The 143,413-nt window shown below is 39.9% G+C and overlaps 5 protein-coding genes across 7 annotated transcripts; 4 read left to right on the forward strand and 1 right to left on the reverse strand.

The window, feature by feature from the left end:
* Positions 1-4,574: 4,574 nt before the first annotated feature.
* On the forward strand, positions 4,575-14,993 carry LCA5L (lebercilin LCA5 like; the record flags this gene model as incomplete). The annotated part of the gene is made up of 6 exons (XM_082071761.1): positions 4,575-5,036; positions 6,536-6,673; positions 8,561-8,654; positions 12,225-12,334; positions 12,638-12,770; positions 14,422-14,993. The coding sequence occupies exons 1-6, from the start codon at positions 4,590-4,592 to the stop codon at positions 14,991-14,993; spliced, it is 1,494 nt and encodes a 497-aa protein (XP_081927887.1). The 5' UTR covers positions 4,575-4,589.
* Positions 14,994-16,667: 1,674 nt separating this feature from the next.
* Positions 16,668-25,858, reverse strand: GET1 (guided entry of tail-anchored proteins factor 1). Its single transcript, XM_082045157.1, has 5 exons — positions 25,622-25,858; positions 21,876-22,041; positions 20,576-20,643; positions 19,604-19,718; positions 16,668-18,328 (listed from the first exon to the last, which is right to left on the reverse strand). Exons 1-5 carry the CDS (start codon positions 25,709-25,711, stop codon positions 18,255-18,257), a joined length of 513 nt encoding a protein of 170 aa, XP_081901283.1. The 5' UTR covers positions 25,712-25,858; the 3' UTR covers positions 16,668-18,254.
* Positions 25,859-26,102: 244 nt separating this feature from the next.
* On the forward strand, positions 26,103-33,487 carry HMGN1 (high mobility group nucleosome binding domain 1). Its single transcript, XM_082045167.1, has 6 exons — positions 26,103-26,293; positions 26,731-26,763; positions 26,870-26,899; positions 27,016-27,066; positions 29,994-30,125; positions 32,606-33,487. The coding sequence occupies exons 1-6, from the start codon at positions 26,279-26,281 to the stop codon at positions 32,651-32,653; spliced, it is 309 nt and encodes a 102-aa protein (XP_081901293.1). The 5' UTR covers positions 26,103-26,278; the 3' UTR covers positions 32,654-33,487.
* A 3,862-nt stretch (positions 33,488-37,349) lies between these two features.
* Positions 37,350-97,002, forward strand: BRWD1 (bromodomain and WD repeat domain containing 1). Of its 3 annotated transcripts, XM_082075611.1 has the most exons (41): positions 37,358-38,843; positions 39,022-39,080; positions 39,272-39,301; positions 39,478-39,537; positions 42,755-42,905; positions 44,182-44,280; positions 44,835-44,995; positions 45,619-45,840; positions 47,790-47,890; positions 49,492-49,562; positions 50,726-50,826; positions 52,158-52,198; positions 53,443-53,541; positions 54,419-54,569; positions 55,171-55,305; positions 56,717-56,845; positions 58,132-58,357; positions 58,789-58,974; positions 59,678-59,861; positions 60,665-60,755; positions 61,675-61,815; positions 64,284-64,369; positions 65,267-65,462; positions 66,458-66,574; positions 66,699-66,806; positions 67,188-67,312; positions 67,410-67,492; positions 67,935-68,046; positions 71,172-71,233; positions 75,392-75,547; positions 75,817-75,937; positions 77,339-77,464; positions 78,094-78,169; positions 79,414-79,458; positions 80,082-80,228; positions 81,351-81,503; positions 81,782-81,951; positions 83,582-83,817; positions 84,983-85,168; positions 85,635-86,612; positions 93,020-97,002. In XM_082075611.1, exons 1-41 carry the CDS (start codon positions 38,780-38,782, stop codon positions 94,162-94,164), a joined length of 6,930 nt encoding a protein of 2,309 aa, XP_081931737.1. In that variant the 5' UTR covers positions 37,358-38,779; the 3' UTR covers positions 94,165-97,002. The 3 variants fall into 3 exon arrangements, with proteins under 3 accessions (XP_081931739.1, XP_081931737.1, XP_081931738.1); XM_082075612.1 differs by lacking the exon at positions 55,171-55,305; XM_082075613.1 differs by lacking the exons at positions 84,983-85,168; positions 85,635-86,612; positions 93,020-97,002 and having other exon boundaries at positions 37,350-38,843; positions 81,846-81,951; positions 83,582-83,716.
* A 351-nt stretch (positions 97,003-97,353) lies between these two features.
* On the forward strand, positions 97,354-106,912 carry PSMG1 (proteasome assembly chaperone 1). The gene is made up of 7 exons (XM_082075641.1): positions 97,354-97,521; positions 97,659-97,768; positions 99,318-99,469; positions 99,857-99,919; positions 102,384-102,582; positions 103,518-103,654; positions 104,772-106,912. The coding sequence occupies exons 1-7, from the start codon at positions 97,391-97,393 to the stop codon at positions 104,844-104,846; spliced, it is 867 nt and encodes a 288-aa protein (XP_081931767.1). The 5' UTR covers positions 97,354-97,390; the 3' UTR covers positions 104,847-106,912.
* Positions 106,913-143,413: the final 36,501 nt, after the last annotated feature.

Below are 143,413 nucleotides of genomic sequence, written 5' to 3' on the forward strand. Positions count from 1 at the left end.
ATCCCACAATACTTGGTGATCCAAGGGACAGAAAAATAACATCGGATGTGGGAGCACCTTTGCAATCCTTATTCCTCAGTTTTAATCTGAGGACTTGAAAAATGGTTCTCCCACATATACTGTAATTTCTGGTTTTGCATCACCATATGAGTCTGAAAAAGCCTTTCCTGAGGAAAGTTACTAAAATAATTGTCTGCACTGAAGTGTCAGTTTTGACAAAAAAAATCACCATGTTTTGGCCAGCTAAGTCATGGCACATCGTGTAAAATTAAGCTTATGCTTCAATGGAATAATCATATAGCACAAATATATTCCCTTTACATAAATGTTAACAGTGAAGAATCTTTTCATGTCTACATATTTTCATATCTAGACCTACACTTTCTTAAATCCCACCATGCCATGTCAAAAAATGAGTGTAAAACCAATGACTATTTTCTTGCTGAGATTCAAAATTTCATCTAGATCTACCCAATCTACAAGATGCAAATCAATGAAAAGAAGAGTGAGGAATCACTGATTATCTCTTCTATTATATAAGTTATATGCTGCTGTCAAGAAGTTGCACTGGCATGAAAATAGCAAACCAGAAAGAATAACCATATTTTAAAAATCTATTTAGCAAGATAATTATTGGCTACTAGCTGTGTTGGATTTTTAAGTGGTTATTTTTGCTTGTTCATGACTACTTGAAATGATCCACTTCCCAGTAACGTAATTATAACCTACATTTTCCCCCTGTATAGACATGTATAGATTTTACAGAATTTTTGTCAGCTTTTGCAGGAAGGTATTTTGCCATTTCTTTTACATCCTCTCATTCAATGCTGCCATAATAAAACAGTAATGTAATGTTTTTGCACATATTTGTGTGACAACATTTGTGGTCACATTGTAGTCTTCCTGCAGTGGAATCACAGAGAATGTGCAGGCATGGTGCTTGCCTACCTGCCATTTGCTTTGTGTTTTACCTCTGGTGAGGTTTTCTTCACGGCACCTGTTAATTTTGCTCACTGCAGAAGGCATTGAACGTCTGACCTCGACTGGCTGCTGTAATTTCTTCTCTGTTTACTTGAACGTCCATGATAGTCCTTCTTAATCCACTTAAAACATATGTAAAATACACCCAAATCACAGTCTCTCCTCCTTTTGACTCCTAATCTCAGATTCTTTCTATCCTTTCCTTTTGCTGTCGTGTTGAATTTGAGTCTCTTCTCCCTGCGTGGCTCTCTGTGAGCGAGGTCCTACCAGCTTGCCCCTGCCTTCCCTCCTCTGGGCCACCACAACAAAGACCATTTGGTTTGTTTCCTGAAATGGCAGAGTGCGTGGTTGTTCTCCATGCTGTTCCAACCTCATTATCTTCATCTAAGTGACCCTTTTTACACTTCCCTCAAACTCGCTGCCTCGCACAGGGGCATGTGGGTGTCAGGCCCAAGGCCCCATGGTGGGATGGGGCAGAGCTGAGCTGAAGCTGTGGGGCACAGGGAGGCTGTTGAGGCTGCTGCCATTAGGGAAAGAAAGGAACAGATGCTGCTCCAGCGGGGAAGAGCATCTGCCCCATGTGTCTCTCTCTTCCTAGATAACCCTCTTTTCATAGCTTTACACTGCTCCGGCTTAGGTCATGGAAGCAGCAAGGCCATGATGTGGTGCTGCCCAGGCACTGTCCTGCTTTGCTTTTCCTGCCACCGATTAGATGTTGCTTTCCATCTACAACGGGGTGTTCCGTTTAGGGCCTGCTCCTGTAAAGAGTTTGTGTGTAGAACACCCATTGGATTCAACAGAAGAGCTTGAAAATATCTGTCCTTTACTGGGTTTTTTTAGGTTAGGACCTTGCCGATCTTATCCATAAAATGTTGTGTGATCAATAAATTATTATAATAAGCTTCTAGCAGAATACTGCCTGAGATGTCTTGACAGCTGTAGTGAAAATGAATATATATGCTTAAAAAAGGGGGATACTCTCAGATTTACAGTCTTGACTATTTTCAAATTCTGTTTCAGGAAGGGAAAATGAGAGTAGTTCACTTATAATGCTGGCCATAAAGAAAGGCAAATGACAGTAATACGCTTAGAAAGCTAGTCCGTAAAGATTTTTTTCAATTGCTGTATAGAAACAGTGTACACAACTGCATAACTCTTCTGTACTAGCAAGTATGTTAGGTTTAAAAATGTAGTTTGATTTGAAGCTGACTTGAAAATTCTAGAAAGCTGGTTAGAAATCCTAGCTACGGAGAAATTTAACCAAGTGCTATTGTGATCAGTTTGTTTTTTGAGTTCTTGCAGACCTGTAGCTTACTATGTTGTTTTTTCTACCACGCTTCCATTCAAGATGTAGGTCCTCCCTCTTGGGAATCTTTCTAAATGGGGTGAATTTGTTTCATCAATCCCCAGATCATGGCTTACATTAATGAACTGCATGTCTCTGTCTACTCTGCCGGAGGCTGTCCTGGGGAGCCCTGTACCCCTGAGACCCCGGATGAAGCCAGGTCAATGGAGGAGTTTGCTTTAGTCAATGAGGACTGGGTTAGGGAGCAATTAAATAGTCTGGACATTCATAAATCCATGGGTCCAGATGGGATGCATCCGCGGGTGCTGAAGGAGCTGGCTGAAGTCATTGCTGGACCGCTCTCCATCATCTTTGCCAAGTCTTGGGAAACGGGAGAGGTGCCCGAGGATTGGAGGAAAGCAAATGTCACTCCAGTCTTCAAAAAGGGCAAGAAGGAGGACCCGGGTAATTATAGACCGGTCAGCCTCACCTCTGTCCCTGGGAAAGTAATGGAACAGCTTGTCCTTGGTGCCATCTCAAGGCATATCAAGGATAAGAGGGTTATTAGGGGCAGTCAGCATGGCTTTACCAAGGGTAGGTCATGCTTGACCAACCTCATAGCCTTTTATGAGAATGTAACAAGGTGGATGGATGGTGGCAGAGCGGTGGATGTGGTCTACCTTGACTTCAGTAAAGCCTTTGACACAGTCTCCCACAGCATCCTCACAGCTAAGTTGAGGAGGTGTGGTCTAGACAATAGAGTAGTGAGGTGGGTTGCAAACTGGCTTAGGGAGAGAAGCCAGAGAGTGGTAGTCAATGGTGCGGAGTCTAGTTGGAGGCCAGTATCTAGTGGAGTGCCCCAAGGGTCAGTGCTGGGGCCAATATTATTCAATATATTCATTAACGACTTGGACGAGGGAATTGAGTGTACTATCAGCAAGTTTGCTGATGACACCAAGCTAGGAGGAGTGGCTGACACGCCGGAGGGCTGTGCTGCCATCCAGCGGGACCTGGACAGGCTGGAGAGCTGGGCAGGGAATAACCTGATGAAATTTAACAAGGACAAGTGTAGAGTCCTGCATCTGGGCAGGAACAACCCCAGGTTCCAGTATAGGTTGGGAGATTACATATTAGAGAGCAGTGTAGGGGAAAGGGACCTGGGGGTCCTGGTGGACAACAGGATGACCATGAGCCAGCACTGTGCCCTTGTGGCCAGGAAGGCCAATGGCATCCTGGGGTGTATTAGAAGGGGGGTGGTTAGTAGATCAAGAGAGGTCCTCCTTCCCCTCTACTCTGCCCTGGTGAGACCACATCTGGAATATTGTGTCCAGTTCTGGGCCCCTCAGTTCAAGAAGGACAGGGAACTGCTGGAGAGGGTCCAGCGTAGGGCAACGAAGATGATTAAGGGAGTGGAGCACCTCCCTTATGAAGAAAGGCTGAGGGAGCTGGGTCTCTTTAGTTTGGAGAAGAGGAGACTAAGGGGGGACCTTATTAATGTTTATAAATATATAAAGGGTGAGTGCCATGAGGATGGAGCCAGACTCTTCTCAGTGGCAAACAATGATAGGACAAGGGGTAATGGGATCAAGCTGGAACACAAGAGGTTCCACTTAAATTTGAGAAGAAACTTCTTCTCAGTGAGGGTGACAGAGCACTGGAACAGGCTGCCCAGGGAAGTTGTGGAGTCTCCTTCTCTGGAGACATTCAAAACCCGCCTGGACATGTTCCTGTGCGACCTCACCTAGGTGTTCCTGCTCCAGCAGGGGGATTGGACTAGATGATCTTTTGAGGTCCCTTCCAATCCCAAACATACTGTGATACTGTGATACTGTGATACTGTGATTTACAGAGGCAAAATTTGTTTCTGTAGATATTGGAGTAATGTGTTAACATAAGATACCACCTGTGTAGTTACCCTTGTTAACAGAAAGTGAGCATGATGGCTCTTGCAAATAAAAAAGCCTTCAGAGAATGAAAGGAGGGAACCTTGACCTCCTACAGACCTAGTTAGCTATGGTCCAGTGCAGCCATGTAAATGCACACACAGAGATATAAAATCTTTAATAGATTTATCTGTGAAATACTTGAACATTGGAGTCTTAGTATAGATCTTGGGCATTTTGTCAAATATACCACAGGTAAGCAGCTTGGATGAGCAGTGTATGAACTTATGAGAGCAGTAAAGACATACAATGATTTTGCTAGTTGAAATGATTGCTATATATCAATGTCAGTTTACTTTGGTCTGAATGCAGGAGGAAAAAAATTGCCAGCTGAGAAGATAGCATATCAGAATTCTTCATCTTTAAGCCTGCAGAGTACAATGATTTCCCAGAAAAAAAATGCAGTGGCTCAGCGAATATTATCAGCAAGACTTCACAAAATTAAACAGTTGAAGAATGAAATATTTTATTTACAACACAAAGTAGAAGCATCAAGCTTAGAAAACCACGATTTGAAAGAGCTTCAGTGTCGACGCTTGAAAGCAATAGGTAGATACGAAAATTCAGAAAGTAACTTGCTGAATCTTTTAGCCAGTCATTATAACAAGGTGAGAGCACTAAGGAATCTCCTGAAAGTGTCTCAGGAGAATGAGAAAAATACATCCAAGAAGCTCAGAAAAGTTGAAGCAGAACTGCTAAAAACTAAAGATGCTTTCCAGGCCTTGCATGTGCTTTCAGAAAACAAGGCTCTTGCAGAGAGAGAAGAACTTTATCACAGATTATCAATCGTTACAGAAAAAATTGAAATGAATAATAACAGAATACAGGTAATACGTGCATGTCGTATTTGTGGAACAATAATAGGAGAGGTTTCTGTGCAAGTGTAGTGGAAAGTTTTTAGCTGCTTCTTGTCACGTTAATGATTCAGATGCAAACCTGTAACATCAAACATTCTTTTTAAACCAGTGCTGTCCCGAGTGTAAGGTACAGAAAATGCCAGTTGTACCCCCTTACAGTATTTTAAAATCTGTCAGAAATGTATGAGCGGATTTGGTTTGGCAAGAAAGGTCTTTTAGGAATTAAGTCATTTGCCTTAACCCTGTTAGGTCAGAAGCGTAGTGTATAGCTGGAGAGCAATCTTCAGCAGAGTGTCTGCTCTGCGCCCCACAGCAGCGTGGGGTACCAGGCTTGCTTGGGCGATCCAACTCCAAGAGCATGGACCCTAAATTACCCTGGCAAAGCACAGGATTAGTCACACATGGAGATCACCAGGCTCCTGCTGATCTGCTTCCCTGGACAACCAAAGCTGGCTTATCTGGAACTAGCACCATTTTTTTTATGTGGTGCTGGTGGGCTGTATGGACATACCTACGTCTCCTGTTGACTGTCACTCACTGTAGTCTGCTGGGGGATGGCTGCTGAATTAAGAAGTAGAAAGGTGTCCTCAATTTTAGGGTTGGTTCTGCTGTTGCTTTATTAGGCAACTTTAGTAAAAGCCTGGTGGGGGTTTAAGAGGAGAAAATGCAGCTCCTTTTCATATCTCATGCTTCTTTACTCTTATTGAACCTTTCACAAAAAGACAGGAATACAGTTTTTAATACAAAACTGAAAGAGTGAAATTTCCATTGTCCTCCACGAAATAATTTCTCTTTTCTATGCACTATATCATGCATAGAATTAAATAGAGAGACAGGTAATCTTAGAGGAATTTCACCATCTGAACAGCTAGGTCTGAAGTACATTTATTACATGAAAGAAAATGGAAATATAAAGCGCTGAATTCAGACTCTCTTTTGAAAACTTTCTATTTACAGAAGTCATAGTGAGAAGGCATAAAAAGCATGCAGTGTTGGGTATCCACCTTACAGTTTTAGTAACTATAATTTCAGTGCATGGCACTGTGTTCTGATACAGTACTCAATAAAATACACAATAAATTACCTAGTTTTCATTTACATTAAACCTCCTTATGCTGCTGCAGATAATACATCTCAGTGTGAACAGAAATGTTGTCTTAACATTTCTCAAAGATAACCGTATTCATTAATCCATCAGAAGGGTAACGTACATCCTTATTTTTCATGTTTGAATGCCAAAGTATACTTTTTGTTTTAGTAAAATTAGAATTTAAACCAGCTTTTGCTCATTTTTAAAGTATTTTTCAGATACTTCAGCATAATTACATGCATTGTTTACAACAATGTAATTACTGGAAGTTTACTTTTCATTATACTAGCATGCTTATTTTTTAAATCTGGTAAGAACTGAAATTTTTCAACAGTCATACTGAATATGTCCATACAGTAAAATATGTTATTTTTTTAAGAGCCTAGAAGAGCAGCTGAAGTTGAACAATAGCACCTTTAGTCGGCAGCTGGCAATTGAGAACAAAAAAGCTGTGGAAGCTGGGATAATTACAAAGAACTTGCAAATGGAAATTAACTCTCTTCACCAAAAAATTAAGGTATTCAAGATTTTAAACAGGTTTCTGTTCCCAGAAAGGATTTAAGTATTTAATGTTATCTATCCTTTTTTCCTCTTTTATATTATTTAGGAGTGGAATTTTTGTTTCCTGGTTGATTCTATGGTCTACCAAAATAAGGTCAAAATATCAAATGATGGGATTATTGTAAGGTCTATTTGTCAAAAGTTAAAAATACTTCAATAACTAATCAAAACAGAGATTAATGCATCATAGTGTGAACAAGTAATCTCCACCAGCTTGTTACCACTTTGATAGATATAGGTCAATATATTAATCTACTAGCCCTAAATGAGCTCCCTTACAGAAACACTTTCAAATCAAAATGAACTAAATATTACAATCATCTGCAAAACTAGAGTTTAACGAAGAGAGTTAACATAAATTTTTCAGTAGTTTGTTTGAATTCCAACTTGTTTTTTAGACAAATATCTTTGGGACAAATATGTCTGGTTAAACACGGTAATCCTTGCAAACCAAACATACAAGAAAACCTAAAAGTGATAGAACCTAGAAGTAAATAGAAACAAAACTGCCATGATTGGTATGTGAACAAGAAAAACAGTACACATTCCAGAAAACATGAAAAGCCTTGTGGCTTTTTGATAATTTTAACTGTGTTTCTAGCACAGTTAAAATACACTTTTTAAATTTGTATATAAGGTCACTGATCCATCTGTTGATCCCACTACAGAGTTTTCTCTTTCTAAATGGAATCAAGTGTCTGTGAAAGATGTTACGGTGAATTTGCCCAGGCATTGTTTAGGGCAGAAAAGGCAACTCTGCATTTCTGTCCAGGGACACTGTTTCTTCCTCTTACCAATGTACCAGGTGCAGAAATTTTCTTCCTGATATTTGGCAGCAGCTGGGCTCATTGTTTTGGTGGGAAAGGAAAAAAGAACCATGGTCTTCCCAGGCCCCGTATCAGTCACCCGAACATCACTTGCAGCGCTACTGCCTTGCCAGACCCTGAGCTCCTCCCGTGTGTGCAGATCTGGGAGATGGGAATAATTATAGTTCCAGGAACACTAATGTAACACTGTTCCAAAATGAAAATTATTCTAAAGTACAGATCTCAACGCTTCTCTAAAATATTTATTTCCTGTGTTTTCCACACAGTTTTCTATGTGTTTCCAGGTCTCTTAATGTTACATTTAGATTCACAAAACCTTCTATTGTTTTACCACAAAGAATACAAGACATACTTATTAACCTTATTTCTGTGCCAGGACAGTGTTTATTCTTACACAGTCACAGTTGAGCACCTGGCTTATTCAGACCATTCAAGGTATTCAGACACACAGTTCCCTTTCAGAACAACCTCTATCTCCAAATAAATTGCAGCTCCTATTTTTCACACTAAGAACTGATATGGTGAGAGTGTTACTGAAATCTCTCTTCTTTGTTAAGATTTCAGTAAGGAAAGAGGACCCTTGCTAAAAACAATTTTGAAGTGTGCCTCTGAAGTTTATGTGATCTCCTGAGCAATAGGTTGTAAAACAGAACTGAGCGCATCATAACCGAGGATGCAGAGTAAACAAATTTGAAAAAGGAAGTAAATCCAAAACTTACTTAGTCTGGAAAAAAATGGAACAAATGAATAATTGGAGAAGATTTCATCTTCTAAACAGTGTTTTATGAAAAAGATCACTTAGGTGTATAGATGTGTCCTTAGCCTTAAAAAGGGAGAATTTTTTTTTGATTCATGAAAGAAAATGACAGATTACTATTTAGGTAAATGTCAAAGGTACCACATGGCCTGGCACAAAGCAAAATCACTGACAGTTTTTTCCCAACATGGGAGAATTAAGTTGGTAAAAAGTAATCTTAATGCACATTAGAATTTCAATAGTGTTTATTTCTTCTTAGGAAAAGGATCGACAACTTTATATACAAAATATCTATGCAAATCGGATGCCTCAAATCCCAAAAAACAAAAGGGATTCAGTACCTCATGACAAAAGTATGTCTATATTCATTTTCCTTTGTTGTTTAGTTAACTGAAATTTACATTGTTTTATAACTGGGACATATATTCTGAAATAAAAAAAACAATGTCGTACTTTTATATGGGTTAAAATTATTCTAGCACTTATAATTTAAAGAGAACTGCTTGTTTTTTTTGCTCATTTATTTTATGAACACAAATACATGACCTGTTTTTAATATTCAACCCAATTTTCATTATGAATAGCATTTAGCATGCATAGTTTTAGTATGCTAACAGTGACACTATAGGAGCACTGCTATTTTAAGTGTCTATTTGCATCAAGAGCAGCTTGCCTCTAGTTTTTTAGCAGGGTCCACAATTTTTTTGCGGGCTAATTTATGTTCAAGCTGTTCCCTTTGAACTGGCCCAGAGAAATATCCATCCTAGACCTAGAATTTCCTAACATGGCTCATGAAATCAAAGCACCTCAAACAACCCTTCTCTGAAATGTTCCTAGTTTTAATACAGACTTTCAAGGTGCTTTCATATGAGGAAAAATAATGGATTTAATTGAGTCTTTAAGAACTGTTTTCTCATCTTTAAAATCCTTAGACCCTGTGACTTGTAAGTAGCAGAGATTCTTCAATGTCCACTATTGAAACTTCTGCAACTTGCATTCTGTTGGGGTGTAAGGAGAGGAGGAGTTTTCAGATGCAAGGTTTAGGAAGTTTAAAGGCCAGTCTGGTGATCGTACTGACAGCTTACCTGAGAGAAGATAAGGGTTATCCTTAGTAGTCCTTTGGTTTTTAGTGTAAGTAAATTTAAATGGGCAACCAGAGATCATAATAACCCAGTTATTGTATATCCTATCAATTAATTCTGTCCACAGAATTGATGTTATTTAGAACAATATAGTAGAATGATAGTGAAGAACAACAGAAAGTTAATTCTATCATGGAACAAATAGCTCTTCAGTGAAGATTATTTCTTTATGAGGACACTCAGACAGGTGTTGTAGAGAAATATCTATTATACGCAGCCTTGTCTGTCAATCATACCAAGGGCAGCTACCTTGTGTGGGATTCAGCTGCCTAATCATAGGCATCCAGTGCCCTTTGAGATGTCCTAGCACACTCTAGTTGTTGTTCCAGAAGGACATGGGTGTCCCATCAGTCCTGTGTAATATTGACCAGCATTATACAGATACCTTGAATAGTCGAAGGCATCTCAAATAGCATGAGGTGCCTGTGTTCAGACAAGTGGATCCCACCCCTGGAACTGAGGGATCGACAGCTAAAAACAATTATAAATCAGACAAGCCAAGAATGGTTATGTTGCCTGTGTGTTCACTATATTCATCAGGGACAAAAATGTTAAAATTGTTTTCTTGAAGCACTTATACATTTCTAGTTGTCTTATGCTTTAGATACAATATCTAGAATTTACTAATAAATGTGTTTCATGTATAAACTAATAAATGGATTTTGAGTACTTTTCCCACATTGAAAGTAATATTCTGCCACCTACTCAGGATGATAAACATTCTTTTGATATTCTAAAAGAGAACTTGCTGCACAACAAGCTTACACCCTTTAATTTTGGATAATGCTCTGATTATTGACTGTCCTGAGTTGAGCACCTCTTTAAAATGCCGGTCAGATATTATTGCTCCTAAACCGAAGGAGGAATTGGAATGTTCAGGTTCAGAAGAATGCTTAAAATTGTCTTGGTAGCAACTGTATTTTCTGGAAATATTTCGTGTGCCCACAGAATTCTTCAAAATATGGTAATGGTACAATGCCTTTTTGCAGTCAGTTGTTTATTTCATTCCCCATCGTTACCTTTGCAAATCCATTGCTCTGCATTAACAACAAGCGAACTACAGGGGAAGTGCTGGTAATTCAGCTTGTAAAATTAAGAAACACAAATTCCTACTTCTCATTCTAAGTGAGACAACTTTTTCAGGAAGCTCTGAATTCCAATTTTAGTTGCAACACATGATCAGATATGGGTTTTTTAATTTTAATTCCATGTGGGCTTGTACAATATTGTTACTTAAAATACAGTATTTCAATCACTATTTATTATTTGAGGTCGTCTTTTCTCTAAGGAAGATAAGGGAGCTTAGCTGGAGAGAGACCTGGTGTTCTGTTTCAAAAAGGTTCCAAGCAAAGTTATCTGATCTTTTGGTATTTTTGGCCAATAAGGGTTTAATTCTCTGCCATTTAATAGAAACAGATGATTTAGAAATCTAGAACTGGAATTACTGACAGTTGTTTTTTCCTTTTCACTATTGATTTGAATTTTCTTATGACAAAATTAGAAAGAGCTACTTCTACAAGTAGTTATTTTCCATTCTGCATTTGTAAAAATTTTTACCCAGCAGGAAGGAGAAATGTGAAGATGCATTTTGTAACACTCCTGGTAAATAGGTAGGCTTGCTTATATTATCAGAAAGCTCTGTGTACATAAATAAAATTGATTTATTGAATGAAGCCATTAATTTCATAAGCTCTCCATAACAGCAAAGTTTGCTCAGTTGTGGGAAGGCCACACCAGCTCATCTAGAGGTACAGCTCCCCCTAGTTCTGAGTCCGAGGAATGCTCCACTGATTTCTGTCAAAAAAAAAGCTGCTAAGTTACCTACTTACTGGTTCCCTTTTGAAAGGGAAAATTAACTCCACATCATCAGGGCCATTCCTTCAAGAGCAATCCTCAAATCAGTCATCAACATCCTTTTTTACCACCAAGCTGCAAATATTTGAAAATCACCGTTTTTATGGGTAGTGTTCCTCTGATTTCCCAGATCAAAACCGGGAATAAGTTTGAATGTTGATGTAGGTAAGATTACATTTTTGCTGCTGTACTCACAACTTTCTCAGCTACTGTACTCATGCCAAAATTATTCTAAAAATAGAATAAAAGAACAATATATTCACCTTCCCCATCTTTAAGGCCCCCTCCAACCCAAACAGTTCAATGATTCTATCATTTCTTTAAATGTCTCATTCGATCACTCCCTTGTAATCTCTCTTCAAAGACCATTGATATTTCAAGCAGTGTTAAGCATTTCATCTGAAGAGTTTTGTTCCATAAAGCTTTCTGTAAGTGCTTAACTTTGAGAAAGACAAATAATCAAGTCAGAAGGCATAAAAACAAGCATGTTTATTATACTTCGTAGGATGCCAATTTAGGAACCTAAAAACTGAGGCCTCATACTAGACCTCTTGAATTTACATTGGAATGTTACCACACAAATTAAGCCCATGTGGACCCCAAGGTATAGACACATTTGTCTGACTTTGCATGTTCTATCTGAACACGATTTTGTAGATATAAAACTCAAGTATATTTACAATGTACTGATGTGGAGATGAAAATGCTCCAAAGTCCAGGTATCTTTGTTTCTGTTCCAGTTTCACATTTATAGATCACGCAGAACAAATAATTTCTTTATTAAAGGGCATTAAGACATGCAGCAAAAAGATGTTTAAATCCTAGGCCACATACCAGTATGATCAGTCATCAAAGCTACCTTTTGTTTATACCAACACGATAATTCCAGAAACTACTGTATTACTAACAATTGTCCTTTTTCAATAGGTCTTAGTGTAAACAGAGCAGTACAAGTAGATAAACAGAGTTTTAGGTCACTGCTGCTGTCACAGTACCAAGCTCAGGAAACAGAAAAAAGTCCAATTCAGCTAACAAAGGTATGAAAGATCTGAATCCAATCCCTTGTTTAAACTCTCAACTAAGCTGTTATTTCATAAATTTCAGGAATATGCCTGAATAGCCTCATTTGTCATCTTAACTTTCCAGGATGTGGACTTTGTGTCCGCTTTGTGTAATATAATTGTATTACAGAAAGTATGTAGGACAAATGTTGTGATAGAAAATAAGAATATAACAGTAATAGAAATTATTAATCCGTTTATAAGTATTACACTGTGTACTTTTAAAAGTCACTAAACAAGTATTTCTTCATTAATTTTACCTTTAATTGCCAATTATAGGAGAAAAAGTCTTCTGAAGATAAGAATCAAAAAACTAAAGCAAACGAAGCATACACAGATCCCCACTGTAGAACAGAAAAGAAAGCAACCAAGAAAATACCAAAGCCAGAAATGTTTAATAGAACACAAAGAGGTATATGTTAATATTTTTTTTTCTCAGAAACTCATTTGATCTTTTGAAAAGAAGTACTGATGGTACTGGTTATTTTACATGGGTCTGACAGCCATTAGCTGGCACCTGACCAACAGCAACTAATTCAACAAAATAATATATTAAGCGTCAAACAAATCCAACTGTTGGCAGCACGGCACTGACAGCAGAGCAGCTCCACAGTATGAGGCATCTTGGTGCTAGTCACGTTAGTAAAAAGTCAGTGTTTTAGCTGTAAAAGTATACTTCAGTTAAAAGCTTGTTAATGCCACACTAATCAGCTACTGATCGCAAACTGTTGGTTGCAAACCTTCATCACAGCTCACGTCAACAGGTATCTCTGGCTCAGGTTCTATTGCTGGGAAAGGAAAAGGACTCGCTCAAGGGCTGAGAGTATGTCCTCATTACAATGATCACTGTAATAGATTTCATGTAAATCTTAGCCATAGATTGTGTTCTCATGTAACAGTTACATGTGAGGGACTCATCTATAAACACCTTTATTTTGAAGAGATTCTACAGAACAGAAGAAACCAATGCATTCCTTTATCTGAGTTTTTCTTCATGAAAATATTCATGTTATTTGCATTATAGTGAGGCTTGAAGGAAGAACCAAGATCTGAATGCCATCATACTAAATATTTTACAAATGGGAGGAGAAATTATGTGACCTAAAGGTCACACTTCCACAGAGGTGCAACAGGTTCTTGAGGTCGCTTGCTGGATCAGTAACAGCGCCAGTAATCTGGAATGTGTATCCTGTATTTTGTACTCCACCTTTTCAGCCTGCAGCCTACCCAGGCCCCGGCAGATAACTGAAGTCACCATTTGTCATTGAAATCCCCTTTTAAAATTGACAGAAAACAGAATCTTCTGATTCTGCCTGTGAATCTCTCTCCTCACTGTTTGCCAGACTCTTCTGGTTTTCTCCCACTGCCAATATTAGACTTATTTATTGAAGTTTTATTTAGCTATTTCAATTATTGCAACTTCATACTTCTCCTTTAAGCTTGGACTCTATCTGATTTTGGAGGTACTCTGAACCTCTCCAAACCAGAGAACCTATTATTTGTCCCCTGCAGCAAAGAAATGTATTTACTGTAGGCATTCGGTATCCACATATCTTTTTCTACTAAAAAGTGAAGCCAACTCAATTATGGGTTGGAAAGTTGCAGTATGTTCTGCTCCACGCAACAAGCAACTGTGTTGTCAATCAAGGGAGAGAAAATCATGCATACATTTAAATTCAATTTAAAAGCAGAAAATTACAATTAGAGTTCAGATCTCATGTGCTTTCTCTGCTGCATTGTACAGGATTTTTCTGGCCCTATATTTAGCCATTACTGATTATATTTGCATATTAATTCATTTACTAAAATTAAACATAATGAGAAAGGTAAAAATAAATATATTTACCTGAATTCAATGGCACAATGCCATTTAAATATTTAAATATTTCCCCATCCTGTTATATTTATTAGTAAATAGCATTGTCATAACCTTCAAGACTGAAATACCATCGATAACACCAACTTAAGGAATAAGTAAAACTTGCTCTCATTAATGCTTCATTAATCTTTACGTTACTAGGCAATTTAAGAACATTCCTAAAACCCACAATATTTCATTTTAGATTATTTAAGTGAGGGAAGACTACTGATGGAAGAATACACTTGTTTGGAATTTATGAAAGAAGGAAAGACAGAGTTGCTTAAACAGCAGCTGAACAAACCAATGAAAACCGAACAAGCTCTAAGTGACAAGGTAAAGGTGAACAAACAGGAAGAAGATGCAGTGGAAGAATATGAAAAAGAAGAAAAAAAGCCAGATGAAGAGGTAAATAGCAGTGAGAAGGCAGGGAGTAAATGTGTGACTCCAGGCCCCAGAATGAAAACACCCATTGGGCTGAAAAAAAAATACATATTCTCAGAAGCCACTGAGAATTTGCATCACGGGCTTCCTGCATCAGGCAGAAAATCCAGACAAGGCAGTTTTTGCAACCCCGGACATGCGGCTCAGGACTGCGGTGAAACAGCTGAATCAAAAGAGAAAAATTCCTTTGGGCTATATGCACCGTCTTTTGGCAAAGTTACCAAAACAGGGCAGAAGGACAGTTCCACCGAAGTGGAAGGCTGTGCTCATATGACATTCGCTGAAAGGAAAAACAATCTTATGAAAGAGCTCTTTGGACCAGGCTGTGTTTGAAGAGACAACCATGCAAGTTCTGTCATGAGAGGAATGAAGAAATGGAAGTGAAAGGATGCGGCGTTACACAAGCCAAGTGTCAAACCACCACTACTAGTTCATAACATAAAGCATGTAATGCTAATGAAATTCTTATTACTAACCTCATTAGCATATACAAACTAATTATTTTGCTATTTAGTTAAGTACGTCAATTTATCTTTAGATCTGTGAATAATTTAAAACATTTTTTTAAAAAAGCAGTGGTTTGACCTTCATTAAATATGTATTAAATCTTACAAGTACTGAGAATTTCTTTCAATGATTTTTCCAAGACGATACTCAAATCAGTTGACACAAAAGAACATTCTTCCATTCTCGGTCCATGTGCATGTATGTGCCTGCATATCCATCTTAGTAACGAATGCCTTAACAATTACAACATTTTTACCTGTTAGCAGGTGTTCATGTTAGTCCTTGTTTTGTAACTTCCATTTTTTTGCATTCTCTCTGCAGTTTGAATTTTGAAGCTGGTTATTTGTTAGCTAGCTGAAGTGAGCAATCTGCTTTCATAAGGTTCAGTGTTTGGTTAGTACCAACAATGCAATAAAAAGAAAATAATTTTATTTTTTATTTTCTTCACTCCTGAAATAGCTTCCAGAATTCACATATAATAATTTGCTATTACATTGTTTTCCTTAGTATTATAAAGCTCTAAAGCTTCATTCTTTTCCACCGTTAGAACTTATCAAAACAGTTTGCCTGGTAACTTCCAGAGCTGACATCCAAAGATGAATGTGCAAGAGTAAACTATTGTTTTGGAGAAGTCAGGCATACCCAGTTCTCAAAAAGCTTTTAAAAAGCCTGTGTTTAAGGTTATGTAAGCAAGGGTAGGAGGATTATGTTTTGTTCCTCATGGTAATTCATGAAAACTTGCTAAAATGATGTGAAGTTCAGGAAAATTATGTGTATTCTATTCATTTTAAAATGCAGTAGCACTTTGGAAAAAAACTTCAAAAAATTATACTGCAAAAGCTTTTAAAGATGATTAAGACATTTAGATCTGAAACCTGCTTGCAGCACATTTCTTCTCAAAATGTTGAAGGTTTTTCTTGAGGCTTAAGCTGTACATTGGGCAGGCTTCAAATGACTTTGAGTAGGCAGAAGAGGTATTTCTCTATGAAGTATTAATACTTCTACAATGCCTTCACTGCTGTCCCAAAGCTCAGAGCAAACTAGAAGACATAACCCAACAATACTGTTTGTACTGACTCGGTGATCAAAAGCCGTTTTGCCTTCACTCACCCCAACATTTGACTACAGCAGCCAACAAACTGCGTATCTGATGACCCCACGCTAAATGTGGATGAACAGCAAATGCCACTGGGAAAGTTTTAAATTTTGCTGCTTTTCTTGACTTCATAACAATCTAAGTAGAAGTATCATTAGCCACATCTTTAGATTCAGAAATATCTTAATGTCATAGCTAAATAATCTGTCCCAAATACTTAAAAACAATTAATAAATTAGGTCTATTGATTCCAACAGTATCTCCTTATGCAAGAACACAGGGTGAGGGGGTGGCACAGGGAAGGAGTTGTTCTTTTTTGTTTGGTTTGGTTTTGGGGTTTTTGTTTAGGAAAATTACTACTTAGGAAAATAATTACTACTGAGAAATGGATTAGAAAACTTGGGATGAGTTGAAAAGCTTTATTTCATTAATAAAAACACAATTATACATAACATTCAATCACAACATTTTTTCTTTATATTTAATGCACCAATTTTCATGTCGGCTAAATGTAATCCCTACTATAAACCCATCTTTTTGAAAAAATAACATTAAAATCAAATAAATACATGCATATATACATACACACATATGACGCATCATGACATTTTGAATGAATTTCTAAGTGCAGTGCTAATTACGGAGGGGCCCTCGCCCTTTCCTGCAGGAAGGCAAAGAACCTGAAGTAACACAACAGAAACATCGCACTGTACAGAGTGGGAAGCTGAACCAGAATGGCCAAGGCCCAGCAGAAAAACGGTGTCCCCTAGAGCTTTGCTAGAGCTTTGTTCAGGTTCAGGTAAAAAAAGAAAAAACACATGGAACATGAATTTTATAAACCCACCCATTTGTCTCCTGGGGCAGCAACCACAGGGTAGCACAGAAGATACCACAACTTTGTCATTGTCATTGTTCTACAGGCACAGTACTATGAAGAATTCTGTCTGTCTTTAAATTCAAAATATTGTGGCTGTTTCCTGCACCTAAATACAGCAAGAAGGATTCACTCCAAAAGAGAAAACTGTTTTTACCTGCTCCTCCTGATTGCTACCATTCTGTTAGTGCTTTAGACATTTAAATTTGCCTTTTTACATTTACATAGGTGTTTTGGGCTATCCTGGACTGTTACTAATATATGCTAAAGCCCTTAGAAATGTAGTTCTCGGGAGGAACAGCACCATCTTCTACTTTCTCTTTCTTAACATGGAGCTTGAGAAGGTTGGCCAGACCCTTCCCCCCAAAACAGGGAAGGAAATTGTGTCAGTGATCCTCACTCAGTTTGAGAAGTAGGAAAAATGTAAAGGAAGGAAAGGTCAGTTATCAATAACAGTTGGAAAAAATACAAGTGTTCAGTGAATCTTAAAAGTCAGGGAGGAAAAAGTATCCAGCCATCCTGTATTTGGCAACTGAGTCTCTTCAGGGTTGACTCTGCATATATATCATTAATAAATTCTCTAAGACAGTCCAAGAATACGCCAATTCTAGTGTAAAAAATAACATGAAGGAAACTAATTCTGTTTCACACTAAACAAACCAAACCTCCTACCTCTATCCTCCAGTACCACTTGTCACCAAACATAATCCCACCTTTGTGTGAAACTGCCATATTATACAGAATGGAAACAGCAAAGGTCTCAAATGAATTCCTAATGACAGTGCATTTCCAACTTAAAAATACAAACCAAACACTTAGATTTGGGTGAATTTATACCATGACAAAGTCTTACGGTTCTGCCATGTTCATACTTGTCGAAACAGACACAAAATGAGGTTCTATAAATAGCAATGCTATCCTTTGAATTCTGACCCCCAAACTGAAAAGCAAACTAAGGAAAGATAAAATAAAAGGAACACTGACTGATATCCAAATGAAGTAACAAATATTATCTCAGACCTAGTCTCATGAAAGACAATTGTTCCTTTTTTTTTATTAATTTAAAACAGCAATAATGACAATGTAGTTGAGGACTCCACGGATTACTGAGATTCCTTCAGCTGAAAGGGTGTAGCATGATAGCTACAACTTTATTACAAACCACAAGCCAACATGTAATTCCAACACCACCTGAAATAGATATAAAACATTATTTAAGTCATTGCATCAATAACTCTGATGCACATATGACTCTGAAAAAAACTTTGGAAGTGTGAAAAAAAAAGAAACTTAAGAGTTACAAGATAAACAGGAACAAAACATCTTTATATATACAAATGTCTCTCTTCAAGGGATAGCAGCCAACTTGGTGCTGGTCCTGAAAAAAACTGAAGATTGTCCAGGGAAAAAAGCAGCAAATAACATGAATATGAGCCAGTCTGGTATATACAACCCATAGCTAAAAGCATTTTCTATGTACCTAACAGAAAATGTCTAAGCGCTGAAGTTAAAGGCTTGGCAAGTACAGCATACTTTGCTAGAACCTAAACTCAAGATCTGAGATAGGTAAAAAGTAAATTTCCTCTGAAACTTAAATCAGTCTTTTTAAAAGTATTATATCCACACTCCTCTCCTTTCCCCTTGCTCCCCATACAGCAATATAAAAAAACCTCTACTGAGACCTTTGCTACTGACCCAGATGCCTTGCACAACTGTTTTAAAGGGTCCCGTCTCTCCAACCAGCAGCACAGAGATTTGTATCGGTATGACAGAACAGAGGGTGTGCCCAGACTGTAACACACAGCACACCCATACTGCAGACTACATAGAATCACACTGCATAGAATCGCAGAACACATAGCTATTCATTGTACATGTGAAGAAATTATCTTTTTTTAGTGATTTTTAGACATTTTTGCATTTACCACCTAGAATTCAAAAGCAAGCTCTTTACTGTAATTATGAGCCAAGACAAAAAAGGAGATTGGAAGGCAGATATGGATAATAACCTTGTTAAATCCCTTCAAATTATATTTAAATAAAAGTATGCCAAGGACTATTCCCCCACCCTGCATAGAAGCAGACTCTTCTCATCCAGTAAGCATGCTGGATACAAATCATTCTCTAGACAGTATTAAAGATACAACAACATACAATTCCAACAACGTATTTTGGAAATCCTCCTGGAACAGCTAGGACTTACAAGCCTAATATGAAGTTTCACCAGCAGCTAAATTTCCATGCTACATTGTCCTGTCATTCTGCCTGCCTGCTTATTCCATTAGCATGGAGTCAGCACATATTTCATCCAGAAACAGGTGTCTACAACCTGTGATATTGTTCTGATTATTAATTGATTAAACTGCCCAAAAGAAAAGGATTTAACCTGTGCATGCTCTTCATCACTACACAGTTAGCACCCACATAGGCTTGGGAAATGTATTTTTTCCAGCACGCAGTCCTTACCTGCCACGCCCGTAGGAAAGGCTACCAAGCGCTCCAGAGGAGCAAGCCATTTGCTTGGAAGCACTGTAACTGGCTCGGAATAGTACTTCCAAATCAGAGAGATCATCAAGGCAGCCTAGAATTGAAAGTTTTATTAGCTTGGATAATACACACCAAAGTACATTTCCAACACTATTTTGAAACAGTAAATAACAAATTCTATTTAAAGGGAATAGTTTCTTTGTTATTTTAAATTGTTCTTAAGCAAGTTGAAAATATTTTTAAACTCAGTATGACCTTAATTTCATGCACATTATTAAGAGGTAGAAGTGAGACATTGGAAAATACTGCTTTCTTTTGAGACCCTGGTTCCTATCTAGCATAGACAAACATCATAATAGTAATTGTTAAATTCTGATTACTGTTTTTATCCATAATACTTGCCTGCTTGGAATCCAACTTGCTTTAACACTACCCTAAGGACATCCTCAGGCTGACCACTGTCATCCTGATTGGCAGACAATTCTTTGGCATCAAGTCTGAACTACAGACAATCTGATGAGGCATCATGGGGAGATGTGTGGCAGCTGTAAGTGGAGATCTGTATCCTCAGCAAAAGCATATTTTGTTTTCAAAAACATAAGTAAAATATATTTGCATGTATCAGGACTTTCCTGCGTCCACTGCCACATGTAAATGAAAAAAATCCCATTGATTAAAAAGCTAAGACAAATTCCTATCTTGTGATGTCAAAACTAGAAACACCAAGCTAAAATGAAACTCAAAATTCCTTACATCCACAACCACCAGACCTTATCAGCAACATCTCTCCCTTCTATTTCAATAAACCATCTATGTTTGGCATGCACTGTCACTGAAATGTCAAACAACTTTGTGACTAATCATCAGCCAATAAATGCAGGAGAGAATTGTAACACTACTGAGGATTTAGTTTAGTACTTTGTATTCATTTAAAAAAAAATATTTACTTACTTGTAAGATGTAGAACACAATATTTATAACCCACTTTATTTTGGCTAATTGCGCAGTCCGTGCTTTCACTGTTAAAAAAAAATATTCTGCATTATTCATAATAGTGAATTATATTTACATAAAACTATCAACGTATTAATATTTTGCTCTTCAAATCACTGTTTAAATATCTCTTTTCAAAGGACTCATAGCTATATTGAAAGTACCCTTCTGCAAGAAAGTGCAAGGTCTGTATCATATCGTAGTTTCTTATTAACACTACTATGAAAAGTTGCAAAACACTGATATCCAAGACACAGAAATGTCACGTGTAATCAAGAACACTATTCCCAAATGAGAGCAGTCACTGTGTTTACTAATTTAAGAACCTGCTTTAGCTGAAGCATAAATTAAATTTTCCCCTTTCCTAAAAAGGGGAGAATGCTGGCTTTAGCAGGTGCACTTTTTGCCTTATTTCATTCAGGAACACAGTTGAGACAATTCCTTCACTGAATGAATCTTGGCCAGGTTCAGTATTAAAAGTTCTCATGCCTATTTTCTTCTGTTACAGTACTTCAGACCAACACAAAGAAGCCCAGTGAAGACAGCACATCGTCAAACAAAACGGTGGCCTCAGGTTTTCTAAAAATGTTGTCGGTTGCCAAGTAAACTACTGAACTCTAGTTTAATTGAAATTATTAGGGTAAGTTTGGGCAAAGACAAGAGCAAAAGCTCTGGTGCTAAAGTTTTACGTGTACTTTCTACGACAAGACGATGGACCATAGTACCATAAAATCCTCATCGAGGCAAAGCACTACAGCTTTATTGCTAATGCTGCTGCATAAGATGAAGCAGGATTGTGACACAACAGGAAAGATCTCATCTGTTTACCTTACGGATTAAGGCTTTCTCTCTAGAATTTTGTAGTACACCAAACAAATAGCCCCAGCCAAACAATGCATCCTTTTGCATTGAAGATAAGCAGTAGACAACTTCCTCGACATAGTGAAAACATGATTCAGTGATGACCATCACTGAGAAAAAGTAGCTACACAGTGAAGACTAGGAAATACCTTGTAAAAAAAAAAATGTATCTAAATCACTGCCTTACCAGTGTACGCAGAACTATGCACAACTGAAAGACAAAAACAAGCTCTCCAAAGACTTTAAATACATTAAAAAAAGGGGGGGAGGGAGGAACACTTGAAATGGCTAAGAGGGGGAGAAGAACAGTTGAAGGAGAAATATACTTAAAATTGAAAAGACTCTTGACAAAAACATTTTTCAGATACTAGAAAAGGGAGTAAACATTGCACTCTACCATGAGTTTTAAGCTTGTCAGTCATTTTGTTAATTTTTCTTTCCAGACGGGCATATCTAGCAAACTCATCCATCATACTAATGGTTGAGAGTTCTTGCTTCATGTTCTGAATTTCAGCTCTCATTTCGGATTCCTGCTCTGCATCCTTTTGTAACAATCTGGATATCTAAGAAGCAAAGAAATAGTACCAGTTATTAATCCAGAATTCCACTCATTTTCTTTGATATGTATAAAGTATGATCTCCTGTTTATATATTCAAAAGCCTCCCATAAAAAAGGCCCTTTCATCAAGATACTTAACATCTGCAACATGTTCTAAAAGCCAAAGAATTTTTATTCTCTTATTCTGACTGGAGCAAACCAAAAAGGGTTTTACTGTGCCTGTAGGATAGTGATTTTCAACTTTTCTATCCCTTTTTAACTGCCTTTCCCTTCTCTATTTCTGCTTTCACCTCCTCATCTCCCCACTCTCAACAATGCTGCCTTCTGAGACCTTTAAAACCCCCCAGACCTGGCCTAGCGCTGCATCCTGAGCTGAACTGCCCTCCTCCCTCCTTGCAGTTCTCATCATTCACTGCCCATTACTTATTCATAATTTTCAGACTCATCAAGGGTCTAAACTAATTAACGTGGAAACTTTATTCACTGAAGCCCATTTTTAAACCTCACCAGTAATGCATGGATCACAAAATGGGAATCACATGTCTAGGTTACAAATTGCCTAGCCTGGGCTGTTTAAACACAAAAATTGCCGTACTTGGCTGAGAGCTGTGATCCATCTTGGGCAGCATCTTATCACTGCTTCAAAACCAGAAACATAAATTTGTGTTAGTTCATAGAATCATAGAATGTCCTGAGTTGGAAGGGACCCAGAAGGATCATCGAGTCCAACTCCTGTCCCTGCACAGGACAACCGCACAGTTCACACCATGCGTCTGAGGGCATTGTCCAGTCTCTTCTTGAACACTGTCCGGCTTGGGGCCGTGACACCTCCCTGGGGAGCCTGTTCCAGTGCTCCACCACCCTCTGGGGGAAGAACCTTTTCCTAATGTCCAACCTAAACCTTCCCTGGCACATCTTCCTGACATTCCCTCGGGTTCTGTCATTGGTCACCAGAGAGAAGAGATCAGCACCTGCCCCTCCCCCTCCCCTTGTGAGGAAGCTGTAGCTGCCGTGAGGTCTCCCCTCAGTCTCCGCTTGTTCAGGCTGAGCAAACCAAGTGACTTTAGCTGTTCCTCATACAGCTTCCCCTCCAAACCCTTCACCAGCTCCATAGCCCTCTTCTGGACACTCTCCAGTAGCTTTATATCCTTTTTATCCTGTGTTGCCCAGAACTGCACACAGTGCTCCAGGTGAGACCACAGCAGTGCAGAGCAGAGCAGGACAGTCACCTCCCTGGCCCAGCTGGCAATGCTGTGCTGGATGCATCCAGGACACGGGTGGCCCTCTTGGCTGCTAGAGACACTATTGGCTCATGTTCAACTTGCCATCAACTAGAACCCCCAGATCCCTCTCTGCAGAGCTGCTCTCTAGCATCTTGCCCCCCAGTCAGTATGTTCAGCCAGAGTTGCCATCTTGCAAGTGCAAAATCGGGCACTTGCCCTTCTTGAATTTCATGTGATTGGTGATTGCCCAGTTCTCCAATTTGTCCAGATCCCTCTGCAAGGCCTCTCTGCCCTTGAGAGTGTCGACAGCTCCACCCAATTTTGTGTCATCAGCAAACTCACCAAGCAATCCCTCCAAGTCCTGAGTCTAAATCATATATAAAGACATTGAAGAGTGCTGGCCCTAAGATGTGTCCCTGAGGAACGGGCTGGTGACTGTTCACCAGCCCAACATAACCACCTTTACTAGAACCCTTTGAGCCCAGTCTGTCAGCCAATTGCTCACCCACTGCACTGTGTGTTTATCCAGCTGTGTGCTGGAGATCTTTTCCAGGAGAATATTGTGAGAGACAGTATCAAAGGCTTTGCTGAAATCCAAAAAGATCACATCAACAGGCTTCCCTTGGTCAACTAGGTGGGTAACCTTGTTGTAGAAAGAAAATAAGTTTGATACGCAGGACTCTCCCCTCATAAACCTGTGCTGTCTGGGACCAATGACTGCGTTGTCATTCAGATGTTTTTCAATAACTCCCCAAAAATTTTCTCCATGATTTTGCCAGGCACAGAAATGAGACTGACAGGCCTGTAGTTGCTGGGCTCATCCCTGTTGCCCTTCTTGAAGACATTTGCCAGCATCCAGTCCCCTGGGACCTCTCCAGATTCCCAGGAACACTGAAAAATCATGGAAAGCGTTCTCGCTATGATGTCAGCCAGCTCTTTAAGCACCCTTGGATGAATCACATATATATATAGTTATTTTTCTTACATCTTACTCGTGTATTTAAATGCAGTTTTCTTATAACATCTTATTGATTTCTTGGCTAAAATTATTTGCTGCAAACAGAAATGTAAAAAGGCAATCACGCATTGTACTGGCAAATCTTTTTTCCTTTTCTTTTCTTTCTCCTTTCTTTACTTTCCTTTTACTTTCCGCCTGCTTGTTGGTTCATGAACTCCTTTTACCATAGAAATGAAGATACAGACAACATAAAATCTTTTTATTGCTGTTCCTTAAAAAAAATCTGTCTTTCTCAAGACACATGTAATTCCTTTCCTCACAAACAATGTTCTCAGTTCTGCAGTCAATGAGAACATTACACAAGTTTCTGTCACAAACCACAGCAGAAAGCTGAGCAGAGATTTTCATTAGTCATCTATAGTAGCACTGAGTTCAGCTTCCCAAACTAAGACAAATCTGTGTTCTAAAGGATTTTTATCCATTTATTGAAGAGTGTGCACTGATCCGTGTGACAGTAAAGTTATTTATGTTAAAGAGCAGAACGATAGGTATTTCAGCATGCCTGCTTACATGCGAGTTAATGTGGCAGTCACAGAGTTTATTGGTCCATAATTCTGTTACAGACACTTCCACAGAGACGCTTAAGATCAGACCAGGGGGCATCCTGATTAGTGACTGGGACTTAACGTTTTCTCCTATGACGCCTAACCCCTTAATCTCTGCATCCACTGATCTCCCTTCTCAACAATGGAGACGTCCATCTGTTGGAAACACAGAGGACTGAGCATAACCATCCTTTACATTCCCTGCAATGCCGTAAGGGCTGGAGCATCATTTAAGACACTGGTAACTCATTACGCTGAACTTTGCTTCAAAGAGCTGCTTAATCGAGGCTACTGGAGTCACCTACTATCACGGTGTTTGATCACCTCCATTTGTTCCCGGTACCAGCCTCTCAAGTTTTCCCTAAGGCCCAGGCCCTGCCAGTGACCGCTGGGGACGCCTAACGGGTACACCGGCAGCCCTCCCAAACGGCTCCCCTCCCCCGCCCGCCTCCCCTCAGCTCTCAGCTGGCGGGCGGGGGTGACGCCACCTCCGCAGAACCCCAGGCGCTCCGCAGGGGCCTCCACAGCGCCCTGCTCCAGGGCCTCACCGCTCCCTCAGCCACCCGGGGACCAGGCGCCCAGCCCCAACAGCGCCTCGCCCAGCGCCCGCTCCCGCTTTGTCTCGGCGGATGGCGGCAGAGCCCGGGCGGGCTGGGCGAGGCCCACAGCACCGCAGAGGCCCGTGACCAGGGCAGAAGAGAGAGAGGCGGCGGGCGCGGAGCGCGGCCCCGATTCAGCAACGGCCGCCCCCCTCCCCCGGCGGCCAGGGGGCGGGGCGGGCGCGGTGACGTCACTTACGATGGAGGAGCAGGAAGGCAGGAGGATCTTGAGAGCGTTGCAGAGGAAGACGGAGCTCAGCACCAGCAGCCAGGCGCCGCTCTCCGCCATGCCGCGCGCGCCCCCGCCGGCAGATGGGCGCGCCCCCTCTCTCTCCTTCCCTGCCGCCGGCACTAACGAGCCTCCCGGGCGGGCGGCGCCGCGTGGGGGCGGCTCTCCCGCGCACGTGGGCTGGGACGCGGGTGCCTATGCGAGGGGAAACGGGGACAGGTGCGGCCACGTGACAGGAGTTGGCCAATCAAGAGGCCGCCCCCCCATTTCCCTCAGCAAGAGGAGGCGGTGATGAAGGGGAGGGGGCGCGCGCGCGCGCACTGGGGCCGCTGGCGGCGGCCCCGCCCCGCAGAGGCGCCCCTCGGGGGGGCGGTGCCGGCGGCCTCTCGAGAGCGGGGAGCGTTTCCCCCCCGCCCCCCCTCCAATCCGGCTGGATCCTGTTGCGGTGCCGCTGGCGCTGCTGGGATGAGGGGGGGCGGTGGTTTCCCTGCGCAGCGCGGCGGGCTCGCAGGCAGCCGCAGCGCTTGGCTGTGAGGCACTTGGCGTGCGCAGCAGCCGGGCGGGAGCCGCTGCCGCCGAAGCAGCTCCGGGGGTCGCGGCCGGGAGCCGCCGCCGCGCAGCCTCGCCATGCCGAAGAGAAAGGTGAAACGGGCGGGAGGCGCCAGGGAACCGCGGTGCCGCCGCAGGGACGGGCGGGCGTAGCGGGGGGAGGGCGGTCTGACCGCGCGGGGAACGGGGCTCTCGGGGAAGCAGCTGCTGCGCCAGCACCGGTGCGGCGGCCGCCGCCGTTCGCCGACTGGAGCGGACGCCTTCCCCTTGCCAGCCGGCTCCGTACACTCCCTGGTGGGGGGGCCCCGCTGGGGGCAGCGGCGCCGGGCGCGGGCAGCCGGCGGTGTCTGGAAGGTTCGGCGGGGTCTCGCCGGCCGCCTCTCCGGGACTCGCAATCCGAAAGAGGCGGCGGGAAAGGGGGCGGGCGGGGGGGCGGGCGAGCGGCGGCGTCACGTGCCCGGCCGCCATTCCCGCCCCGCCGCCGGCCCGAGGCGCCTGCGCCGCCTGACGGGCACTGTTTGTCTTGGCAGGTGACGGTGGCGGACGGGGAGGCCCCCGAGGAGGTAGGTGCCCAGGGCAGGGCGGCCATGGTGGGCCAGGCGGGGCCGGCCCGCCCCGCTCCCAGCCCGCCCGCTGATGCCATTTCTCTTTCTTGTCCCCCGTGTGTAGCCGAAGAGGCGATCGGCGCGGCTGTCCGCGGTGAGTACGGGAGTGGGGTGTCCTTGTCGGGCTGGGAGGGGGTTGTGCTGCCTTCCCGAAGCGAAAAGGGGATTATGGAGGGCTGCATCTCTCCTTTATGTGTTCTTTCTTCACAGAAACCTGCTCCTGCCAAAGCAGAGCCGAAACCAAAAAAGTTGGCTGCAAAGGTGAGAGTCGCTGGGAAGAGGGGTAGGTTGTCGAGTTCATTGTGCAGGTGTCTGGTGGCCACTCATTTCCTGTCATGTACAGTGTCTGAACATTTTCACTTGTCTTCACATGTTCCTTGTGGGAACGCTCGTTTAGCTGAAGTATCATTTTCAGATGCTTCTGTCAGTATCTACAGGTCCATTCCACCACTGGTTGAGCAGGTCCTTGTGAAGCATGCAGAGTATTGCAGTGGTCACTGATTCCTGAGTGTTAGATGGTAGTTTGGTACTGAGGCCTGCTTGAATGTCAAAGCAACTGTACATAGGATTGTATTTCATCACTATAAAAAAGGGAGACAAAATATGCTGATTATTTAAAGCAGTGTGTTAGGACCAAAAAAAAAAAAAATTGAATTATTTAGCCACTGAAAAATGTCTGAGTTTCCCTGCATATAGTGTAGCTTTCAGGTCTTTGTATGTATGTGTAAGTGTGGTGTAGCAGAATCTTACAGTTTTTCAGTATAACCTGCACAGTGCCAATAACTGATGTGTAAAATTCTTTGTTTTTTGGGAGAAATGTGTATTTGTTGGCTTTGTTGGTATGTGTTTTTAAGTGTGGTCATATGTTTTCTTTTTAATGTATGGATTAAGAATGTTTCAAATACACTAATAAAGAGTTCCTCTTCACAGACTTGATATTTTCATTTTATTCATCCTACTGAACAGTTACTTATCAGTAATGCACTCTAATTATAGTGGTTTGAATTTGGGGAAGCTTTCCAATTTTACTTAAGTGCTGTTTCTCTTTTTTTTTTTTTTTTTTTCTTCTTTCTTTTAGTGTCCTTGTGCTGTACATCTAATTCTTAATGATGGTACTTGGTGCTGACTGATATGCATGATTCTTACTTGCTGCCTATAACTGATTTAACTCTAGAAAGAAACATTTCCACAGTTCATAGCTGGGAACATACTCATGTAAACCAAGTACTTTACAAACAGTTGTTGTCACAAGATACTGAGTAGAACACCTTGCACAAGGCCCCTGTGGAATACTGTTGTAATATGAATACATGAACAGAAAAGTCCTTTTTTTTTTTTTTTTTCATCCCTATTACCACTGGCAATTCAAATGTATAACTTGCTTTACGTTTGATCATGCTGTCACTAAAATCTTTAATCACTTGAAAACTTTCTTACTGCTAATGTAGAAATCTCTTTTGTTCTGATTGTGTTTTAGTTTTCCAGCTTTAGTATTTTCTCTGCCATTTTAGCTATCTGTGGACTCACTGTTGCATACCAGTCAATTAATAGTTTTAATTTTTTTTAATTGTTATCATTTTTCTGTATTTAATCCATCAAAAAAATTCTTCTTTGCATCAGCTTTGTAACCTCTTGATACTATTTTTTCTGTTTGAGAGAAATTTGCTCATTATGTACTCGCATGGTATTTTTCTTTAAAAAATATTAATGAAGAAAAACGCATTTTGACAGCAAAACATAGATGTCTGTGTGTTGTGAAATTGTTACCTGAATTTTTAATATGGAGCTTAGCATTTATAACTTTTTAATTTTGTTTTCCATTAGCACGTTTCAGCTGTTTTTTCTGTGCTTTTGAGGATTAAAAAAACCCAATAGATCTTTTCTAAAAATAGGTATAAATAATTCCTAAAGTTTTGTGGACACAAGATTCTTCAGTATTGATTTTATTTATTTAGTGTTTTTTTTTTTTTACTTTGCATCTTTTCTGTATTTGATGTAGCTTACTGCATGTTTATATCCAGTGTTGTAAAACACTTAACTTTACTTAATAGTTGCAGTTGGTTGACAAAATAGTATTTTTATAAAGATAGCATTTTACATGAATGTTCATGTAGAATAGGAAACCTATTCAGATAGCTATTAAAAAGTTGCATGCTTTTTTTAAGGAAGGATGCTTGGAGTGTGGATATTGTGGAATGCTTCTGACCAAATGAATTCCTAATGTTAATCTGAGATACACATTTCTACAGTACCCAAGATACAAAAAAAAAAAATGAGAACTTTATTTCTTGGAGTTAATTTTAGGTCAGAAACAACAAATTAGGACATAATTTGAAGAACATACCAATGAAATACACACCATTTTTAATGAGATCAGGTGCGTTTTAAGGTAGGTCAGTGTAGTGGTCTGCTCAGAGGAATAAATGCGTTATGTTTTTTTTGTCACTTATTCAGATTGTACTAAAAACAGTGTTATAGTTTGTAATTTACTGGAAATTTTTGTTAGTGTCATTAAGTGATGTTTGTCAGATGGTGTCAAAAATAGTGCATTTATGTAATTCTGAATTGACAGAAATATTTTATAAGTAGGGGGATCAGCTGGAGGACAGGCAAACTTTGTAACATGTGGTTGCTGTGAGGAATGCCTGGGAGGATGTATTACATATTTATATGAAAATAGCTCTTGAACAAATACTTCTTCCCTACCCATTTAATAACAGTCATGTAGATACAGAGGACGTGACTGAGATACTAACAAAAGGAGCACGGAAAATGATACTACCAGATGATTCATTTCTTTAGGTTAAGTTGCTGAAATTCGCACCTGTCAATATAAGAGGAAAAAGAGTTTGAAGTGGTTTGTATTTACAAAGTGGAAGGACTGCATTGCTGGTTTTTATGCACTACAAGGCTAAATAATATATTGCAAATTGCTCTATCTAGCCACTAGAATCTTGTTATCTTCTCATCCCAGTTTGATTCTCTCGCTGTACTATCTGAAACTGTCATCATCTATATACAGTTTGGAAAATTTTTTTGGCAGTTGAACTACGTATTAGCTCATTAGTTTTTGGTAATAGCTCTTGCTGTTTGGCAAGTCCATCTTGGTTTTGTGTGGTTTTGATGATTTTTAAAGTTCACCTAGCAGATCACATGAATTTACTTACTGCAAATTCATTTCATTGTAGGATAAATCTGAGGACAAGAAAGCTCAATCAAAGGGGAAAAAGGGGCCTAAAGGAAAACAGACAGAAGAGACAAACCCAGAACAGACAAAGGACAACTTGCCTGCAGAAAATGGGGAAGCGAAAAGTGAGGAGGTAAAGCTGTCTCTATTCTTTGGTGCAAAGCAGCTGAATAACTTACTGTACTGGTTTATCCAAATATTTATCAGAAACATATTCAGTTCTTATAACAGAATCTATTTCTGCCAAGAGAAACATGTAGGCTATTAAAATATTAGTAGATATGCCTGGACAATTCTTGTTGCCCCAAGAAGAGCTGCAGTGATATGATAACAGTCCCTGAAATTAAGGAAAAAGGTGAGAATTTCACCCAAGTTACAGTACAGGGTAATGTCCTTCAGAGAGGGGCTGTTTTCTCTGTGAGCAGGTCTTGGCAAAATAATACATATGGAATGTACAGAGAGGATACTGCTCTGTGTGTGTGGACGTGTCTGTCTTTGGAGGGTTTGGTTTGGGATTTAGTCTGCCAATGCCATTACTGGAAGAGAGGTTCCTTCTTGCTACGAAAGTTTTTTGATAAGTGCACTGAAAACCCAAAATCGAAATGATTTAACCAAAGTTGAGATAACATTTATAGAAGTCATGGATACAGACTTTGATAGAAGGGACACCTTGGTGCAGGAATGGAAGGGAAGGCACAAGAAATACTAATAGTCGTCATTGCTGAAGAAATTAATATGTCAAATCAGTCTTGTCTGTAATACTATGCTGAAATGGCTGTGTTGCTGACATTTTTGGAGTCACTGATCATCTAACTTAAAACATCCTCCACATTCTATTATTTTTGTGGAATATGGACGTAATTAAATTTAAGTTTAGGACAAGATCTGTGGTGAGCAGCAGCGCCTCTTACTAGGGCAGCTGGATGCAACACAAGTTTTACTGTGGCAACAGGCTTATAGTTAGTCTCAGGTTTCTGCACTGTTTGAATGCCTTGCTCATTTTAATTAGTTCAGTGGAGTTTGATCAGGTAGTCAGATAATTTTTTTTTTTTTTTTTTTTTTTTTTTAATTTAGATGTGTGATTCATGTTTCCTCTCTGGTAGTTGTATTGAAAAGTAATTTTTTTTGAGATACTTCTTTTTTCTATCACACTGATCTATCAGTGTCCAGCTAGACCTTCAAATAGAGGGGAAAAAAGTATTCGGTTTTTGGGTAGATGATGGGTTTTGGTGGGTGAGGAAGGTACAGGATGGTACTTGAGTGTACAAGACAACGTACTTTGGGGTAACAGTTTTCATTTACAAGCTTACGGTGTGATCGTAGTGGAAAAGTTGTGCTATAATTAAGAATTGTTTAGTTGGCTTAACTTTCTGTGTAGCTCTGGTTCTGTACTACTGTCACATAATTCAGTCTTTTAATTTGTGTGTGTAATATTTCAGCAATACCAGCAAAAGTTAAATTTGGCAATATTTCTCAGCTGGGATCTATTTAATACACCAGTGCAGAGAAGATGTAAATTTATAAAAAATGGATGATGAGCTTTAGGGCACATCTTCCTGCTGGTCTCACATTGATCATATGCCAGCCAAAATTGCAGGTTTAATACAACACCCAAGTCTAGAAGAGGCAGAGGAAGAGTTTGTCCTGTTGGACGTTTCTGTTGTCAATCAGGATGATAGTGTCAGTGATGCTCTTGTTAATCCATGATCTGGTGAAGGGGCAGTGACAATTTATGGTGATGCTCACAGATGAGTGCCTGCGAGTGGATATGGCTTCTGTAGGCCATCCTTGAAAATCTTCCCCCAGGTGGCAGTAAAGACTGAACGGGTGCTGGAGTTCCTGTGTGGGTGCTGCTGTGATACAACATGCAGTTATAATTTTTATGTTAGTATATATGTTGCATTCCTTTTTTCTAACCTGCATTGCAAATGTAGCAACTTTTCCTATCTAAATGGAGTTGTGATTTTACTCAATTAATTTTGTATGAATTTGTTCTGAAGTTAAGGTACAGCATATAGAGACTTTCCTTGAAAACAGTATAGCTCTGCTGCCACGGCTCAGTTTCACTGAATGTATTTTTACAAAATTCTCTGTCATGCAGTGCTGTGTTTCTAAGTCTTAGTTACTTTAAAACATGATAAGATTTGAGAATATGTTAACAGTGCTGCACTGAAATTTAAATGCATGAAGTGTATCTGTAGTGTTTTCTAAACACCATATATGCAGGGATTTTAGCTTAGTAGATTAAAGAGCTACTTCTTTCTTTCATAAAGACAGTAACTGTTGAAATGGGATTTGTTCTTTGGAAAAAAAATGCTTCACAGTGTATTGAGTAGTAACAATAGCAACATTCTGAAATTCATAGAGATGCATCTGAGGAGATAGAAGCCTTTTCAAGACAGTTTGTTTTTAGTAGGTCATTATCCAAGAGAAATAAGCAGATCATGACACCAATTTATTGAGACTGTAAAACATGGTATGTAGAAACAAGTAATGTTTTTTTCTCTATATCAAGTTAGCTAATTTGTGCATTAAAAATACTATTAACTAAAAAGCTGAGTCACTTAGAAACTTTCTGCATTTAAGTGTGCTGTTTTGTTTTTCTCTTTTCAGACCCCAGCATCTGATGCAGCAGTAGAGAAAGAAGCTAAGTCTGAGTAACATCTGGTACCAAGTCTTTAACTGGTGGTCCTTATACCTTTCTTCTTGTACAATTCAGAGGAATATTTTTATCAACTATTTTGTAAATGCAAGTTTTTTAGTAGTTCTAGAAAACACATTTTTAAAAAGGAGAGCCCAATTCAACTCATTTTTTTACATATTTAGATAAGCGTAAATGCTTTTTTTAAGTGGTAAAATCATGTAATGGTTGTCTGTTTTCTATGAAACAATTAATGGCATGTTACATTAAGGAGAAAGCTTTGAAGTCTTGATTAGGCTTAATGTTCCATAGATTCTGAGGGACAGTTTTTCTATCCTATTAAAAGAAGCATAACACAGATCAGACTTTGGAATTCCTAATGATACGTTGAGAATGTCTTAATATTTTAGTTATTTATCTATGGTTGTACCATCAGTAGAATTGCTTATCTAATAAAACTGCTCCCTAGTGTTGGATTTCTTGCTGAGTGATGTATATCTGTGACAAAGTTATTTTTGGTAGTTGCAGCTTTATTTTTTTCAAAAACTTTGTAGCAGTGATGCAAAAGTTTGGAATCTTTTATTATATCTTTAAATACTGACTAGGTAAAAGTTTGTTTGGCAGATGTAACTTGTTATGTCAGTTTGAGATACTGGAACTTCACATCCAGTTTTAAAAGGACAGCTTGTCTACAAAGATCAAACAATAAATATTTGAAATCGTTTTAGGGGAAAAAAAAGTATTATAGTTTTTAGATTTAAAAAAACCCTTTGTGAATAAAAACAATTGTAAAATTGTTCATAGTGTCTGTGATCATCAAACAAAAGCCAAATAAATCTTGATTATGAAAGGAAGTTTCTGTAGCTCCTGCATTGACTATCCCAATCTAAGTGGTGTAGTGATTCTTAACCATATTCTTCATATTGTTAAAAATGTGCTTTTGAAGAGATAGGTGGTAATGCAGGGAGTGAGTAGCAAGTAGAAAACGGTAGTTGTAGTTGTATTTGGATTGAAGTTTTAAAGCTGATAGCCTGGTGCCGTTTCTGTTCCCCTTAAAAAAACTAAGTCAATAATTAGTAAGCATCAGATATTTTCATCTGTTTGGCATCTAAGAGTTTGCATATGCACTCACGTGTAAATAACTGTTTTAAGGAAGATGCACAAAGCAATCATCTTGAACGTTAACTGGTCAGATGGTGGTGTTGTTATGTTGGAACCATATTGGAATTTCCCCAAATCTTGCCTTAAAATCAATAAAGCTTCTGGTGCCTGGGGAAGAATGAACCTAAGGCTGTGGACTCTTCCAGGTAGCTGAGTGTATGTAATGGAATGCAGAGAGGACAAGCTGGGGAGCAGCCTGGGCAGGAGCAGGGAGGCACAAGAACTCTGCCCTTTTGGTGCGGATGAGCTGTTGGGTGAGCGTGACATGCTGTGAGCAGAGTGTACCCTCTGCATAAGGTTTTAGGTTGATGGATTGTGGTTTCAAACAAACATGCCTGTGCTGAGAGCCACTTCGTGTTGTACAAAACTGTCTTGATTCTTTCTTGCTGTATTTGAGAAAATTAAATCAATCTTGACAATGTAACAGCTTTCAGCAGAAGGGAGCATGTTTATTGTTGTGGTTTAACCCCAAGTAGTAATCAAAACCACAATAGCTGCTCGCTCACTCCCCTGCCCCCAAATAGGGGAAAGAATTGAAAAGGAAAAACTTGCGGATTGAGATAAAAGCAGTTTAATGAAATAACAAAATAAATGCTAATGTACTACTAATTATATATAGGAAATGGAAATAAAACATAAGCGATGCTCAGAACAATTCCTTGTGAACTCCATCTGGGCTGAGCAGTCAGTCCCAGGAAGCAGCATCCTGGTCCCGAACAGCTGATCCTGGGGGAAGAGGGAAAAAGGCCCAGAGGCCTCTGCAAAGCAGCTAAATTAAAGGAACTCCAGAACAGAACTCAACCAAAACAGAAGAACCAGAACGGGTCTCCCCAGCCAGAAAACCCAACTCTCTGTAAATATGCAGCATGACACTAATGGCATGCCATGTGTTCATTGATCAGACTGGATGTCAGTCAAGGCCTGTCCCATCCATGTCCCCCGCTTTTCCAACTGCGTCACACCTGCAGATAGCTCAGAAAAGACCTTGGCTCCCAGACAAAAACTAAGATACTGGTAAGTTCTTACATTCTCCTCATTCCAACTTAAAAACAGTGGGAAGTTGAGAAAAACAATTCTGTCCCAGGGTGTTATCTTCTTGTTCTCAAATGAAACCCAAACAACCGTGCTAGCTGAAAAACATTTCTAACTGCATGAAGAAGATAGCCTCATTTCAGTCCAACTAGCACAAGTATATATTAAAATAAATCAAATCTAGTACAGCATTACTACAGTTTTCCCACAGAGTGCAGGGTTGTTCTGTTTTGGTTTGTGGTTTTTTGGTGGGTTTTTTTTTGGTTGTGATTTTTTTTTTCTGTGTGTCAGTTTTGGTTTTTGTTTGGGTTTGGTTTGTGTTTGTTTGGTTTGGGTGTTTTTTGGTTGGCTTTGTTTTTCTCATTTCACATTATTTTGCTGTATTGCAGCAGTTAGTTGCGTGGTTTTATCTTACCACTCTATTTGATGCCTATCAAGCAACTGTCAACCTTGTCTTGGGAGGAGTCAAGATGAAAAAGTAACATTCTTTGTTTCTTCCTTTTTCCCCTTGACTGAGAACTTGTTTATGCTGTAAAGTAACACCTGCAAGCACAGTGTCTGCTTCCTGTACATTCTTGGTGCCTTCTTCAAATTATCACAGTTATTTCTAAAAAAAACCCTTCAGTTTCACCTCTTTGTTAAACAATGCTTTCATTTGAGAAACCGTCTTAGCATTTTAGCCCTTCAATATTTAAGCAATGTTTAACGTTTCTTTAGCTTATATGTTGGATGTCCTCCAACGCTGTACCACAAAGTGCTTCTGGTGCGATTCCACCACAGCTGTATTCCTTGCAGAGTGCACTTGGCTTTGGCTTGAAGTTCTTGGATATTCCAAAATTACATTTATCCTACTTTTTCTAACCCCCTGCCTTCCTCTCCAAAACCCCCCTCCAGTTACCTTATTGGTTTAATTTAGTAGTAGTATGACATAGCTACATTGTGTTTTTAGCAAGTCAAAAGCACGAGTTAAATGACTAATAAATTTGCAGGTAAATACTCCAAAATAACCTCTTACCTCCTTTACTGAATGCCTACTTTTCATGTGTGTTTTGAGTCTCTCATGTTGAGATCCTGTTGTCTTTCTCTATTATCCACTGTTTAATTTGTGGTAACTGCTCCTAATATTTACTCTTGGGGACAAAAAGTTATTTCTTTATGATAGAAGTGAAAGGACTCAATGAGGGTAAATCCGTGACAGCGTCTCTGGAGTTTCCATGCTGGCAGGCAGACAGAACCGGGGCAACTGTCTCAGGAGCCTTACATCTGCTTTGAGCAGCCCCACTCCACGTGGTAAGGAATGTAACAGGCTTCCCTAGTTAAGTAATATATATCTCGTAAATATGTCAGTGAATCAACTATGAACTTTGGTTCTGTTGTAGATGGGGTTGCCTTTCACAAGTCTTAATGTGCGATTCTCTAGAGCACATAGATACAGGCATGATTCTCTTAATTAAAGATAGCTACTGTTTGTGCACCCTTTTGGGGGGGGGGGGCAGGGGCACCTCTTTAAGTATTTCCCAGCTATTACAAGCAGTTAACTGGAAGAGAAAAAGAATTAATTTAAAGCTAAACATGTTGTACCCCATAAATAAGGTTATATAAATGACAGATACACTGCCCTCTTCCACAGCATGAAACGCCAACGTGTAACTGTAAAAAAAAAAAAAAAAAATCACCAGTTTGGCTACTGAAAAAATGAGGAATTGTATATATTGGCACTAGAAGTCAATTCTGCTTGTGGAGAATTGGATTGGAAGGTATTTTAATTAATCCAACAAGAATTTCCACGGGTGTGCTTCAGAAAAAGTGTTCTTTCCTCTACAATACCAGATCCATTTGCTTTGTAGAATGGAGTGACAGCTAATGCAGGTTTGGACACAGCACTACGGAACACACATAACAGAGGGCTGTCCACTTCAAAATACAACATGAACAGAACAAAACATGTTTATTTGGAGATACTCTGTGGTATTTGTATGCTTCTAATAGTGGTTAAGGCAGTGCTGCTTTATACATTTTCACACTGCACCATTCTTCTGGAATTCATTTTCTGGTGTCAACTAGACCACAGCTCTATAAAACACGGATGCACCTCAAGTGCATCCAGGTTGAGCTAATGAATACTGAGTTGTTTGGCAATGAAATCTAGAGGAACACAGCTGGCCTGTAAGAACAATGCAGCTGAAGCTTGCAGCAATACAGGAAGCAGAAAACCATGGATCTCTTCTAAGGAGAGGATTTTTAATGGGCAGGATACCTTTTTCTTGTACCTGAACTGTGATGTAGGAACACTAACCAGGCTGGAGGTGAAAAGCAAGAGGCAGAAGCAGCAGTCTGCCTGCCTTCCAGGGATGTGCCTGGGGAAGCTGCTTGCTGCTGCGCCTGTACCTCAGGTGTACAAAAGCTCTTTGTTGAAAACTGAACGTGCATCTGAGGTAGTGAGATTAATAAAATACACAGATATTTCTACAACTACATGTAAAAATATTTTTATTTCAAAGGTTCTCAAAGTGCATACCATGCCACCATGGGTGGGGAAAGGAAAAAAGGAACAGCTCAGATTTAAAATCCAACACAGGTATAGCCATTACTGCATTCACATTACTGTTCATGCTGGGCAGAAGTGAGAAATAACTCTAAGGAGGGGAAAAAACAAAACAAAACACCCATAAATAGGCTCTTAAAGCTGGGGTGGGGTGGAGGTGGTGCTGGCACCCTTCTGCAGAGAAGCAATGCAAGGCACTGGGGTAAAGCTGCCAGTTTTGTTGAAGTGATGCCTTCCTCCAGAGACGTGAGGAAATAACCAGTCTCTGAATTGAAGTTTAGGTCAGCTGAGGTGCCCCTGAGCATCCCCCCCATGTAGCTTCAGTAGCACAGGAGACCTATGAGTCTGAGGAGTTAGGAGATCCACCTAAAGTGGAACTCAGGAAGCAGAAGACAACTGATCACGTGTAAAAACACTAGTTGGTGATGCTCTGCTTGCAAATACACTCGCGCTGCTGCCCGAGCCATTCCTCAGCTCCCTCAGCACTGAGAGAAGCACCGCTGTACCCAGCTCTCCAGCAACCCAGGGCACTCGCAGGGCAACGTGCTTTTTACGCGAAGGTTTGGGCCCCACGGCACACGGTGCCTGCTTCGCCTTCCTGGCTCCACATCCCCCCGGGGAGCCGCCAGCCCCGCGGCCTGTTTTCGGTGCCTTGCTACAGGCTCTAGCTTGTCCCCGCCGGTCCCCGGCCTGCCCAGAGCAGAGGCCGCGCCACAGGGCCCTGGGGCGACCGGCGGCAGCTGCGGGGCACGCGCGCTCCCGACCCCCAGTCACAGACCAACGGCCACGCCGCGCGCACGCGAACGCGCCCCGTGACGCCTCCGGCACCTCAGAGCGGCCCCGCCCACCAACGCGCCGTCATAACCACCTTCGTCGCGCAATCCTTCCGCGCACGCCCAGGCCTCCCGTTCCCCTACCGGGCGCCTTATCCCCTGCTCGGCCGCCCCTCGCCCCGCCGCTCTCCCCGCGCCTCTGCTGCGGCTTCGGGCGCACCCTCTCCCCGCGCCGGGCGCACGGGACAGGGAACTACTTTTTTCCCCTCCGCCCTCCCCGGGGCGTGCCCGGCGCAGGTGGCAGCGGCGGCGCCGTGGCTGGTCGCTCGGCGGCGATGGCGGCGGCGCGGAAGCTGCGCTAAGCGCCAGCGCAGGGGGAGGGGAGCCCGAGCGCGAGCGCGAGCGAGGCGTCCGGCGGGGGGCGGGGGCGGCTCGCTCCCGCGCGTGGAGAGGAGGGGGGGCGGTTGGCTGGCGGTTGGCCGTGGGGGAGGGGCGGCGCTGACAGGGCTATGCCGAGCCGGGCCCTGCCCGCGCCCGGCGCTGCCTGAGCCCTGCTCCCTGCCCGGGCAGCAACGGCCGCCGCCAGCAGCGACTGTGCCGAGCGAGTGAGCGGCAGCCGCCGGGCTCAGGCCGCCATGGCTGAGCTCCCGGGCTCTTCCAACTCCGGCGGCAGCGTGTCCCTGCCGCTCATTGAATCAGGTAAAACCGCCGGGGCGCGAGCGGCCGCGGGCCAGGGCGAGAGCTACTGCCGGTGCCGCCGCTCCCTGCCGCCATCTTCCTGACCGTGATTATGAATTACAGTCACCCCGGGGGCTCCCCCCCCTCCGCCCCAGCCAGCCCCGAACTCATCCCCCGTCTCTCCCCGTGTCTCTTGCAGAGCTCTATTTCCTCATAGCTCGGTTCCTGACCACCGGGCCCTGCAGGAGAGCGCTGAAGGTGAGTACAGGGGCGCCGCACACTCACCTGGGCTCAGCACCCCATGGCCATTCGCTGCCGCAAAGAGGATTGAAGGGGAGGTGTGAACAGCCGCTCCCCCCCTCCCCCTCCCGAGCCCTTTTGCGGCAGCAGCTGCTTGAGAAACCAGAGGCTTGCTTGTCTCTAAATCTGTATTTTTTTTTTCTCTGCAGGTGCTAGTGCAGGAGTTGGAGCAGCACCAGGTCTGTGTGGGCTCTGAAGTAGTCTCTTGCTGTCGTCAAAAGTTTCCTTTACAAGTCATTCAAGTTTCTTCCACTCTACTGTCCCAACTTTTTCCCCTCAACACGCATTGTTTTGAAAATGGTCTATCCTTCATTCCCCTGTAGCCGCTCACTTTTTTTTTTCTTTCTCCGTTTAGTTGCTTCCTAAAAGGTTGGATTGGCAAGGCAATGAACATTATAGAAGTTATGAAGAATTGGTGAGACCTTTTCTTTTTTTTTTAAAAAAAAAAACAAAACGAAAAACACCTTTTCATTCGGATGATAACATCGTTGTTAAACCATTTACCTTTAAAAGCAGGCCCAAACCTTTACCTTGTAATTTCATTCCAGCTCTGTTAAGACATGGGAATTATTTTGAAAAGGCCTTTAATTTCTTTGCATTAGACTAACAAAAACGCAAGTGGTGTTTTAAATTGAGGATATTGTTTACATAGCAGAGGTGGAGCTTGGCGTTGTGCGTTGGTACATGCCACTGCCTACATATAGGGAAGAACCAATCTGAAGCAAGGTTTCATTTCAGTGTTTCGTGAGCAAGTTTGTTAAGTGTGTTTTGATTTGACGGTATTTATTTTCTGGTTGGCTTCCTTCATCTGCCCCTTTCAACAGATTAGGAAATGAAATCGCTGTTCAGAAATCAAGGGTTGGCAGTTCTGGTGCCTATGAGTATGCTCTTTATCTCTGACGACTCACTGGTCATATCCTTCTTGCATTTAGAAACAAAGCTATGAGTGATCTTGCAACAGCCGTTTACTTTATGCCTTCTTCTGCTGATACAGTTTGCTTTAAGTGTTTTCTTTAACTGATACCCATTTCAGAATGGAAAGTTGTCTTGGTGTCTTATTTTCTTGCTTCTTAAATGGCAAAGTATATTGAATCTTATGAAATGATGGCCTGGTAGTGCCTGACCGGTGTGCTTTTATCCTGTTTTATTGTAGTTGATCTTGTTTTCTTTAAACCAATGTTTATTCTTCCTTTTCCTCCCCTAAGATTCACCATGTTAATTTACTGACTTCTCCCTTACCCATCAGTTTGTGAATTGTTACAGCTAAATCCCCTTGTCCCTCCTGTGTAATACTTGAAGATATCAGAATTGTGCTTGCACAGAGAAGGGATGAGATTTTGTTTAAAACATTTTCTTAATTTTTAACTGTTGCTTAAAATTATAGAGTTTCTATTTCTCCCTCTTTTCAGTGTGGTCAGTTGAGCAAATGAGGTTTTAAATTAATGCTTCAAGTCACTAAAAAGCCTAGTCTTGTTAAACAGGAATACTTTCAAGTTCTGACTTGAATTAAGCAAATCTAAAGGTAGCATTAAGTTTTAAAAGGATTGTTTGGTGGGGTTTTTTTTGGTTGGTCTTTCTGACCGCAGCTGTTCTGGCAAAAGGTGATGGTGTTGGGAGATGTCGTGTGGATTCTTCTGACTTCAGTACAGTTTTGTTTTTTTTTTTTTTAACTGTGTTTATTATGCCCGTACAGTTATCAAATTAATTATTTAATGTGCTGCTTCTACCTCTTTTTCCTACACAATTTAAAATCTCTATACAGAGTCATAGTATTTCAGAATATCAAAATAAATCTTCTGAAGGTTTTAGTTTCTGCTTTTGAGGGGTTTTGGGAACCTTTGGTCCCACTGGTCTCAGTCTGAATTTGCAGAGACCACAAACAAATGCAGTCATGTGGTGTAATTATTTATTTTCCTCTTTGTTCATCATGGAATTGGAGCAAGACTTTGAAATAACTGTTTCTTCCAAAATCTGAGCAAAACTGCTTAGAACAGAAAATAATTGGAAGGTTTTGTATGCGTGCTTCTATCAGAGATTGTATTTGGAATAGATACTTACTGACGATGGCATGCAAACAAAATGGTTTATAATGCTTGGCACAAAGTATCTTGAACTTTCTGTCCTCAGTGTTGTGGCTGCTACTGCTCCATACCGGTTCAAGAGGCAAAGTTTATAAAGAAATTATGAAAAAGTGCATTTTGTAATCTTTGAACTACCCAGTATATTTCTCATAAACAACCTTAAGCCTCTGGTGAGCTGGTTTGCGTGGAAATACTTGGCTATATGGTAATGTTAACTACTTTACTGATACTACCACCCCCCCTGCACTGCTTTCCCCCCAGGAATACAACCTATAGCCCCGCAAGATTTATAAATTACTTGCATTTTTATTGTTAAAACAAATATTAGGTTGTGGGTTAAATTGTATGTTCTCAATAATCGGCATGCGTTTGGTCAGCTTTTTGTTGAATTGCCTCTTACATGACAGCATGTAGTCTTTTTATTCCTGCTGTTCTAATGATTAGGTCAGCCTTGTCAGGACTTTTCTCATCTATGTTCAGGCAGTAGGCTAAGGGAATAGCATCATAAGCACAAGCTAGTTCTGCCTGTGTTCTGAGCACCATGGGCAAGAGGCCACATACCTGTGTTGGTGTGGCCCTCTCCCTCTCCTGGATGTGTTCACTGTGAATAGGCTGGCTGCTGAAGTAGCAGTGCGGCTTCTGAGTCTAACTGGTTTTTATTTGGCCAGGTCAGAGAGTGGAGTAAGCATGGGGCTGTTTGTGCCTGCTGGCTCAGACCTCCCCAATAGTTTAAATTTGTGATTATGATGGTTTGGTTTACTTCAGTCTGTGTGACCTTTGCTTCGTATATTTAACTTCTACATTATTGTGATTGACGCTTTATAGTTAGATAAGGATTTTTTTTGTTGTCGAACTCCCAAAAAGAAAAGGGGGAAAGAATAATCGAAACCCACACACATCTGTTCTTGACTGAGACATCTGAGTGTATGTGGAGTTGTATTTTTTTAGGTTATTAGATGTAGATAGTATGGGATACTTCCTGAATGGATGGGTGACTGTTTTGATCCTTTTAGTTTAAGGAAGTAGGGCAGTCCTATGCTATGTAGTACTGGTTCTTCAAGGAAACTATTTCCAGAGGGTTTGTACTCAAACCTCCTAGATTGCAGTTTTTTGAACAAGTACTGTGTGACTGAAGTACTAGTTGCATAAATTCTTGTGCTTGATTATGAAAGAATTCTTCATGATCTGAAGTTATAAGGGTTTGAATTCTATTTTTTTATTTTTAATAATAATTGGGTGAATTGGACAAAGACATGCATTGTAGGGTGCTGCACAAATAAGTGCCATACATGTGAATACTGCAGGCTTTCGGTAATAAAATACTGATGTGCAGTAAGTAATTTTACTGCAGTTAATTTTACTACAGCACTCCCATTTTTGGAGTCTACTCACTGAATTTACTAGATCAGAGCTTAACAGAATTGGTTTTGTTTTGCAAGTTGAACTTGAAAATATCTAAACAATCTTTAATATAACTGTGAAAATTGATGCTTTTAGATTCATCTGTTCTGAATGTACCCGATGTATTTTTAACACTTAAATTTCTGTCAGGTGCTATCCAACAAACATGTGGCTCCAGACCATTTGTTACAAATTTGCAAGCGTATTGGCCCTATACTGGATAAGGAGATACCACCCAGCATTTCGAGAGTGAATTCCTTACTTGGTGCAGGGAGACAGTCATTGTTACGTACAGCAAAAGGTATGGTTTGTTTATTATTTGAAATGGGTATAGTAGATTTTCATAAGTGTATGGTGAAGACTATTGGAACACTTAAAAGTGGTGAGCTCTCACCAAAACTGGCCCACCCTTCTGTACTGTGTTTAATCAACTAAATCACTAGTGATCTGTCTATTAATGGTATAACTGTATATTGATTGTTGTGAAGAGAAGGATCTAAGTTGCATGACAGTTGTTACTCTTGAGTGCTGAGGCTGCTGAATGTGGCCATTTTCACTGTTATTGCAATATAATGAAGCATCAGGACACTGGTGCTACTTCTCTAACATCTCTTGACACTTCCAGTAGTATATTGGCCTGTGTTGGTTTTGAATGCAGTAGCTGTTGTACTGTGTTCAGTGCAACTGTGAGACAGTGACACCAGTTTTCTGAAAGCTTTCTTGGTTGATGCAAATGGCATAAAAATTAATATTTGTGAATTCTCTACATATGCAGGAAAAAAGTTCTTGTTTGTAGCTTAAAGGGAATAGTTGGCGATGCATAAGCATGTACTTTATTTGTTAGAGTAGTTTTTAGCTTTAGACTTATCTCTTTGAATATTTCTAGGAGGGGAGTGTTTATGTGTTTGTATGAAATTCTGTTGAGTAGCTAGATGCTATAATGTGGGACTGATTTATTGGATTCTATTGTGTTTTCAGTATCTGTCCTAACTGCTTTAAAGGATGCACACTGAATGACAGTGACCGTGCTATCCTGAAAATCAGGATAGCAATTATTTCAGCATGAGTGTGTCAAAATAACTGTCAATGTGGGAGTTTTTTTTACAAATTGCAGAACTGTCAGGTCGGAAGCAACCTCTTGAGATCATCTACTTAAATAATTCCATGCTAATAAATGCTCAATAAATATTTTTAATCTTTGTTAACATTTTCACAAATTTTTATTAATAATGTTAAATGCTTTAGACTGAGAACGTGTAGGAAAAAATCAGTTGAAAAGTTGGTTTTGTGTTACGGGAACTGCAGTGGCATCACCACTTAGGAGCAATTTCAAAGTTTAGCAGTTGGTTTTGTTGTTTTTTTTTTCCTCCTTCTGTTACTCTAATAAATGGATTTTTCTCTTCTCTGATGTTGCACTGTTCATGAAAATTCTGGGGCATTTGATGTTCTATTTTTTTAGTTGTTCAATACTGTGTTTGAGACCACCTATATGTATTCTTTCTCATGTTTTGGAACTGCAACTCTCTTGGCATTTCTGACATATACTTTCAATAAACATCAACCAATTGGTTTTAAAGATTGCAGGAACACTGTTTGGAAGGGCTCTGCATTTGCTGCTCTTCATAGAGGAAGACCTCCTGAAATTCCTGTGAACTATGGCACACCACCAAATCTTGGTAAGCTGTTTTCAACACTGATCACTGCTGCTGTGAGCATACGATGGCTATCTTGGTATACTGGCCTTGCTACAACACTGAAAATGGTATCTCAGAACTGGATCTGGAAACCTTTATGTGACTTCAGTGGAGTTACATATTGGGTACAAAGGTCTGCTCACAGCACTAGTGAAGCAGTAGCCTCTAGATCACATCTCTTTCATTTATAAAGCCCCTGTATTAAGTCGAGAAACCTACAGAAAATACAAATTGTTCTTCTTTGGATAGAAGGGCTCTTGTATGGTTCAAGGTATAAAAAGCTATGGGAAAGTAAAGATAATACTGAATGCTTCATATTTAGAGAATGAAGTTTTTATTGGAACAGGTTTAAAATACTGTCTTAATTTGTACACACAAAAGTGGCAAATAAAAAAACCCCTGACTTTATGAAGCCTGAAAGTAACTTTTCAGAAATTCTTAAGTAATATACTAATGGAAGTTAAATAAAACATTGTTTTAGAATAGACCTGTTTTAAGCATTAGTACATTCATGCTTTGTTTTCTTTGTGTTTTAGTGGAAGTGTATCGAGCAAAACAATTAACTGGATATGCAAAGTTCAGTACTTCATTTCCAGGAAGTATGTATCAGCATGTCAAGATGCACAGACGGATTCTTGGCCATCTTTCGTCAGTATATTGTGTTGCATTCGATAGGACTGGACACAGAATATTTACTGTGAGTTGTTGAAATAGATCTGAATCTTAAAATAGTTCTAGATGGATGCAAGGAAAAGAACTTCAAAATGCACATTACACTAAAAGTTTTGGAGGTGGATATCAGTATTATTAAAATGTAGCTGATAACTCCACTGCCATGCTTAAGTAGAACAATTTGATGTAATTAAAGGTCAGAAGCATCTAAGAAATTATTGTACTCAATGTCTGATCAGGTCTTGACATTGGTGTAGGAGCTTTATTTAGTGATATAGTTTAATGTTAAGCATGTTTCATATTCTGTATGAAGTGGCAGAGGAGAGATTGTTTTTACAGAACAGTACTTCCGTTGGCCCTTGCTGTTTGTGTCAGGAATCCCCTCAAACTTAATTCAGACTTTTTCGCATTATATGGTATAGATCTTTGGTGATTGCAGTGTTATCCTGAACCATAATTGAACATTTTCTTTTTATAATTTTGGTCATATGACTTTATTTTTTTCAGCTTAAGTAACATGCATAGTTTTAAATAGAAGTGTAATTTACTAAGCTGCGGAAAAACATAGGTTCTTTAAAGGACACCTGAAAGTTTTACCCTGAATGTCTTTGAAAATCCTTGCTGAGTGTAACAAATACTTCTTTCTAGGGTTCAGATGACTGTTTGGTAAAGATCTGGTCAACTCATAATGGCAGGTTATTTGCCACATTACGTGGACATTCAGCAGAGATTTCAGATATGGCTGTCAATTATGAAAACACTATGATTGCAGCTGGAAGCTGTGATAAAATGATCAGAGTGTGGTGTCTGAGAACTTGTGCACCAGTTGCAGTCCTCCATGGACACACAGGGTCCATTACCTCCCTACAGGTATGTGTTTTTTAAGTATTTCTATGTGTTGAAGCAGAAAGAATGTAGATGGATTGTAAGAAGCAGCCAGTCTATGAATAAAGTCAGATATTAAGCTCCACTTGACAGCGTGGTATTGAAAGTTTGAAGGTATTTTAATCAAATAATAGGAAGCAATAAATAAATTGGGAAATAATTTGAGCAAAAAAAATATCCTGTTGCACCTAATTTGAAAAGTTAAGAGTCTGCTTTAGTAGTAGGATGTTGACTGATGGGATACCCTAAGATTAGCTAGCTATCGTATTCATAAGAAGTAATCAGCTTCCTTGGTTGCTGACTGAAATTGAGAAATGTAGTTATGTGACTGCCTGACACCAATAGAGCTTTCTGTCTTTGGGTTATAACTTATTGAAAAGGAAGATCAGTACCTCATTTTCTGTTTGTGAAGAGAAGTACTTTGTTGTTGCTGTTACTAGGTTAAGAAGTAGCTTGCCAAGCATACTTCTTAGTTTTTCATATCCAAATGCAAGGAATTGATGTTCTGTTGCCCATGCATGGCAAATTTCACTGTGCTTGTCACTGTGTTTTTCACATAACTAAAATTATTTCTGTGTGGCTGTGTTAATCTTAAAATCCGAGCATTTAAATATTGATGTCAAAAATTAGTCAAGACCGCAGGAGAAGTCTTTTTTTTTTTTTCCAAGAATAATAATAATAAAAAAGTTCCTTGCCTCTCTGAAATTCCTGAGTATTTAACTGGAAATAATGGTAGGAATCCTTCTTCACTTAAAGTAGGTCATTATCTGTAATATTTGAGCTGTTGGAACCAAAGACAATTTCTGGGAAATACAGAGTTCTCCTGTTGTCTGTTACTGGAGATGTGGGATGCTGATTTATGTAGGCAAGTGTTCTGATCCAGTATGTGGTTCTTACAACTTCTGTGATAGAGATATCTGTCTTAATTTCAAAAATACAAGTTATTTCAGAAGTGCAAAGGTGCCAGTGTAACGGGTTGTGTAATAAAATTTGAAAGTGTTGGAATACTTTATGTCCTATTGGTAGTTCTTTAGATTCAGTCTCATTTTGGCCTTTGTAATTCCTTATTTAACAGAGAAACTAATAGCTCATTATCCAGATTTGCTGTTTGCCAATGAGACAAACAGGCTTATGTTGAGTGGTAAAGAGTGGCCACCTGCCAGCTTGTGAAGTTCAATACAAAAAGTAATTTTGCAGTTTTTTCAAAAGTGCTGACTCCAAGGGTGATCTTCATATTCACAAAGTTTCTGTAGCATTAATTGCATTTTTTTAAATGGCAATACACTTATTTGTGGTGTTTCTTTTACTGTACTGTAGTATTGTGGGGGTTTTGTGTCTAATCATTCTTAATAACACTTTAATTGCAACATGTACAATTTATATGGCCTTTTCCAAAGGTGGCAGTAGTGATTAATGAGCAATTTAATCAACTTGTGTAACTTGTGGTACCTGTGTGCATAACAATGAATCCATGTCTTAAAGAAGTATGTGTGAGGACTTCCTATAAATTCTTATGTGATGCTGGGTACATGTACTTGGACTATCTCATAACTGATATTCCGCTTAATTATAGAATTTTAAAAGTCTAGTGAAACTTCTTCCATTTTATTTTCTGTTTGTTTTCCAATCTGTTTTGCTCATTACTTCATTCATGGACAAAGTGGATGATTGTGGTTAGTTAAGACTTCAAAAACAAAGCAGTGAATGCGTTGGTTTTATGCAATGCAATAATTAGAACATAGATTATGACCTTATTTTAAAGTGTAGGAGATGTTATTTTGTAAACATTAAAATTGACAGTTAACAACTGCTTTAACAGTTTCAGTTGAAAAATGTGAAGTAAATGAAGTTTTTACGTTAACTTTTTAGAAGTTCACAAACAGTTTTTAAATATCTCTTTTTGTATGTGTCTGATTTTACTTTCTTCTCTTTAGTTTAGTCCAATGGTGAAAGGCTCCATGCGATACATGGTGTCTACAGGTGCAGATGGAACTGTTTGCTTTTGGCAATGGGATGCAGATACCATGAAATTCAAGTATGTAAATGGGTTCCTTATTAACTCGGTGCTATACTATGCTTGATTAAAAGAAGTTAAGTCAAATAATAGTAAGCAAAAATAAGTCAAGTCTAGGTAAAAAAGTTTTGAAGTTCTTTTGTGATTGTAAAAATACTGTGGAAATAACCTATAACATAATTATTTTAAAGTGCCATCAATAACTATATCCTTTATAAATGTATGTTACTCTATTGTCTTAGGAGTTTAGTGGGGAAATCTGTTAACTTTTTTACTACAGTAATAACACAAATGTGGGACAAATAGAATTGCCCCAAATATAAATATGTTGGAACAGTATAATACAACTTTTTGTTCATTATGAGTTTTCAACAGCCTTGTAGTTTTAGGACGTCTCTTATAGAACTTGCATGCAGAGTGTGTTCAGGATAATATTTAAATGTTCTGTATGTGATTGCTGTTGATTTATACAAAAATTAGATTATTACCAGAAAGAAGATACGTGGGATGATCAGTCTGTATCTAGTATTGTGCTACATAGTGGAAGTTGGTATAAAATTATCCATTTTACATTAGAGCAGCTGTTTAAAAAAAAAAAAAAAAAAAAAGCAGTACTTTAGAAAGCAGAAGATTACTTTGCTCTTTAATTCAATCTTGTGATCTTAAGATAGTAGAATTGCAACAAAATCTATCAAAGACATAGTTGCATCTGAAGAATCTTTTAGGGCTGTAAGATATAGGAGGAGAATGTTTAAACTGAATCCTTAATTATTCTCCTCCTAAAAATAATTTAGAGGATTGTATGAGATGTAAATGTTGTTTAAATTAGTTAAAGCATAGACTTAAATTGGTTTAAGCTTTGGTATGTCTCAAAGCAGTATTCTTAGGATTCGAATCTCTATATTGTGTATCATACAAACATGAGAAATATTGAGACGTTTAGTATATTTCCTTTGATAAACAGAAAACACTTGAACAGAAAAATAGCAGAATGATGAGTAGAAACCTATAATGCTTGTAAGTGGCACAGTTTGCTGGATTTATCCATAATGTAGTTCATAGTAGCTACTTTCGGTGAGATTATGGCCATGTCAACTGGAGGAATGTGTACATGACTTGCAGAACAGGAAACCAGTCCTTTAAATCACAATGTGCACAGTGTTGAAGAACTTTTATTTACTTTTTTTTTTTTATTTACTGTAAAATGGTATGATTTTGTACAGCATTCTGCAGTAATGGTATTTGATAGGCCTTATGTACTGTTGGTGATTTGTAATGTGAAGGCAAGAGTTCAGTACTTTGTGGATATGTTATGAAGGGTGTATATCATACTTACCAAAGGATGAGAAAGAATAAACATTCTTGGCATGTCATGTTATCCTTGCGAGGTAATAGCATCTTGCAGAAAAAGTCATGAGCTGTGCGGGCTTCAGATATCATTTGTGTATGTGTGTACAGTAATTTTGAAAAGTAAACCTTATTGCTCATCCTCCTGCACAAGATTTACAGATGGTATTGTATGTATTTAAGAAGTACCTGTTACGTAGATGTTTGAAGAAATGGACCTTTATGTTTTGAAATGTTGACAAAGCCAGTTTTTTGTGGCATGTTTTCTTTTTAAGCAATCGGCCAGTGAAATTCACAGAGAAACCTAGACCAGGGGTTCAGATGCTTTGTTCTTCATTCAGTGTAGGTAAGTTGTGTACAGATTGAGTTTAGCATTGTGATTTCTCCTCTTTTCCCATAGGTATTTATTATAATACACTGGTTGTGACAACTTTAAGATATACAAAAGCAGTAGCTGTGTAGTCAGTAATTGTTTATATGTGTATTGTTAGCCTATGACATAATTAAATAGTGTAATTTGCCTTAGTTAACAGTGAAAGACTGTAGAACTAAGTGATACTGTTTTCCTTTAGCCATTGGTAATTTACAGAAGTAAAATGCACCTGATGCTCATTTACTTTTTATCCATCTCTACTGGATTTTTATTTTTGTTCAACCCCTTAGAATAATGTCAGGCATTTGCAAAGTTAGTTCTTTAGGGTACCACAGTCAACAGCGGTGGAAGTGGTTACTCCCAGTAGTAGGAGCTCCTGATTCTGTGCCAGCTATATGCAAGGATGGACATCAAGATCCCTTCTTTCTTAAGAATCCATAAATGTATCTATAAATGTATTTCACTTCAGGCTTGTAGTTGTCTTTCATTCTGATCACGTGGGTGACTTGTGGGAAGGCCTACTGGTAGCAGACAGCATGAACATTAGAAGAAACTTGAGAATTTCAGAAATAAAATAGAAATCAAAGTATAGCTTGTTAATGTTGTCAGAATATAGCCATGGGTTGTGTTTGGGCTTGGGGGTTTTGTTTGTTTGGGGTTTTTTTGACAGCACTTAGATGTATTAAGAGGCAGATCTTAATATTGCTGCCAGCCCAGCTAAATACTGGTGTACTTATGCTGATTTGCTTACGCATCTATGCAGTTTTGAAGCAATTCACATGCTACAAATGAGACATGCTACAGTAAAAGAGTCAGCTGGATAATTCTGATGAGGACTTGCTGTATTCCCCATAACCGAAGGCTTTTATGTGCAATTAGTAGTGTAGTAGTAGCAGCATTCCTCTAGTTACATATTTTAAAATCTTCGTAACATGGAGTTTGACTATTTTTAGTATGGCTGAAAAAGTTTTCTGGGGCAAGAGGAGGATCTACTTCCACATCTGTATGTCAGTGGAAGAGCATGAGAAATGCAGTGCTCTTCAGATTATTATTTTTTTAAACTAAGCATCAGAGGAATATTGGTGATCTGTTTTAATTTCTTATACAGTAGCTTATTTATTGCTTGATTTTTACAGGTGGCATGTTTTTAGCAACCGGCAGCACTGATCATGTCATCAGGATGTACTTTTTTGGCTCTGAAACACCTGAGAAAATAGCTGAATTGGAAAGTCATGCTGTAAGTAAGATTCTTAGATCTGATAACTGGTCATCTATAAAGCAGTATTGAAGTTGAAAGTTAATGTTGTTAGTGGGTTTGTAGCAGTGTTCTTTTATTGAATATGTTTGGAACTTACGCAGAATTTCAGCTAGTCATCTGAATGTGACTTGGCTACTTTGAAGGCTGGAACGTATCAAGATGATATTTAGAATTCTTTCTTTTCAACTGGATGTCATACATATCTCTAATTTTAAAGTGCATGGTTTGCTCGGTTGCTTCCCTCTGATGTAAGTGTGCCTTGCCACCCACATATTACACATATTATATGCTGTATACAGGAAGTAGATAGGCTGAGAATGTGTATATCGTTACTCAAGTTATTTACAATTTGACACCTTTTGTGTTAAATCTTTAAATGAGATTGAGTTTACAGAATTTTAGTTCTGTTCATCTTGGCCTTTATTTTTGTTTTAAGGGGCTGTGCAAACTGCTTCATACTTCCTAAGTCAGCCTGCTGGTTTAGTGTTGTTTCCCTATGTGTGTCATTTAATGTGTGCTGTCTTTACTTGCGTTCTTGATATAACTGATACCTGTTAGGAGAATAACTTTTTAGATAAAATATGGTCATTTTTTTTTATTTGTGTACCTTAGTCTAGTGAACTCTGCCTTCTAAGGAATCTTAGAAGCAAATGAGCTTATGCTCATATGCTGAAGGCTGAGACTTTTTTTTTTTTTTTGGCCCTTGATGCACAAAGAATCTGTAGTTTTACTGTAGAGATTTTAGATTTAGTTGAATCCTTAAAGCTCTTTCAAGGGCAGCTCTTAAAGTACTCATCTTCTTTTTGTTTGACTTAATGTATTTTCTCTAATACTGAATCTGACTTCAACCATTTAAGTTATAGTGATAAGGCTTGATCAATATGTATTTCGTATGTAGAAGAGACTTTCAGCTCTGAAGATAAACTGATCTGAGTGTGCTATCTACTTTTCCTGTAGTTCTTATTGTGATAAAAATGAATAACTAGTTGTATATTTCTTGAAGGAATGTGTAAGTAGACTTGGGAACAACAAAGTCCTCTTGATTGTAGTAGGCATAGGATATTAGAAATATATATTCAAATGTGATTTAATTGTATGCCAAGTGGACAATTATTTCACCTGCCCACTCTTCATATTTAATTGGGACAGTTTTTTAAAACTTGCTTTTTAAATGCATTAGTGGTTAGTGAATTCTGGGACTTGGTTCAACTTGCAGTTAAAACTGTTAAAAAATTGCTGTTTCGGATTTGTCAAAACTGTATTTCCTGTTTAAAAATATAATTTCTAACAAACTCTACCTTTTCTTGCAGGACAAAGTGGACAGCATTCAGTTTTCTAACAGTGGTGATAGGTATGTTGAGAAATGCTCAATTGTGAACAAACAATACATTATTTCGGACTTCAAAATGTATTATTTTTCTTACCTGGAGGTTTCCAATAAGGAAATTCTCCTTATTTAGAACTCAAAGGGGAAATTTGGACTAATCCAGGAGAGCATAGCTAAATTTCATCTGCCTGTCTCAGCTGTTAATCCTTGTTAGACAGTGTCTTTGGACTGGCTGGATTTTAATTTGCTTACAGAAATGTTACCACTTTTTAACATACCTGATGTATTTGTCCCTTCGTAAACCTCTTCTTCCCCCTCCTTTCAGTTTGAGGAAGTATTGGATCAAAATAGGAAATGGGAAAATGCAATGCAAATGAATGGTCTAAAATAAGTTTTAATCTTTTTCATTTTTTGTTCTAGCCTACTACTTTTTTTTTAAGGAAATTTATTTAACAAAATTCTACAGTTGTTTGGGGGTGGGGGAATGTGAAGGGAAACACTGTAAATTCCATTTGTAAAAATTCACTTCCCTTCTAGTAGAGAATGGAGTCAAATTGATCTCTGGCCTATCCCTAATGAAGATGTGGATTTTAACCTTCAGGGTAGACTTACATCTGCAACCATAAGATGCAACTTTATTGGGTCCTTTCTTTTCTTGAAAGCCACATAACTGTGACTAAGAAAACTAATAATCTAGATTCAGTTTGGAAGTTGTAGTTGTCTTGCTTTTAAATGTGTTTTTCTGCGATTATACGGGTCTTTGGGGCCATCATGTTGCACTGGTCTATCCATGTTGCTTGCATGAATTACTTCTCAAGGCAGTGCAAAAAAAGTCAATACAACTGCTCTTTTTGTTTGGTAACACTTTCTATGGAAGGTGTTTGAGATTTATAATTATTGTTAAGATGAATCATAGCAAACTAGAGCACTGTCTGACACACAGACTTTTCCTGGGGGAGGTATGTCAACTGTCTTTCTCAGACTTGTGATTAATGGACTAGAGAGATTATCTTTGAGTATCTTAAAATGTTTCGGTTCCTCTCTTCAGGAATTTCCATTCTGCTGCATTGACAGTTCAGCAGTTCATGAAATGGAAGCCTGAACTGACGTGGTTTACAGCTTGCTATCTTAAAGTAAACCACTGATGGTCTTTTATGCACAATTGTTCCCTATGTGTGTCATGTCTGTCCGTCTTTCATTGTAGTGTTTTTTTAAATTGTGGTGGTGTAACTCTGAATATACTTTAAAGCAAATCCTCCTCCTTCAAGGTTCATAAGTGGCAGTAGAGATGGAACAGCTCGAATTTGGCGTTTTGAGCAAGCAGAATGGAGAAGTATCTTGTTGGATATGTCTGATCGATTACCAGGGTAGGTGAAGTGTTGTCTTTTGTGGGTTTTTGTTATTGTTGGGTTTTTGTGTCCACTTTTGTAGAAACTCAGCAGAAATGAATTTGTAGGTGATCAAATGGTGGGGTGGTGGGCTGAGAACAAACACAAAAAATGGACCTTGGGTATACTAGTTTATTGGAGGGTGATTGCAAGCTCTTCTTTGATGCAGCCATGAAAAAAAAAGTGTTTTTTCTAAGAAAGGAGGAGGTATTAATATCTGAGATGTGGTTATGGTATCTTTCTGTGTTAGTATGTACAGTTCTGTATAATGGAGAGAGAGTCTTTGTAGGAGAGGCTACTAGTTGATGTGGAATATAGACAATGCTGTGTGAAGAAGTGTTTCAAAAAAACCTTGTTCTTTTAGTTGACTAAGATGCCGAAAGGGAATGTTACAGTTTCCTATAAATGTATTTTGGGGAGAGAAACAAAGAAATAGATTGATGTTAATACAAAATATTATCTTCAATATATTTATGTTGGAAATTGGAAAAAATGCTTTGTTAATGTAGAGGTTAGCTTCTGAAACAGTTTATTTTTAAAGGAATTACGTTATGACTCTTAATTGTAGAAGAGATAAGACTCTATGAAAAAAGAAAGCCTGTTTGCCTTTCTTCTCAAATGGGAAAGAGGTTATCATGTCCTATGAAATAAGTATGCTAGAAATCCAGATTTGCTTAATAGTTAATTGTGTGAAAAAGAATCAAGTGTAAGGACAAAAGTTTCAAAACAAATATAATTCTTAACTTCCCTTCTCTTGTCTGATTATTAACATGGGAAAACAGGTTATTTTTCTGTATTTTGAGGTTGAAATGGGCTAATTAAAAATACCTCATATCTTTTCAACTCTTTAAAATAGTGATACATGTTCAGAAGAAGACAAATTTATGAAGCCTAAAGTAACCATGATAGCTTGGAACCAAAATGATAACTATGTTGTTACGGCTGTGAATAATCATCTGCTGAAAGTTTGGAATTCCTGTACAGGGCAATTACTTCATGACTTGGTGGTATGTAATTTTACGTGCTTTTTGAAATACATTGTCTTCCTAAAATTGCAATGACATGTGCCTGCTGGGTTTATAATTAGATCTGATTTGTCTTGAAAGCTCTATATGAATGATAAATAAAGTGTAGTGTTTCTTGGATTTTTTTTTTTTTTTTAACCAAAACTAGCCACTTCCTTGTGCATTTGAACTATCCTTTCCCTAGCTGCTGTGCTGAACTTGCCTCTCCTGTGGAATAAATAAAAAGTTTTTCTGCAGTGACACACTTGTCCATTTAATAGTTTGCTGTCCTGTGGAAAAAAAACAACTCCATATTTCTAGAGTTCTTGCGTGAATCTAGACAATTATTTAATTTAGAATTACAGTCTTTCTGGCTGCCTGGGATTTTCCCCTACTTATGTGCCATGAGGAAGTAGTCCAGATAGATACACTGTGGAATTTGTAAAAATCCATGTTTTTTGGAGGCAGCTTGTAGATGTCTTATTTTCCAAGAGTCTGAGTGTGAGGAGATGATAGTACAGTGCTTTGGGCTCTACTGTAAATATCCTCTTGATGTGGATTTATGTCCTCTCGTTTGCACTTGATATGCGATTTTAAATTCTAGGGACACGCGGATGAAGTATTTGTCTTGGAGACCCATCCTTTTGATTCCAGGATAATGTTGTCTGCAGGCCATGATGGCAACATCTTTATATGGGACATTACCAAAGGCACGAAAACAAAGCATTATTTTAACATGGTAAGACCTTTTTAAATTTTTTTTTTTGCTCAACACACAGCAGTGTGTTCACATACTAGTTTAAGGAGTGCTTACTAACATGCACACCCCCTGCACTTTTTTTTGGGGGGGGGAGGAGGGGGCAAAAATCACCAAAAAAAAGCATAAACAACCAAGACCCACCAAAAAAAAAAACCCAAACCAATAAAATTTTTTGTTTTTTCTTTAGAGCTTTTACCTTTGAATTTCTTGATTATTGCAGTATAGGTGGAAAGTGACCAGGAGCCATTTTTAACAGTTTAATGTGGCAGCAAAGGAGGGCTGGGATTGCCTCCTTTGTCTGCTCCCAGCTGCCCACTACCATTCTTTGTCTTCAATCAAGTGCTTCTCACTGGACCTTTTACAAAGCTGAGTCAGTTCACTGATCTGCAGCAGTATTCCCCACTTCCCTTCATCACTGCTTTCCTGCAGGGCATCGGAGTTGAAACCAGTCAGGGAGGTCTCAATAAGCTGAGACAAGGAAGATTAATTTTGAGAACTTGCAGTTGGGTGTGAGGAATGTGAGACATGGGGGGAGGAGCACACAAATTTACTTTCATCATGGTCGATGTCTGAGCTTTGCAGACTTCACATGTTGATCAGGACTTCTCTGTGATGTGTTGGGAGGAGTTGACATCAGGGCTTTTCTACTCTTCGTCACTGAAGACGTTCTCGCACCTCATTCATTGTATCTGTTTTCCTTAATTGAGATCAGGCGCCGTATAAAAGACTGAGAGGTCCTGTTTTAGACCATCATTTCAAGAGTGTTATTGACAAATAATTATATTCTCAAATGTCTTAAAAATGATCATGTTATTACCTTAAGTATTAGTGGATCAGTGCAGTTCTTCTTGAGACCTCCAATGGCATTTGTTCCATTTGAGAGTTTGTGATTAACATTTTAAAATAGGTTATTTTCTCTGAGACTTAAGTTATGATCCAATGTTCCTAATATTTTTTTTTTTTTTTTTTTTCTGGCTACACTCAGTAGCGAAGTCATTTTTTTTTCCTTAGCTTTAAGATTTCTTGTGCTTTTCTTGAAAGTGCTTTAACAAAATCAGTATATATTAGCTGCAATTTACTTTTAAGCAGTATACTAAGAGCTAAAAAGCCTCAAAAAGCTTTTTTCTTTTTTTAAATTCTTAACAGTAAGTTTCCATACCCTTTAATACATCTTTTAAAATTGAGTGCATCTTATATAACTATATGGTTCAGGACTTAAAATCGTTTATCAAGTGGAAGAGGAATAAACTGAAGTAATGGAATTATTTTTGCTTTGAGTTATTTAAGAGATGAATGGCTGCTTTTGATAGAGTAATTAATTTTTGATGCTGCGTTATTGTTTGCTCAAAAAAAGAGTCACATAATGTTGAGTTTCTTTCCTTCAATCTAGATTGAAGGCCAAGGACATGGTGCTGTTTTTGATTGTAAATTTTCACCAGATGGGCAGCATTTTGCATGTACAGATTCTCACGGGCATCTGTTGATATTTGGTTTTGGCTGTAGCAGGCCGTATGAAAAGGTAAGTTCAGCTTTTTATTGGAACTGTTTATTCAGACTTCTTACTCAGATTAGTTACATTCACTCTTCTAAAACATGGTGTGTAAAAAAAGAGTTTTGTATGGGTACAGGATGTAAATATAACAGGTTCCTTGGTGTCTGTGAGTTCTCCTGTATGTATGGTCCTGGCACAGCAGAAACAACCCGTGTCTTAACATTCCCTTGGGAGTAGCTTCCAAGAACTTTTCTGGAATACATTTTCATTTTCCAGCCAGCTAATCTGCATGTTAATTGTTCAACCCCCAGATTACTTTCTTTTTAATTTCTGAAAATAGCTTGATGTTTAAAGACTGGAATGTATCACAAAGTTTATTGCATTACTACCTAATTAACAAAAAAGCAGGCTGTTTCTATGTTAAGAATAATTTGCTGGTTTATTTCAATTATTGGAACTGGCAGTTCTTTATACCTTTCCTTATTCAAACCTAAATACACTGTAGTAATTTGTTTAAAATAAGCAAAAGTAAATATCGATCCAATGTTGTGGATTTTGAAATGTTAGAAAAATGTGCATGGGATAAATCTTTTGCTTTTTTGAGCAGCCTGTTTCCTTTTTGTTTTGATAAATACATGTGTTTCTGTTTTTTCAAAATAGCTCTCAAAAGTGCAGTTCTGGCCTATGCCTATGCTTTTCTTCACTCCCCCCTCAAATTTTTTAAAGTTGCAATGGTAATTCCGTGTTTGTCATTTTAAATATTTTTTTTTTCTTGCTTTAAATTCTTAGCTGAAATTGAAATTTATTCTCTTCATCTTGCTTATAATTTTGCAGAGCAAAGATTCTGACTGTGATCTAACACTTGTGTAACTGTCTTCCTTCAGCTGCATGGATTTAACAGACTGTTTGTGTTGCAGAAAAAATTTATAGTGGACATTGCATGATTAAGAAAGAACTTTACTCTGAGGGCTTAAGTTGAACTTCAGACAGTTATTTCCTTGCATGGAAACCAAGGAAACTTTTCTTAACTATATGGAAAAAATAGAATGAGATGTAGAATGTTTTTAAAATTAAGTGTAAAGTAGTGTTTCTGCTTTAAGTTACCTCAGTCATTGCCTGCAATAGCACTCTCAAAAATGAGAGTACTGCAACACCCCTACAGGTTAATTGTAGCTATGCATAACTTATTGGGAACTTGTGCTTTGTTGTACCTTTTAAGAGAGTTTAGATATTTTAGTGTCACTTGTTCTTCTCTGTTATTTAGCATATTTTTTTTTTCAAATCGATAACATAAAAACTTCATTTCTTTCTAGATTCCTGATCAGATGTTCTTCCACACTGACTATCGGCCACTTATTCGAGACTCTAACAATTATGTCCTAGATGAGCAGACTCAACAGGCTCCTCATCTTATGCCCCCTCCCTTCTTAGTAGATGTGGATGGAAACCCTCATCCAACAAAATATCAAAGATTGGTGCCAGGAAGAGAGAATTGTGCAGATGAACATTTGATTCCTCAACTTGGATATGTAGCAACAAGTAAGAACAGTGTTACTAAAGACCTACCTCTAGAAGTTAGAATGGGAACAGAGTAGATAATGACATAGGTTATTTAAAAATGACTTCATTTTCTCACATCCTGAAAGGTCCCACAGGATAATAAGATTTTAAACAAGAAAAAAACCCCACAGTTGGTTGTTGAAATACATATCTAAATTCTTCCAACTCAGGACATTCTGTGATTCTATGATTTTCTGTGGGCACTGACATGCACAAACTGTGTTTGAGTTGTACACTTCATAAATGTCTCATTTGGAATAAGTAAGTCAAATCATTTCAAGAATGGATTTCATTGTGTTTAGTTGTAGTTGTAGCATGTCTCGCTGTGATGTGAACAATGAGATTAAATAATTTGCTATAATCACTTAGTTAACCGAAGCCATTTGTTTTATTTGCATTACACTTGCAAGGTGATGGAGAAGTGGTTGAACAAGTTATAGGCCAACGGTCAGTTGATCAGGATGAACAAGGCTTGGAGCCCAGCATTCTTGATGGTATGATTAGACAATTACAACTACAACAAGATCAAAGAACTGGAGCTGATCAAGAATCTGCTTCAAGTGGTCCACAAAATGGGGAAGGAACACCTAGAAGAGGTGAATACATGCTGATAATTGTTCTATCTCAATTTTTATTATGCTGTGTGAAGTATTTCGAACAGGTTTTATGTTTGATGTTGTTTTGGGGACTAAGATTCCTTTAACACAGTGATACCTATTTTAGATGTGTTTTATTCATTAAAACAATGCTACGCTTCTGATTAAATTACAGAGCCTTTTGCTTTTCCTTTTAAAGACCATTAATTGTATTTCTTGTAGAGTGCTACATGTTTAATAACATTCGTAGAGTGCTCACACAACATTTAGAGGAGCTACATTTGTTGTCCTCTAAAGTTCTCAAAATAAATATTTTACCATTATTCAAACTGGGGTCCTCTACCCCTTCTTTATGGGTTTAAGCCAAACAGTCTTCTGATCTGTGTGTGTCCTTGTAGTTTTAATTATTTATGCCCAGCTCCAGGAAAAGTGCTTTGTAGAACCTTCACTAGCCTCAGAGCTGCTAAAGCAGTTCAGAAAAACATCTCTGTTATGTTATACTTCCTGTATTAAAATTGTAGAAGAAATAACCATTTTAAAAGTACATGTGTAATCTCACATAATTTCCTAAAGGTGGTAACTAATCATATACTTACAATCGTGGAGTTAAAAATATGTAAAGTGTTAATTTTTTATCTTTTAGTAAGAAGAAACAAGGGTCCAATTCTCTGTAGTCTGGGAAAAACATTTTTGTATATTTTAGCTTTTAGAAGGCCAAGTTTTGACATCCAGTCTCCTCCCAATATTGGTCTACGACGTAGTGGACAAGTTGAAGGTGTGCGTCAGATGCATCAGAATGCCCCACGAAGTCAGATGGCTACCGAGCGAGATCTTCAGGCTTGGAGACGAAGAGTTGTTGTACCAGAGATACCACCAGGCTTACTCAGGTCTGTGGACAGCTTGTAGATATGACTGGAGAGAACACATCATGTTATTTTTTTCTAGGTCTAGTGCTATTAGACTGAGGGTAAAATAGATGCGTGGTACAAATTGCAATAGTGCAGTGTTATGGTCATCTATGCTTAAAAAGTTCTACTTGTAAAGTCCATTCAACAAAAATAAATGGAAATTTCTCTAGTTTAATATATTCTCCCATATTTCAGTTATTTGAGTCATCTTAGAGGACAGCTGGATTGCCTAGAAAATTGCTTTTTCCAAAATAAAGGGGTATACGTTAAATTCATTTACATGAAAGAGTTCAGAGAGATTGTGCTTTTCTCAGACCTTGTGGGGGTGATGTGTTAAGACGAGAAGCAGCACTGAGCACCTGAAATACTGAAACAGCTGTTCTCAAAAGTAGTATCAGTATGCATCTGTAAAAAGGAGTAGTATCAATAGCTAAATATTTATTTTTAATGGTTCAGCCATATGTGCTGCCTCATCTCTGAAGTTTTTAAAAAACTTTCCTGGTGTTGGGAGATACTAAGAAAGTTTTCCTTGCAAATATCAGAATATAATAAACTTTTTCAACCCCATTTTTAATCCACATTCTTACCTTTCAAATCATACTATCTGAAAATGAGAGGACGTGTGTTATAGGTGTTTGAGCAATAATAATGTCTGAAATTAATAATGTAATGGAGTTAGGTGTTAGGGGTTTTTAGATAGATCCTTCAAAGAGAATGGATCATTTAACTTTTCAGTATTCTCAAAATAGATGTAGAGTTAAATTTTCATTACTTTCTCGTAGGAAGCAGGAAGACTATCGAATTGCAAAAGGGGAAGAAGAGAGAGATCTTTATGCAACAGAGAAGAGAAAGTCATTCGAGTCATTGGAAAAGGTATGCAGCAGCTTCTATGGAAATGGACATTCTGTGCCCAGGGACAAGGGATGGTTTAAAAAATGAAAGTAGACATTTCTGGAAGTATGGTCTTCAAAGGATCCTACTGGTTCAGCTTCCACTTATTGCAGGATGAGGTTTTATTTCTTTTATGAATACCTACTTTATATATATATATATTTTATTTTTCAGTTGTGCCTCCTTCTATCTGTGGTATTTGGTAGTAATTTTTAAAGTCAGGCTTGACTTCAGGCCATTCTGGTTTTATGGCAGTTCAAGTTTCAAAGACAGTTGTTGCAGGTCTTTGCTAAAGTGTTGAGGTGTTAGGATGTTCAAGATCCTGTATTTGAAGAGTTACAGGCCATATTGCTATTCCCTTGCCGTTTTACTTCAGATTACTATGTTTTGTGTATGGGGCAACTTTTTCAGACTTGCCCCATTTTGAATGATTTTTTTCGTTAACTGCTGCTGATTTTATAAGATAGTGGCCGTGATTCACTGTGTCTTGCAGCACAAAACAATTTGATGCAAGAATTCTACTGCATGATCCCCTTAACTGGGAGGAGTTGAGGATTTCTGGTCCTCTCAAAATTGCACACTGTTGCAGTTAATGTCTTGATTCTGTAACCACTCTTATTGGATAATGTGAATGGACCTGTCACAGTAGCTTATACAGAGTAATTTCATAGAATAACTACTAAATCTCAAATTGGGAACAGCAAATTTAAAACTATTGGCTTACAGGAAAATTATTTCTTATGAAAAGGAGTTTTGACGTGATCAGGTTGTGATGTGATGAGGCTGTTTCAGTTTTTACATTCAGCAGTGCTTTTAAGCCACTCTTTCACCCTCAAAATTTTGCTACATATGTACTTTTATGTAACTTCCTTTTTTTTCTTTTACTTCCTGTATAAATCAGAGTGATTCTGAGTCTTCATTAATACAATCTAAGCGTAGACTGTATAGACGGAAATATGCCAATTACCGAACACGGAATAACATTGAACAACTGGAGTCCTCTGATGAGGAAAGAGATAACTGCTTTGACTTGATAGAGCAGGTGAGTTCTCTTCCAAGTTCTGTATTTTGATCTGAGTTCTTCAATAAGTGAAGTTTGATGTAAATTTGCCTTTTCTTTCTTAAACAAGCAAACAAAAAAACCCCTCTGTTACCAAAGAAAATATTTCTGTAAGAATCATTATTGTTAGCAGTTCTTAAACCTATTTATCTATTGTCTTAATAATGACCATCTTTCCTGTCATTTTATAAATGACTGAACTGTTTTTGCTGAGAGTCTCCTAAACCAAAGCCACAGCTCAAGGCACTGATGTACAGTGCTGAGGTTGGTTGAAAGTGAAATCTGGACTTTAGATACATCTTGCTGTTTCTCTGTGAAAACCTTCCAAATTTTTGCGCACATCAAACTGGAAATTTTGAAGCTTCTTGATAAAGCATAGTTACAGTCTGGTAATCTGATTCTTCCACAGAGTCTGGTTATCCTGGCTGAGTCCTGGCTTGGAGTGACACAGAACTTTGCTGTGGGTAGCAGGAGCTTTTGGCTGTTGTATTATCAGATGTACGTCAGTGGTAGGGTTGTTTGGACTACAGTTTGTCATAGATGAGTGATTTAGGGTCCTGCTTGCTGCAGAGCAGTATTTAGATCACTTAAAGAAAAGTGTGACTTAACAGAGTTTGATGGCAAGGTTAACTCTATTACTGCGTGGAGGAAACATGCCAAGCAGAATGAGGTGAAAGTTGCTTTAGAGTGATTTGTGTAGGACAGAAGATGCAAAACGGTAGAGGGAGGCCCTCCCGTTGAGTCATGAGGTTCAGAATGGACCTCCTTGCTTTCTAAACTTGTTCTCAGAAAGGAGCCTAGATGTGGCCCAGACTTGGTCAACAGTTCACGTCTAAGAGACACAAAGAGAAAACAAGTAAGGGATTATATGTGTTTATGACCAAAAGATTATATGTGCACATCTGATTCTTTATATTTCTTGGCTAAGATTTCAAAGTTCCATCATTCTGCATCTCAACGCTATTGGTCTCCAGAGGTCTGGTGCCAGGTCGCTCTGAATCCTAGGTCTCTCAAGCAAACTTTCAGACATAAAAGTTAATTGGCAGTGAGGATGGGATCCTAACTGTCTCAAAGCAACCTCTCAGGCATCAAAGTGCATAGAAATAACTGAATGGAGTAGTACAGCAGCAGGCTTGGCTCAAGCTGGGTATTTTTGCAGAGGTGCTGAGCTGAGGACAGAAGTCCCTGGGTAATATATACCTTTGCAGACTATTTACCTGCCCCTCACACGATGGTTCAATCCAGTAGTGGTATTTGTGTCTGGGGTCTTCTTGCTTCTCATTGAATCCTTTCATCATCTGCAGACAGGCTCGTGTTTTGTTTAGCTGCAGACATTTATAGTCTGTAGCTGCTTCATGCTGGCTCTGAAGATGTTATTTTGTTCAAATGAATCCTGTTTTGCTCAACAAAGTGCAAAACAGACCTTATCTTGCACGTGTTCATGATGTTCTGTAGCTGCTGTGTTTTCATTGAGTAGATGTAAGTTTGGTGAATATGAGAGGAACTTCACAACATACAGTTTAAGATTTCAGCAAATTTGTCTAAGTAACATGAAACAGACTATATTAAAAATCACATGACCTTATAATTCTAAGTTATTCTATTTAAAATGCATTTACTTAAGCTAAATTATTAATATAAAACTTAAATTGGGCTTATGCAGTGATCTGTGATTAGTGAAAGATCATTGCCCTACAGCCATGCTTGTCTAGCAGGGAGTGCTCACAGTAGCTCACCCGGGCTGTCATATCTATGGACTAAAGTGGTTGGCTTGTCATCTGATTGCAGACAGTGGGAAAGGTCTGCACAAGACTCCTTGTACCCACACCTTGCTGGTGTTCAGTGCACCGTTCCACTTCCTTGTGGGTTTCCTAACAGTTTTTGGCTTGGCTGCAGCTCAGGCCTGTACCATCTTTGGAGTCTGGACCAAACTGCTGTTGGTTTGGTTGTGGGGGTAAATAGAGTACATCTGCCACACAGCTGTCTGGCCTTGTACACAGGGAACTAGTCTTAAACTGGGGAAGGAGGAAGAAGCAGAAGGAGTGGAGAAGGCTGGACTTGTTGGACTCGTCACTTAGTTAAGGAAAAATGGTGAAGAAAAAAGAATGGCCCACCACTTTGTTCTGATAAAAGATGTGAACTTAGACTAGAAAGAACATAACTAGGGGGATATAGATGCTGCTTTGTAAAGGGTGGCTACAGCAGGTGAATCCATACGTGGCTAATAAAATGTTGGTGAATGTACAGAAGTTAATGATTATCTGTGCACTGTTAACTTCTAATAAACTACAAAAAAGTACTACTTTAATTTCCATTTTAACAACTCCTTTTACCAGATTTCATCCTAAATTGATAATACGCAGACATGAACAGAGTGGTTTATGTTTCCAGCCCTTAAAATAAGTGCTTTGAGAAAGTTTTGGATTGACTCTGCATATTTTTAAATTCAGGAAGCCAAAGAAAGTGAGGTCTCTGACTCATCTGATGAAGAGGAAGAGTGGAGAAGTGACAAGAAAAGCAACAGTAATAGTTCTAGGTAAAAGCAAACAAACAAGTCCCAGCTTTTACTGTAATGATTTTTACTTTAATTTTGGCAAGTTAAAAGTTGTGTGGAAGTTCTGTTGTGTTTCGTATGTAATAATATTTTGTGGAGTACTGTGCTGATGCATTGCATTGTTATTTAGTGTCCCATTTGATGAAAACATTTCTGTCTTTTAATGCAGTTTCAGATTGTTTTGGTTTTTTGCTAGGTGGCAAGGAGAAAGAAGATAGTCGGGAATGTTTTTTTTATAGTGTATTTTGTTCTGTAGCACTTTCGAGGGATGGGGGGTTTTGGTTTGTTCGGTTTGAGTTTTTTTTTTAGTAATGCAGAAACAATCAGTTGCTTGCTCTTACAAAAATATTTGGTTGAGAATAATTAATTTTGAAAATTTATTATTTTATTTAGAACTGAAGTTACAGATAATTTTTAATCACTCTACTATGTTTTAGATATTCTTTCTAGAGCTTTGTAGTAGTAGAACTAAAAAATACTGAGAAAGAGACAAAAGTAGATATAAAAAATAAAATGTGTACTTGTGAGATTTGTATAACTGTCTTTAAAGACTTTTAGTGTTTGGATGGTGTGCTCTTTAGGAAGGGCTTTTAACTAGTCCGGAATTTCATTGCACAACTTTCTTTCCCTGATTTTTTTTTTTTTTTTAAGAATTCTTCAGTTTTTTAAAAAATGTGCTTTGAATTACTGTGTTCTCAAAATACTATGTTAAACATCAAGTAGTTGTTACAACAGGTCAAAGTAATTTTAGTACTTTAGATAGTGCTTTTAAGAGCAATCTATATCTGCAGATATTTGTCTGAGAGAATTTAGCATTCTGAAGTATTGACAACTTGGTTCTGTGTTTGCATTTTCCCTGACCCCATCTGCTATGGACAGTGATTCTTCAAGTAGGTACTCTGACTGGATTGCCGATTCAGGGATTAACCTACAACCTCCTGTACGGACTTCTCGGCGGAAAGTGCTCAGATACTACAGTACGTCAGAAGATGAGATATCAGCAGAGAAATCATCTCCTCCAAAGAGAAGAAGAAGAAAAAGGAGAAAAAAGCCCAAACCAAAAAAGCAGGAGGAGGTATACAGTTAAATTATTCTACTTATTCTAATAAATTTCTCTTGTAAGTTTTTAGACCTCTTCACTGGGAAACTTTAAGTAATTGTTGTTGCCACTAAACAAGGAAATTGGTATCACTACATATAGCGTGCACTTAGGTAATTTGACACCATTGCAAACGCAAGGTATCTGCTGATTTGTATGGAAGAATCTGCATACTAAGTCAAGTCATCTTCACTTTCAGATAAAGAGTTGTCAAGTTTTCTCCTATCAAAGGAGAAATGTGATTATTAAATAGCTGTACAGAATATTAGACTAAAACCCTGTTAAACTGTCACTTTTTAAGTAACATATCTTTTCAAAAACTTAGGGGCTGTAGTCACTGTATTTATGGTGGCCATTTATACTTGGGTTGAATTTTTAATTTTTGTAAGTTATAGTAATTATTCTTTTTTTAAGTCACTGAAATTTATAAGTTAATCTAGTAATTATCCTTTAGGTTACAATAGATATTTGCTGGTTTCTGCTATAAAAGGACAAACAGGTGGTTTTTTTATTAATGTTTGGGGTAATTTTGGTATGTTTTGCTCTCCATTCTTTCACTTCTTCCAAGTATTCTCAAAAATATATTTTTAGAACTGTTTTAATATGGATATTTATTGTGCAATATCTCAATTTTTAATATTCAAATAATTTCTTGCAGTTTGATAGATTTTTAATTTGATAGTAAAAATGCCGTCTAAATCATAAAAATTTGTTTCTCTGAAGACATGGGTAATAGTAACCTTGCTCACTCAAATCTTCATATAGGGAGAGGAATGCTTAGTATTAGTACTACAAATAGTTACAACTTAAGCAAAGCCTTGGAGGAATTTTGCTGATACATTTTGGAAATGTACATTAGTCTTTTATACATCAAGCTTTTGTCTGCCAAATTAAAATCGAACAAGTTTTTTTTGATGTCGTGTCAGCAATATGTCTACTCTATCTGATTTTGCTCTTTGTTAAATGTGAAGGCTAATGCTCCAACACAACCAGTAAACTTGGAGTTGTCATATGATTGGCACCCTCCTGTTTGGATAACAGACACAGCTCTTCGAAGATCCCCTTTTGTTCCGCAGATGGGTGATGAGGTAGGAATATTGATTAAAATCTTTAAATGCTCGTGTTAACTAACATTATTATAGTTTCTAAATACAGGAAAACATTTACTGTTTGGGTGGTTTTTGTTTTTTTTTTTTTTGTTTTTTTTTTTAGGTAATATATTTCCGACAAGGACATGAAGCTTACATTGAAGCAGTTAGAAGAAATAACATTTATGAACTGAATCCACACAAGGAGCCATGGAGAAAAGTAGTCCTTAGGGTACGTCTGCACTTGAAGATGCTGTGGGTTCAATATTAGTAGTCTGTGAATGAAGAGTAGTGTTTACACTGTTTGCAAAACATTGATTTGTGAGGTTATGCCATTTCCCATAATGTTTCCTTGTGGAAACAATAGGGGAAACTGTCTTCAATTACCAGAGTATCTTCAAACTTACCTGTGGGAAGCCTGGAGTATAAACAGCTGTGTTAAAATTGCCAAGTCTGACTGACTATCTTCCATGGAAATCTCAAATACAGTTTCAATATTTTTGGCTTTTTAGATGTGGATACAATTCATGTGCCTGGTTAATTAATTTCAAATTAATGGTTTTGTGCATAGTCCAGGAGGTAATAATTTATTTTTTTTGTTCTTAATCTGTAGGATCAGGAATTGGTAAAAATTGTTGGCATTAGATATGAAGTTGGTCCTCCTACATTGTGTTGCCTCAAGCTTGCCTTTATAGATCATGCCACCGGAAAACATACAGACAAATCATTTTCCATCAGGTATGTGCATCTTTATTTTTCTGAAAATTATTTAAAAATACATTTCTTTTTCTAAGGCACACTCATGAAAGGGATATTTTTTTTTTTTTTTGTCTAGATACCATGATATGCCAGATGTTATTGACTTCCTTATATTACGTCAGTTCTATGATGAAGCACGGCAAAGAAACTGGCAAGCTTGTAAGTGCGTTTAAGTATTTGACTAAGTGATTTTGAAATCAGAAATTTTCCTTGACTCATTGCTGAATATACTAAATGCTATTTGCTTGTAACTTCAGAGAGCTCTGGTATGTAAGGTCCCTTTGCCCATTAGAAATTTGAGCCTACTAACTGCTGTGCTAAGCATTTTGGAGGGATTACCATGGATCTAAGATACAGTCTTCAAAACATACATAGAGACTCTAGTGTACCCTTTTCTTATTTCATAGCTAAGTAGCAAACTTATTTAGATTTTAGCACTTATATGTTTTTGGCATAATAAGTTGTCTTTTATTGAATATCAGTGGATTTAGAACTTTAAACTGGAAGACACTGATCGTAAGTTTTTCTATTAGCGTATAGAAGAAGCATAACTAAATACATTTTCTTAGTGGAATATCTGAGCAGACTTCTTTTGCTTTAGCTGATAGATTCCGATCCATTATTGATGATGCATGGTGGTTTGGAACAGTGTTGGGTCAAGAACCATATCAGCCTCAATATCCGGATAGTCACTTTCAGTGCTACAGTGTTAAGTAAGTATAAAAAGACTTGGCACTTCTAATGTTAGTTGTGTGGGTTTCCTCTTACATAGCTGGCTTATTGGTATGAGAATGTATAAATTGTTCATATTATTTTACTGGTAGTATTATCACGTTTTAATGCTTACAAGTTGCTAATCTAGCATAACATGAATATGTAATAACTTGTGGCAATTTTTTTTGTGGATAGTAATATGGTAAAAGAAGTTATTGACCTTTTTATTATTTGTGAATCATCTTCTGTAAAGACTAATGCTGAATTGCTTCCACGAAGCAAGCAATGCAATTTCCAGTGTATGCTAATTACTTCTGTTAATTCATAATTGGTTTTGGATGGGGCATGCTGAATCTCTTCTGTTGTTGCTGAAATCATGATCCTTATGCTTCAAGTTCTGGCACTTCGGTCTTTCACGTTATAGTCCACAGGAGAAAGTATACATATAAGATTATCTCATATTATCACTTGAGATTCCTGTAGAGAGTGTTTGCAAATGTTGCTCTCTTCATGTTTGCCACATGAATGTGAGGAAAGAATTTGAGTCTCTTCATTACCTGGTAGCATTCTGCCACATTCCCTGTTGTGTAGATCCCACTTGCAATTTTACCTTTTGATGTTCTCTTCGGGTGATATTTAGCTAGATAACTGTCGGGTAATACAACACTGTGTGCTTGTAACAGACAAATCCCTTTGACCAGTCTACTTGTCAGGAGATAATACTGCCTAGATGAAGGCAAATAATATCAAATGAATTGTTCAAAACATGGCAAATTGAGCACATCAAGGGTATTAGAGCAGGAAAAAGCCCAACTAGTTAAACAGGAAAGGCCAAGAACATCCGGGTCAAGCTGGTAACAGGATAGTTGTACCCAGACCTTCTTTATGTATGCTGAAAAATGACTGCCTACTATTCCCTCATGACAGTTTGACATTAGTGGTGTTTCTGTGCATCTTCTTTCATATTGACAAAGAGGTCCTTCACATGAAGGAGAAAAAAGGTGAACAAAGATAACTCAGGACCTCAGTGTTCAAAATCAGGATATTGCCCTTCATAGAATCACAGAATGTTAGGGATTGGAAGAGACCTCAAAAGATCATCTAGTCCAATTCCCCTGCCGGAGCAGGAACACGTAGACGAGGCTACACAGGAATGTGTTTGGGTGGGTTTTGAATGTCTCCAGAGTAGGGGACTCCACAATGCCCCTGGGCAGTCTGTTCCAGTGCTCTGTTACCCTCACTGTGAAGAAGTTTCTTCTCAAATTTAAGTGGAACCTCTTGTGTTCTAGTTTGAACCCATTGCCCCTTGTCTTACCATTGGTTGTTACCAAGAAGAGCCTGGCTCCGTCCTCGTGACACTCACCCTTTACATATTTATAAACATTAATGAGGTCACCCCTCAGTCTCCTCTTCTGCAATCTAAAGAGACCCAGCTCCCTCAGCCTTTCCTCATAAGGGAGATGCTCCACTCCCTTGATCATCTTTGTTGCCCTGCACTGGACTCTCTCCAGCAGTTCCCTGTCCTTCTTGAACTGAGGGGCCCAGAACTGGACGCAGGTGTGGCCCTTGTTGTGGCCCATCCAAGTAGTCTGGAATGGTTCTGGGATTTTGTTTGCTTTGGATTCCCCCAACGGGGGAGGACTGTAGAACAGTCAGTGAATACATAATATTCCTGTTTCTGTTATGACCAGAGATTGTTCCATTGTCTTTTGCAGTATATTTGATATCCAGAGTTTCATTGTTAGAGGGTGCTTTTTTTTTTTCACTCAGAGGTTTTTTGAAAATGTCACTCATCCCAAGGAAGGGGGAAGTATTTGTAGCTAATAGACAGTTCTGTGAGGCTACCAAGATCGTGTTACGTATTTTGGTTCCTTGTATTATCTACTTTACTTGTCATCTGTCCTGTTGATTTTCCTTAGGAGGAAGATGTAACTTCCAGATTGAAGTTCTTGCTTGTACGCAATTTCAGTTTTGCTTTTACGGCTACAATTAGAAAATTGGCGCTCTTGATGTGCCATAAATACAAGTGGCATCAACATTTTGTCTTTAGAACACATCATCTGAACATAAGGGGCTTTTTTGTGTTCCTAGCCATGACAAAGCTAAGACTGTTCCATATATAAAAGATATGTCAGTGTGTGCAAATACTTGTTTTTGTCTGACAGGAGCTTAATCGCCCCCAGTGAGAAAGTACTAGCATGTTAAAAAAAGTATTAGACAAAAATAAGTAGATACTAAAGGAAATAGATTGGGGTCTGTTCACAAATATGCCTAGAGGAATACAATGATCATGAATCCTGAAAGTACAAGTTGAACAGACTTGTACCAGGATCATACAGCCTCCGTAAACAGCATCTCCCAAGAATAGTTTCAAAGATACAAATTACTGGTCTAGCTGGACCGGTACGGCATTAAGCTGATCCACTTGGGCATTTCTTATCTTTGAAATACCGAAATGTCATTCAAGACATGTAAAAATCTGCCCGAAGTGGTAGGATTTGTAGAAATATCAAAATGATATTCATACCTAATAGTTAAATATCAGAATGAATGTACAGATAACTGTGTTTGGCTTTGCTTCCTCTTGGTCCTTAATTAAGTTCAGTTTCTTCATTTTAGACTTCCTCTTATCTTTGTCTTAATGTGGTACACCTTATAACATGAAATATTAATATACCAAATACCTCACTTACAGTTCTTCCTTTCTCTTAAACGTTCAATGGACTTGCACAACTACTGTTGTTGTTTGCAAAAGAATCCTCTGTCCTGTATGCTTGCTCTTGTATTTTTCCCGTGACGTTATCTCTTTTTTCCAAGTGTACAGCTTATTTTTCTTCTGCAGTGTCTTGATACAATATCTATAAAATTGATTTTTATATTGAGTAAGTTGTGTATAGCCAAAATGAGGAGCACAAATGTAATTAGAAATTCATTATGAAGAATGTTTCTTTTTGCACTGTGACAGGTGATTGCTAGCTAATACTTATGTTTATATGGATATTTATACAGTATATTAATACATAAAAATAGCTGTAATTTAAATATGCTTGGAGGGCATACTTCTGAGTCAAAATAACGTTTGTTTTTGTTTGTTTGTTTGTTTGTTTTTAACTTTGTGAATCAGATGGGACAATGGTGAAATTGAAAAGCTTAGCCCGTGGGACATGGAACCAGTTCCTGATAATGGTAGGTAGAAACTCATTTAATAAAACAGTTTCATGTGCTTCTCCCTCTTTTCAGTTCCTTAGTCTCATGCAGGTATTGGACCTTAGACGACTCCTGTCTTTATTGCAGCTCTTGTCACTAAGTCATTTGAGTACAGTATCCATTGTACATATCTACTTAATAGGTGGAACTGATATGGTAGTGGTTATCCTTTAAATTGTAGGGAATGTCAGCAGGGCATTTTTCTGCATTTAAGCAAGAAAGTTCTTAAAAACAGTCTTACTTCAGATTTGGTGAAATACCTTGAATATACCTATATTTTTTCCCTTGGCATCTTCCAGAGCAATTTTGAAGGAAATACTTGAAATGTGTAGCTCTGGCTTATACAATAAAATCTGCTACTTAAAAATGTCAATGTTAAAAACTTCTCAAGTTTCAAAAAAACCAGTTTGTTGTAATACATTATAGTATAAAGGGATGGGGAACTAATATGTGTAAAATAATTTCCAGCCAGCATATCCTTACTGCATGTAGTTTAAAACCAGCAATTTATAAAGTTTGCTGGTCAAATCCAAATTAACTATAAATGATACAGTTGGATTCCTGGTTTGTCTTACTTGATTTAGTTTTCCAGTGCTTGTCAGTACCAGCTGGATGGAAGGAGGAAAGTTTGTGAAATACTGACAGAGTAGTTCCTGAATAAGCTGTCAAAAAGATACTGAATTTCTAATAACCTTTGCTAGGAGTTAGCTTGTTTCCTGGACACCAGAAGACCTTGTGCTATATTTTTATCTTAAATATGAGTATATTGTATACATGTGGATGTTCTCAGTAGCCGCCTGACCGTCTAAGCTCCAAAGTGTTAGCTGCCTGCTTGAGTCATATCTTGTGATGACAAATTTTGCAAAAGTCTGAAATCAAAATGTGAAATTGAAATCTTTATACATTTTAGCTCATAGAAAAGAAGTAATCAGCAGGATTTTGGTTTCACACATGCAGAGATTTACTTGAAACATCCAATTTTCTCATCACCAACATCTATCTCCTCCTAACATACAGAAGCTTTTCTTATTAATCATGAACTGCTTAATGCTTCCCATATGTTACTGAGAGGCAGTTAAAGGCTCACAAGCCTTACATGTAAACTTAAGTTAGGATTTATTTTAACAGGACAAACTGTATCGATTTGTTCTGAATGCTGTATAATACGGTTTAAGATGCTGTTCACAGTATCACAGTATCACAGTATGTTTGGGATTGGAAGGGACCTCAAAAGATCATCTAGTCCAATCCCCCTGCTGGAGCAGGAACACCTAGGTGAGGTCGCACAGGAACATGTCCAGGCGGGTTTTGAATGTCTCCAGAGAAGGAGACTCCACAACTTCCCTGGGCAGCCTGTTCCAGTGCTCTGTCACCCTCACTGAGAAGAAGTTTCTTCTCAAATTTAAGTGGAACCTCTTGTGTTCCAGCTTGATCCCATTACCCCTTGTCCTATCATTGTTTGCCACTGAGAAGAGTCTGGCTCCATCCTCATGGCACTCACCCTTTATATATTTATATCAGTGTATTAGTTACCACTTCTTCCTCCTATGGAATGAAATATAAAGAGTAGTGTTCTTGACCACTTTAGTTTGACAGCATAAAGGAACTAGAATTCTTGGAATTGCTACACTGGCAGCGTAATGACAAGAGACATCCTACGCATGCTAGTTTAAATCTGGGTAGTGTTCGCTATATCAGAGGAAAATGGTAGCTTCTTTCTTTGATCTAGTACGTTGTTACTTTGCTGTAAGAGCTTAAGGTTTGATTAATATAAGGAGCTACAACTTTACCATAGAAAAACTTGGAAGGGACACTAAAAAAAGGCAAGCTAAAAGCTAGTGTGTCTGTTGTGGACAAGGTCAAAGAATTGAGAACAACATCCTCTGAACAGGTGAAGGATACAGCAGCCACTAGGCTAGAAGAAAAAAATTATCTGAAGGCAATCTGGAACTCTTTATTTGCTGCTTTTCTTTCCAGGCAGAAACTGGCACTCAGTAGGGAAGAAAAGCTCTTACAGAAAGGTTTTGTGCATTTCTACAGAGCATTATTATATTAGCAATATAGTATAAAATGAGTGAAACCCCCTCTACTTCGCTTTCTCTTCTTTTCTTCAATTGAATGACTTAAAAACCAAATCGAAATTGTATCTCACGTTTTCCACTATTCTCTCAAAATATTTCTTTGTTCAGTTAACTAAGATAGGTTTATGGGAGAAGGAACAGCACTGAAGTTGGACTAACTAGCACGTTGCAACCTTAATTTGTTACCCTTTGTATCCAGTAAGCCTAAGTTTTGTCTCATGATTATCAGGATACAGTGTCAGATGTCAAAGTCTCGCCTTGTCAGGGACAATGCTGTGAAGACCAGAAAAAGCTGGTGCATAGAGATGTGGAAGTTCAGTTTTCAGCAGCATGTTTACTAAAACACTATTGGTGTGAACTGGGTGTTGTATGTATGAACTGTCTATACCTGTACTAGTAAGCACTGCAGCCATCCTTCTGGGGATTCAGCTTTCTGTGACCCATTTACTCCTGAAGATTATTCTAGGTGGTCATTATGTATATATATATATATATAATATGCCATGAGTTATATCAAGTCTTCTGTGTCACATATACCAGGATGCTGCAAAGAAAACAAAGCAGAGATCTTGGCGTGCATGTTGAGAAGGACAGAGTTTTGTTTGTTTTAGTCTGTCATTCTGCTTTAGTTGTTGCTCCTGCAGGAGAAAATCCCTCTTGAGCGCTTATGCAATGGAGTACCAGATACCATGTGAGTTCTTCTTGACGCAACCCTGTGTAAGTGTAGAAGCATTACTTGTGCTTTCTCTTAGTGTTGTCTTCAGGAAGTTTGGTTACAGAATTTGTTTTGGCTTAAAGATGAGTTAGAAGGATCATCTAAGTGAGTCACCTCTGCCCCTTCAGCTTTCCATAGTACCTTTTTTTTTTTTACCTGCTTCTTGAAGAGCTGCTTCATCTTCAGTATTATTTCAGGGGACAGCAAATACTGTTGGGCTTTGTCAATGCAATAGTGAACAGAGAACTAGAAATTGTTTAGGTTCATTAAGACTAACCCTGTTCAGCTGAAGGAAAAAGTATTTTTCTCAAACTTAAAAGATCTGCCGCTAAAGCTTGGTTTTTTTTCTGTACAGTAGTTGTAGCTGAAGTGTATCGAGAATTTGTATGCAGCATATTCATGGATCCTATCCTTTTTCTTGCTTTCATTTTTAATGTACAGACTCTTGGATGCTAATGGAAGTTCTTTCTGTTAATATCTAGCTATAATCCTATACTCTTTACACTGTTGAATTTTATCTGCTAATAAAAGATAATTTATCTGCTGATTCCTATTGTCCTAATCAGTACAAAGAAGTGATGTTGCCTACCTACGGTGTCTAATCAGGAACCTTCACGTGGTTGTTCCTTTTCAAGTGCACAAATGAAATGAAGAACGTAGCTTTTCAAAAACAATGAAAGTGCAGAAACTGCAGATAAACTAAAACCAGCTTGTGCAGTCAAGGGGGAAAGGCATCCAGGGATGATACATTATCTACTCAGTCATTCTGCATTAGCCAGATTGTGTTAGTCTTAAGAGGCATGACTCTTTCCACAGAACCATAAATCACAGTTTCATATTTCTGCTAGTTTGTACTGCTTTGAAATTATTAATCTGCCTTTTTTTTTAAATGTCCAAAAGATCACAGTTGTTAATACCAGGAAGGATGTGACAAAGTATATTGCCTACCTTGCACGTATTTAAAGGCTGAGGGCACAAATTGACTCATTAAAGTAAGTTACGATCCTGCGAAGTTTAGGGGCATGCATTTAAAACAGAAGCATATAAACAACTCTTCTGAGTTCAAGTCCTCTTCAAGTCTAGTGCTTAAATGAAGAGAGGAAAGAGTCTTCTCGAGATCCAGAACTGCAAGAAAAAGGCACATAAAGGATATCTTTGCTGTTGTAGTCAGTTTGTGTACTTTTTCCTATAGTATTAGCATCAATCTCAACTTTAAGGCAAGATTTTTTTTTTTGTCAGTTACGAGCATATGAGTATTTAATAAACATCAGTACTTAACAGTTTACCTTGTTGGTTTGCGTTCTAACTTCCTACCCTATCCTATTTGCTATCACTCTTCAGTTGATCAGCCTGAAGAATTAGGAGCTAGTGTTTCTGTAACTTTTGAAGAGGTGGAGAAGCTACTATACAAACCCCAAGAAGGCGAGTGGGGGATGAGATCTCGTGATGAAGCATGTGAGCGGATTATCCGTGGTATTGATCAGCTTCTGACTCTTGGTAAGCATGTCATCTAAGCTTTAGGTAGTTTTCTCCTCACATTACATTTATAAGCAGGTCTCTGGAATATCCATGGCATCCTTTAAAAATTCCCTTCGATAAAGTACTGTGAATGTTCATACATGTTTATGTGCAGTTCTTTCTGTTTGTCCGTACTGAGATTTTTATATTTTTATACATCACTGGTTTTATCAATAATATACATAGCAGTTGAACACCTGGCTCAATTGTCAATTGTCAGTTTAATTAATCTTGATATTTCTTAACAGACATTTCAGCAGCTTTTGCTGGTCCAGTTGACCTGTGTACATATCCCAAGTACTGTACCGTGATTGCTTATCCAACAGACCTGAACACTATTCGGACAAGACTGGTTAACCGATTTTACAGGTTAGTACTAGCAGTAGAAACAAAGGAGAGTTTGGCCTTAGGTTTGCCTGTTTTGAGAAGATCTGAACTTTTTTTAGTAAGAAGAGCAATTAATCTTTTTAAAAACATTCTGAAAAACAACGCTGTAGTACCTGAATTCAACATTACTAGTGTTTTGTAGCAGGGCTCTGATGCCTGATAACTGCAACCTTATTAAATTTCTTAGATCTTAAGGAAATCAATTTCAGCCTATATGGGTACCGTTTTTAGAGTAACAGTAAACACTGACATTCTTTCTTTGAGAAATTTTCTATTGGAAAACAATAAACATTGGAAAAAAAAAAACTTCAATCCTGAAGACTTAATGAAGATTTCAAAGTGCTGTACTTCAGTTACTTTGAACTTGAAGAGGGTTAAGCTCTTAAGCACGTATTACTTTCAGAAATTGGCTTAAACATGGAGGTGAAGTGTTAAATACTATCATAGGGGTTTAAAATTATAAAAACTGTACAGTAGAGAGAGAGGGAATAAATTGAACTTTAGTGGTGATAAAGTTCTGATTTGTTGGATGTGCTGAGTATCCATAGCTCAGAAGAAACTAGAGGATGTTCATCTGGACTTACCTTCTGTATGCCTGTAAATACAGTGAAGAGACATAAATAGCTTTTTTTTTCCTGTGTTAAGACTGAAATAGGGTCTTGGGAAATAGTTTGAAATTCTGTAGGTGAAGAGCTGCAAACTGGGGTTGTCTCTGCTTCATGATTATAAGGAATTGGAAAAATGAATCATAAAAATGAAATTACATGGTTGTGCTAGCTCATTTCTATCAAGTTACAATTTTAATTTGTAGCAGTTTCTACAAATCTGTCATCTTAGGGTACTGCTTTGACTGGTCATTTGGCCTCAAAGCAAGGTATCTGAGAGGAGACAGAACAGAACATCATAGCCAAGATGTCCTTAAAAAAGTAATTAGACTAATTTTCTTGTCACTCCCTTTTAATTGCTTGTGCTTTGTGTTTATTAGTTAAGGATTATTTCAGTGCAGGTTTATAATTTAGTGGTAACAAATATTACTACAACTAGCCAAGTACTAACTGAATTTTTAAGAGTGAAACCAAAGGGTGTTAGAATTTCACAAACTTTCTGAAGATGATTTATCAACAGTGAGTTGGAAAATGAGTGAGCAAAGATGTGCATTGTTGGTTTTGCTTCCTTGTGTGCATGTCTCCCTCTGTGTGTACAAGCATATTTCAGTTTTCCATGTGAATGAAAAGTCTGAGACTGGTCTAATGAGAATTAAAACAAATGACATTTTTCTTAATCTAATGTGGACAGAAAATTATTAGAGAATTTTTTTTTTTTTCAGTTTTTAAGCCTTTCAGCTTAGTATTAAAGGTGCAACATTTTTTTTTTAATTTTAAGGAGAATCTCTGCACTGGTTTGGGAAGTAAGATATATTGAAAGCAATGCTAGGACCTTCAATGAACCTGGGAGTGCTATTGCTAGAGCTGCAAAAAAGATCACTACCCAGCTCTTAAAGTTTATCAAGTAAGTGGCATTTTAATCTAAATAGTGCTTAAATATCCTGCTCTTAAGTGGTGGGAAGTTATAAGCATCTTTATTGTTTATCCTGCTGCTTTTGATTTCTTACTATTTTTCAATACACTGCAGGACAGTTGTGTAATTCTTCTAACTGGGGAAATACTTAAATGTTCAGCAGAGAGACATTTTAACTTTTTCCCTCAGTATCATTCACTGTTATTTATAGTACTAAAATGATATGAAAGTAGCTCAACCTGTAAAATAAGTTCTGAGCTGTCTAGCACATATGTAGAAGTTCCTGTTGTAGCCTGTCTGACTTCTTTCAAAATCAAACCTCTCAACTGAATTAAATTAGCGTAGGCAATCTCCCTGCAGGTAGATCAGATGTGAAGGCCTCTTCCATATTAATAATGCTAATTTTACCTTCTTCCCCTCACTTCGGAAATGCACAGTATGGCAGTTTTTCGGATGTAACATTACTTTGTTAATATTATAATCATCTTCTGATTTTTCTATTTCATTCTTAGTTACTGTCTTGCAGTTTATGTGTAGCTTTTGGTTATGGCTCAGTTTAGTCTAGGAAATTATAGCTATGTTTTTGCTATCGAAATAACAGAGATTTAATTGCATTACAGTGATCAGAACTGTACAAACATTTTTGAACTATGTAGCACAACAGATGATGAACAAGATTGTCTTGATGCTGATCTGGTAAGCTGCTTTTGTGGATAATTCCAATAATGTACAGTGGTGAGAAAATGCTACCAGCCTTCAAATGATTTTAGTAAAATTGCTCAGGTTTTTTAATAGATATTTTTGGGTGTATTTGTACATTTATACAGCTAGTATAAACATGGAATGTATTATGAATGTTGGAAGTGATGTGAGGAGATGCTTTATTAAAATAATTCTGATTTGTCAATATTTGGTGAGTATAACAAATATGCATTTTGTACTATGACTGTGTGCTATCAACTGGGACAACTCTTCTGTCTTTTGTGAGTGGGACTGTATTTCTAAAGCATGTTAATGTACCGTAATGTAAATATTTCAAGAGTACATGAATCTGTCTTTTGCTGTATTCTTTATTATATGCATCTGTTTATTTCTAAAATGAAAATTATTATTCATATAGTCATAAATGTTAAAAATTGACAAGCTGTATAACTATCATATTGATGCTTTGACTCTCACTATATACCGCAATATGAATCATACATCCAATTTGCACACTTCATTGAGCATTTAATAAAGTACATTTATCTTAAATCTGATAGAGGTAAATATGCACTGTTGTTATGCAGTGAATGCTATCTGCAGTGCTGTATGTTTATTAATAGTGTACCCAGAGCTGCCAGAACTGATGTCTCTTTCACTTTTTGATTTCTGATTTGGCATTTACTACCAATACTTCATAAAGTTTCAAAATAGCTGCTTTCCCTTGCAGGTTAATATGTAGGGAAGAAATTACACTGAATTGTTTTAGTTCTTTATTTCACTACTTCAGCATCACCTTAGTGTCCTTCCACATAAGATTTTTCTTTTTACCAAAAGTAACTTGATCACAAGATGTCTTTTCCTAAACTCAGGGGAAGCAAAAATCAGAAAGTTTTATGACACCTGTTACCAGTGATTTAAATTACTGACAAATTTTCGTTACTGAGGTTCAAAGCTGATGGGTATCTTCTCATTGCAATTTCTGATGGTGTTTTTTCCTTTATATTAAGGACAAGAGTGGAATCAGGAATCTTCAGTGGTAGCATCTAGGATCTTGCTTTCCAAGTCTCTCAGATCCTGTGTTGTGTGTTTTCTTATGTGCTTATCTTCTATCTCATTGAGAGAAATTAGAATAAAAATCAGTTTTTACCGCAGTAGCAAAGCTAATGACATTTTGAACACCCATTACCTATTTTTTCACACATCATTTTTAAGATGATCGATTTTATTTTATGCAGGATGATGAAAAATGTCTTCCGAGAACATCATATAGAAGAAGAAAAGTGAGTTGGCTAATTGTTACTGTATATACCTAAATCAGGTCAGGCAGGGAAAATTGATTAACAGACTGTATTGAAATGCTGTGATAGTGATGTTTGGTTTTATAACAATCATGGAACCAAATTTTCCTGATGGTATAAGGGAAGAAAAAGCTTTGCTTAAATAAGTCTTTGCTGTTTTAATGCTTCTATACCTGTTCGGTATAGTTGTCTAGGAAAATCTGACTTTCAAGTTTGATACCAGTGTTGTTCAGTGTAACTGTTTTCAGTTATCTGTATGACACTGAAATAAAAGCATTATTCAGCTGACATGCTTGGGAAAAAATACTTTTAGTGATGGATAATATTCAAATATTTTGAGAATAATTTAGTATCAAAAGGTATACTTTTGTGTGCCTTAGTTATTTAGTATTAAAAAACCCTTTAAAGATAGTAAAAGAAAATACTATTATTGTCAGAGTTTATTACTAAAGATTACAAAAAAATCTGCTAGTAGTATAGTGCCTTTTTTGTTATAAAATGATATGTTTGGAAGTGCGTTTTTCTGCTTCAGAAATAATTCCAGACAGATTATCAGGTTTTCCTTCTGTATTTCAATAGTGCTTTTTCCTAACTTTTTTCCCAAGGGACGGGGCTTGAAAAAAGGAAAAAATGTGAAAACTGGCTATGATGAAAACTGTTGGAAGAAACAGTGTATGGAACTGGTGAATTTAATTTTCCAGTGTGAAGATTCTGAGCCTTTCAGGCAGCCAGTTGATTTGGATCAATATCCTGTAAGTTGTCCTTACTAACCTTATAAGATTTTTTTTTTTTTTTTTTCCTCTTAGCATTTGGTACCATAATGACATCTTTGCATTGCTTTTCAAGGTATTTGTTCTCTTTTATGGCTTTAGTCCCAAACCATTGAAAGAAATTTGCTTTCCTCTGTGCTTAGAACTATGAGCTGTATGCTCAACCGCATCAACATAACTAACATCCAGCAAAATATTGACACATAACACAACACAACTGTAGAGCAGCAGTGGTGCCTAAAAATATCCTGATATCTTAAATATGGTTTGAAACCACTCACAAACTCTTTTGTTTACTTTCTTACTGTCCCTTATAGGGAAATAATTCTAGATAAATCTGTATGTTCTTAATGAAAACTAGTTTCTTGAAAGACAGTCTACAAAACCTGTTTAACTGAGCCTGAGCTATGAATTTGATTCGTTCCATCTCTTTCTCTTAGCTGTTCATGGTATTCTTCCTAACTCTTTGATCTCTTTTTGTCTAAAAACCAAAAAAAACTTTCAAGGAAAAAAACTTCTTGACAAGCAAACAAATGTTTTCCTATGGACTTCACATCTTGAATTTGGGTCTCACTTCAGGTTTTAGAACATCTTGAGGTTCTGTAAAACTCTTTGACAGGAGAGAAAGAGGTATTTTGAATTGCCTTTTTTTTTTTTTTTTAATTAAACCTGATCAGTTTTTCTCATAGTAAAATGCATCAGGGAAAGGATTATGTGATGATTTACAGCAGTCTCATTTCTCATAACAATAAAAATGTTGACTTGCATGTTATTGGGGAGTTTTTATTGAGGAAGCTCAGGAGAACTGATACTGAAAATCTGCGTGTGCAAGCTTGTGACACTGTTATCAACTCATGATCCTTCAGAAATTCTGAAGACCACCTTGAAAATGAGCAAGAGTTTGTAGGGGATAATGTAGTGGAGACTTTAAATCAGCTAGTCTCAGCAAAAGCATTGCTGTCTGTGGTAGTTGCTTCTGTTTTCAGGTGATGGTTAAGATAATCTGTGGTTATTTTAGCTACCATTAAATTAGAGAAATAAAATTCAAAAGTGTCGTTTTGCCCTTATACCTTCTTGAATCTTTTTGTCATGTGTTTTGTCTAGGATTACAGACATATTATAGACACTCCAATGGACTTTGGTACAGTGAAAGAAACTCTGGAGGCTGGAAATTATGACACTCCAATGGAACTGTGCAAAGATATAAGACTAATATTTAGTAATGCAAAATCTTATACTCCAAACAAAAAGTCAAAGGTAGCTGTTAATATTGGGGATTTTATACTTGTCTTAATGAAATGAGGTATTATTTTGGAATTAGTTGTTTATCAGTACTGTTGATAAAGCTGCTGGTTGGATGGGTAGTGGGGAGAAGTATGAGCATAATACTTAGTATATTAATTTCTTGTTTATTTAGTTCTACATAGGATTGCATGCTATGCATTTTCTGTTTCTCTCCTATACAGTTTTTCATTTTTGAAATGTTATTCTTGGATGAAAGGTTCTGTTTTTAATATAAGCACTTCCTTACCTAGATTTATAGTATGACCTTGAGATTGTCAGCACTATTTGAAGAGAAAATAAGAAGAATTGTTTCAGATTTCAGAAATGGTCAGAAACAGAATGAAAAGCTGCGAAGAAACCAGAGGTACACCAGAAGATATCATAATCAAAGCTCAGTGCAGCATCCTACCAAAATGCTCAGGTAACCACATTATGCAGACGTAGAGATACATCTCAACTGACTAATATTCAGGTTGACTGTCATGTTTAGTCTGTGAAGAAGAGAACAGCTAGCGTACTAAATGGTTAGCTAACTTGAGTGAGACTTTTTGTAATAATTTCTCTTGCAGAAGGAAAGACATGCAAAAAAAGTGGGGATTTTGTAGTATAAAACCATCAGTGAAACAGCAAAAGGACTGAAGGGTAGAAAAAGGCTGGGTTTTTTTGCTTTTATTGTTTTTAAATATTTCACTCAGGAAATCAATATTTAATCTGACGGAAATAATGAGGAATGAAACAAAGATTTACATGCTGTATATATTACAAAGATAACAAAGCTGCTTATATTACATGTTTTATTACATACAGAAGAAAGTCCTATGGAATTTATAGAAATTTTCACTTACTGTGGCATTCTGTTGGTGGCTAGATATGCCTTTTCTCTTTTGAAGGAAAACAAACTGGTTGACATGATTGACTCATTCCTAATTTGCATATGGGATGGAGCAAGACAAAATACAAAAGCTAAACTTGGTAAATTGTTGAAACTGAGCTTATACCTTTCTGCTACTGTCCAGCCTTTCTTCGCTGGCAATCAAAGAATAGGAATAAGAGTTTTAAGAAAAACAATCTAAGAATGCATTTCTTTGCCATGTGTCTTTGTTCTCTTAAAATTTCAGTGGATTATTTCTATGATTCTACATTTTCAAGTTCTATTATGCATGGATGTTGGATTACGCTACAGGTGTTCTTGGCAATGAGCTTTAAGCTTTACTGGCAGTATTTCTTGCGTTCTTGTTTCTTCCCAGAGAAATAAAGGAATACGCATCAGGATAGGCAGCCATTTTCTTTTGAAACTACACTTCTACTTGTATCTCCAGAATTCTTTACAAGTCAGTGGTGCTCAGCAGGAGTGGGTTTGGGACTATTTGGAAGAGTATGTGGATAGCAAAGACCATATACATCCAGTGTGCGTAGATGAACATCTGAAAACCTGTGACTGTAAGGAAGCAACTGACAAAACAGGAGTTTTAAATGTGGAAATAAGTGACTTATCAAGACTCTGTGTAGCACTCTAGCATGTATAGTAAGGAAGAATTGAATCAGTGAGTTTCTGTGCAAACACGTGTTTTGTTTTATACAGTAAACTTTCTCTAAAGATACACCTTCTTTGTTTCTTTGGAACTCAGTTTATTGTGGAGCAATGTTGGTATGCATAACACTTAGTTTGAGGCTTATATGCAATTAACAAGAGATTGGGAATTCAACAGAAATTGAGGCTGCTGTTGCAGCCTTCTCATAAACAGTAAGAGGACCTTGGTTTCCAAAAGGCATTCAGTATTGACTTCTTTGTTTCTGAGAACAGAGTGTGTCTCCCCTTGTATAACGTCACTATTAGTTTAATGAAAGTACTTAATTCTTATCCCTGTCAAAGTTAAAATTGTCCCACACCATGTTAGCTCACAAATCTACCTACCCTTCCATAAATCTAAAATCTTGGGGCATACAGTTAGTTAAGCTTTCACAGAGAAGTAATGTTAAAATACTTAATTGCTATTATTTCTCCTAGTTTTACAACCTCTGTTGCTTTTATTTCTCTCTCCTTTCACTAGAAATTTGAAGCAGAAACCATTGAAGTCTCAGGCAAAAATGGAATCTGAGCAGGAAGATTCTTTTACTCAACCTACCTCAAGGAAAGCTGCCTGCGTTGCAAGCCATAAAATGAATGCTGGCAATTACAACCACAGTTCCTCTGGTGAATCCTCTGATTCTGAATGCCTGGCATCCTTTGAAAGGAATGGAAAAGCTAGATCCACAACACTAACAAACTGTTCTGCATTATCATCAGGTCAGAAATAGAATTGTTTCAGATGAGGATTTTCATCTTGGTCTTTGCCATGACTTGCCCACTAATATTTCCTTCCTTTTATAATTCGCATAGTTTGCAATTGCATTCTAAATTGTTAAACAAGGGTTGCATTTTTAATGTAATTTATTTTATTTGACAAGATTTTGATGCAGTTTGGTTTTTTTTGTGTAATACAGAATTTTGTGTATTTTAATGAATTTTGGACACTATGTTATTGAATATTATAAAAATATCTGTACTGAATATAGACATTTCTACTTTAAAATCCCACAGAATGCAGCAGGCTTACTGAACTTTTAATGAAAAAGCTTGTGCCCAAGCAGGAATCTGTCAATAGAATAGTCTGTGTCTTAGACACAGAGCTATCTTGGTTGTGCATATTTTTTGCAGTCAAGTGGATGACACATTTTTTGCAGCTTTTATATGGGGATTCACAACAAAGCTGAACTGAGTAAGACTGATTATAAGAAAAAGTTGTCCTACTAACTACATGGTTATTTGATGCTCTCAGCTCTTACCGAATGGAATAACAGAATTTCTTCATTTCAAGCAGCTGTTCTAGGAAAGTGGTTGTAATAAACTGATGTCTTGTATTTGAGAGGGAAATGTAGTGTATTTGATAAACAGTACTATATAAAATACCGGTTGTACACCTATATATATTACATAAAAATTGTCACCCAAAATTAGCAAATAACAGAAGTTCCATGAGACATAGAAACCTTCCTGTCTAATTGTTTTTTCCCTACACCGCACCTCAACAAAAATTCAGTTTCTATCAAAGAATAACAATACAAGTTCTGATTAAAAAAAAAAGTCTGTCAGAGTATATTTTGTGTATGTTTTTTGCATGCTTTTCTCTTAATTCTCTTATTTGGGAACAGCCATGTTATTTTACTTGAAACTTAAATACAGGTTAAAGAAGTTTCCTGTCACTGAACACTGTAACAATATGGAGTGGCCTATTTTTTAGATCTGTCAGTTTCATACATGTAAGACATTAAGGCATGATAGTGTATTGTAAGATAATATTGTAAGGAAATATTGAAGATTTCTGGATCAGCAAATTGTAGCTCTTAACTGGAAGCTGACTGTATGTTTAGAATTCTGATTGGTTTGTTTGTTTGTTTGTTTGTTTTAACAGAAAGTGAAACAGAAGGTTCCTTGGTTTCGTCGTCTACTTCCTCTTCATCCTCTACAAGTAGCTCAGGAGACAGCAAAGAAAGCTCTGTGGCTCTTGTGTCACCTCCACTACAAAATGGTGTATGTAGAAGAAAGAACAGCAATCGTAGGATAACTAGAAATCGAGCTGCTCAGAGAAAACAAACAGGTAAGATTTGAGTAGTTTTGTTGTGACTGGTAAATAACACAAGTGTTTATATAACTAAATAGAATCAGTATTTTAAAATTGTTGTATATGTAAGATGCCAGCTTTTTGTTGGTGGTAGTTTGGAAGCTCTCAAAATACTACAATCAACTTTTTTCTGTACTTAGGGGTGGAAACCAAGCAGAAACCAAGAGCCTAATAAGAGGGAATGTCTTGTGACAATTTTTTATGTAAACAGAAGTAAAAGCAGTAATTCGTAAAGAAGTTCTGATTGTCACAAAACTGGAATGAATGGAAAATTTCTGACATGGCTAAATAATTTCTCTTGGCAGACAACAAATGCACATAACTATTATGAGGAGTGTATTTCGTTTGTCATGTCTGTGAGTTGAACATGCTCCAGGCTTGACAAGACTTAAGCAGCTGCTGGTTTTATATTTAAGATGCTAATCTCTCATTTCCGTTACAGGAGCACTTCTTCAGGAGAATGGGAATACAAGAAAAACTGTCAGAAAAAAGTTATATGTCAGTGACTCTGAAAATATGTCAGCGGTGACATCTGGATCACTCAGTAATAGTACTGGTAGACACAGAAAAACTCCACGCAGAAGTGCTGCTGTGGCTGCTAATAAGTTAAGGCTAATGAGCGATGTGGAGGAAGAGGTCTCAAGCTCAGAAAGTATTGGCATTGGCTGCAAGAATAGGAAACTGCCTCACCGAAATGCCTCGGCTGCAGCCAGACGAATGTTACTGGAGGGATCTGAGGATGATGTAGGCTTAAAGTCTGAAAGTGAAAAAGAAATAGAAGAGCAGCTTACCAAGAGGAAAGTTCTTTCTCAACCTGGTTCATCTGCTGCACGAAGAAAATTTGTTAGTGAATCTGAAAATGGAACTTCAGATTCTGAGACAAACACACAGATGAAGCAGAAAACCTGGCAAAGCAATGGTCATAAACAATCACGTGGGACAGTCCATTCTGTATCTCCCAAAATGAGAAGTCCCACTCCGGACTTCTCAGAGGAGGACTCCAAAAGCCATAATTCAGAGTATGGGAGCAGTCAAAAAGCTTCTGACCAGTCTACATCTGCACATAATAAGCCTGCAGAGAGCAACTCTGAGGATGAAGTGGATTCTGAGTCAGGTAGATGGAATGGCAGAAAAGCAACTGGTCTAGAGCTTGTTCCTTTAAAAAAAGCAAAAGTCTTGAGTGATTTAGAGGACACAGCAGAATCTGAAACAGAAGACAGAGAGGATGGGAGAAGTTTTATCTCAGAGAGCTTGGTGCCAACTAAAACTGCAAAGAGTTCAAAATCTGGACCTGGTGCCAGTTTCAATCAGTCTTCTGATACAGAATCTGAGACAGATTCCAATAATAGCAATTATTGTGAAACTACTTCAAAAACAAAAAGGAGGAAGATAAAAGGAAGAACAAAAATTGTTAGAAAAGGTAAAATTTTTAAAGTTAATGCATCTGACTGTTGATATTGACTAGATGGAGACAAGATTAATGACTGCATAATGGCTGGGAGGATTTGGACTCTACACAGTGTAATATTGTTCCTTGTTGTTCTAAAATAACTATAAAAGGGGGAAGGAGAATGGTGAGCTACAATGACGATGATGATGACAGTGTCTAGAAGTCTAGACAGGTTTGGAGCTGAGAGGTTACCAGACACAGCACTGAGAGAAAACTATTTGAGTTTGGTGTAGTTCTATGGTATTGAGAATTTGGATTGAACACTGGCCGTTCTTGTGCAATTCAGGCAATACATTTCTCCATGAAAAACTTACAATTATCCCATGATTGTTCTTTCCATATTTAACTTGCACTTGCTTATCAGTGTCGCAGTATATAGTATCTAATGCTAAAATACCTATTCTGAAATAATATTACCGTGCTTACGTGACAGTTAAATTTGAGAAACGCTGGCTTTCAGGGTGTTGGCACAAAACTAAGCAGTGTTCTAAAGGATGCTGTGGATGAGTTCTGTGGTGTGCAGCTCAGGGTAGCACAGAATCTCAAAAGGAGCAGTACAGCTCTCTCTGTCCTATTCCTTGTTTTGAGAATTTCAGCAATGAAAAAAACCCCTTTGTTTTGTAGTCTTGTTACCTTGAGCTTGTGGGTAAAGCAATAGTTCTTACTGTAGATTATCTTCATTTTCCGTTGAAACTTTCTGTTTTAAAGCAGACTTACAGCCATTATTATTTTCAGTTGAAGGAACTTTATTTTTTTTGACTGAAAGATGTTGTAATTGTTCTTCCATGATGTACACTGGAAGCTGGAACTTGATTTGGCTTTTGGATTTTATTCTGTCAAGTGATGTGTAGTGTCCTTAAGACAGAGAGGCACTTCGGTGCTGCTTTGGTTATGTTTTGATGCATGTCTGGCTTTTCTCAGTTTTATTATAACATACAGGGGTTTGGATGGTTATCAGGGCGGGGGGGGGGGGGGATTTTGTATGGGGAAGTGCAGTGGTGACCCTGCTGTTCCTTACTTGCTTTAGTTTCCCAAGTGTCTAAGCAAAGTTGTAACTCATTGAAGCTTGATGGCACTTTCTAGCTATATTATCATGCTGATAAGACACTACAGAGAAGATCTATGTGAAGCAGTTGACAGCTAACTGAAGGACAGAAATTCCAGATAGATGCAGATGCAAGATTTTACCATTCCACTTGTTTCAAAAAGTTTAGTTCTTTGCGCCTTTTTTTCCCCTCCCCCCATAATTCTATCTGTCACTCAAATGTTTGTGTGTGCTGGCTGACACGTTATGATTTGGACATTCATATTTGGGGGTTTTTTAAAGCATATTAGAATGATGTTAAGTTTTATTAAAACAGGGTCTGTACATTATGTGTCTTCATATTGTTAGGGGATTGGTCCTGACTTAGAATTTGAAAGACTGTTCAGAGGTTGGTGTTTTGGTCTAATCCTTCCAAACCCGTCACTGGATCACAGAGACCAGATTATGAACCTCTAAAAACTCCTTAGGAATTTAAACTGTGTTTGGGGCTGTTTTGTTGTTTGCTTTTGGTGGTTTTGTTTTGTGGGGTTTTTTTGTTTGGTTGGTTTTGGGTTTTTTTTGGTTGGTTGGTTTGGGGTTTGTTTGTTTTTTGGGGGGAAGGGAGGGTAAAACATTGTGAAACATCTTGAGCACTCTTAAAAGACTTGAGAGAATACCCCTAAGTGGCAATAGACCTAGCTGCATCTAGATGATTAGCTTTTTCTATATCTAACCTTATTGAAGTGCAGGTTTAACATAGCATTTATTTAGGTTATATAGATTTTGTTTTGCTGTTATGGTGCAAAGACTAATCTTTCTCAGCAGTGTTCCTCACCCACATCCCTCAAACAAAGCAGTCTGCATTGTTTAGCCTTAACACATGGGTTTACAGGAATTTAGTGCCCTGCAAATAGTTATCAAAAGGCTTTAAGGAAATTAAAGGAAAAAACAGTACTCAAGCTCAAAGGCATGAGTTGGTTGCCTTTTTTACGTACCAAGCACACACAGCAGAATTAAATGTTTCTGGCTCACATAATACTTGATCAGAGTTGAAGACTGTAATGTTTTGGAGCAAAAAATCCTACCTGTTTTCAGTTACTTCCTACATCATTAATTTGGCAATTGAGGAAAGAGTGAGCTATCTTCAGTACTGTTTTATAAGATAGTAAAATTGTGTCCCAGCTCCTTACTTTTCAGTGTTCAGTGTCAACTGAATGCTGCCTTGCTGAAAAAAATAAGGCGAGGGGCAAGGATTACTTTTGACAGCATATATTTCTTTTTCTTCCAGACTGAGTAATTTCTAACAGCCTTGTAAGTTTGATTGTATTACATTTTTGTGCCCTATCAGGTAGTAGCTTTGGTACACACTTGTAATGCAGTGGTTTAAGAATCTTGAGAAGAAAATTGTCTCTTAAGATCAATCTGTCTTGACAGTTTTCTCACAAGGAATACATACTTCGTTTGTACTAAAAAGGCCTTAGTATTTATAGCTGCTAAACATACTGAAAACATTTCTTACTGTTTTAATATTAGCAAGGTGAAAGGATGGCAGATGGACCTGAGGAGCAACAATAAAGAGCTGCTGAGTTCTGTAATTGGTTATTGTACTCCAGACTTGTCAGAACTAAATTGCCATAGTCACTTTCTATTCTAAAGCTTAAGAAAACTGGGAGGAGGGAATCTTTTAATAGCTTTATGGAACTGAAAATCTTACTTGAATGTGCTTCCTGACAAAATCTGTGAGTCAAATATTAAACTTTTGGTGTTACTAGGAGAAGATAGGAAGAGACTTTTAATGTGACAAAAATGGAAGGTATTTGTACAAATCCTTAATCTAGTGGTAATTTTTAGCTTTTGTAGTAGGCAATTGGTAATGTTTCCCTTATCAATCTTGTCTAACAGCTCATTTTTAAGGGGAAAGCAAGACTGGTTAATTTTAAAAACTTTTTGTGTAAACATTCCTTGTGAATAATGTAGAAGCTGTCACACTGGGTAGTCAACGCTGAGCTTTTTGGATTGTTTGGATCTCCTCACAGAGTCATCTGCCAAAAGGGCTGAGTATACCATTAACTTAGTAAAAAAAACTTAATTTTATTATCCCAGTAGGTACAGAACCAGGATGGTTAAAGACAGAGGGCCAAGTTTGAGACTTCTTTCATGTGAAAGGGGAATATATCATTGTCCTATACAGTGTTCCTTATAGGCAAGTGACTTTCAGATGTTTAGTTTTCTTTACATTGAGTTATTCCCCATGTTGTTTTATTGAAATGTTAGTTGTCCTGTATATGAACTGATAGCTAGCTTTGGACAGTGCATACTGTAAAACACAATATTTATTTTCCATTTCAGTTTATCCAGTCTTAAATATGGGATATTACCACAGGTAGTCACATAATTATTTTTAAATTAGCAGATGCCCTTTCTAGCTCATTTTTCTCAATGGTCAGTAGATGCAACAACAGATTGTGCTGTTAGCACAGCCTAGTTTATTGTGTTTTACCAAACTGATGCGTGTCTTGCTCTTTTCTGAAGAGGCTGACAGTAAATAGGAAGCTAAACTTGTTTGTACTTCTAAAAGTTATTGTTAGGTACTGCTGGAGATGCTTTTATTTATGTATTTATATAATATCTGTTTTCAAATAAATACATATTTTCTCTCTGTATATATATACTATGTGGTTAACCAGCTAAGCAATTTATGTGGAAACTTTGTTTTGTACTGTGTTTATTTTTAATACATATATTGATATAGGATATTTTCATATATAAAACATAATCTATGTAGTGCTGTAATATGTATTCTATTTTATATAATATTTATTCTAGATATGTAGTACGTTTTTGCGTATATGTATATTTAAAAACAAACAAAACCCAACCAAACGCCAAAAAATAACACTACTAAAGCAAAGCTTTGACATAAATTGTTTAGCTGGTTAGTAGGTGCTGGGAAATAATTTGTGGACTGTAGTACACCCTGCAGGTGAGCTGACGGGAGTGGTGGATGAATATTGCTACTCAGTATTGAAGCCTGGACTTCCAGGTTTAGGATTTGATGGCATGAGCTCTTGCATTCTGTCTTATAAATTAGCTGCTGAAACTTTGAAAATATGCATAATCTGTTTATTATGATAAAAGTTTTTCTCAAAACATCTGTCTATAAACATCTAAGCACCTATCTCTGTGGAAAAATTGGCTCAAATAATTGTGTGCATGCTTTTTTCTTCAGCTGCCTTTCTTGGAATAGTTCCAGGTGATGTCTTTCAGTTTCAAACATTTACTTCTCCAGACGGCCAAAGGGGATCAAGTGAGCATTAAGGCCGGGCAGTCTTTTCTACCTTTCCAAACTGCCCTTCTGTAACACAGGTGTAGCTCAGAGCAGATGGGGGATCTCTTAATCCTGGAGTTGGGTTGTATGTTTCCACACTTACTAACTGGTCAAAATGTCTCTTTGTACCAGTAACTTGTGTGCTGTCGTTTGCCACTACCAGTATGTTATGATGTATCGTTACATTTAATTAGTATTTTCCTGTTTCAGGTCTAATTCAGAGTGTTAAAGCTCTTTACTACTGCCTGTTCAGGTTTGCCTCATAACAGCTATGAGTAGCAGCTATATGTTGTGTATATGTCTACTTGATAGTACTGGAGGACAGTGTATAATTTAAGCCTTAGCTCTTAATTTTTTTAATCAGTGAATTGGTTTGCCTTTTTTACAGCATGATGCTGTATTCAGCAGAAATAGGTTATGTTTTGGCCATAAAATCACACAGTACCAATAGCAACAGTAGTAGTGTTCATGTATAATTTCTTAAAACTGTTAGAAAAGAGGGTAAATTAATGATCTGTTGGAAACCTCAAAATAGGAATAAACTTGAGTAGTACATAAAAGGAATAAAAGGATTTACATTGAAATAATGACCAGATTTGGTATCTGAAGGGATTTTTAATATTGGTCCTCAAGCTGGACATCTGAATTCCTGTTTCGTAACTTTTTTTTTTTTTTTTCTATAATACATCTTTACTGCATTTATTCTGTTCAGAATTTAGGGAAACTGTTGCCCTATCCATACCTTATAGGTGAGGAATTGGGGAATGAGAGTACAAAAGAGCTGCCATGCTAACACGTCTGGCTAAGCTGATCAGAAGGAGCAGGGTATTGAACCTTACTCATTTTACTCAGGCTGGTGTTCTATGTTTAGGTGGCTGTCATTCTCAGAAGGCATTTGGCCATTTGTAGTATAAACAAAGTTATCAAGACAAGCTTGTTTCGTCCCTCTGTAAAGGAAGACGAGAGAGCATGCCCTCTCTAAACTCTGCTTGCTTCCCTAAACTTCTACTTGAAAAGATATGTAGTTGCTGAGCATTACACAAAATGCACAGCAGCTGCCATGATTTTTTTCCCCCTCTGTTTCCTGAATACAGGTAGAGAATTGTTGAAAGTAATGAGATAAAGCTAGAATAAAATTGACTGATATCAGGAGGTAATAGGCTAATATAATTTAGGGGCTTTAATGAAGCACATGTTTATCCACTTCACTCATAAAATCAGTAACAGCTACGAAGAAATAAAGATGGACAATATTCTTGGGAAAACTAACTTTGCAAAACACTTTTCTGCTAAAATAACATTTTTTTTAAATCAAGTCTATGCAAATAAATTTACTTCAAGAACTTCTGCTTTTAATTTTTATTGATACCTATGAGTAAAATTGTTCTATTTAGAAGGTAAAAGTTTAAACCATTTATCTTTGTAGCATCATTCATGTTATTTACAGACCGAATATTTGTTTTCAAACCCAGCATAAACAAGTGCTATATTAAAAATACTGAATGGAAGATTCACTATTAAAAGCAGTCTTACTGTTAAAGCTGCTAAGGAACTGAACCGTTTAAACATTTTTTATGTATATGAAATGATTCTAAAGTTAAGAAATCTCTCTGGGGTTTGTGTCTACATAAAATATTATAAATTCTTTTTTAGAATCCAAAGGTCTAAAATGTGTAATAATTCATTTTGAAAGTTAATTCTAGTAAGAAAATGATAGCTTTTAATGATGGCAAACAACTTCTTTCATATTACTAATACTTCTAAGTTAGGTAATTTGTAATTTCTAAGCTAATTACTAGAGTGATACTAAAGAATATTACTTTTGAACACTTCCATTATCTCAAAGCAAAAGTCTGGGACTGCCTGACTGTATTTTTAGTAAAGGCTTAAGGCAAATTGCGCATAACAGTTGAAATCAATAAAAAGCTTTTGTGTATTTTATTAAAGGCAGTAGCGTTTGTGCTTAATAGGTTTATTTCAGGAATATAAGTTACTAAAAAGAACTTTTAAATCTTTATTTTGTAGAATCAACATCTGAGGAGACTGGACAAAGTGGAAAAGTGCTCAGGAACAGGACATGTATTATTAACTACAAGAAACACATAAAGCTGTCTAATGTAACGGAGAAGAAAAATCCACGCAGATGTGCCACTTTAGCAGCTAATAAGATTAAGATAATGAGTGATACAAAGGAAGAATTATCAAGTTCAGAAAGCATTTACACAGTAAAAAAGAACAGAAGGCAGCTTCATGGCAATGTGTCTGCAGCATCCAGGAAGAAACTGATCAGCAGCTCAGAGATCGATGCTTGCTTAAAGTCTGACGATGAGAAAGAACAGCTTTCTGGTAGGAAAAAACTTTCCTGCCCTGAATCATCTGCTCCTAAAAGAAAATACATTAGTGAGTCTGAGAATGAAAAAACAGAATCTGAGGCAGAGATGCAAGCAACTCGAAAGCAGAATGATGATAACCACAAGCAGGTACACAAAACGATCTGTGCTGCAGCTCTTAAAAATTTTGAATATGACTCCTCAGAGGAGAATTCCACAAACCACAAGATGGAAAATGGGAGAAACAGGGGAAATTCCAGTCAGTCAGCTTCAGCCCACAACCATCATACGAGCAACTCTGAAGAGGAGGTAGATCCTGACTTAGCTAAAAAGGAAACTAAAAATATCAGAGAAGTATCAAAGAAATCTAGAGTTCCTTTCAAAAGATCAAAATTATTGGATGACTTAAAAGAAACAGCGGAATCGGCAACAGGGGGGAAGAAAGATGAAAAAAGCTCAGTATCGGAGAATGTGGAAGCACCTGAGACTGCAGGAAGTTCAAAAGCCAGTTTCCATTGTTCTTCTGATTCAGACTCTGGAACTGATAACAGTATCTATAGTGATGCCACAGAAACAAGAAAGAGGAAGAGGAAAGCAGAAGTTGTTAGAAAAGAAGTTACCAATTCCAGCTCACTTAAGACTTCTAGAAGACCCCAGCGAAGGAAACGCTGGAAACCTAACCAAGAAAATGACTCTGAAGATTTGGATTACACCAAATATAGAAGAGCTAATCGGCGTTCTAAGATAAGAACTCGGAACGGTGGTAGACGGACTGTGAGATATGACAATTGTGATGTCGACGATGACAGAGGTTTAGATGATACAGATTGCGAAACGTAACCTTAAAAGGAAAAGCCAGCCCACATTTTTTTTTTTTAATGGTAATAGCACTAGAACTCATGATGGATGCTGGCTCTTCTTTGTCCTACATTTCAGGGAATATATTTATATTTTTCTATGAAAAAGTTATGAATGTGATTAGATGATGACTTTCTCCTTTTCATATTTTGACTTGCACTTGCCTGCCCATGTAGCAGCATTTAGCACAGATGCCAAAATGTGCCTCATTATAGGGGCAATTTTTTGTCTTTACTGGTATTTTATTACATATAACAAGAGTTTAAAAAATGTTAGAACACTGCACAACAGGTTAATAGCAGTATGTTGAGTATTATTATTATGGGTGCTGCAATGGAATACTACCTAGGTCATACAATGTTCAAGAACAGATTTCAAACATCTCTAATGCTGTATGAAATCATATACAATAGTAACAGGCTTATAAATAATACTGTACACTATAAACATCTGGCAGATGCTAGCATTGCATCAAAAAAGTAATGAATGGTCACTAGGATAAATCTTCACAACATGTATTAGTACAGATGTTAAATGTTCTGTACTTCCATTATTGAAAACATGCAACTCTAGAACCAGTTACCAGTGAAAAAGTGTATTTGCCAATTAAAAAGGCATATTGGTGCTGGTGAAAAGAGAGTTTATGCTGACAGGTAGTACTATCATAACTAATGTGACTTCTATACTGTAAACTTAAGAATATGAAATGCAGGTGAACTCTTGGGCCTAAGGGTTTTTGTGTGTTTTCTTTATAAAATAGAAAAACAAACAAAACACTTGTTCTGTTTTCTTTATGTGGGAAGAGCTTGAGGTACAGGGTTCTTACATTCCAGACATTATTTGCTACATTTCTGTTGTTCTTCCATATTTAAACTTCTAAGTGCTTTATTGTTAGACTTTGCATTGATTAAACTTTACCAGTTTCTAATTATTGCAGTCCATCTCCTGTTTTAGAAATGTTTGAGGTGGCTCGTGTTGACAAGCAATAATTCTTGCATAGATGATAGAAGAAAATTTCTCCAGAAATAAAGTATAAATTCTTGGTTGGCCATGTATCAATGATGAGAACGCATAGCACCTCTCTACTCTTACCTTGCTTTTCCCTGGAGCTGTGCTGGTGGAAGCCCCACCATCGCTGCCTTCAGCCTGATACCAGGATCTCCTCTTCTTTACTGCTCTCTGCTATAGGTTTCCTCCCTCTGCTTTCCTGGCTCCCTTTCTCACACTTGATAAGACTTTGTGATTTCTGATCTCGTCATTCAGTAGGAGATGCGTTCATTGGAACTGAAACAGCAAGTTTGTAAATTAGTTTTCCAGCAGAGGGACTGGTAGTAGCATCTAGAAGGGTTTTGGAAAAAAGAAGGTTAGTGCAGCTGCATAATCACAGCCACCAATGCCAGAATTGCTTGTACAAATGGAAGCAATGTAATGGAAAAGGGAGTCCCACACACTGCTTACCAGCAGTTAGTGGGAACCACTTCTCCAGCAACTTCGCTGACATCGTGTGCCAAAAGGGTGTATTTGGTATCTAGACTGTTACGTCAGTACAGAAAAACACTTTGTTTTTTCTTAAAAATTCTACATGAAGCCCAAAAATAACTTAGTTTATATCATTCTTGCCTGAGGAAATTTCTTTATTTGAAGCATAGTCCTTAGTATGATAGGGCAGAATTTTGTAAAGTCAAGATACATGTTTATCTGAGTTCTTGAAGTTGGTTTCTAAAGTGTGAACACAGTTGTGTTTAGTGATGAAACTTTGAGGTGGCTTTGTGTATCTTACCTTTTAGGGGCAACTTTGTTACAAAAGAGCAAGTCAGTGGGTATTTTTATATTATCCATAAACTGAAGCAGCTGCTTATGATCAATGTTCTATGGAGTATAACCTCCAGTATAGGAATAAATACTGGTGTAAGACCTCTTCAGTGAACGTCAGGAGTTTTTATTAATCTTACATTTAAACAGCTAAAAGTAGGCTGGTAGGTTTCCATTTCTAATTCAGGCTTAGATTTTAAAAATACTTTCTTGACCTTTTTTCACATGCTGTATTCTCTGTCATACTGCGGTCATATACTATGTGCTCATAGCGATCCCTGGCAGCTGGGAGGAGGTTCTGGTCTCTGTACTTAGTATCTGAGTGGGAATTACTGGCTGTGTGACTGAAACACTTCCTCAGCAAAGACTGGTTTGCATTTCCTAATTTTATACATAGAGACAGGTTGCAAAGAACCAGTAGAAAAAGATGTGATTAAACTGGAAAGGGACTTCTGTTACTCTTCTGCCCTCTAAGAGTTTGATTTTTATTTCTTTTTAATGAGCATGCTTCCTCTTGCCAGAAATGGCTGGTGTCTTGCAGAAAGCAGTTCTGTTATGTTCCTGGTAACTTTAATCCTTCGGCTTGCTTTATTTGGTCTAGCTGTACTCAGGGAAGTGATTTAGTAGACCTGTAAAAGTAGTAGCTTTGTTTAAAGCTGCTTAATGTGGTGCATTTGTAAACTGTTGTGGTTTGGGTTTTTTGTTTTGGTTTGGTTTTTTGTTTTGTTTTTTGTTGTTTTTTTGTGTGTGTGTGTGTTTTTGTTTTTTGTGGTATGGTTATGGTTTTTTATTTGTTTTTTGGTGAGGTGCTTTGTTTTAAAGCAGGACCTTAATCTGGGATAGTGAACAGGCTCATGAGCAGCATGAACAGAGGAAAATAATAGTGCAGCACAGGAGTGTTAGGAGAATCGAATTATTTAGTATGAAAAAGACTTTTTTTTTTTTTTTGGTCCACTTCCACATGTACATCATAAGTAAAGCTATACCTCCAACTGTAACGTCACTGCACTCTTATTTGCACGTCTGGTATGTTTAACCTTACTCTATTTGGGCTTCAGTCCGTGTGTTCCCCGGGGGCTTCCTCGTTCCTGGGCTGCCCCGTTGTACCGAAGGCAGAGAAGCCTAAGGCGCGCCCTACCGACCAGCGGCGGGGGAGCACAGGCTGCGCCTCCCCGCTGCGGGTCCCCCGCTTTCACCCCGCTCTTCTTCCGCGATTTCCCCGTGCAGCGGTACGGGGCTTGCAGCAGGGACCGGGGGTACTCGGCCACCTCTGCGGCAGCTGCCGCCGCGGAAGTCGCCGAGGGCCGGAGCGTTCCCGGGCGGAGCGGAACTCGGCGGCGCCGGCGAACCGGAGCGTCTGTGCGCGCAGGCGCGGTGAGCGGCGCGGTGAGCGGCCATGGCGACTTTCTTCGGGGAGGTGGTGGTAGCGCCGTCCCGTGCTGGCGTGGACGATGAGGAGTGGGCGGAGGAGGCCCGAGAGGAGACGCCCGAGGACCGGGAGATCCGCAGGGAGCTGGAGAAGAAAAGGTACCGGTCTGGCGGGGCAGCCCGGCCGCTTTCCTCGCCGCTGCGCTGCGGCCTCCGCGACGGACCTCCGGGGGCGGCCTGGGCTGGGCCCTGGGCCCGGGGGTCGCTGCGCCACCGCCCTGCGCCTCTTTTGCCAGGGAGATCGACGTCCTGTGGACCCTGAAGTCGGGCGCCTCCTTGGAGAGCTCTGCCGACCAGCCGTTCGTGTGCTCGAAATTCATCGTAGCAATAGGACACAACGCTGCAGGTATGTGGTGGTGTGAACCGCGAAACCGAACCTGCTGAGAGTGTAAAATGCTGGCGTTCTCTTGGTGTTGGCCGAATTTGAGAAGGCTGGAGTTTGGAATCTGCTCTAGGTGAACCTGATTTGGCAGGTGGGTTCGACTATATGGTCTCCAGATGTCCCTTCCAACCCCAACCATTCTGTGATTCTGTGGAATAAAGTGTAAGTGTGCCAGGACACTCCCTTTGCCATACTGTTCTGCATGCCCCAGGCCATGGTTCATCGTGTGTCTCTGTTGGGCTAAGGTCCTTACGGGTGTTCAGCCCCTCATTTAGGGAGCAGAGTTTGAACCCTGCGGCAGCTGGGCCATCCCGAGAAAGCTGAAGTTGGTCTGTGCGTGTGAGACACGAAGTTTGTTCTGGCTGCTTGTTCCTCCTGTCAGATCGCAGGGAAATTATACATTTTCAGTTGAAGTATGTTTTGGTTTTGGATTTTAGTTGGGTTGGAACGACCCTCCTTTCCCTTTGTCTGACACTTGTTTGGTAGACTTTCCTGGATTACTTGTTAATTGTAGAAGTTTTCTTCTAAGAGTAGTGAGTTGCTTAGTGCAGACTAGTGTTTTGAAGTAGGGATCTGTCAAAAACATAACAAAAACATTACAATGTTATGTTATGTCAAAAACATAACATTGTAAGTCAGTAAGCTGCAATTTCCTTAACTTCTAATGAACAGTGACTTTTTACTTTTTTCCTTGACCATCAGTCCCTTTTTTATATGTTAATTCTCCACTTCTTCAAAATGCATTTTTTTGAGATGAGTATTTACTGATTAGGCCTAGAATCTTGAAACGCCCTCTTCCCTTCCCACACACACTTACCAAGATCTTGAGTTTTTTAATAGCTATTTGCCTGTGAATATAAAGAAGTTTTATTTCTTCATTATATTTAGGTCACATCTAGATGACATTTAGGTGATTGATATCAATGTTAACTTTGGTAACTTGTTTTTTCTTTTTTCAGTTTTCCCCTTGAAAAACAGTTATAGATATTTTAGATCTGTCTTCCATTTAACAGTAATTTTTGACAGGAATTCGATTTATGAACATTTGATTTAGGATCTCTTTTTGCCCTAAGTCATGCATAGTCTCTTCTCTGCTTCCTAGAGCCAGTGTAATAGTTCTGCCTTATGTGTTCAGTGATTTTGTTTTTTTCTGAGAAGTCTGTTATATCTGGTATGTCAAGAAATATTAAAGACTGAATATTTACATCCTTAAAGTGTAATAAAGGAATCAAAGTTGACCGTAGTGATATAATTTCTAAGAATACATGGTTTTGACGGTAGGGATCTCTGTACACAGAACTGCTCTTCATCTTTTAAGTCTTGATATGCTGAGGTTGCACTCATTCTTGGTCTTTGCTGCATTTGGTCAATAAATGTATGTCAATAAAAATCAGTTATTACATTTTTAAAAAACTTGAGATTGCAAAGAAATAGTCTAATTCAGTTCAGGTATTTACTTGTAGAACAGAGATTTTATTCCTTATAAACCAACAGTATTTATTGTTTTTTGCAGCTTTCCTGTCTTCTTTTATTCTGGATTCTGTATGTTGGGAAGTAGTTGGAGTTGTGAAGCTGTGGAATGAGTGGTGTCGAACATCCAACACAACAAATGTCCTCCCGACAGATTCTTTCTGTTTGTTCTACCGATTAATATCAGATCCAACAGTAAGTGACTTATGCATTAATTCCTCTGTATTTTAGCTTTATGAAAAAGAAAGAACAACTTTTGTGCACCCCTTATGCTGCCCAGGACAAACAAAGCATTAAGGCTAGAGTATTCTGGATTAATCTCGTAAAATATCTCAAGTGTAATTTTGCTCACCAAAATTATTTGAAGTTCTGGCATGTGAAATTCCGTGCAAAGATGATATATGAGAGCCTGATTGTTTCACATCAGCTGTGAATGGACAATTATTGTTGAAATAGAGTTGAAGAAGCCGAAGAAAACTGAACAAGTTGTTGGCTGCAGTCACATCATCTTTGCATGTGATTATGAGCTGTTGCTGTGCTCTTCAAACCACTTGCTTATGCAACTTTTCTTCTTTTTTTAAGGTTTTGTTGTGCCAGTGTAGTTGCTACGTTGCTGAGGATCAACAGTTCCAGTGGCTTGAAAAGGTAAAACTGGCAAGACAACAAATTGAGTAATGACATTTTATGGGTGGGGGATCTTCAACTTAGTGCAAGTGCCTCCTCTTCTCTGATATTCTCAACATGACAGCGTTATAAATTACTGTTTTCCCTGGGGTTTTCTTTTCTTAAATATTCAATAAGTGAATAAATTTACTGTCTGCAGTTTCTGTGAAATGCCTTTCTAGAATTTACCAGTTGTATCTGCTGTAACTTAACAACTTTGTGCAATAACTTCTTTTGGACAGATTCAGTTTTGTTGCCCTTAACTATTTTTCAAACCTTTTTCTTGTTTGGCTTAAATTTTCTGTGGCTTACTGAGGCTCCGGGAGAATCCCTCCTTAAAAAATAATAACTGCACTTGTACGGCTGCCAGGTGATCACCAGACAAGCCTGTTGTGAAACTCGTGATGTACGATATCTTTACTAATGGGTGTGTTCTGTTCCTTTCACAAGGAGGAACTCTAAAGGTGCCTCCAGAGCAGTATCTGCCCCGTTTGTTCATAGACATAGTATGCCAGGTGCCTTACGCTGGCATCACATGAGTGCTGCTGGGTCATTTGGGTCCCTCATTAAAATTTACATGGTGATATTCAAACATAAACTGGAGGGTGTGAAATGTTCTGGCTGTCAATTTCTCTTTACAGATTTGGGTCAGTGCTTAGCCTGAGGGGAGTATGGCTTGTTTTGTCTTGCTGTCTGTCTGCTAACACACCTTCCTTTAAATCTCTGCTGATCTGATGAAGCGATTATGTGATGCTGAAGTTGTGTAGGGCTGTGGCTAGAGATACAAAGAGCGGGATAAAAAGCGGTGTGTCCATCTGCTGGGAGCAAGTTCTCAGCCTGAGCTGAGTGACAGCTGCTCAGCTGGCCCAGCTGGCATGTTGGAGGGATTTCTTGGTTGGGAGGGAGAACCACACGAGCATCTCTGTGTGAGGGAGCCAGAGGGATTAGGGGAAGGCGAAGAGGATGGAAAACCAGCATAACCACTGAGCAATACAGGGATTTCAGACCCAAGTTTGTGGAAAACTAGCCCTTTGTGGTTCCTTGGCTTGTCGAAGAGTTTAATTCACTTTGGTGGAGAGTCATGGTTCACTTAAAAGTTTATAAATCCTAAGGCCCTAATATTTTGGTTTTGCCATATTCCACACATTTTTACACTTCATTTAAACTGGGATTACAAAAGAAAGATGATTGTGGTTTTGCTGTCTTCTGTTTGTGTTTTTCCAGATTTTTGCATGGGTTATATCAAATGTGGGTGTTTATGAACAGTAGGAGTGTACGGTTTTTACCAAGTCAATGTTCTTGAGTATTTTTAGACTTCATGGTTATTGATATTTTTAAATGTGCGGCAGAAATGTTGTGCTGGTAATCTTCTGCTTTTAGTGTGAGTTACAGAACTGTTCCGTGTGCTTTGTAAATTCTGATTCACTGAGTATCTTCACATTCTCTATGGGTCTCATTTTTACCTCTGCATGTGTTTTCTCAGTAAGTGATCACTGACAAAATGAGAACATAAAGACTAAAGTTTCGCATTAATGCATACCAGCCAGTGTTTCCAATGAAATAGATATACTGTAAATTGAAACTGTGTGAAAACTGAAAAGTTTATGTCAGTTTTAAATTATGCTGGTAACACGCTGATGTGAGGGAACAGTCAGCTTCCCTTCTGGGATTCCTACCCCATACAGAAACAGGCGAGTGTCTGTAATGTTTACCAAATTCCCTATTGCCTTGTTAAACATAATTCTGAAGAGGACAGTGTAAGGGGAAGGTGCAGGTTTATGATGCTTCTGTTCATTTTGACATATGTTCTTTAAAAACAGTGGAGCGCTGTGCAGCGTGTTGGTTTCTGATGGCATGCAATAGATCCAATAGTATGTTTTGCACAATGTTTTTGAAACTCTCTTCTTTGAGTTTGAGGAAAGCTGGAGAAAATAAGGTTCTCTTTGTCAACTCTCAATTCTACTTGAATATAATTACATAAAATCTGAATATTTAAAATGAAGACTCTCTTTAAGTACTACAGAACATCTGGTGAGCACAATTTCAAGTGTCTTGCATCTTAGCAAGCTGCCTTCCTGTCATAAGCAGCCTGGTTTTATTTGGAGGTCTTTTCTTTCTGCGATCACCATTAATAAAAATAGTAAATCTTAGGATATTTGCAGGTGAACAGGAGATGCTGAAAACCTAAGGCCTCTAAAGAAAATTAGAGGCTTGATAAATATGTTAGCTGGTGGTTGTTGTTTGTTTGTTTTTTTTAATCTCTGTCCCAAGAGCAATGCATATGAAATTTCTACCTGAAGTTTGTGATTTAAATTTTAGTTGATCCTGCAAACCTGAGTTAAACTACTGTTTGCCATCCGTACTGAAATTGAAACAAATCTTTGTGTTTTTATGCTTTTATTGTGAGAAGATAAATTTTGCTCATGTATTAACATTTTTATTTCAGGTTTTTGGCTGTATGCAAAAGGACAGCTTGCAAGTAACCATTCTTTCAACGTGTCCTGTAGCTGATTATAAAACTCAGGAATCCACTTTAACACTTCCAGCTCCATTTCTGAAAGCCTTGAAGACAAAAGAATTCAAAGAGCAGATCTGCTGCCCACTGCTGGAACAACCCAACATTGTGCGAGATCTTCCTGCTGCTGGTATCGTGCAGTTCCAGTTCTTTACCATGCTGCTGGTGGCAACACAAAGTTCACTTTGAAGAGCATCCCATTGCAATTAGAATTTTCACTGAATTGTGTGAGCTAGCTAGCAAGTTAGCTTTTTGAAAATTAATTCCTAACAGTTCGACATCTTATATATTGCCTTGTAAAATAGGGACAAATTTCAAAGCCACCCACAGATCATTTTACCCCTTATGTGTAGGACATAAGCACTAGCAAATTCTTCAGTATAGCCTCACAAAGCATAGTGGGTATTGAGGTTTTTGAGCTTTTTACCTATGAACTAAGTATGTTTTACTCAGTTGTTTTCATCTAAGTGTCCAACCTGAGGCTCAAAAAGTCCTTTCTTTGTATTACAGGTGAAGTCAGTTTTACAGTTTTCAGTTTTATTACATAAAGTAATAAAAACCTGAGGCTTTTCATTATAGAGTACCTAATTAGTTGTGGCATCATGAGGAAAAAATTGTCTGGCAGGAGCTATAAGTGGATGATTTTTCTAGGAAAGTTTATCTTGTTTGCATTTCTTTATGTTTGGTTGGGGTCTTTGTTGCTGTTTTGGGTTTCATGGTTGGTTTGTTTGTTGGTTTGGTTGTTTGGGGATTTTGAGGGTCTTTTGTTTGTTTGTTTTTTTACGGAAGCTCATGTTATTTTTGTTTACCAATAATACACAGTTTCCAGTTAAGGTACTTGCTAGGAAAAAAATACCAGCTGCCTTTTACTAATTTTTGGTGGTTTGTTGTTTTGTGTACCTGAAGAATGAGGGGTGGCTGGTCTGGCAGCCAGTATCCTGAGTAGATAATTTATAAACTTCCATGCTTTTGAAGTTCTGGCCAGACCAAATGTGCTTTTATAGACAGAGCTGCAATTCCTGCTCTGTTGAATGTAACACACATTTTCTTTTGCCTTGTATTTAGTTCTGAGCTATTGTCAAGTATGGCAGATTCCTGCAGTGTTGTATCAGTGTTACACTGATGGCATCAAGCTGGACACGGTTACTATTGAAGCATTCAAGCCTCTGCTTTCCTGTAAAATCCTGAACAGTTTAGTCAAGGTAAAATTTCATATTTAAAAATTAATGGGAGGTTTGGTCTGTTTTGGTCTGTGTTTCATCTCTTGCATTCTGCTGATGTGTGTAATGTACAGAAATGTGCAGACTTTATTGACAGAGGCCAATGATTTCTGGTATTAGTACCTGCTGTAACTATTTACATCTGTTTATAAGTTGCTTAGAAATAATGAATCTACAGCTTCCCTACAAACTTCGTTTTGACTTTTCAGGCTCCTCTAGTGGTATTAGTGTGTCAGGGAGGGATTTCTTGTGATTGTTTAAGCTGCAGTTTGCTTTCAAGGTGTCTCGTGTTGAAACGTTTAAGTATAGATGTTTCGCATTCTCCATTCATGTGCAAGAATGTTCCAGCTCTGTCTAGTGCAGTGCATGAAAGCTGCTTAAGAAATTTATTTTGACCTATAACTTCTTTCTGAATTTCTAAAGATGATTCCTCACAGTTTTGCACTAATTAAGCAGCTCTGAAATCACGGCGTTGTAGGTACTAAAGTGAATGTTTTGCCCCTTTCTGAAATGTTTTTAATTGAAGTGTTTGTTCAAAACACTCTCCTCAGTTTTGCCAGTTGAACTTACATTTACATGACAGAGGAGGTTTATGTGTACTGTTATTTCAGCTTTAAATATGGGAATTGTGACTTAGTTTTCATTGCAGCTTATACTGGTCTGCTAAATGAGTTTAACAGGCTAGTATGTAAATGTTTAAACTCTGAAGGAAAAAAACCACCAAATATGCAGGCTCTTCCTTTCCTACAAAAGCGAGGAGGAATGCAAATTAACAAATCCCATTCTATGGTTGAACTGCAAATTCATTTGGAGTCTTAAGCAGATCTCTGGACCACCCTTGGAGGTGTCTAAAAAACGTATAGATGAGGTTCTTAGGGACATGGTTTAGTGCCAGAGGTAGGTTATGGTTGGACTCGATGATCTTGAGGGTCTCTTCCAACCAAAATGATTCAGAATACCTGAGGTTTGCTCACAGTTAACATTTTAATCAAACTGATATTCAGAGAAATTAAAATTAGAATAGAGGACACTGAAACTTTTTTGTGTTGTTTTGTTTCCAGCAATGTAGCTAATGCAAATAATCTCTTCCTTTTCCTAGGATGTGTCTGAAAGCACAAAGATTTTGAAGAAGTTACTGACAACCAATGAAATTCACAATAATATCTATATCTAAAGAGGACATCTATGGCACAGACTGTACTTCCATAGACATCAGTTTATTCTGTAGAGGATACTTCCGAATTATAATTGTTTCCTTAAAAGTGGAATAAATTCCAGTAGATTTTTACTTTACACTCATTTTTGTTATTTTCAAATTCATCACTGCAAACAGGTGTATCTGCATGGCTTAGGAGATTTTCATCTGGAGCAATTTTAGGGAAGATACCGTGAATATGAAAAGCAACTTTTGTTGGCAACTTCAGTCCTTGAGGAGGAGCCGTGGAGGTGCAGGAGCGTTCTCTGCTGTCGCATCTCTTGCAACAGTGGGAACCTCTCCCAGTGCAGCAGGGTGGTGGGCGTGCAAGCTGCTTCAGCTGGATTCACCAGGCCAAACTGATTTAATCTGTCCACTTTAAAGCTTTGAATTGCTGACAATGGTAGGAATAGTACCAGTTTTTTTTATGCAGAGTGTGTGATTTTTAGAGGAAAGTAAAAGTTCAAATTTTGAAAGTGTCTCAAAAAGTTCTCTGAAAGTTGGTAACAATTTCAGTAGCGTATTTAAAATATTTGTTAGGATTGTCATGCAGTTCTGACTTGCATATATCCTCTGTTAAATTTAGCATTTTGTTTAAGAAAATGGTGTTTAAGATAGTATTTCTGTTGCTACCAGGTAGTTCGCTGGTGGTGTCATTGCACAGAGATCTTTAAATTGCACGTATCTTATCCTTTTGGAACAAAAGGATAACAGCTTCAAAGTTCTCCACTAAGTTTAACTTCGACTTACACTGGGTGCCCAGTGGACAATTTTGAACAATGTTTTCCTTCAAGAGAACTGTCATACCTTCAGTTTTGAAAGTGGTTGGCTCAGTCACCATCCACTGAAGCAAGTAACCCCTGGCTTCAGCAGACCTGCCGCAGCTTCTGGTTTGGAAATTTTTTAACTGCACGCCGTATTGCAGTTTCAACATCAATAGAATGTTCTTGATGTGGATACAAGCTTAGACATTGATTTTAAATTTCTCTTAATATCATTACAGGTAAGCAACTGTTGCTTTAAGTGGTACTGTATTTTGGAACAAACTCTGAAGCATAAAGTACAGGACATTGGTCCTTTTGTTTTGTTTCCCATTTCTGTGCAGCATTTTAATTAAAACCTGTTTGTATGCCTGATCTGAGCAGAGAATTCTGTTGTTCTGAAAGAGTTGCACATTGTCTGCACCATTTTCTTACTTGCGTACTGAATGTGTTTGATTCATAATAAATGAAGTACATAATAATAAATATCTTTAATAATAAATATGCAGGCTCTTATAGGAACTGTAAATATTCTTCTAGTATTGGTTTTATCACCCACGCAGTTTGCAGTGTTTCAAAGCAGTTATCCATTGAATTATAATTCAGTTTTTGCTACCTGAGTTTATGCTGAGGTGTGAGAGTACTCTTAAAGACCTTGAATAAAAGTGGCAAAGAAAACACTCCAGCAGCTTGGAAGATAAAATTAGAAAGACTGAAAATAGGCGTATTGGCAGAATACTCCGGCAGCTGATGATTCTTGCTTCAAAAGGTGTGATAGCTCTCCATAGCTGGAAATGTTTATGTAGGGTGTGGTGCTTTTTCTGTTGGATAGTACCAAGCCAGTGGTTTCACTGTGTGTATCCAGAAGTAATTCTGTGACCCCCATTACAGATGAAGTCAAGCTCTGTGCAGCGCTCCTCTCTGGTGTGAACTGTATAGTCAGAGCACATGCACAGCGTGTAGTCAGTACAGCTCTCCCTCATCCATGTCAGCTGGATTGTGCTGTAAAAATTTGAAATGTCAGCCTTTTCCAGTGCACAGTACTATAGGTGAGTGAAAGAAGATATTTCAATTTAAAATTCCTTCTGTCTTCCATAATTTGGTGGATGAAGTAGCTCATATTCACCCCCTTAAAACAAGTAGTTCTGGAAACAACAGAACTAGTGATGCCTGAGTATCTAATAAAATAGTGTTGGCTGAAGATTTTTTTCATATTTAAACATTGCTAAGTTCTATGCTCCCCAGTATCTAGTAAGAGCCTGCAATAAAGATTTGTTTCAAACAGCTGCTGGTTTTTGTAATACTTGTGGAAGTGTATAAACTTAATCTTTTGTCAAATGTGGCAGATGGCTTCAAAAGTTCTGGGGGTAGAAGTGCATTCTTGCCTGCGTGTCTGAACTGTGATTGTAGAAGACTTGTTTCCTTAAGGTATTGGGCTAAATGCATATAATGAAACCAGACAGAGTAAGCTATTAGACTAGAAGAATTTTCAGTTTTCAAATAATCTGAGCCACTTACTACCCATATTTTTTTCAGATAACATAGACCTGTCTTCTTCTATCTTGCAAACCAAGGACACAGCCTCTTCTCGAGTCTAATCTGATTTATTGTGCTACAGAATATATTGGGTAGGCAGACGTGTTCTGTCTTTCCTCAAAGGCCGTGACTCAAAGGTGATGTACCTGACCTAATTCTTAAGTCTGGAATCACACAGTATCACAGTATGTTTGGGATTGGAAGGAACCTCAGAAGATCATCTAGTCCAATCCCCCTGCCAGAGCAGGAACACCTAGATGAGGTCACACAGGAACACGTCCAGGTGGGTTTTGAATGTCTCCAGGGAAGGAGACTCCACAACCCCCCTGGGCAGCCTGTTCCAGTGCTCTGTCACCCTCACTGAGAAGTTTCTTCTCAAATTTAAGTGGGACCTCTTGTGTTCCAGCTTGGTCCCATTACCCCTTGTCCTATCATTGTTTGCCACCGAGAAGAGCCTGGCTCCATCCTCGTGGCACTCACCTTTTATATATTTATAGACATTAATAAGGTCCCCCCTTAGCCTCCTCTTCTCCAAACTAAAGAGACCCAGCTCCCTCAGCCTTTCTTCATAAGGGAGGTGCTCCACTCCCTCAATCATCTTCGTTGCCCTGCACTGGACTCTCTCCAGCAGTCCCCTGTCCTTCTGGAACTGAGGGGCCCAGAAGTGAAGCTCCTTGGGTTTTAGCTTGTAACATGTTTGTGTTTGCAGTTTGGGTCATAGGTGTATGACTACAGGACTGTACAGACATAGTTAGAAGGTAATGTCCAAGCCAGAAATCTGGATTTTATTTGAATTTGTTACAAAACCTCCACATTTGAATGCCCAGAACAGCAACATACCTGCTACTCTGCTTTAATTTTTCCCTGTGGTTGTTGTGGTCGCATCGAGTGCAGTGACTCTCCAGTAATAAAATTCTTGCAGCCTTTTGAAAATCCAGCATGAAAACATGTGCTCTGCTTCCTGAGCTCTTCTCTAGTCCGTGACGTTCTTTCTGGATTTAACATGATGTACCAGTTCTTCCTGTGCCATTTCTCCCTCCTGTCTGCTATCAGCAGAAAAACTGGCACTGTGCACAAATGTTCCTGTTGGAGCCCCAGCCTTTTGTGGCACTGAAGCAGGGGGTGTTAGAGCTCACATCCTAGAGGCTGCTGTCAGTGGTTGCCTCCCATCCAGTAATGCGCTCCCCTCTGCATTCCCGCTGCACAACAGAGGTGCAGTAGAAAAGAGCGTTATTCTTCCATCAGTCCATCCTTGGCCCCACACATGATGCACCTCTCTGTCCCCTTCTTATGTGAAAGTCTCCTCACCTTACTGCATGTCTCTAGCAAACAGTTTAAGTCTTCCTAGACTCTAGCCTTCCTAGACTCCAGCCTTCCCAGGCTGCCAGCAAGTGTCTTGGGCTCTGCCCTGCAAACTGCTTTCTTGCCAAAGCCTAAGAGCAACAACCTCACTTATGACATGTAATTTTATCATTTCTATGCCAAGAACTGTATTAAGACATTCCGGAAGTCAAGCAGGCAAGATTTAAGAAAATCCTGGAAGTTTGCCTTGTAAATTTTAATTCAGTCCCTACCTAATGCCTGAAGGCATTTGTGTTTTTAATTACATTGGGCACTTTTTCCTGGATAAAGTTGCCCAGTTACGACAATGTGGAGCAGAGGAGGCTCAGGATGAGATTGCTGGTTTCATTTCTCTTCCCTTGGAGAGTGTGGCAACTAAGGCGAGTGAGTATTCTAATGGCCCATAAAGGAGTAATTTGTTTCTGCCGCAACTTCAAACAGGAGTTTCTTCAGTAATGCTGGGTGAGCCCTGCAAGTGACAATTTGGCACGCAGCTGGTATCTGTATGTTTTGTGGCTGAACAAACTGAGGAACCTGGAACCTGACTTGCTGACGTGTTGAGCACTCACAAGATGAGTTGTAAGAACTAAGCTGGATCAGGATGGTGAAAGTCAAAATCAAATTATTATAGTGAAACCTGAAATGTTTGAAACGTTGCAGGTAATGAAAAAGATTTTTAAAAAGGCAAGCATTTTGTTCAACCTCAGATGTTCTGTTTTTTTAAAAATGTTCTGTCTCTAAAACACTGAAAAATAGAAATTAGAATAAAATTAAAGTAGGAGAGATTAATTATTTTTTTTCAGTGCTATCAGATATGCATTTTTTTCTCTTTAAATATTTTAGACTGGGAGCCTTGACAGCTGCTGCATGTAACAGCAACCAACATTAATTGGCACCTCTATCTAGCTGAGTGACATCAGATCTTCGAAGTAAGACTTGCTTACTTTATAGAAAGCACTGAGATGCTGTTGATAGATATCCTAGAATAGTTTATGAGGAAAAGTACTTGAGAATTCCACACAACAAATACTGTGGGAAACCATTAACTTGCAGAGGACAAAAATGCCCAGCACTTTTTTCATTTTGATAGCAAGGTATCCTGAGATGTTTTCAGTGAGGGTAGAGCACCACGGACCTCGAACAGTGTGTATGTGGAAGAAATCTAAAGGTTGAATGGCAGGCTATAGTCTCAAGTTTTTTACTTTCAAATAATTCCATAACCAGATGTTTAAATGTTTTGTGTCTGAGATGCTAGGTACTTCCCTGGGTAATTACTTTAAAGTAGAAAATGTATTTTAAGAATGTGATGTACCTTCAAAGGGCAGTTTCTTAACATTAGCATTTACTGAAAAGACCATGGGTTCTTCCCATGTTTTAATCAGAGGATTACTGCATGCTTTCATACGCTAAACCTACTATATTGCTTTTGTTCAGGATTGATATTTTAATTCTTCTCTTAGGTCTGATTTGGACTTGGATCCCTTTTCATTAAAGGAAACAAAAGCTCTCTTTTTTTTCATCAGCTCTATAGACTTTAAAGTCAATATGCTGTTTCATAGGGAATTAACAAAAGGGGGAATAAGTATACTAGAGTCACAGTCACTAAAGGCAGCAGTTTGATTGCTGAACAGATGAATGGTGAATGTACAGCCCCGCTTAAAAAAGAGTGAACCTGTGGGTAGAAAGGTTACAACTAGAAGATTGTATGAGAACAGAGGCAGCCAGTATGGAAAAGGTGAGAGCACAGTAGGAAAAAAAAAAACACCACCTTAGTGCTGATCAGACGATAAAATTAAGGTTTGAGGCAGTGGTTGTGAAATGGAAGTAGGGTGCAAGGTGGGTTAGCTATTCCCTGCTGGCCTGAATAATGTTTTCACAGCTCACAAAGAATGTCTTTGTGCAGCTACACTTAACTTGCTTGCAGGTTGGATTGGAAAAAAGGTATTTTTTGTGCAGAATAAGCACAGTGAGCAAGTACCAAATACTGTGCCTGGCTATTCCACCATGAGACCCTGGAGGACACTTGAAAGAAACCCTGCGGATGCAGTCAGGAACAAGCAGTTCTTTTGTTCATTACTTAGAAAGTGCTGGTGCAAAACTCTTCAACCTGAAACCAGAATTTAAAGTGCCCAACATAGCTTCATTAGGTTGTTGGTTTGGTTTTTTTTCCAGGTGGCAGGGAGCAAGCACTTTTAAGAGAACGTTGTAGTGCCATGTGTGAGGAGATGCTCTGCAATAGTGGATTCACTAGAAAAGGCGATTCAACACCTGCCCTCCTAGTTTCTACTTTTTAATGTTCTTCCACTTCTCTATGAGCTGTGTGAGTGTGTGTGTGAGGAGTATTTACTTTTAACAAGTGTTCAAATTTAGTAGAGTTTTTTTAACAAAAAAATAATTAAAACTATGGGGTTCTTATAAGTAGACTTACACTTAGGTGTTGTGGTAAGCATATTTTCTCTCTTTATGAACGTGAACTTCCTCTACAGGGCTTGTTGTGGAGATCTTATGAGTAAAACCCAAGTATGAATCCACACAGTTCCCAGCTGACACCCTGTCTGGCAAGTAAAGAATTTTTGGATAGTGCAGGGGTGTCTACCATAATTTTCACTGAAGATTTGGTTGGCTCCTATTGTGAATGCTCTGTTTTGTGCCCTACTGGACAATGATCCTATTACTTGCTTTTCTGAGCATACCAATATGGAGCTGACTGAGAGGTCAGATAATCTGCAGGATAGTTTGTTCTGTGATGCTCATTCCTAGTGAAGCTTTCTAAAGCTTGTGTAAATTTCAGTTTTTCACTAATTTTTTCAAATAATTTAGTAGTGGTCTTTAATAAAAACCCTGGATAGAAACATTTCTCCTAGTCAGTAATGGAGATCAAATTTTGTATCAGTTCTGAGGTGGTATTTGACTCTGTTCTGATTCAGGTTCAGCTGCGTCTGACATTATTCTAATTCAAGCAGTAGGAGTCCCGTATTTGATGTGGTTACCCTGAATGTGCTCAAAATTATTTCTGTCAGAAAATAAAATATTTATGGACAGGACGGCTCACAGCAGCTGTGGCCACAGCACAGGGCTCCCCCTTCACCGAGTATCATCCCAGCTGCCATTCACACATGTGCTGTTCCCTTTTCTTTGCAGGGATCACCTGGAAGCGCAGACACATGCCCGCTCTCAGGAAGTAAAACAGCAGATGTGCCAGCTGAGATCTCAGAGCCAAGGAGCTCAGGTGGTGCTGTAGGTGCTTCTCGAGGTCATGGCATCCACTTCTACACCATGGAACAGCTCTCTGAGGACAGGCTGAGAGAGCTGGGGCTGTTCAGCCTGGAGAAGAGAAAGGTCTGGAGAGAACTTTTTGTGATCTTTCAGTACTTAAAAGGGGCCTATAAGAAAGATGGGGACAGACTTTTTAGAAGGACCTGTTGTGATAGGACAAGGGGTGGTGGTTTTAAACTAAAGGAGGGGAGATTCAGGCTAGATATGAGGAAGAAATTGTTTACAATGAGGGTGGTGAAACACTGGCTGAGGTTGCCCAGAGAGGTGGTAGATGCCTCATCCCTGGAGACATTCCAGGCCAGGCTGGACAGGGCTCTGAGGAGCCTGGTCTAGTTGAAGATGTCCCTGCTCATGGCAGGGAGGTTGGACTAGATGAGCTTTGAAGGTGCCTTCCAACCCAGACTATTCTATGATTCTCTGGGACAGAGGGAATCGACTAAGGCAACTCTTTTCTGTTGCTGCAGTATAACTAGTGCTTCCCTTAAAGAAGGGGAAGAGTTTCTGCACTAAAAACCACTTTCTGTGGTCTTCAGAGCATCCCAGTAAAACCACAGGCTGCAGAAGTGGGTCTCCATGTTGCTCATGCTGGTGTGAATCATGTGCTTCCTTCCAGCCATGTCCCCAGAGCTCTGTACCACGTCAGTGCACCAGGCAAGAGGTTCCAGCTCATTCATTAAGAAGCAACTCATTTGAAATAGAAATAAACACTGAATAAGAGTAAGTAGGGTTCTTTAATATCACAATTATTTAGCTTTCCCTCATTTAGATTCCACTTTATGAACAAAGAAATGGGATCAAAAGCAGTTGTTTGCCTCAGTTCTCACTCTGCATTACACTTGCAGCATACACTTCAAGTTACACACTAAAATTAAGATCAGTTGGGAAAGGTCTTGACTTAATCACTGTGGGGTAGAGAAAGTAATGCTGTAATGCTCATAGAAACGACCGCTTGTCTGAAAGGAAAGCAGTTTGCCTTAACTTTTTACATCACCCCTACCTCTGGGGTGCTGCTAAGTGTTTCTGCAGAGCAGGCTCCTGCCACAGCTGGGATGCTGAGCAGCAAGTCTGTCATGTTTTGGAAGTGGCCTTTAATGTCTGAGCTTCCAGCAGGCCAGCCTTGTGTTTCCTAGTGTTGACATGTGGCTTCCAGACTTGAAAATCCAAGACGTGTTATGAAAGTGCATGAGTGTTGAATTTAAACCATATTTTAATAATTTGGCCACCTGTACAATATCCTAATAATCTTAAAATAGAGAACTTGAGATCCTCTGTAAAATTATTCGTAGCAGATGTTAAATCTTTGGTGTATTCTACACATTTACACGCTAGGGGACAGATATTAAACATTACCCTTACAAAAATAACCCAAAACATATTTATTTCAAAGAATTAGAATGGTTCGTAGCAGGAAGTGGATGCAGGAAGCTCTGTCCATTCTTGTGGTTTGTTTTAAAGCTGTGCTCAAAATGAGATGAAAAAAGTTTCAGTCGTTACTGCAGTTGGACAAAATTATTTGAGTGTTTAAAAGATAAAAAGCGTTTTTTTATATTTTATTCCACCACCTTTCTCAGCTGATATATTTCTAGCTTTCTTTTTTATTATTTTTTTTTAATACATCAGCTCCCTGACCTTAAAGACATAATTATGGGGCACTAAATCCTAAGTTTCAAACCCATTCTCTGATGATTGAAAAATTACCCTTTTGGTCAGAACTTGAGAGCCAGAAATGAAAGAAATTGCTGGCACGAAGCAAATGTTACAGTGTGACGTGACTGGGTAACAAGTCCCTCCAGGAGCAAAGTGCTGCTTTTAAAGATAAAGAAGTTTTTCACAAGCAAAGGTGCTTATATAGCCTCTGTTGATGTAGCTAGCTCCAAATGTGTGAACTCTGAATTGGCTTCAGAAACCATGACAATTTTAAAATCTGGGTATGTTTTGGGGTGTTTTTATTTGCCTCCTGAGGTTTTGAGTTTACCCTATGACTATGGAGGCTGGACTTTTCCTTTCTTTCTTTGTGATGAAAGTTAACGTGAAGATGAAGTCATGCGTTTCCAGGAGACAGGACTTCAGGAAAATCAGTGAATAAAAGGAGAGCAAGCCCCTCCCTGCTCCCTCAACTACTGCCTCTTTCTCTGTAGGAAACATCACCTCTAGGTGCTTCAGTTTGGGATAAATATCACTTTACGCGCTTTCCCCAGTCTTCCACTTTCCCTTCGCCAACGGTCTCTTGTCCACTTCCAAGCCTGCCTGCTCTGTGCTGGCATCCTCCTCCCTCCCCTCCTGTCCTTGAATTTCAGATGTTTTCCAGCCTCAGGTGTAGGGGCAACCTCTAGAATAATCATAGAATCATAGAATGTCCTGAGTTGGAAGGGACCCACAAGGATCATCGAGTCCAACTCCTGTCCCTGCACAGGACAACCCCACAGTTCACACCGTGTGTCTGAGGGCTTGTCCAGTCTCTTCTTGAACACTGTCAGGCTTGGGTCCATGACACCTCCCTGGGGAGCCTGTTCCAGTGCTCCACCACCCTCTGGGGGAAGAACCTTTTCCTAATGTCCAACCTGAACCTCCCCAGCACATCTTCCTGACATTCCCTCAGTTCTGTCATTGGTCTCCAGAGAGAAGAGATCAGTGCCTGCCCCTCCTCCTCCCCTTGTGAGGAAGCTGTGGCTGCCATGAGGTCTCCCCTCAGTCTCCTCCAGGCTGAACAAACCAAGTGACTTTAGCCGCTCCTCATACAGCTTCCCCTCCAAACCCTTCACCAACTTTGTATCCCTTTTCAGTTTTGCCTTCATTTGTCAAAAGACAATTTGGCCACAACTTCTGGAAGAGCAGCACATGCTCAGGTCTGACTGGGTTGTCTCACCTCTTCAGCCTCGAGGAACTAATACAGGGTGAGGAATGAACAGGCAGGTGCTCAGCCTTGGGCTGGAGTTGATGTGTTTTGCTTAAGGAGCAGAGTGGAAAACTCTAGAGGCTGTTGGCTAATTAGAAGTTTTGCTACATTTTCAAGTTCACAAAGAAAACAGGAGCATCAGTCAGCAAACTGGTGCTGACTGGTGTGTCTAGGGGCTGCCACTGAAAATCAGGCTTAGGGAATGAGCAGCATGAGAGGCACTGTTGCTGGAGCTCGTGAAGATACATCTGGCTGGCTTTTCCTGCAGCAGGTCTAGTGTCAACCTGGATGTGACCTTTCTGTTTCTGGAGGAGAACAGATCATGTGTGTTATGCAAGCAAAAAATATTTGCAGCTGGAGACAGGGGCAAACTTTTCCTCTTTTATCATAAATTAGTGCAAAGCTTTCTTCATGCTTAGAAAAAAAATTGATTGTCCTGTAGCTTTGTGGTGCGTAAAGTGATGCTGAAATATGTTATAATCTGTGTTTTATCCTCAAATAAACTAAAACTCATCCCATGGGCTTTTTTTTGTTCCAAATTATAGTGAATGTAAACATACGTGTGTATATATGGACTTACATAAAGAATTACAGAATTTTGGCATGTAAACATTAATTTACAGTTGCGGAAATTGTATTGAGAAGCCTTTGGACACTTAGAGCTTCAGATCTTTTGTGTGAAATAAGTGTGATTTTTCTTTGGAAGGCTGGTTTATTTAACCAGGTAGATCATCATAAGCAACAACTGAGATCTCTATTCTGATTTCTTGGCTATACCATTCAGCACTAAAGGTGCCTGTTAGGACTGGGTAGATGGGAGCTGTAATGGTGTGGCTAACTTGAATGTGTGTGCAACTGATGAGTGTCAAGTCACTACTGTGCATAACTCACTCCCCGCAGCTCTGGAGCACCAGCTAACCAACCCCAGCAGCAAGGCTGAATTAAAAAAAGGCAAAAGTCCGAGGAAATGGCACACAGACAAGGCCAGTCAATGAGTGGGACTATTATTCATGTAAAATGAAAGAACAAAAAAGAAAAACTGGATGATTCAAGCATCAATTCTTGATTGGGCTGAGAACTGCCTGGCTTCTGCCTGGTTCAGTCAGGATTCAGGAGTTACTCTATCTCTGATGGATGTGTGGCATGGTCAGGTTTCTCTGGGCATCTCTCTTACCCACTCTACCTTTTGATGTTTCTCAAACCTTTTGGATTTGGTGCTGGTGCTCAAACCCTCTGAGCAGGACATGCACAGACACCTGTATCCAGTCAATCATGGACCTAAAGGGTCAGGGCCAAAGTTCTCCAGCAGCACATCTGTGGGTCAGGATGCTGTTGTTGGGGGCTTTGTATTGCAAGTAGCGTTGGCCTCTATGTAAGCAACAGAATGGCACGTGGGGTAGGAGAACTCAGGAGTCTTCTCAAAGGTCCTTCTAGGAAGACATAGTGGAGCATTTGGAGCTGGTCAAAGCTGTAATGAAATATATTATTTTCCCAAAAGGGTTTTTTTCTCAGAGTCAGCATACACGTTGTTGCTTTCTGTGGGGTTTGGAACGGTTGTTCTTGTGCATAAATCATATACAAATTTAATAAACACAAAATTACTGCTTTGGTCTTTAATATTACTGAAGACATGAACTGAATAGGTAGCAATACACAGAACTGGTGAAATGGTTCCTGAACTGTCATCATCAAAAAGGAAAGCTATAAATCTTGAAGAGTTAATGCAGAAAAGCTAATGCCTTTTCCATGGACAAAGGTTTTTTTTTTAAAAAATCTATTTCCTGTATCTTTAAAAGTCATAAAAATTAAGAAATGAAAATCAGTTAGTTGCTCATGAGATGAGAACATAGGGGATCTTACTCTTAAAGGCCGTAGTAGCATAACCTATGTATAGTCCTGTGCTTTAGGTCTTTGGATAGTGCTTTCACACAAAATGATTCTGTCCTGGAAACGTTTCGGCAGCTGATTAGCGGTACAAAATGTGGCCTTGGTGACCGTCAGGTTGCTGGCTGGACCACGCTTCAGTGTGTTCCATCATTTCCTCCTTCTTTTGCCCTCAGAGTTGAAACTGTGAATATTTCTTCTTTTCTGCTTTACTAACTTAAGCAAAAAAACCTGGGAGAAGTGACTAATTTGGGTCTATAGAAAGCATTAAAAGATTCTGCTTTCTCAAAAAAATGAAAAGAGAAAAGGAATTGTAAGGGTTTTTTTTAATTGAAATTTTAATTTGTTTAGAGATTAAGTGTTCATTTTCCTGGGTTATTAATATTAATTATTATTATTTTTATTACTTTTTTATTTTGTTCTTTAAATCCAGACAAAATATGAAAAAATCAAAGGCATGAAAGCAGTCCAGGTTAGAATGCCCTAAATGTTCGAGTGGGAGAGGTGGTTTCTCCTCATTCTCCTGTCAAGACGATGAAGAAATCCGTCCCAAATTCAGGGAACCCTTTCGATTTCATCCCCCGCTCCCGGGCTGGACCCCCTGGCTGACACGGCTGAACCGCGGGGGGCGGAGCCGGAGGCGGGACGAGGCTCTGGGAGGCGGGGCTACCGGGTGGGGCGGGGCGCTGCCGGCGGCGCCGTGCGGCCGCTGGGCGGCGCTGTCGCCTAGCGCCAGCCGCGGCGGGGCAGCCGGCAGCGCGGCGGCCGGAGCGGGGAGCGCCCGACCCGGCTGTTGCGCCCGAAAACCGCGGCGGGAGGGGGCGGCGAGGCGAGGCGAGGCACCGCCGGAGGCTCCGGCCGAGCGCGGGGGTGTTCCCGCAGCGGGGAGTTCCCCCGTTTCCCCGCGGGGCGGTGTGCGCGGCCGCTGCGCCGCCGCTGGGGCCGCGGTTCGGTCCCGGGTGAGGCCCCAGCGCTCGCCGTTGTTTCCCCCAAATGTAAATATTTGCACTTTCGGCTGGTTTTATGTGTCTGCTCTCAGGAGACAAAACCATCGCCGGTTTCTTTAATAAGGTCACAGCCGTCTGGAAATTTTTTTTTTTTTTCTTTTTTTTCCCTTTTTCAGGGTTTTAGGGATCTTGGGTTTTGTGGGCCCAACCACGGTGCTGAACCAGGGGAAATCTGCAAACACATCTGGCTGGTAGTGCCGACCGTGACACTCCTGCCTTCCCAGTGCATCTCCTGGGTGCATTTCCCCTCTCCAGCTCCAACAGTGCTTTATCTAAAACCTGCTGGTATGTTCACTGTGTTAGCTATTTATCAGCACCGTCCATCAGCAATTTGCTGTTGTGATTGGCATCGATTTTACAGCGCTCTGCCTTTTTCTGTTGCCGCGATAACATATATTGTGCCATGTTTTTAGAACCTGGCCGATTTCCCCATATGGTTTCCATATGGGAACATGCTGCTCTTGTTAGCCACCTTCGAAGCGGCCTGTCAGCCAGGTCCCTGCTCAGAAACAAATAAATTGTCTACTGTCTACTGTATTTCCTTTCAGGCCGCACTCTCCACTTTAAACTTGGCAGCGTTTCAGAACAATCAAAATCCAATCAGCGGCCGTGCTAACTCCATATGTTTTATTTCCAGACTACGTGAGGTGGAGGAAGCTGAAAACTATTTTCGGCGTGTAGCAATGTTTAGGGTGACATGCCGCAGATCGTGCTGCACATTTTCCGCTGACTCTTACCCAAAGCCCCATTCAGTGAAGAGAGGCGCTTGGGTTTCGTGCAGAAAGCTGTGGCTGGCCAAGTGCTGCACATCAAATTAGTTTTCCTGGGAAGTGGAGCACCTCTAATAGAGAGTGAAACAAATGTAAACTACAATTAGTTCGGTGTGTTGGAAGTACACTGGAGTCCTCTGGGCCCCAGCCTTACGACGTAAGCAAACTTGACAGGTTACCTTTCTTTAAATGGTGTTTTAAACGCTGTGATTACCCCTGTCATGGGTCTGTTGGCATGTTCTGTTAGGCTGTGTGCCGGAGTCCATCAGTCAGTCTGCTTCTAAAAATGGTGCAGCCTGCATCTGGATGTAAAATAGTGTGTCAGGAGGAATGCATGGGCAGAGGCGACACTAGAGTTGCCTGGCATCCCCTGGGATCGGGCTTCTCCCTGCGAGTTTGAGCTGGATCTGTTTATTTTACCCTGATCTGCACTAATAGTTGGCAAATGCCCGACCTGTGTTGGCAGGATCACTCATGTTCACGGCAGCTCTTGTGCCTGTGCACTGTGAAGGTGAGAGCTGGATGTAACAGGGTTGGGTTCACCTCGCACCAGAGGCAGGTTTGGTCCTGTGTAAAGTGCCTGACCCAGTGGCAGGCAGCAATGAGGGATGCAGACCTGAGGAAGCTACTTGTTTAAAAAGCAGTCAGGAGGTACCAGGTGGTGTTGGGACTTGTGCTTGCATCTCTGGAGTGCAGACACCAGGAGCCAGCTCTCAGAACAAGTTGTTCCTGCTCAGAGAAGCGCTCATGTTGTGGTGTGTAGGGGAAAACGTGAGGAAGCAAACATGAGGAAGACTCACCTTGCACACAGGAGAATCAGGCTGAATCCCAGAGGGATCACAGTTCTCCCTTAGAGGCATGCAAGGAGGAAAGTGAGAGGGTAGGTAACAACTCAAGTTGTTGGTAACAACTCAAGCACATGTTTTTCCTTGGGCCAGCCATGTAAGTAAAGAGTTGCAGACTGAGTTCACAGAGGCTGAAAAGCAGCAGCAGCCTCATCTCCCAGCCTGTGGTCCTGCTGTGTTGCTCCATTTCCCTCTGGCTGTGTGTGATGAGCCTGGCGTAGCGCAAGCGAAGCTCTCCATTTTGAGATCTTTCCTGAAAGAGTTGTAACCCATTCCGTGAGCGTACGATGGAGTGGGGAGAGCTCGCTGCCAAAGTGCAGGAAGCACCAGCAGAGCTGTTGAATGTTAATCCAATATTTAATGTTCAGTGGGTTGCCAGTTGTTATAAAAACGTTCATATGGTTTGATGGCTGTATACAGCTTTCCGTGGTTGCTTTACATCTGGCTTCAGGAGTGATGGATTTGTGAATACCACTAGGATGTCTGTTAGGAAACACTGTGAAGCCTTGGGAAAGGCAATAAACCAAGATTTGTCATTGTCAGGGAGCTGGCTTGAAGGACGCTTTGAAAAAACACTCTGCGTGACCTTCAAGTGCAGAACAAAGTCAAGCTCCCAGGCATCAAAGTAATGCCACATGTCAGGAAAACCCGACACGTATGGAAAGCCTAGAAGGTGATAGCCAGCATGAGGCGAATGTGCAGATCAATGCTAATTAAGTGAGTAGTAACGTCTGAGTGAAAATAGCTGTTGGGCCGTTCAGCTGTGATGTTCGATGACACAAAATGCCGGTGAGCGTGGGGGAAGCAACACACGGGAGAAACTCCTGGACGCCGTCCTCTTCCCCAGGCTCTCTGGAAGGAAAACATGGTGCTGCATGGGGAGAGGGGGACGAACACAGGGGTGAATGGTGTTGGTGATGCCTGTTTGGCACTCCTGGAGGGCGTGCGCTTGGCAGGGGCCAGGGTCTGCACCAGTGGAGAATGTGGCCGTGTTGATTGCTGAGTGTGCTCATGACCACAAAAAGCTTTGTTCAGTTCCGTGGCGAGGGAGGGTAAAGGGCATCTGGGAGAGCATGCTCGAGCAGATTGTTTGGGTATTTGCAAACTGGTAATATTTTGGGTTCAAATCAGAGAACCATAATGGCTTTGGGGCAACAAAGTAGACAAGACTAGCGCCTGTGTCTGTTTTTTCTACTTTTTTTTTTTTTCCTGTGGAAGCAGAAACATCTTTCCTAAGGCATATAGCAGACAATTTTTACCAGTAAACCTTTACCTTTTAAGTGCGAACGTTTATGTGACAACCGAGGGGACTGCAAAACAAGCTTTGCACTCTGGAAGGGGGACAGAAGACTGGTGGAGTTTGCGACACATGAACACCACGGGCTCAGGTTTGTCAGCAGCGGTGCCCATTCCTACAAGAACTTGGAAATAAAACAGAGCGGGTTTTTTTTTTCTTCATAAATCTCCTCTTTCGCACTTTGTTTCTCAGTCTTGTTCAACTCCTGGGTTCAGTAAGCCTTTTCAAGCTTTTTTTTTTCCTACACCTTTTGATTCTTTCCAATTTTTTGTAAATCCCGACCCACGTCCTCTCTTTGTGATGCATTTTCTGTTCCTTCCTCATTACCACTGTTATTTGTTTTTCACAATTGTCTTGCAAGCTGTTCCTTCCTTCCCTCCAGTTTTCTTGGTTTATTTGCACATCCTGGCTTGTTTTTGTTTCTGGAAGGAAAAAACACGGAGGCTCGCCGTGAAGTATTACACAAAATAAAAAGTAGGGTTTCCATCATTTTTTCCTTAACAGTAGTGAGCTGCTTCATCATACACTTAAATAAACCCTCCGAGTCACCCCATTGATGTGCTGGGACAGCGTCACTGGGCTGCAGGGCCCATCCTTGGGCTGCACAGGGAGCGGGACATGTCCTGTCTTCTTCTTGCTTTCCTCAATAGGATGTTTGCTCTCTTGGCCTATGGAGAATGGCAGCTTCAATAGGAGCACATAGGAATAGGTCATAGGGATTAATCTTTTAAATTACATTTTAATTTAATTATTTTTTAAAGCTTTAATCTGGCCAGGGTTGGAGTATTGTGTCTTTCCCTCCCTGCAGTCACCCAAACGCTGAATGCAGAAAGAGCAGGATTAGTCCAATACAATCCAACAATCTGTTTCCCATATTTTATAACCTTTTCCATTGTGTTTCACCTGATGAAAAGAACATATGTAAACCATCTTCAGTTCTAAGATGAATTAATTATGATTTCATTATTTGCTGTTAATGGAGTTATAAAGCATTAAGGTGATTTATAAAGCCTAAAGCTAAACCCAGAAATCAAACAGTGGATTTTGAGGTTTTTATAGCTGCATGTATTTTCCCTGAGAAAACCAAGAAATTGAAGTTTTTGTCTTTTATTATCCTCTTTTCCCTAGCGAGATGTGTCTTTGCTGGCTGCACAAGGAGACTTGAATAGACTGAAGGAAAAGCAGAATAAATCCCTCAACACTTTTGTGGTGGGAGAAACTGCCCAGGACAGCTCTTTGCCCAAGGTATATCGAATATGAGAAAAGGTCAGGAATCACTAAGAAGCAGGAGGGCAGTGTTGCCACATCGCACGAGTTTATTTTCAGTGCTCTGGTACTTGCTGCTTTACTTTAAACCCCTACATCTCTGTAAGTGGTGACATTTAAAGTGATGGAGCCCCATGTTGGGAAACCACGCTGCTGAGCGAAGCCCCGGCATTTGTGCCCTGCTGCTCTGCTGTAAGCTCAGCTTTGGGACCCTGCTGGGACATTTTCTTTGGGAAATTAAATTCATGGTGCACATCCACAAGTGTATTTTTGTTCTGGTTAGCACTTGAAAATGGAGCCATATTTTGGTTTCGTCCATAGTACAGAATGATGTTTTTACCAACAATTTTGTTTGCATTGGATTTTTTGGCTTTACAGATTATACTTTTGAGCAACACTGCTGTTAGCATAAGTGCTCTAAGTGTGCCCAAAATGAATTTGATGAGTCCCTGCAGAAAATATATTTTAAATAGAACAAAAATGAAGTAGGACCTACTTCATTCATATGCTTTTGCCAGAGGTTTCATTTTGGGGGAAAAAATAAATAACCTGCTGTTCAGTGACAGTGTTTTGGCTCACGCTAGAAATAATAGATGAATTCCCATAGCCGGCCTCCAGCCTGCGTGCAAGCATATACCTGAGCACACTTGTGTATACTTATTATGATAAGGTATATAAGGCTGATTTATGGAACTATTTTGTAATCTTTTGCTTGCTGCAGAATGTCAGTTTTGCAATGACTCACATCCTAGAGAAACAGAAAGCCAAGATTTGAAATTATCGTTGCTGTCTTCCCACTTGAATTCCTGTTAGTATTGGTGAAATCAGTAAGAACTTAGTGTTTAACCCAATGATCTGGAGTTGGGCACTCAAGGTTGCATTGACCCTACTTATTTTTTCCTTTTCCAAATGGTCCATGATATATTTGATATTTAACCCAAATGTACCACAAATCTTGATACAGAGCAAAATAAGCGTGCAAATGGGATATCAGTAAAACCTGGGGAATGCTTACAGCTTATTTAGTGCCTCCAGGTGTGTAAGGAGAAACAGCAAACTAACAAGGAAACCTCCTTAGAGCCCAGCCTTGCCACAGAATGTGTCTTGGTACTTGAGGATGTAACCACTGCCCTCACACCACACAGGCAAACCATTCCTGCGCATGGTGAGCAAATTTTGTGGTAAGCATGAAGAATGAACTCTGAATTGAAGTGGCAAAAGGTAATTCTCAGTGCCAGCCTTTCCCCCTGTGGGTGCTGTCCTTCTGAGCTTGGCGGGGGTTTTGCACCTCCAGAGGTTGCCCAAGTTCAGACTTCTGGTTGTTGCTTTTCCAGGTGTGGTGAGAACTTTGGAGCGACTCTCCTGGCAGCCAGGGGCTGTTAGCAGAGACCACTGAAGGCTGTGTCAGAATGTAGCTGTCTGGGGAATGGGGAAATTTATGTGCAGGATATATAGAGAGAGGCCAGAAGTCCATTAAAATTACAGGGTGCAGACAGAGCGGAGGAGAGAGGGGGAGAGGCAGCCATAGCAGTTGGGTTTTCTGGCCAGGACATTTTAAGCCAGAAGAAGGTCTAATGAGAAGGGCAGGATCAGCAGCTGAGCTTCAGCCTTTGTTGACCAAGCACTCATGCTGTACGTACTGCCTTTCCTTACAGACCCTCAGACAAGATGGTTTATCTTAATTTTTCACTGATTTGTGTCCCTCTATTTTCAAAAGCGCAGTCTTCAAGGTAACCCCATGCTTCCTTGCTGCCCTAGGGTCCCTCCGTCTCCCCCTGTCTCCCCAGCTGCTGTTTGATATAAGCACAGTCCGGGTGCTTTGCTGAGCTGGGAACTTGCTGTGGTGGAGATGGGTGGATTCACAGAGATGAAGGAGTGACTCCTGCAAGAACGGGTCTGGTGTGAGGAATGGCAGGTGGCACTCCGTGTTTGTGTCACCCTTCCTCATTCTGCACGCTGGAGTAAAGCATAAATTGTGTGTCTCCTTCCTGTGAGAACCAACAGCAAATAATGTGTGCATGAACAAGGGAAGGAAAGTGGCTCAGGGGTTGTCCGTCCTTGGATATCAGGATGTAGCAGTTGCACTTACTGTTAGTGAACCCAAACTGTAGAAAATGGGTGAGTCAGCCGCACAGTTGTTGAATTGTTCCTTCTAACATTTGCAAGTGAGTGAAAAGTTTTGAAAAACTGGGGAAGGCTCACTCCTGTCTATTGGACATCTGCAGAAAGTGTCTGAGGGGACTGACACTCCTGGAATGGTAGTTACTCAATGTGCCTCCTCAGTGGAAACCTTTGAAGGGGAGCATTTAGAACACAAACTGTTTTCAGAAACCAGGAGGAAGGTGGCTGTGGATGTCTCAGCAGAGCCTGCCCTGACAGGGAAGAAGAGCTGAACTTGCTCAGTGAAGCCTGGTGTTCAGCACCTTCATTGTCCTTGTCTCTGTGAGACATGGACAGGAGAAAACATGACAAAATGGTTCTGAACCTATTTTTTCAAACTTTTGTTTTCTGCTTAGTTGTGGCTTTGTGGCTTCTGGTCACAGCACCTCTTACACAAGTTAGAGTGAAGTATGAGCTGTTGGTGCTTTAATAAAAATGCTATTAAAGATTTTTTTTTTTTCTTTTTTTTCCCCTGAAGGGTTTTCAGCTGTTAGAACAGATGGACAAACAGCATCAAGGGATCCTAATAGACTCGTATCACACCAAATATTGTTAGGTGCTGTCTCCTATACAGCCATTTGTGCCACAGCCAAATGAGCAGCAGAGGCTGGGTGTCCCTGGTGCCACAGAAAACAAGTTGGGGATGTCTGGCCGCTCTTCTGAGCCCCTCAGGGCTGCTCTCAAGTGGACACTGGGAGCAGTGGGTGTCCCTGGGGTCCTGAGGAAGCAGCTGCGGGATTGTGGATGTGGTTTTGGGGACTGTCAGAGCCATCCGGCTCTGGCGGTGCATGGCTGGGCTTGCTGGTGGCTGCCACTGTTGCGCTGGTGGTTGCCGTCTGATGTCAACGGGCCCCTGGGGAGCTGCTGGGTAATTTTAAGAAGTAACTTGTGAGAAGTGTCTAAGAAAAGGAAGCCCCATGTTCACTGAATGAACGAATGAGCAAATAAATGAGTGGATGAAAGAAGAGGGTGTGTAAGGGCTGCAGCCACAGAGGTCTGAGCCTGACCTGTGAAAAATGATCTAGTCCCTGCTGCCTGGGCTGAACACTTCAGCAGTGACGTGGTGGAAAGCTGTGGCCAAACTATCTCAGAAATGCTATCCCTGAAGTTTTTGGTTGTTAGAGAGGCTTACTGAGAAATTGCTTGGGCTTTTGTAGTCCACACCCCTGTGATTTAGAGAGGAGAGGGCAGAGCCAAGAAGAAGGACACACACACAGCAGAGGGATGCTGTAGTCCCCGCAGCTTTGTGAGCAGCCACCAGCTTTGGGGGTGCTGCCAGGGTGAGGGGTGAGCATCCCGGCCAGGGTGTGGATTCCCAGCCCCAGAAAAGTTTACGCTGGCATCATCAGCCCTTCATCCTCACCCCAGAAAGGGGGTGACCAGCAGTGCAAGTGTCACCTTGTGCGCTTTGCTCCTTTCTAGGATGGAAAGACACCTGGCAGTGGGAATGAGGTAGCTCTGGGGGTGGGAGCGTGCATGGCTCTGCCTGCCTTGGGGTATGGGCCTCTTCTTCATGACACTCCTGGCCACCTCAATCCCCATCCCCTTCCTTGGTTCCCTGTGCTATTCCTAATCCTTACGGCTGCTCTGTCTGTCTTGTCTTTTTCAGCCCTGCCACTAAGCCTGGAGAATTGGGGTGCTTGCCCCACCTCATCTCTGGTGCCTCTTTGATGGTTTTACTGTATTTTGTGTGTGTCCTATTTGGTGTGAGCAGCACTGGGCCCATGGGTGGTACAAAAATTAAGGGAAAAAAATCTGTTCCACACTGTTGATTATTATTATTTTTTTAGTGCCTACCATATGCTATTTTGAATAGCAGCAATATTTTTTGAAAGTGTGTGTAAAGTGGGACAGAGAAACGTCTCATTTTAGTCTTGTAAATTTGCCTTTCTGTGTAGAGAGAAGAGCAAACATCAAAACCTTTCACCAGTTTAAATCAGTGCAACACTTTGGAATGTGTGTCAAATCTTCCTCCACCAGAATTTGTACTACAGCCCTGGGAGTAAATACAGCAGCAGAGGGCAGGCGTAGCAGTAAGCATGTGTATTTGACACAGCAAGTACTGAGACCTAGCTGAATCATAGATTCTTAGAACAGTTTGGGTTGGAAGGGACCTTCAAAGCTCATCTAGTCCAACCCCCCTGCCATGAGCAGGGCATCTTCAACTAGATCAGGTTGCTCAGAGCCCCGTCCAGCCTGGCCTGGAATGTCTTCAGGGATGGGGCATCTACCACCTCTCTGGGCAACCTCGGCCAGTGTTTCACCACCCTCATTGTAAACGATTTCTTCCTCATGTCTAGTCTGAATCTCCTCTCCTTTAGTTTAACACCATTACACCTTGTTCTGTCATGACAGGGTCTTCTAAAAAGTCTGTCCATATCTTTTTTATAAGCTCCCTTTAAGTACAGGAAGGCTGTAATAAGGTCTCTCTGGAGCCTTCTCTTCTCCACGCTGAACAATTCCAACTTTTTCAGTGTTTCCTCATAAAAATAGTGCTTGATGTATTGTTTGGGTGGTTTTCAGCATCCCAACCAAATAGAAACATCAGTCGTGATTCTCTCTTCACTGTGTTGAAAAACAGCCTGTAAACCAACCAACCAACCAACCAACCAACCAATGCTTTCCATCCCATGCATCTGTGGCACATGACCTCCAATTCAGAGACGCTGCCTCATGGTGCAGGGGTCAGTGACAGTAAATCTGCAGGAGACATGATGAGTGATGGCTCTGAAAGGAGAGCAACCTGGCTGCCCCAACGTGGTAGCCATCAGGCTTGGCTTGCAGGGCCATGACCATGCCAGCCCACAGCAGCCAAGCAGGGCCAGCCTGGAGCCAGGCCCCCCAGGCTGGCACGGGGGGATGGCACTGCTTTGCTCTGGACACTGGTGTGGCCTCACCTGGAGCACTGTGTGCAGTTCTGGGCAACACAGGATAAAAAGGATATAAAGCTACTGGAGAGTGTCCAGAGGAGAGCTATGGAGTTGGTGAAGGGTTTGGAGGGTTCAGCCTGTTCAGCTCTTTAGTGATCAATGACAGAATCTGAGGGAACGACAGGAAGATGTGCCAGGGGAGGTTCAGGTTGGACATGAGGAAAAGGTTCTTCCCCCAGAGGGTGGTGGAGCACTGGAACAGGCTCCCCAGGGAGGTGTCACGGCCCCAAGCCTGACAGTGTTCAAGAAGAGACTGGACAATGCCCTCAGACACACGGTGTGAACTCTGGGGTTGTCCTGTGCAGGGACAGGAGTTGGACTCAATGATCCTTGTGGGTCCCTTCCAACTCAGGACATTCCATGATTCTATGATACCTTGCAGCCACAGAGGACAGTGAAGGTGGCAGCTCTGGAGCAGGAGGTGGAGGGGATGTGGTTTGCAGTGAGGTGCAGAGTGATGCCATGTGGGGCCGGGGGACATAGGGAAGGCGTGTGAGGAGCCCCACAGAGAGGGCTGCAGCTTGGCGCTTGGGGTGTCAGCCCTGGCTCCAGGACTGTGCACGGCATTTTGCTGCCTCGGTGTTCTCAGCGAGCGTGGTGGGACCGGTCATGCGGACCGCTACTCATATGTGACTAACCCTTTCTGTGCTTTTGGGTACTTTCACAGGAAATGGACACCATGTCCAAAGGGCTTTGTCGTTCAGATGAAATTCAGAAACAGAAAAAACAAAGTAAGAAACCAAAAGAAGGAACCAGGAGCATCACATTGTTACGTTGTTCTGTGAATGTGAAGCTCTAAAATCACTGGGGCTGATGGATGGTTTTTAACTACACAGAATCACCATCCCAAAATTGAGTAGGTGCTTTTGACAGCAAAGGAGCATTTTATATTTTACAGGTAAATCTTGTCACTCAAGGATTTCAAAGGCCCTATGCTGAACCCAGGTGAGGGACTGAGCTATTTCTTTTCATAATTGCCACTCATCTCAGTTACTCAGTCATTTATTGGGTGTTCTTAAAACTCCGATCCTTATTCTCAGTTCTTCTAAGACCTGACCTTATCTTCTGCTTCTGCAGAGTCACGGCAGCATATATTTTTTCCCAGCTTTGTCAAAATCAGCTTCCGAAGGGGATGCCACATGTGACAAGAAAAGGTCATGCCCCCAACCCTCCTGCCTTTTAATCATTAACAGATTACTTTTTCAGAGTTTATTTTAGGAGACTCAGTATTTGGGTATATGATGGAAGAACAAAAGTTGCAATGAAAGCATAAATCAGTTCTCAGAAAGAGAAAATAATGTGTTGTAGACTGGTTGATTATTCATCACACAAGCAATCTGTATTTAGAGAGTTACATAAAAATAGTTTCCATAGTGAGAAGTGAGAATGCCCACCAGTGTTAGGCAGTTGGGAACAACCACTTTATATGCAAGCTAGAAAGAGGAGTAACATAAAGAATACCCTTCAGCTTTCCTAACCGCTGTTTTACTTAGACCGCAAGGTACACTAAATGTTGCTGAGAAAACTTAATACTTTCTCCAATGTGCTCAAGAATTCGGATCCATGTCTTTCATTGTCACTGGTTAGTGCACGTATTTACTTGCAGGGCACTTTTAATGCAGTGTGATGGAGACATTAAGCTTGAGCCTGGTCTAGTGTTCTGAAAATAACTCACCATTTGGGAGGAGAATAAAGGGTGTTAATCTTAGCTCCTTGGCTGAAATTCCTAGTAAAGTTTTTACTTCTTCATTTCTGAGAATAGGCACAGTGTTCCTCGAGAAATAATTCATATTCAGCGTGTTAACTCTCTATATAAAATTTCAGTGCAGCAGCACACAACTAATCCTTAGAAAGAAAAGTTGCCCTCAAAAATCTAGCCAACTCTGCAATACTTAATGTATATGGACTTGAATGATAGGCAAAATGTTGAAAGAATTAAGTTAAATGTATTTCAGGGAGAAAAAAACTTTAGGAAAACTCTTGGGCAAATCTTTTACAGATGGTAGACAGCTTAATTGCTGTGGTAAACTTGTCTAACATTTTTGGAAAAATTTGGGTGCTACAGTAATCCATAGAACCCAATGGGCCCAGGTTCAAATGGCTTTGAACAAAGATGTGCATGTCTTTGTCTTAGATGGGTTGCTAAAGTTTCACCCAGGGTTTGGGGGGTGAGGGTTTTTCCTTCCTTCATTTTTTTTTTCCATTTAGCTCCTTTTAACCAGTTTCAAAGTTGTACACATATTATTTGGACAGGAAAGCAATAGATGCCTTAAATGACGTGAATGAGGCTACAGTACTTCTCTGTACCAAATGCGTCCCTGGAAAAATTTATGCTGTACACAGCTGGACAAACTTTAGGAAAAGAATTATGATTTTTAAATTTTTTAATATTTTTTTTGCATGGAGTGTTGTGCAGGACACAACACTGACTGGAAGAGCGCAGCCTCTGGCTGTTGAGGGAAGCGTGAGGGCTCAGGTGTGATTTCTTGCTCCATGTTTCCCAGTACGGTGACTGAATCGGCGTCCGATGCTGGTCTGTAATGTGGCTGCTTCTCCCGTGTCTCGCCGAATGCTTCTTCTGCAGCTCATAAACACACATGTAACATGCCCTTTTTTTCACCTTATATCTAAACCGAAGTGCCTGCATTGAGGTAAATTGTAATATTTTCCTTATTTGCAGGTATGAAGAGAGAGATGCAAATCAGTGTGATATTCAGCTCTTATTCTTTCCACTACATCTGTTTTCTTTGTCATCAAGCTACAGCTGAAAGATAAACTCTCACCTTCTGCAAAATCAGTCAGTGCTTCCCTTTCTTGAGAAGCTGTTTCTTCTCACACCCTCTTTTTATTTACACAAATAGCAAAATTTCATGTCATTCCCATAATTCGAATGGGAATTGGAATAGAAAAGAATTATTATTCAATTATAACCCGTTTTTATTTAAAGCCTACATTGTCTTGTATACGTGTTTGATTTTTCATTCTATCTTCTTTTTTTTTTTTCTTTCTCTTCTTCTTCCGACTTCTTACTAGGCAAATCCTGTGCTCTCCTTGGGTCTGGGCTCACCGTGTGGCCTGGGACCGAGGAGCCCTGTGTGTGCCATGCCACACACATGACAAAGGGAGCGCGAATGTGTCCCATGCTGGCTGCCGACCTCCTTGTGTGTGGCTTGTGTGTGACCTCCTTGTGTGTGTGGACAGCCCAGCGCTTTGAGGCTCTATCCTCGGCACTGTCAGTTCCTGGTGTGGTGGGAGCCGGGTTTGCATGGACTTCCTGAGGCCAGTGGTGCCTTTGGCATCTGTCGCTCATTGTGTAGCTGGGGATTTCTTCCTTTCTTCCATTCTGCTTCTCTGTTTGGTTCACCATGTCCTGTCTTTGCCTTAGCAACTTTCTTTAATAAACTTTCCCTTACAGAGAAAGTGTTTGTCGTAATAATGGGCAGCAGAAAACAATTCCCATGTCTCTCAGAGAATACAGCATGAAAGCTCATTGTCAGTAGGTGCGGTGCTGGGATGCTCCCTGATATTTCGCATTACAAATGTTATGTTTCAATGTGTGATATCTAATAGTATAGTTGTTTTACACTGGATAATTTATGCACATAATATTTTGCATTTGCTGGAAACTTTGAGTGAGACTTGTACCAAATCAGGTTACTGGTGTGTAAGTGTTTACACTTCGAGGATTCTATTTGTTTTCTGATTCTATATCTTTTTGGATGCTTTCTGCATCAGCATTAGCCAGGCTGACTTAATTGTTGCTCAATGCCTCTAGCTCTCAAAAAAACCAAAAAAGTCTCTTACTTTTTGTTTGCCCCAAGCATGTATTGCTTTTAAAGGCTGATAAAGCGCTGCATATGCTGTTCCTCTAAGGGTGGAACTGGTCTCTCTTGCTGCACATTTATTTCCTTTAATGACAATCTTCCTGGGAGTGAGCAATCCCCCAAAGGATAATATGATTTCAAGATGAAAATAAACCTGTTGGGGAAGTGGGATCAGGAGTATACAGTAGTGTCATTCCTCAAAAATCATAATATTAAAAAAAAAAATCCCTGAATATTTAATTCACTACCTAGGTTGCCCCCAAAAGAGGTGACATTTTCAGGGTTTTCCTCTGCAAGGTGGGTGGCGGGCATCTCTGTTTGCAGGTCAGTGCCTCACAGGCTGTTGAACCACAGGAGTTTTCAGCATTCAAGGCAGATGCTGCGTCCCAGTGAGGAGGGATTGATGCTGGGGCACACCAGGAAAGGGTCCATGCTACCTCGTGTTTTCCTTAGCAAGGCTCTGTGGAAGCCCCAGGGGGTACAGGCATGTCAAGGGGGCTGGATGGGCTGTGTGGGGTTGCCAGAGAGGAGTCCTGGGTGGTGGAGAGAGGGCAGCAGAGCTGGCCAAAGGTGTGCCAGGGAAACCCTGTTATCTTGGGGGCAAGGCAGTGGGAAACCCCACCGTGATGTGGGTTGAGAAGCTTTGGGACTTTAGGCTGAGGAGGGATAAGGGCTGTCTATGGGGACTTAGCACTGGGGTTACGTGCCGTGGGCTGGTGAGAGGTCAGTGTGGGCATGATTTCTGGAGGAGACGGAGGTGGGTGACCTTCCCCACCAGCCTGGCAGAAGCCCCACGTGCATCACATTGCGTGAGGCACTAAACTGCCAGAGCCAAACTGGGGAAACAGGTCCCCCAACACTAACCCTGGGAAGGGCTCTTTGCCTTCAGGTTTGACAATTGCCCCAGGGAAATCTCTCTAAGGTGCCGCTGCGTTGGTTGTGGTGCAGTCTGAGCTCCACTGAACATGCCCGTGACACCTTTCATTAAAAAGCAAAGCAACAATTTTTTTTAAATTTTATTTAATTTAATTTTATTTATTTATTTATTTATTTATTTTAAAGACCGTTCAGGGCAGGTGCTGTTACTTGTTGCTTCCTGGTCAACCTAGAAGACGATTTTTCTCCCTCTTCCTCTCCCTCTCCCTCACCCTCTCCTTCTCCCTCTCCTCCTCTCTTCTCCCCTCCTCTCTCTCCTCTCTGTTTCTGCACACAGACCCTGCTACCAAGGGCCCTGGTTTGGGCTTCCTCACACACCGTGGTGTGCTGGACACTTTGTTTTCCCCCCAGAGTGTGGCATGGGGCACCTGGAGGAGGCAGAGGATGGTGTTTGGCACGGTCAGTGCAGCTCATGGAGCACTTCAGGAGCAGAGGTATTTTTTTCTCTATGAACAATCTCAAATAACCTGCACTTTTCAAGATGTGTTTTCTAAACATCTTAACAGCCTGCTGTTACATCTGCTAATGTGTTTTCAAATGCTCTTTGCAAGGCTGGCTGTCCCTGCTAATGAGCTACAGCTCCTGTGAGGAGAAGGGCCCTGGGGATTTTGTAGTCCTGTGGGAAACAGGTGTTTCTGTTTGAATATGCCATTTTTTCCCCCTGAATACAGATCATAAGCTTCTGCAAAGCAGCTGACAAAGCCATCTGAGCTCAGGCACCTGGAATATCCCACCTGTGACTCTACTCCTGCTGGAATTTTCCCACTGCTTTGCTGGAGGGGGGTGTCTCTTCTCCAGAAGTAGCAGGGATTCCTGAATGGATCCTCTGATTACCTACAACCGTCTCCCTGTACGCCTGAAAAAGGCAGCAAGTGCAGGCTGTGTGAATGGAGTAAGTGTTTCTTGTAGACCTCTTGCTTTTCTTCCATTAGCATCTCTGCTCAACGGTGGAGGGATTCTTCTGGTTGGCATTTCTCTCACTTCCCTCAGGCTGAAAGATGGTGCTGCCTCTGAGCTTGTGTGTGGTGCGAGCACCACACAGCCTGCCTAGAAAGGAAGGCCAGGGGTGAGTGGAATGGGAAATGCAGATTGTACCCATAAAAGGATGAGGAAAGTGACTCTTTGCCCATCGGGTTATAAGGAGAACTGCTTGATGAGAAACTCTTTGACTCAGCTGGAGCCCTGCAGGACTTCCTGCAGAAGTGCAGCCATCCAGCCCTCCTTCAGGACCGGCTGTGACAAATACCCCACAGTTTCCCTAGCAACACTGAAATCCTCTACTTGCTGCTGTAAACCGGTGTTTTGGTAGTGTCTTGAAGGGGACCATGCTGTCGCAACAAAAGGCTGTTGTTTACTATGATGCCTCATGTGGAAACCCCTCTCTAGTCAATGGAGAGAGCCAGGAACTTCCAGAGTGTGATTAATCCCAGCTATTTTAGGCACTGACTTCCGGATGGGATGGTTCATCTGCTGTGATTTGTCTATCTCCCTCCACTGAGGGCTCTGCCATCAAGATCTCCAGCTTACATGAGATGACACGAGATAGATTGGTTGCTTTATCCCGCAGACGTGGGACCAGAAAGATCTCACTCCCTCTGACAGACAGTAATCTTCTTTTATGTCAAGGTTGTCATGCAATGGAAATATTATTATCTCTTCAAGGGAATCGAGTCTCATATTTGTGGAATAAATAATGAAATCCTAATAACTGGCTTTGTTCATCGTTATGCCTGAAAACAGAGACAGCAGATCCACCAGCAGGGTGCTTTTGAGTTTAAAGTGGGTAATGAGACCATTACAAGAACCTTTATTTTGCAGGCTAGCAGAATTTATGTAGATCTTTTTAAGGAGGTAAAGAATAATAGAAAACTAAGAGTAAATGTGGAAATAATTCTGCCTGGTTTTAAAAGGTTACTTTGTGATTTGAGAGAAAAAAATGCAACTTTTTTATGGTTTAACCTAAGCTAGCAATACAACCATGATAGCTGCTCACTCGTGCTCCTCCCCACCCCCAATAGGGGAGAGAATTGGAAGGGAGAAACTTGGATTGAGATAAACACAGTTTAATAAAATAACAAAAGACCGGTAAATATATATACTGGTAAATATACATATGTAATAGAAATATAAAATAAAATAAAAGATACTCAAGGCAATTCCTCACAAACTCCATCCACACTGAGCAGCCAGTACCAGGCAGCAGCACCTGGTCCCGAAGAGCTGATCCTGAAGAGAGAAAAAGGAGAAAAGGCAGAAAGGCCCAAAGGCTTCTGCAAATTGGTAAAGACTGAACTAAACGTCCCGAACCAAACTCCCCCTGCTCCAACAAAAAGAGCAAAGAAGGGACGAGACAGAGGGAGAGATGGAGAGAGAGAGGCCCCCCTTCCTTGCTGCCTCACACCTGTGGACAGAGCACTCAAAATATCCTTGGCTCTCAGATCAGAGCAATTAAAAATATTAACTCTGTGCTGGGTTGTTCTCTCTTGTTCTCAAACAAAGTCCAAATAATGAGTGTGCTAGCTATGAAAAAGAAAGGTCTCTAACTAATTTTCAGTCAAACTAGCACAAATTCTACACTTTTTCTCCCTCTTGTGAAATGGAAGAAAATTGATCCAAGTGCTTGTTAAGTGTTGTTTGAGAGTTTCAGACAAGAGTTTCTGTTTGAGAGTTTGAGACGTCACAGCTCTCTGGGATCACAGCATTTATTTCAGAGAAAGAGGGAAGGGCTGGACTGTGTAAGTCAGGGCTTCTCCTTGCAGTGTCCTCTTTTCTACTTATGGGCCAGCTGATTTAAACAGCCCCCTTTATTTCTTGTTTCAGTTTGCATGGAGCACGTGTAAGTGCAACATGCAGCACTCAGACAGTATTTGCCTGGAAAATGGCAGAAACCTGATGTCTTTGTGGCTGCTTTCAGAAACACAGTGCAGATCCTGGCAGAGGGCTGGCTGCTTAATGGTGAGGTGAGCCAAAGTTGAGATGTGATGGGTACTTAAGGGGTGATGGAGCATCAGGCTTGGCCTGGGAATCGGGGGCCTTGGCCATCCTGTTTTGGTCTGGCCGTGGTGGCAGCTCGGGGGATGTCAGTCATCCTGTGCTCACAGGGTGATGGTAGCATCTGGCGGCAGTCTAATTCAAAGTCGGCTGTCCCACAGCAGTGTGGCACGACGTCCTACTTTTCTGCATCATGTCCTGCTCTTCTCTACCACGTCCTGCTCTTCTGCACTGCATCCTGCTCTGCTGCTTCTCTGCTGAGCCTGCTCCTGGTGTAGGTGATCGGATGGAGGCAAACACGGGACATCACCTGACTTGATTCCCAACCTTGAACTGGCAGAGTTTGCTGACGGCATTTGAACCCATGGGGAGCTGTGGGATTCCTCTTTGCTGTACTGACATTCAGTAAAAAGGCATTCTTCTTTCTGTTTTAATGCTAGATGGCAGTAACAAGCTGACAAGAAAGTTGCATAACTGGAGGCAGATTTTCTTCCCCCCATCTTTAGGAAATTGTAACGGGATGTAAACTGCTGATTAGTAAATTAATTAATCTTCTCATCTGTGTTGCAGATGAATATCTGAATAGAATAGTATATACATTTATCTGGGCTGTTGGTTTAATCTGCTGAGGAAGCTCTGGGGAGCAGGGGATGCAGTGCATGTCATTCCTGCTCCCTGAGCATGTTATAAAACCAGATTTGCTTGAATCTGGAAAATAACATGTTTCAAACCTGACTGCTAAACAGCTGCTGCTCAGGGTGACTGAAAGCATTCTCCATTCAGAGACCTGCAAGTGTTTTGCAGAGGAAACCCATGCTCTGCTCCCTCTTTCCAGAAAGGAAGTGGTGGCGTGGGGTACAGGGGAGCATCCTCATAGCAAAGCCTTGGAGGCGCCACAGTCCTGAGCTCCGCTCTGCAAGTTGCTTGGTACCAGCACCCCCTGCTCTAATAGCAATGTGACAAATAATCCTGTGATCATCACAGTACTATAGGCACGGCACAGGGACACTGGTAACCAGAAGTAATACTTTTCCTTAGGAAGAGATAACAGGATAAAAGCTTTTCAGGAATGAGATCCTTTCCGCTTGCCTATATTCCACCACGTACCTAACCTGTCCCATGGCATTTATGCCTAAAACCTTTTCATAGAATCATAGAGTAGTTTGGGTTGGAAGGGACCTTCAAAGCTCTTCTAGTTCAACCCCCCTGACATGAGCAGGGACATCTTCAACTAGATCAGGTTGCTCAGAGCCCCGTCCAGCCTGGCCTGGAATGTCTCCAGGGATGGGGCATCTACCACCTCTCTGGGCAACCTCGGCCAGTGTTTTGCCACACTCATTGTAAAAAATTTCTTCCCCATGTCTGGCCTGAATCTCCCCTCCTTTAGTTTAAAATGATTCCACTTGTCCTATCGCAACAGGCCCTGCTAAAAAGTCTGTCCCCATCTTTCTTACAGGCCCTTTTTAAGTACTGAAAGGCCAAAATAAGGTCTTCCCGGAGCCTTCTCTTCTCCAGGCTGAACAGCCCCAGCTCTGTCAGCCTGTCCTCATAGTAGAGCTGTTCCAGCCCTCTGATCTCTTGCAGCCTCTTGCTACAATATCTGTAGTTCTGAAACAAACCCCAGAAATAGGATTCCTATTCTGCCACCCAACCAGGCCAGAGCAAAGCAGGAGACAGTGTTGACTGAAAAGAGGTGCTTCTATCAGCACTTCAGAGGGAATCTGAATGCTAACAGTGAGAACACTGTGAGATTAGTTTTGCTAAAGCCAAAAATGACTTACCCACATTTAACACCTTGTGGGAGAGATTTAATTCTTTACTTTTGTATGTATGAGATGAATTTGCTTTAATATTGAGCAGATTATGAACAGGAGGAAACCAGCATGTGATCTACGGTGTTGTCCAAGTGGAAATAAGAGTATAGTGTGTTTAATTTACCAAGAGTTGTCAAAATAACATGCCTGTGAATGTATTTCTGTTGCAGGGGCTCTTAAAAAAAACAAACCAAAACACCCAACCAAACCAGTGGCAGAAGATTCAAGTTCCCTGTTGCTTTTTCGTTATGGTCTCCAGTCCAGCCCACTCTGCTCTGCTGGCAAGTTTCAAAACAATAGGGTTTTATCCTGCTGTTTGCCTGTCTAGAATAAGGTCCTTTCTTTTTAAATATGTACTTTCTGAGCATACTTGAGTACTGAAGTGAATAGGAACTTTGTAAATGGAAGCACAATATGATTCAGCTCTCAAAGGTGTGGAAATTTCATCTTTAGATACTCGGAGGAATATGTTCTGAGTTGTTTTTTCCTGTATGTACCCAAGTCACATTTAGTTGACAACTAATATTTCTAGCAAGATAATGAGTGTATTTCTCAGAAATTGTACACAGAGGATTTCTTATGGGTTTTCTTCAGTCCCTTCCTTTTTTTAGAGTTGCATGTAGTTCTCTGTTATAAGGTAGCAAGTGTTCAGTTAAACTAAAGCATTGTCAAATGTTGTATTCCTGTATTTTTACAGGTAGGGCTGAAAGGCAATTTTATAGGGTAGATTTGGGGAAAAAAAAAAAAAAAAGGAAAATATTTCAGCATAATGGAAGCTCGCTTCAAATGAGGGTCAAATGTTAATTGAGTCAATAGAAATAATGCAATGTTTTGATGGAACTATGGAAAGAGTTGGCTTGGAAGGGACCTCTGGAGGCCTCTATCCCTCTCCCCAAACCCCAGCACGGGTAACTGCAAATCCAGATGTCTCGAGCGCTTGCCTAGTTGCGTTTTGACACTGCAGTTTGGAGACTGATGGAGGTTGCAGAGGAGTTTGTTACAGCCCTCCAAAATTAATCCAAGATGAAACATCAAGTGAATGAATACTGACCCTGGATGGGCACTTTGTAGGATGCAGAGTCTCCAGGCCCAAGGAGTGACCTTGCATGGGTGGCTGGACCCTTCCATGACCTTGGTCATCTCTTTTAGTATGAAGGTTTCAGGACCTCTTTCTTTTACAACCCCATGCTTTTGCGGGGCTTCAAATGGGCAGAGTCATTGTACTTTGCTGTGCGTTCAGACCTAAGTTTCAGAACCCTATCAAATCATTAAAATGCTAAGAAACATGAGCTTTTTATTTTTATAGTCCATGGACAATAGAAAATGCTTTTAAGCAGGATTTCAGCAGCCTTCTTGCTTTGACATTGAAAACATTTTTGTGCAGAGCAATGATCACTCAGAAATTGCTATAATAAACTGTTCCATTTATAGAAATGTAAACAATATTTATGTGCTATTGGCAGTACTTTGGACAAAATCAATGTGTGGTCTTGCGTTTAAAAAAATAACAGTGGAGGAAGAATGTGACACAGAGAAAGAAAAAGCTTTTGAATAAAACTCTGCCTGTCACAATGGCCTCAATAAATCCATGTACTAATACTAGTACATGATTTTAAGGAGGGAAAAGTCAAGTCTTTCAGTTCTCCACAGTGAGCCAAATCTGTTCTGTTCAGGCGATCTTTCTACATCAAACTGACATGGTCTCTCAAGAGAAGAGTTGTAGACACCAGGAGAGGTTAGCACTGAAAATCCAAAGCTGATATTAGTAGTCCCAGCTGGTTTTGCGACCAGGGAGCCCACATAAAGACCCTTGTCCTTACAACACCTAGTGGAGGACCTGACCTGAACCTGCTTGTAAACTACAACCCTTAGAATCACATATTTGAAATGAGGTGGGGAGAGGAGATACCTCCTACCAGATGTGAAGGGAAGAGCTCTGTGCATGCATTGGAAAGGACAGCGGAGCCCTGTGGGTGGGTGAGTACCAAACTTGAGGGCCATGTCAGTTCTGACATGGTCTCCTGGTCTCAGTGGGTCAGGTTTGAGATGTTGAGCCAATTTCTTGTGATTGGAAGGCTTATGGCACATGATCATGACTACTTTCAGTACATCTCGCTTACCCAAAGAATGGTTCAATCATCACATTGTTCATGGGTCTGAAGAGAACAGGTAGTCTTGTAACACGACAGGACAACATGAAGAGGCAGGACCAGCTTCATGCTTGAAATTATTGGGTAACAACTGGCAAAAGTTAGCCAATAACTCCAGATCATAAGCCTGTAAAGAGGGCTTGTTATGGGGCTTGGAATACAGCCCACAGAAACCATTGCTGAAGTGGCACACTTACCACCTCAGCAAGTTGAATCTTTCAGGTTTCTGAGGGCTGGCAAAGGTGTAGGAATAGGATTTTCTCATTTGCCTTGCAGTGAGTTCTTTTCATGTTTTGGAAGTAAAACAATTATTTGTTCTCCCACCTGGCATGCTTGGTGCGTGATAGCCCTCAGAATGATGGAGACAAATGTGGACAGTCAATTATAACTGCTGTCAAACTATGGAGATGATAAGGTGCTGTGCTGTTTTTATGAGAACCCAATGAAAATATGGTGTGCCAGCTGGAATTTATTTCATTTTAGGACTATGATGTAAGCTCAAAAATTACTGTGTTTCTGGATTTTAACAGTGGTATTACTAAAAATTATCCAGATTTGTGCTTGAAATGCTGATTTGATGTGGTGGCTGCCTTTTTCAGCAAGAGGATTGGGTTCCCATATATTAGGGAATAGAATTAGGCCTCAAAGAGTGATGAGTTTCACAGTCTTGTCTCCAGGTCTCTCATCTGCAGGTTAGGATAGGAGCCTTCAGACAGAGCTGAGGGGTTCGTGCAGACAGAAGGTGCTTGCTCACTTTGGGGCTTCGGGTGCTAATGGCCAAAGGAAGAATGTGACATGAGACCAGACCAGGACCTGCTGGGTCTGTGTTTCATGGACCAACACTCCCTTCTCACAAAGCCTTTGTAAGGGTCATCCACGGTAAGAAACAGACAGGCTTGGACACCTCTGAGACGCTTTTGAGTGCTAATGGTAAAACTGAGGGTGAATACCACTCTCACAGCCAGTACAGGGAGAGGAGCCTGTTACAGCCTTTGCTCTGACCTGCCATATAGCACACGGCATTAAACTTCACCTGAACTAAAGTCTAAATGTGGTAAATGTTTTCCCCAAATGTGACGTTTATTCCCTACTTCTCTGTGCCTGACTGTTTGAGTAACCTGCCACTGCTCCTCAGCTGGCTCTGATGTACATCACTGTGGAAAAGAAGGTGATATGCCATCCAGGTAAAGGAGATCTTTCTTTATTCAACCTTGTAGCAGGCAGCAGTCCCTTGGGCGCTGACATGGGAGGGGGGCATGGACAAAGAGCTGAAATGAAGCCAGAGCAGCGGTGGTGGGTTTCGGGTGACTGCCCGGTCCGTGCTTGTCGTCTTGGAGGCATCGGCTGGTGTCGAAGCGCTGACTCTTTGCGGGTGAACTCCATGAAAATGTAATAGTGGGCACTGTACACTAATTCAAAACCTAATGTGTTATTCCTGGCTTTTATATACCTGGTTACCCATGGATAAAGCTATATGATATTTATTATAGCAGGGCAAGTCTGCTTTGTAATCTGAATATGCTGCATTCACACCAGTGACTTGAACAAAGTGTTTCTTCATTTCTCCATCCGTTAATGGTTTTCTCATAAGAAACCATGAAGTCAGTTTTGTTGTGTTTGTCAGCTGGGTTTTGACTGCATGTATTTTGTTCCACAAAGGGGTTATTCAAAACCTCCCCTTCAGTCTTAATTAATTGCAGACCAGGTGGAAGGCAAGCCCAGTGGGGCTGGAGAGGTTCCCGTCTGGTTTCCATTTCGCCCGCAGGCGGCGTGTGGAAGCACGGCTGGTTCCTGGGGCTGGGACCTCACTTGCTCCACACGCTCTCACCAGCCTGCTGCCATGAGGGACGAGCGACAGGATTGACAGGTATCACTTATTTATTGACCAGCCTCCAAGGTGCTCATTGGGGGTGCCTGGAGGCAGAAAGTACCTTTGTGCTGGCAAAAGAGGATGAAAACCCCAAAAAACACCACCACCTCCAACCCTCTCTCTGTCAGATAAAGGCCCGTGTGACCCTTTTGGAGACAAACTCCCTATTCACAGCACTTAAATCTTGTGACATTTATCTGTGCCTTCTTTCAGACCTCTGTCTGTCCCAGGATTTCCTCTGTGCTATCTCCCAGTGCCAAGGTCTGCTACCAGGGAACCACTCAAAGCGAGGAGTTTCACAGCAGTCCCACCACATTAAGACACCACCGTGTATCTTACCACAGCTGTGAAAGTCAGACATGAAGTAATGCTCCCTGTGGAAAAAAACCCCTATCCTTAATAAATGTGTAGTGTGTGAGTACCCTGGCTATCTTAAACCCTTCAGAGCCTCTACCTATCCTTTTAATTTATGCATTTCATCTGCCTACTGTAAATATACACAAAGCCTGGAGGATACTTCTGTTTTCCCAGGAAAATATTTTCTATGGCATTTGGCTGTGCAGGGCTCTCTCTCGCAGATGAGTTATGAAGAGCAGAATAATAAAAGCAGGAGGCTCCCTCAACATTGCACCAAGGTACAGCGGGATGAAAGGTGGACCCACAGTCATGTTGCCCTCCAGGAAACCGCATCTCATTGTAAAACATCAAAATTTCAAAAGTACTACAGAAACAAGCCCCTTTTAAAGCAGAGTTTTGTGGAAATACCATGTCCCTCAGGCAGAAAGGGAGTCTCTTTCAATGAAGTTTGAGGCTCTCATCTGCCTGCTGGGCTGCACCCATGGAGAGAGCAGGGTATGGAGAGCCACACACCATGAAACGAGGAGATGAGAAATCCTGTTCCCACCACGCATGGCCCCTCACGGTTATACAAGGGCTTGTACTGCCTTGGGTGCCAGGGTGAGAAACCAGGGCAAACATGCTTTCTGCTTCAAACAGCTTTCCATACAGTAAGTTGAAAGTCAGACATAAAAATGCCTCAGGAAATGCCAGAGATGCCCCTAGCATAGCACATAATGATTTGTTACTTGGCATTTTAGTGTCTTCTTCAAAGACAGACAGGAAGATTTCTGAGCTTTGCAGAACAAGTGGATGCTGTAAGAAGGATGAAACTACAGAAAGGACTAGAAATGATCACAGCAGATAAGCATAGAGCAGAGGCAGAGCACAAAAATGAGGCAGGATTTACTGACTGCTAAATTCAACAATGATGTTTCAATAGGACATGCCAGGTCAGAACACTTATTCCAGCACCTTCCTGTGATAAATGATTTCAGATGCTTTCAAGGACAGAGTGAAGAAATCCCGTAGTAAAGTGGAGTAAAATGGGAGAGAGGCGAAGGTGTTAAGGAACAAGGTCAGCAGCTTCAGGTTGCTACATGGGATGTGGGAAAACTGCAGGTGCTGGCTAGGATGCAGCTGTCTCCCATCTCATCCTGTGCAGCTGGGCAGGCTGGTGACACCAGGGCCAGAGGGCCCTTGCACCAAGGGCTGCACAAGTAACCCAAGCCAGTCAAAGCTGGGCTGCATCAGTAATGTACCTGCTGCAAAAGAACCAAGGAGATCGGCTCTTCACGTGTGAAAACAAGCAGGAGATTATTCCTGCCATGTGGCATGGTTATTGAGGGAAGCTGACACCCCTGGCTTTTTTGGAGATCTGTACCTACTCTGTCCCACTGTGCATCAAGTACCAAGCAAGAAGAGCTGGGGAGAGCATGTTCAGCCGTACTTCACTGTGGCAAGTGGAGTTCATAAAGCTGAGCATGAAACTGGTGCTACCAAGATAACTGTGCTGATGCCACATGAAGGAAAGCATTTCTGTGACCAGGACCTGTGTGGCAGGTGTAGGCTTCTTGGGCTTGGTCTAACAGTGTTTTGGGGGCTGAAGCTTTTTGGATCTTTGTGCACATCTGTCATTGGCATCCTGACCGCTCTACATGCAGTCTGTGCTGCTGAAGGAAGTCAGGTCCCATCATGCTGATGCTCTGTGACAAACTGCACGCTGATCTGTTGGCTTTTTAGGTTAGAGGGATTTCTAAGATAAGTGGACTTTCAATATATTATCTACTTAAATTACTATGCAGCTCTACTTAATTATTAAGCAACCTGTTACACAAACCACTATTATCACAAACTGGTAGAAAATTATATAAAATCTTTCAACTAAAATTATTCTGAAAAGAAATAAGGAATGCAGTCCCTCAGCACAAAAGGAACGTGAACTCGAAGAAATCATGGTGCAAACAAGAAGTAGCAAAGAAGCATGCAGGAGCTTCCCCTTTGAAAGGGCTACAGTGAGTGTCTGACACCTGGGACCACAAACCTCGAAGGCTGGACACTTCAGATAAGATAAACCTACTACTTTCTACCTCCATCTTTGCCAAAAAAAAAAAAAACAACAGGAAAAATCACAGTCTTCAGGAGTGTTTGTCTTTTATACATGCTGTAGAAAAATGTTGAGTATGCACTTGAAATTACTGAATTCAGAGAGGAGAAGAAGCCTCCAACCAGCTCCTGTTTTCTGAAGCACCCACCCACAGAGTTCAGGCACATGAGCTCTGTTGACTCCACCAAGTGATTATGGGAGCTGAGGGCTTTGGGCATCATTTAGACGTAAAAGTTCTGCCAGAGTAAGTGCCTTGGCCAGCCCTCTGGTTGCAGGCAGCGCACACAGGCAAAAATTACTTCCCAATATATATTGCAGACATAGTGAGCAATACAAGATATACAAATGCAAATCTTCTGTATGCTTGAAAAGTTGTTTCTATATTAAGGCTTTTGCTGTCATAAAAATATTGTAACAACAGCAACAAAATCACAGCAGCTATAACTGACCACTGTTATTAGGCAAAAGTTTTATGTGACCATTTAGTGTGAAAAATCATGTCTGTCAGCCTCAGCATCAGTTTTGGGGATGTGCTTATGAAAGTTGTGG

Source organism: Streptopelia decaocto, assembly GCF_964273445.1.
Source record: "Streptopelia decaocto genome assembly, chromosome: 1".
Taxonomy (NCBI): domain Eukaryota; kingdom Metazoa; phylum Chordata; class Aves; order Columbiformes; family Columbidae; genus Streptopelia; species Streptopelia decaocto.

Excerpts from the sequence above, each read along its gene's own strand:
- GET1 (XM_082045157.1), bottom strand. The coding sequence starts at position 25,711 with ATGGCGGAGAGCGGCGCCTGGCTGCTGGTGCTGAGCTCCGTCTTCCTC. Across the intron at positions 20,644-21,875 it reads TGACAAGCTTAAAACTCATG|TGAAAGCACGGACTGCGCAA; the intron begins GTAGAGTGCAAT and ends TTTTTTTAACAG. Across the intron at positions 19,719-20,575 it reads TTGTGTTCTACATCTTACAA|GCTGCCTTGATGATCTCTCT; the intron begins GTAAGTAAATAT and ends TTTCAATTCTAG.
- HMGN1 (XM_082045167.1), top strand. Across the intron at positions 27,067-29,993 it reads CAAAAAAGTTGGCTGCAAAG|GATAAATCTGAGGACAAGAA; the intron begins GTGAGAGTCGCT and ends ATTTCATTGTAG. Across the intron at positions 30,126-32,605 it reads GGGAAGCGAAAAGTGAGGAG|ACCCCAGCATCTGATGCAGC; the intron begins GTAAAGCTGTCT and ends TTCTCTTTTCAG.
- BRWD1 (XM_082075611.1), top strand. The coding sequence starts at position 38,780 with ATGGCTGAGCTCCCGGGCTCTTCCAACTCCGGCGGCAGCGTGTCCCTG. Across the intron at positions 54,570-55,170 it reads AATTACTTCATGACTTGGTG|GGACACGCGGATGAAGTATT; the intron begins GTATGTAATTTT and ends TTTAAATTCTAG. Across the intron at positions 75,938-77,338 it reads CTGGTTAACCGATTTTACAG|GAGAATCTCTGCACTGGTTT; the intron begins GTTAGTACTAGC and ends TTTAATTTTAAG.
- PSMG1 (XM_082075641.1), top strand. The coding sequence starts at position 97,391 with ATGGCGACTTTCTTCGGGGAGGTGGTGGTAGCGCCGTCCCGTGCTGGC. Across the intron at positions 97,522-97,658 it reads AGGGAGCTGGAGAAGAAAAG|GGAGATCGACGTCCTGTGGA; the intron begins GTACCGGTCTGG and ends CTCTTTTGCCAG. Across the intron at positions 97,769-99,317 it reads AATAGGACACAACGCTGCAG|CTTTCCTGTCTTCTTTTATT; the intron begins GTATGTGGTGGT and ends TGTTTTTTGCAG.